Genomic DNA, 102,093 nt, shown 5'->3' with positions numbered 1-102,093 from the left:
TGGTGAAGTCACTGAGGAGTGCTGTCCAAGTGCCAAACCCCTCTCCGCCCAACAGTGTTCCATAAGGTCCCTGAGAATGCTGATGATGTTAGCTGTCAGCACCTGGAGTTCTCTTTCTCTCTCCCTCTCAAAATCCTGACACCTATTTCCTGCTATTTACAACCCACAGATTGTCCCCCTGCCACATCACTCTAACCACGTCAAAGGCTGAACTTATCTTCCTTCCAAAGACCTTTCCCCCACCCCCGCCCCCGCATTCCCCAGTTTTTCAGATTTAGCTTCCCATCCTGCCCTGAAATCCTCCAGCCCTGGCTCCTCGACTCCCTCAGCTATTAAACTAGTACATGTGTTCACTTTTGCATGTGGAGTTCATACTGTCTACATTTTTTTCTACATTTATCTTTGGTGATTTCTTTACAATTTGATTTGATTTATGTCATACGTTAACATAATAGCACCCCACTCCAGTACTCTTACCTGGAAAATCCCATGGACGGAGGAGCCTGGTAGGCTGCAGTCCATGGGGTCACCCGATAAGAGTCGGACACGACTGAGCGACTTCACTTTCACTTTTCACTTTCATGCATTGGAGAAGGAAATGGCAACCTACTCCAGTGTTCTTCCCTGGAGAATCCCAAGGATGGGGGAGCCTGGTGGGCTGCCGTCTATGGGGTCGCACAGAGTCGGACACACCTGAAGCGACTTAGCAGCAGCAACATGAATTAACCATAGGTGTACATATGCCCCATCCCTCTTGAATCTCTCTCCCACCTCCTGCCCATTCCCACCCGTCTAGGTTGTTACAGAGCCCCAGTTTGAGTTCCCTGAGTCATTCAACAAATTCCCATTGGCTTTCTATTTACATCTGTTAGTGCATATTCTTCCATACTACCCTATTCATCTCACCTTCTCCCTCTTTTCCCCCACCCTTGTCCGTAAGTCTGTTCTCTATGTCTGTGTCTCCATTGCTGCTCTGAGAAGTTTCATCAGTACCATCCATCTATAAGTCATATCTATGTGTTAATATATGATATTTTTCTCTTTCTGACCTACTTCACTCTGTATAATAGGTTCTAGTCATCCACCTCATTAGAACTGACTCAAATGTGTTCCTTTTAATGGCTGAGTGATATTCCATTGTGTATATGTACCACAACTTCTTTATCCATTCATCTGTCAAAGGACATCTAGGTTGCTTCCATGTCTTAGCTATTATAAATAGTGCAGCAATGAACATTGGGGTACGGGTGTCTTTTTCAGTTTTGGTTTCTTCAGGGTACATGCCTAGAAGTGGTATTGCTGGGTCATATGATGGTTTTATCCCTAGTTTTTTAAGGCATCTCCATACTGTCTTCCATAGCGACTATATCAATTTATATTCCCATCATCAGCGCAGGAGGGTTCCCTTTTCTCCACACACTCTCCAGGGCTTATTGTTTGTGGATTTTTTGATTTTGGCAATTCTGTCTAGTGTGAGATGATTTATCATTGTAGTTTTGATTTGCATTTCTCTAATGAGTGATGGTGAGCATCTTTTCATGTGTTTATTAGCTATCCATATGTCTTTGGAGAAATTATCACCTACATTATCAGTTCACCTTAATGCATGTGGCCTTTTCTATGATTTTATACCCATAGTGTATGAGTTACTAGAAGACAGGAGTATTGCTGGTTTAACTTCTTTATATAGTGTTGATGGTAGTGCCAGCCTGCTTTCCTATGAATCTTGAATGTTAACACCGATTTTATTTTTCCAGTCCTTGGTTTCTACTACTTGATTCTCCAACTGTAAATTAGGTAATGGGATTTCAGTGCTGTCTGCCTCAGCTGCCTCTCAGAACCAGTCAAAGACACATGGAGGCTGGCTTGGGAAAGGTGTTACTCAGTCACTGTTGCAACTGTAAAATAAATCCACATCCACATTTTGGTTCAATTTCCTGATCTCTGAAAATTACAAGCAATCTCCATAGTGACTGCTTCCTGATCTGTCTTATCTACTTTATAGGTTTATTATGAAATTTTAAATAGAAGTGCTTATATCATTTATACAGAAGTGTTTTGATAACTGAAAATTAAGTGTACAAATGTAAAATGGTAGTAGTACTCTATTGTCTTACTTTCCTTGCTAAGTTTTTGGGTCCATCCATTGGCTTATAGCCAAGGTTATTTTATTCTCATCCTTTTTTCTAGTTCAGCCCTCCCCTGTACCATTCTTATTGTTATCCAAACAGCTGCCATTTACTTCTTAAACCAGGATCCACCCTTCCCCTCTTTCAAAGTGCAGTTCATAGCCACCTCCTGTGGAAAAACTTCCCAGTCTTGCAGGAGGAAATGATAAACTTCCAGATAGACCATTACACCACTCCCTCAGGTTTCCCCAGTCAGCATGTATTTAAGTGTCTAGCCTAGCACAAGAGTAATGGACACTTCTGTAAAAGCTTCACCATTTTTATAGCACTTTCACTTACGTTATCATTTTCTAAATGTTTTCATAAATGTGATATATTCAGCTTTTTTGTCAATGAAGAAATTAAAGATAAATGACTTCCCCAGGGTAAGTACAGGCATACCTCAAGATAGTTCAGGTTCAGTTTCAGACCACCATAATAAAAGAAATATCACAATAAAGAGAATGACATGAATTTTTCAGTCTCCCTGTACATGTAACATTACATTTACACTATATTACGGTCTATTAAGTGTGACTAGCATTTGTTGTTTGGAGAAGGCAATGGCACCCCACTCCAGTACTCTTGCCTGGAAAATCCCATGGACAGAGGAGCCTGGTAGGCTGCAGTCCATGGGGTCGCTGAGGGTCGGATACGACTGAGCGACTTCACTTTCACTTTTCACTTGCATGCATTGGAGAAGGAAATGGCAACCCACTCCAGTGTTCTTGCCTGGAGAATCCCAAGGGCGGGAGAGCCCACCTGGCAGACGGTGGGCTGCCGTCTATGGGGTCGCACAGAGTCGGACACGACTGAAACGACTTAGCAGCAGCAGCAGCATTTGTTGTTATTGTTCAGTCGTGTCCGACTTGTTGCAACTCCATGAACTACAGCACTTAAGGCTTCTCTGTCCATCACTCTCTCCCTATCATTATGTCTTAAAAAAAAAAAAAACACTAATTGAAAAAGTGCTAAAAAATGTCAAAACAAATTACAAGAGTAACATTAAAGATCACTGATCACAGTTCACCTTAACAATAATACCAAAGCTTGAAATACTTCAAGAATTACCAAAACATGACACAAAGGCACAAAGTGAATGAATGCTCTTTGAAAAACCTGGCACTGATAAGACGTTCTATGCAACGTTGCTACAAACCTTCAATTTGTAAAAAATGCAGTACTTGCAAAGCACAATAAAAGTATGTCTGTAAGTGATTTAAAATAAAAAAAGAAAGAAGCCACGGGATCTGGGTTTGCCACTTACTAGTACCTGCCTCACAAGGCTTTCGCATGGATATTACACAATGTGTGGTGGTAGCTTTATAAAAATGTAATCAGAGCTTAGCGCCAATTCGGCTTCCTCAAGAAAGCCTTCTTTGACACTATACTCCAGATCAAGTTTTCATATGCTTACAAGCAACACCTACTTCCCTTCCCAGTACTCATCTGAGCTGTAATATTACTGTAATGTGTATGATTACTGTCCTCTTTCTCTAGACTTGGAGCAGAGGGACCTTTGCTTTGCTCTCCACACTGACTACAGTGCTCCTCACATGCTCTTCAACTTTGATAAATGAGTGAGAACTGAAACCCTAATTTTGATTCACTGTAGATTTCACTCTGGCTAAGGAAAACATGTTACAGTGATGCTAGAAGACAGATGCTAGAAGACCTCATGGTCACGTGGACGTTACTCAACTGAGATAAATTTCAAAGGACTAGTGGCCGCGGCAAGGAGACAGAAGGCTGTGGGGAGACAGTTCAGAACGGTTTCGTCTGAGAGGACGCGACTTCCACAAAGTTGTACCCAACACTATGAACACATACTCAGAACAACCGCTCTCCTCCAAAACACCCTGGAAGCAATTTTGCCCCTCTTTTCCGTACGATGAGCCAAGATGGCGGGGCCCGTGTTTGAATACCAGATTCAAGATGGCAACTTCCTGCTTCCCGCGCAGCTTCGCGCGTGGCCAACGAGGCCACGCCCACTTCCGGCTCCTGCGCCTCAGCATGGCCGCTTTGGGTATGCTGCTCTCTAGTAAGTGTGTGTGAGGTCGGTGGGCTCCGGAGTTTCCCGGGGTGGGGATGGGCCGCAGATCCCTGGGCTGGCTGCGCGGCCTCTCTCCCAGCTCTGCCCCGTTTTCCCAGCAGGTGTCCGGAGACTGCACTGCGGCTCCGCGGCTCGGGCAGGCAGCCAGTGGCGACTCCGGTGAGTGCCCGTCGGGAAGAAACTGGGGGGCCAGAAGTTGGCCTGAATCCTCACCGAACTGTTTTTCTCCATCCAGGCAGGGCCTTGCTGCCAACCCCTCCGGCTACGGGCCCCTTACGGAGCTCCCAGACTGGTCGTACGCGGGTGAGCGCTGATCTGACAGTTAACTCCACTTCGGAGATTTTCACCCTGAGGGAACGCCCCTCGACGTAGCGGAGCTGGGAGTGGGGGGAAGGAGTGTCAAAGTGGAGGTGTGTCTGAACGGACAGCTTAATGAACTTTATGTTTGGAGTTGGAAGGGAAGAAGCCCTGCTGTTTACTTTGTGAATTAAACTACACCTGTGGAAAGAAAAGTTGGACGGAACCTCTCGGCTTGTGGGGATAAGCAGAAAATAATTCTCATTTAGGGGGTCACCGGGGAGAGACAAGACTTTGTGTTGTCAAAGAGGGACGTGAATTTTTCGAAGTTAGGAAGGGGACTTCATTGGTGGTTCAGTGGTGAGGACTCCGTGCTCCCAATGCAGGGAGCCTGGGTTCGATCTGATCGGGGAGCTAAATCCCACCTGCCACAACTGAGAGTTTGCCTGCAGCAGCTAAAGATGCCGCAGGCCACCCACAACTAAGACCTGGTACAGCCAAGTAAATAATAAAAATTTTTAGAAAGTTAGAAAGAACTGCCCTTCTGTGTGGGGAGTACATTGTTGAGAGTTTGTTACCAAATGCAGGGAGAGCTCTTTGAAAGGCTGCCTAAATGATCCTCTGAGAGAGGCTTAGAAGAGTGAGGGCAGAGCATGGTGGGTTCCCTTTGGAAAAAGTTTCTTCCTTTAAAAAAAAAACGCCCTAAAAAAGAAGGACCTTAGAAAAGCTGAAGCCATTCCCCACTCCATTGGAACTTCAGTTCAGAGGTGGGAAAATTGCCTGGGAGCACACAGCTAGGTAATAGCAAAGCCAAGACTAGAACTGGGCAGAGACCAGGCAGGCCCCCTTCAACAGCACAGAGTATAGTTTATAGGAGTATGAAAAAGAAATAGTGAAAGTCAGTTGCACAGTCTTGTCTCACTCTTTGCGATCCCATGGACTCTAGTCCGCCAGGCTCCTCTGTCCTTAGAATTCTCCAGGCAAGAGTCCTGAAGAGGGTTGCCATTTATAGGGATATAAACCTATATAATCAGATATGTGGTGGGTTAATCAGGGTTAATCAGATATGTGGTGGCTGCGGAGGATGGTGATTTTTTCTACTTGTTATTTACTGTAGGAAGTCTAGGATTTCTTGAGATATTGGAAGGACTCTGGAATTGATTTTTTTAATGCGGACCATTTTTAAAGTCTTTATTGAATTTGTTACAATACTGTTTCTGTTTTTTTATGTCTTGGCGGTTTTTTTGTTTTTGTTTTTTGGCCTCAAGACACGTGGGATCTTAGCTCCTGTTGTGGCACAGCACAGGCTTAGTTGCCCCACAGCGTGTCCCCTGCATTGGAAATAGGATTCTTAACCACTGGACCACCAGGAAAGTCCTACAATTGATTCTTAATCCAGGCTTGCTTCTCTACTTGGTAACTTTATGGTCTTGGACAAGTTACTTAATTGTATCTCGGTTTCCACTTCTGTAAAAGGATACCTATCTCAGGTGGTTCTTGTAAGGAGAAAATAAAACATCCAATGTCAAACACCTGATGTACACAGTATTGGTTCCCTTTCTTGATGAATAATATCTCTTATTTGTCTTGCCTTTGAACTTTGGCAGCATTTTCACTCTCTTTGTAGAAAGTATCCCTTTATTCTCCATTATAAACTACTTGAGATGAAGATATTGCATTTTTCTTTTTTCCAGCAAATGGTTATGAGATGTTTATTATGTGCCTACACTATATTACAGTGAAAGTAAGGGATATAGTCCTTGATCTTAAGGAACTTAAAGTCTGAGCTGGTAAAACAAAGCATGATATTTTAAAGATTAATTAATATTTCAATGCTCTGCCCCTTTCCAGAAGCATTTGAGATAGATAAATAAGACTAAAAATAATCAGTAGTACAGTAAATGTCCCCAAGTAGTAGGTTCCTCTGTCCATGGGATTCTCAGGCAAGGATACTGGAGTGGATTGCCATTCCTTTCTCCAGGGGATCTTCCTGAGCCAGGGATCAAACCTAGGTCTCCTGCATTGCAGACAAATTCTGTACTGTCTGAGCTACAGGGAAGCCCTTCAGTTCAGTTCAGTTCAGTCGCTCAGTTGTGTCCGACGCTTTGCGACCCCATGAATCGCAGCACACCAGGCCTCCCTGTCCATCACCAACTCCCGGAGTTCACTCAGACTCATGCCCATTGAGTCAGTGATGCCATCTAGCCATCTCATCCTCTGTCATCCCCTTCTCCTGCCCCCAATCCCTCCCAGCATCAGAGTCTTTTCCAATGAGTCAACTCTTCACATGAGGTGGCCAAAGTATTGGAATTTCAGCTTCAACATCAGTCCTTCCAATGAACACCCAGGACTGATCTCCTTTAGAATGGACTGGTTGGATCTCCTTGCAGTCCAAGGGACTCTCAAGAGTCTCCTCCAACACCACAGTTCAAAAGCATCAATTCTTCGGCACTCAGCTTTCTTCATAGTCCAACTCTCACATCCGTACATGACCACTGGGAAAACCATAGCCTTGACTAGATGGACCTTTGTTGGCAAAGTAATGTCTCTGCTTTTGAATATGCTATCTAGATTGGTCATAACTTTCCTCCAAGGAGTAAGCGTCTTTTAATTTCATGGCTGCAGTCACCACCTGCAGTGATTTTGGAGCCCAAAAAAATAAAGTCTGACACTGTTTCCACTGTTTCCCCATCTATTTCCCATAAAGTGATGGGACCAGATGCCATGATCTTAGTTTTCTGAACGTTGAGCTTTAAGCCCAATTTTTTCACTCTCCTCTTTCTCTTTCATCAAGAGGCTTTTTAGTTCCTCTTCACTTTCTGCCATAAGGGTGGTGTCATCTGCATATCTGAGGTTATTGATATTTCTCTCTGCAATCTTGATTCCAGCTTGTGCTTCTTCCAGCCCAGCGTTTCTCATAATGTACTCTGCATATAAGTTAAATAAGCAGGGTGACAATATACAGCCTTGACGTACTCCTTTTCCTATTTGGAACCAGTCTGTTGTTCCATGTCCAGTTCTAACTGTTGCTTCCTGACCTGCATATAGTCCTTAAATGTCCCCAAATAGACAAATATTAAATGATGGAGATGCATTTCTTTCAGAAGAGAGTGACAGAGTTGAAGAGGTTAGAGAAGGGTTTCTGGGACAAGTAGGGCTGGGGTTAGGCCTAAGAATGAGAATTTGGCTGAAAGGAAAGGAAAAGAGGATATTTCATTATGGAGTGAGATAGAATTCAGCAAGGACTCAGTGGTGAGTAGAACAGTAATCCAATTGCTTGAGTGGAGTGTATCTGAAGATAAAACAGGAGATTCAGCATCACAAAGGACCTTGAATTCTAGGCTAATGATGGGTAAGTAGAGTAGGAACATGCCTTAGAGCTTATTCTCGGTGGTTCTGGCATACTTCACCATTGAAGATGAAGGAAGTGTTCTAGGGGAATGAAGCTACAGTGGGTATGAAATAGAAGAGAGGAGCTTGAGATTGGTTCTTCCCTCTTTTGCTGTCACAGCCACTTGGCCAGGGTACTGTAGGCTCTAACACTTGCCTTTCCTTTCACTTCTATCTGCAGATGGCCGCCCTGCTCCTCCAATGAAAGGCCAGCTTCGAAGAAAAGCCCAAAGGGAAAAGTTTGCGGTGAGTAGCTAGATCTCCAGCCAGGACAAACTGTAACTGGCTGGAGAACATTTAAATTGTACTTTGTCCTGAGTTGGCACCTAAGCTGACACGTACCCCTCACTTGGAGGTTTTATGCACTGAAGGTTTTAACAGTACTGTGAGAAGGGAGAATAGACTGGGGCACTCCTAAGGCAGGAACCAATGATAGACACCCACTTTGCTTCCTTCCTCCTGCTTGCCAGCCCAGGACCTGGTTCCACCCCTTCCCCAGTCAGTGGTGTCACTTTCCAGCCGAAACCTGACTTTGATCTGTGAATGAAAGGATATATGGTGCAGAGCTCAAGCCCCAGATGTTATCCACACTGTTTTCCTGTCTGTTTCAGAGACGAGTTGTACTGCTGTCACAGGAAATGGATGCTGGATTACAGGCATGGCAGCTCAGACAGCAGGAGAAGTTGCAGGAAGAAAAAAGGAAGCAGCAGAATGCTCTTAAACCCAAAGGGGTTCTACTACAAAACCCAGGACCAAGTCAATAAAAAAAGCAACTCCTGTCTCCCTTCCCAAGCCTGTCTCTGGCTTTCTTTTCTAGTACCTGGATGTGTCTTTCCTGCCAGAAGAAAGCCTTATGTTCCCCATCAGGGCAAAAGGGTGGACACCAAGAAGAACGGGCTATAAAACCACTGCCTGGAAAGGTTGACTCAGCCCCCTCACCCCCAGCTCCATTCCAGTTCAGCAGAATCTTGCTCTGGAGTATTTACTCCCTCTTTTACAAGCCATACTGGCCCAACTATGAGCAGTAGTAGCTGCTCTACAAACATGAAAAAGGGGGCAACAGTTTTCCTGGTTTTAGCCAGGCACTCAAGCCTTTAACAGCCCATACACAATTGAGGCCACATGCAGTAATGCATTTAATAAATATTTTTATGAAAAGCTTTCTAGCTGAGATCTACTTTTTGGCAAGAAAATAGTATCAGTTTTCCTACACTTCAGATAGATGGCCCTAGAAGATACTCCCACTGGGAAGGCGGACATGGGAAGAGCCAACTTGGGTGTTGCACGTTCTGCTGAAGAGTTGGATCCTGAGGTTTCTGTGGTTCTGACTGAATTCCAGAGGTTGGTTGGTCCAGATTTCCCGAGTCCCATTTGTGTAGGGGAGCCCTGAGGTGCTCAGTGCCCAAACAGTCACTGTGTAATGGGCACCTAGTAGCCAGCATGTACTTCCATAAGTCCCTTAGCTGCACAGGCCCCAGGAAACCTTTCATTTTATTGGTCATGGCTCCCATGGATTTCTGAGAGAAAAAGGACAGTACAGAGTACTGGACTTTTCCATTTTCCCGCCGCAAAATGTGATAGTTCCTGGATCTCTAGGATTTATGGAACTTTCTACCTGAAATAATTTATGTCCAGCCTCCTTTATTCCTTCCCTTGTTTTCCCTCCCCTCTTCTCCACCCCCACCCCCCACTACCTCCTTCCTCTCTGGCTGACCAGTGCAATTCTTGGATCTTAGATTTTGCTGATGGTCGACTTTTCTGTCTCCCACACTTTTCCTGCTTCTGTTGTGTTGCTTTTCCAGATCTAGCCCTCAACCTCTTATCTGTCTCCCTTTCCCACTGCCTGCTCTGGCCGGCCCAGCCCCCTTCTCTGCATACCTCCATCTTTTGTTCTCAGAGTCTAGGCCACCCTTGAAGGAGGAGGGTATGCTCTCTAAGGGACCGTCTCCTTTTCCAGTGTAGAGGTGGAACCCCCATAGTCCTGACTCCCAGCCCCTCTTTTCTGCAGTCTTACCAAACTTCATTTGTCTTTCCTCAGATGCCATGGCCTTGCACTCCTTTCCCGCTGTAGTTTAAGGGGCAATAGTTTAAGATCACAAAGGACAATAATAAAGGGAGCACATGTGTCTTTGTACAAACAGGACCTCCAGATCCAATGTGGTGGGATTTGTCAGTGGGTAGTTGCATTTTGTTATTGTTGCATTCCCCCCCACGACGCCCTGCAGGGGAGGGACAGGTGGTTGTCAAGAATAAGGGACAAAAAATTCGATATGGTCAAGCCACAGGTCCCAGCAGACAAAACCCCCAAACCAGGTCTCTTGAACATGGAAGACCCCACCACCACCATCCCAGACCCAGCTCCTTGTTTGCCCCACCACTGAGCCTAGCACTTCCCACGGAAGTGAGACAAATGCTGAAAGCAGAGGAATCAAGCCACCCAAAATATGCTTAGAAGGAAAAAGTGTCCCACATCCCGTCCCGAGTGCCCCCAAGCCCCCCGCTCTAGGCCTCAACCCCTGCAGATGGCAGCCTCCACCACAGAAAGGCAACTTAGGAGTTTTTTTTTTTTTTTTTTAACCCGACTTTTGGCTGTAATTGGATTCAGGCTGAAACAACCACGTCCGCACTGGGAAAGGAGGGCATAGGGGCGGGGGCGGAGGGAGGCTGTGGAAGGGAGGGACCAGAGAAGAGAGCAAGAGAGGGCTCGCAATCCAGTTCGCCGACTAAGCAGAAGAAAGATCAAAAAACGGGAAAGAGGGGACGAGCAAACAGGCGCCTTCAAGACCGATCCCCTCATCTCCACGTGGACAGCGCTCTGGGAATCCAGATTCAGTGCCTACGGAAGACAAAGGCGCCCCGAGGGAGTGGCGGCGCGACCCCAGGGCTTGGGCCCGGCCGCGGAGCCCGCTTGGCCCGGCTGCCCGGACAGTCGCGGACCATGTCTCCCGCCCCACGACCCGCCTGCAGTCTGCTGCTCCCCGTGCTCACGCTCGCCTCCGCGCTCGCCTCCCTCAGCTCTGCCCAGAGCAGCTTCAGCCCCGAAGTAAGTGAGCTCCTCCGGCCCTGTCCGGAGTCGCGCCGGGGGAGGCGAGCCCGGGGGTCTCCGAGAGAGCAGCCCCGGATCGGAGGGGCGAGCGCTCGGGATGCCGGCTCCTCCGGCCTGCAGGTTCCCCCTTCCTCTCCACTTCCTCTCCTTTCCGTCCTCATCTCCAAACTTTCAAGTCCATCGACTTTGCCTCCTCCAACCACCCACTACCCCACTCACTGCGCGCTGCCGACTTTCTGTCCCGTTCCTTTCCTTGGAAGAGCTTTCCAGCCGGAGCCCCCTCCCGACCCCTCCCCAGCTCCCCTGGGCTCTAAGCTCAGTTCTGGAACGGGTCGGGAGCCTGATAAATATCTGGACTCTGCTGAGAGCCCGCGCTGTCCTGGTTTCTTGTCCTGTGCTAGTTTGTTGTTCCTTCAACTTTCCAGCTCGCAGGCGCTCGGCCGGCCGCGAGGCTCAGGGGATCGCGGCCCGGGCCCCCCACGCTGCGCCCTCCGCCGCCGCCTCCCGGGCAGTCCCGACCCTCTTCGGACACATCGGCTGCCAGGTGCGGTCGGGGGTGGACGGCGGAGCGGCCCCGGCCCCCAACCCACCCCCGCCTCCCCGAGAGGTCCTTCAGCGTCCCGGCCCGCAGCCCTGGCGTCGAGGGTCACGGCGCTGGCGCCTTGGCCCGCGTTTCCGGACACACAAAGCTCTCCTTGTGAGCTGGGGGCTCGACCCGGCCGCCGCCGCCTCACCCCGCTCCCCCTTCGGCGCCTTTAGGCGTTTTGGTTAATTGCTTTTTTGTGTTAATTGCACGGAGACTTGGGGGCGTTGTACGGGGAGCGGGGTGAGGGCCTGGTCCAGGGTGCCCGCACAGGTCTTCGCTGACTCGGTTGCCCCCCGCCTCTCCTCCCCGAAGCTGGCCCACCGGGCCCACCGGAAGCCGCGTGGGAGTTGTCTGAGGAAGTTTTTCCTCTCTCTTTTATTTTGGGGTGAAGGTGGGAGACGGATTTGATCAGTTTCTTATTTTGGGCCATCCCAGCCCACTCAGCTCGGCCAGGGCCTGGGTGCGGTCGGGAGGGGCAGGGAAGGGCCCCTGAGCAGGGGGAGGGGATCTGGACTTGGCTTCCTCCCTCCTGGTCCCGGCCCTGGTCCCACCCCCGGAGGAAACCTCTCCAGAAAGAACACACTCTCTCTGTCCTGAAGGGATCTGAGGCTGACAGAAGTGTGGCCCTCGGAAGGGGGGCGACCAGGGAGAGTGAAAATCTGCCCGGGCTAAGCCTGACTTGGTCCAGGAGGAGGCACCCTGTTTCCAGGCCTGGAGTCTTCATCAGAGGCCTAAAGAGGAGAGCTCCTAACAAAAGGAGCCTGGGCATCTGGGGGGCTTCCCGCTGCCAACTTCACCAGCCCTGCCTTCCTTCCCTCCCCTGCCCCACTAGGTCCCCTAGAGGAGGGGGGGCAGACCTGGCTCTGTATTAAGTGGGTCATGGGCAGTCGCAATGCCAGAACCACCGTTTGCTTCTGAGCCCTGGAGGGGTGGGAGGCAGAAGGAGGGAGGAGCAGGCCCAGAGGCTGGGATCTAGGGGCCTGCAGAAGAGCCAGAGATCCCCCAAACTCCTCTCCAGGATGCTAAGGCCAGAGAAGTGGGCCCAGGAATGGAAAGGGTTCCTTGTCCTTGACTTCCCCCTAGGGGAATACCTTGCACCTCTCAATTTTCAAGACAAAGCCAGCCAACTGAGTTCTCTGATCCTACCTAGTTGCTCTCTCTCCGGGCCTATCTGGAGGGAGAGAGAGCTGGGGTGGCCCAAGGTCTCAGGCCGCCAGCTCCCTTCTAGCACCTCCGGAGTCCTGCACCAGCTCCCGGATGGACAGCCCTCTCCTCCCCTTGGCCAATCTGGCACTTGGCCCTTCCCCCACTAGGCCGCAGACACAAGAGTCCTCTCTTCTGTGGTTCAGACCTCATAGTCTCCTCTGTGGTTCTTGCTTTGCTCAGAGCCTAGGCCTGGGAGGAGGAGAGGAATGGGGGGCACTTCCTTTCCAGGACTTGCGGCTCACTCGACTCCAGAAAGTCCCTTTCTTGACTAAGTCCCCACCTTTCTCGACTGGATATGGATGGGGTGGAGGTTGGTGGGTGTGAATATTCAGACCTGTCTGCCTGCTTGAAAGACTCTTCACGAAGAGGGATTTATCCCAGAGCTCCCGGATGTGGGTTTCCCCCAGCTCTCTGCTGTCCTCCCTTCTGTCATCCTGCCCTATGAGCTTTGCCCCCCTGAGGGTTTCGGGGCCTGATCTCCGTCTTCCTGCCGGCTCCAACGGCAGTGGGCCATTCCCATCTTTTCTCAAAGTTAAAGCAGCTGCTCCCCTAACAGAGGGCATAAGCCCAGGGGTGTGACTACCCTACAGGTGAGGCCAGGGGCAGAGGGAGTTTCCTGCATACTTGGGCACAGGGCCACAGCAGGTCTCCTGCAGGCACTAGCTGTGGCATCAGTCAGCACAGGTCAGGGCAGGTTTAGAGCTCCCCAGAGAGCAGCCTGGGATAAGAGCCTCCTGCTCTGCTCCCCAGAGGTTAAACTTTGCTCCCCCTCCCCCACCCCGAGGAGGGGCTCTCAGAGCGGGTGGTGCTGGGGTTGTTCTGGCCAGGCCTGTTGGCTGAGGAAAAGCTGGGTTGTTTACATCTTGATCCCTAACTCCCCGTCATCAGCCTTGGGGGATCACTTCCCAGAACCATGTTGCAATTCTTGCCCCTGCGGGCTCAGGTCCCGTCAGCTGCTCCTGAATCACCCCCAGCCCCAATGCAAGCGCACTGCTCCATCCCTAAGGCCTGGCCCTGGAGGCAAGGGCCACATGTAGAGCCATCCTAATGACCTGGAGTAGGGGATGCACCTCTGCTCCAAGTTCCCATCCCAGGAACCTGTAGCCCCTCACCCTGGACTCTTTTAAGAAGGCAAAGCTGGAGCAGGGACTAGAGTTAGGGTTAGGGTTAGAAGTATCTCCCCATTGAGGCTCTGAGCATGTTTATGTTCCATATATAACTTGACTCATTTTACTTTTCCAACCTTAGGAAAACACTCTATTGTTCTTAGAATAAAGGCTGACTTTTTCCTCAACAGGGTTTTGCAGTGTGTATACCTTTCAATCAAACACCAAAAATATAACGTTATGTTAAGGCAATATGCCACCCTTTATATTATGAACAATTCAAATCATATCTGAAATAAACTACAGTCACCAAAATACTAAATAAAATACTAACCCTAATGCTAACCACCACCTCAATCTCTCACTCCCTCTTTTGAGAACCTTAAATGGGATATTAGGTCCCAAGTCCTCGGTCTCATGCTGCCTGGGTAGAGACAGTGGCAGGATCCTGGCTGTTTGTCTAGTCACATCCCCACCGCCTCCAAAGACCCCAGCTTTCTCTCTCAGCAGTCAGCCTGAGCCCTAGCTTCTTTTCTGCCCTCCTTCCAAAAAGATCTCAGAGCTGTGTATATCCTGGAGGGATGCCTGTCCCAGGAGAACCTCATGCCAGGCCTCAAAGTGGAGCCCCCTCAGCCTCTCCCTTCTCCATCTACCATGGGACATACCCCAGCCTCAGGTAGAACATGCAGTATTTACAAGAACACTGACACAGAGGAGGAAAGAGCTGGAAGGGATCTCGGCTCTTAGAAGACATCCTAGAACTCAATTAAACCACCAGGGCTCCCATCAAAAGAGTTACAGCCAAAGCGTGGAGCTGTGGCTCCCCACCCCTCCAAGAGGATCAGCCATTCTAGGACCTGGGCCAGAGTTTGGGTCCAGCCTGGGAGTTCTTCCAGACCCACTGCCAGAGCCAGGCTGGGAGCTCATGGCCCTTTCCACGCCAAGCCAGGCGTGTGTTCCAGGTGCCGTGAGGAGGCAGGGGCTCCCCTTGGGCCAGGTGGGGATGCTCCAAGCCACACCCCTTTCCCCACAGGCCTGGCTGCAGCAGTATGGCTACCTGCCCCCTGGAGACCTGCGGACCCACACACAGCGCTCACCCCAGTCCCTCTCAGCTGCCATCGCTGCCATGCAGAGGTTCTATGGTCTGCGAGTGACAGGCAAGGCTGATGCAGACACCATGAAGTAAGTGCTAGAACCTGGCAGGAATTCTGCCCAGCACCCACCCACATGACACAGCAGAGAGGTTACCACCTTAAATGCCTAACCCTACCCGTGTACCTTATCCCCACAAGATGATCCTGACCCTCTGCTGTTCACCCGAACCTCATGATCTTAACTCTTCCCCACACGGACCCTGAGGCCAGACACTCCCCCTCTACTCTGAAGACCAACGTTGTTCTTTCATGCACTCTCCTGACCACAATCCCCACACCCCAACCCACCCCAGGGCCATGAGGCGCCCCCGCTGTGGTGTTCCAGACAAGTTTGGGGCTGAAATCAAGGCCAATGTTCGAAGGAAGCGCTATGCCATCCAGGGACTCAAATGGCAGCATAACGAGATCACTTTCTGGTGAGTCCAACAGGCAAGCGGCCTTTCTCACATCACGTTACCCTTCCCTATCAGGGATGCTTAGAGACTCAGAGGCCCCCTTCCGTACTCACCCCTGTTCCTGCAAAGCATCCTTGGGAGTAGGGAGGAAAATGGCTCCCATCCTGGAGAGAGGTGCAGTCCCTGGAGGGTATATTCCAGGGCCAGAAGGCCCTTGGTTCCTGGGGCAGAGGCATCCTGAGACGGCAGAAGTGCCGGGTCAGACAAAGATGGCTGGGCGGCTCAGTCAGACCTGGGAGAGTACAGGGAAGGAGAGTTTTGCCCCTAACACACTCTCATCCTCTCCCCACGTGGCTGGACCTCAGCATCCAGAACTACACCCCCAAGGTGGGCGAGTATGCCACATTTGAGGCCATCCGCAAGGCATTCCGAGTGTGGGAGAGTGCCACGCCACTGCGCTTCCGAGAGGTACCCTATGCCTACATCCGTGAGGGCCACGAGAAGCAGGCCGACATCATGATCTTCTTTGCTGAGGGCTTCCATGGTGACAGCACGCCTTTCGATGGCGAGGGTGGCTTCCTGGCCCATGCCTACTTCCCAGGCCCCAACATTGGAGGGGACACCCACTTTGACTCTGCCGAGCCCTGGACTGTCCGGAATGAGGATCTAAATGGTGAGCGAGGTAGCCTTGGGTCTCTCATGCCTCCAAGAGTCAAGAGTCGTTGCATGCGGGTTCTCTGGCCTCCTCCCCAAACCTCAGACACCCCCCCCACCCCCAATCACAGGGCTTGTTGGGAACCACAAAGATCTCCTGGTCTGATTTCCAAGGAAGGCAGGAATCCTGTTTTGACCTATTTACATCTGGTCCCTTCTCTCGCCCAATAATTAACTTCCCAGTCAAAGACTTTGAAGCATCTGCATCAGCCACTTTTCCAGGCAAATGTCGGGTCTGGCTCCTGGGAGAAACTGAGGCCCAGATAGGACCTCAGCTTCTCTTAACACAACCCTCGCTGGAACTGGGATCCGGCCAGTCTCTCCTCTACCCAGAAGAGTTGCTGACTGGCTTTGTGCCTCATTTGCCAGATATGAGGCTGGAACTCAGGATTTGGTCACTTCGGGTAGAAAATTTGGCAGGCAGGCTTCACTGTGAAACTTCTGATGGGGAAGCGCAAGTCTGAGGGGAGGGACCCAGGCTGCCATCATAACCAGTCCCGTCCCTCCAGGGAATGACATCTTTCTGGTGGCTGTGCACGAGCTGGGCCATGCCCTGGGCCTTGAGCATTCCAACGATCCCTCGGCCATCATGGCACCCTTTTACCAGTGGATGGACACAGAGAACTTCGTGCTGCCTGATGACGACCGCCGGGGCATCCAGCAACTTTATGGTAACTAACCTATGCCCACATCTGCTCCTTTCTCTCTGCTGCTTGTCTCCTCCAGCTTTCTCTGGCCTGGGCATTTCCCCCTCCCTCATGCCCTACAGTCTTCTTGTTCCCCCACCCCCACCCCATGACTCCACCTCCATCGCCCCCACTTTTGACCCCACCCTTTCTGTCCTTTCCCAGCTGATTGCTTCAGTCTCCCCACAAGGTGTTTTCTGCCCATGTGTCTGTCCTTTCCTCCTTCTCTGCCAAAGTCTGAAGTGCCCCTCATGTTCCAGGGAGTAAGTCAGGATCCCCCACTAAGATGCCCCCTCAACCCAGGACCACCTCCAGGCCTTCCGTCCCCGATAAGCCCAAAAATCCCACCTACGGGCCCAACATCTGTGATGGGAACTTTGACACCGTGGCCATGCTTCGAGGGGAGATGTTTGTCTTCAAGGTAAGAGGAAGAAGTGGGCTGGTGTGGGGGACAAAAGGGCTCTGTGACCGGGTGGCAGGGTGGACACCAAAGCTGGAGGACAAAACATGGTGAAAGTGAAGTCGCTTAGTCGTGTCCAACTCTTTGCAACCCCGTGGACTGTAACCCACCAGGTTCCTCCATCCTTGGGATTTTCCAGGCAAGAATACTGGAGTGGGTTGCCATTGCCTTCTCCAGGAGATCTTCCCAACCCAGGGATTGAACCTGGGTGTCCCACATTGTAGGCAGACGCTTTACCATCTGAGCCACCAGGGAAGTCAACCTATAAAACTGAGGCAGTGGGGGAGCTTTGGGGACTGAGCTGGAGGACAAAGCTAAAGACTGAATGAACTGCCTCCCAGGAGCGTTGGTTCTGGCGCGTAAGGAAAAACCAGGTGATGGACGGATACCCCATGCCCATCGGCCAGTTCTGGCGGGGCCTGCCCGCATCCATCAACACTGCCTATGAGAGGAAGGATGGCAAGTTTGTCTTCTTCAAAGGTAACCAGACATTCTGCCATAGTCTTTGGGTGTGGGCGGGGCTCCCTGGAGGAGCACGTTCCACTTCGCTCCTCCAAAGACCCCAGGTGGAATGAGATCCTGCCCTCCCCTCCCCGCCCCAGGAGACAAGCACTGGGTGTTTGACGAAGCTTCCCTGGAGCCTGGCTACCCCAAGCACATTAAGGAGCTGGGCCGAGGACTGCCTACTGACAGGATTGATGCTGCTCTCTTCTGGATGCCCAATGGAAAGACCTATTTCTTCCGAGGAAACAAGTAAGACTTCGCCTTCCTCCATAGACCACCCACCAGATTCCCTCAATTCTAGTGGAAGACCCACTTGCCCCCCGAGATGTCTCCCTGAAGAAGGCACTGGCTGAGCCTCTGCTGTTGCCTAGCAACAGGCAGCCTCCATCGGGTGCTGAGTGAGTGGGATATGACCCGGTCACCATCATTTTAGACCTGGTCATTTGACGCCTTCTGCCCCCAGCACCATGCCTCCGCCCCAGCTGCCAGGCACTGTCATTAAGGGCTGCTGGTGGCTCCTTGCAGCTTGGGCCCTCCCTTCCACCCCCAGCTTCCGCTGCTTTCAGCTGCAGGCCCTCATTAGTCAAAACCCCTGTCCCCCACCCTTTGCTCACTGGTGAATTCAGTCCCAGGTCACTCCCCTTGGAGGATGTGCCCAGTGTCAAGCCGCTTCCTTTCCCCACCTCTCCTCTAGGTACTACCGTTTCAACGAGGAGCTCAGGATAGTGGAAAGCGAATACCCCAAAAACATCAAGGTCTGGGAAGGAATCCCTGAGTCTCCCAGAGGGTCATTCATGGGCAGTGACGAAGGTGAGAGGGGTACGGGAGGTGTCAGTGAAGGGAGGACAGGAACAGGGAGTTAAGAACAGGACAAAAGACCGAGAGTGTCGGGTAGAAAATGGATGTGCTGAGAACCGGGGAGCCCTGTGCCAGGCCCTAAGTGCTTCCTGCACTTCAGACTCTTCGATCTGCGGTGCTCTCTCAGCCTGGTGCTATAGTTACCCGGCTTCACAGCTGAGGAGACGGGCGCTCAGAAAGATGAGGAGATGAACTCAGCGAGCTTGCACACTTAACAGTTTTCTTCCGCTCTGCTTCTCTCTTTGGCTCTTCTCCGGACACCGCGTCCACCTCGCGGCTTCCATGCCACCCTCTTGCTGACCCTGCAGTCTTCACTTACTTCTACAAGGGGAACAAGTACTGGAAATTCAACAACCAGAAGCTGAAGGTTGAGCCGGGCTACCCCAAGTCAGCCCTGCGGGACTGGATGGGCTGCCCATCATCGGGGGGCCAGCCGGATGAGGGGACTGAGGAGGAGACGGAGGTGATCATCATCGAGGTGGACGAGGAAGGCAGCGGGGCAGTGAGCGCGGCCGCCGTGGTGCTCCCCGTGCTGCTGCTGCTCCTGGTGCTGGCGGTGGGCCTCGCCGTCTTCTTCTTCAGACGTCACGGGACCCCCAAGCGACTGCTCTATTGCCAGCGCTCCCTGCTGGACAAGGTCTGACCCCCACTGCCGCCCGCCCACTCCTACCACGAGGACTTTGCCTCTGAAGGCCAGTGGCAGCAGGTGGTGGTGGGTGGGCTGCTCCGGCCCGGCCCCAGCCCCATCCCCAGCCCTCCCCCTGTCCCTTTTTCTCTGTCCCATGACTGGCCTCCCCCACCCTCCACGCTGGCATTGCTTCTTCCCTAGATGGGTCCCCCCAGGGGCTGAGCAGGGGCCGCCCTCCCAGACCCTGCCCCTCAGGGGCCCCCATGGCTTGGTGTGTGTTCAGCCCCATCTGAATGTCTGGGCTCTGCACTTGAAGGCAGGACCCTCAGACCTCGCTGGTAAAGGTCACATGGGGTCATCTGCTCCTTTTCCATTCCCTGACATACCTTTAACCTCTGAACTCTGACCTCAGGAGGCTCTGGGCACTTCAGCCCCGCAATCCCCTAGGTGTACCCAGTTGGCAGCCTCCCACCACTCTCTCTGGCTAAAAGAAATCTAATCCTATTGTGGTGGGAGGTGACCCTGAGTGAGAGAGTGTGGGTTACACAGCCACCCTAAGACCTTGGGAGGAAAGCTAAGCGAGGGCCAGTCCTCTCCTCAAACATCTGCCTCTGCCCCACCAGCCCCTGAGAACTTCCACAGAAGGAGCCTGAGCCATTAGGACTAAACTGGGGCTGCAGAAACCCTTGACAGCCCTACCCTCCCTACCTTAGCCTCGGATGGGGATGTCAAGGTTGGAAGAGCTTAGACTAGGGGTGCAGCCACCGGGGTGGGGCCCACGAGCCCCAGGGGGTAAGCCTGGGGGCCACAGAGAAAGAACCTCGCTCATAATGCAGGCAGCTGGAGTAGGGACCCAGGGGCAGAGTAGTCAGAGGGGACAGGGCAGGACCAAAAGGCGAACCAGGGAGGCGCAGCAGGAGTGGATGGCTGAGGGCCAGGCAGGGCCGCCACAGGGTGGGCTGTGGTACCCGGGAGAGGGCACTTTTCATTGGAGCTCTCAGGAAGGGCTCGAGAGAGGCACACCTGCTTCTGTTTGGGTGCCCTGGCTTCAATCAGACAGCATGGAGGGCAAGGCAGGCAGCCAGAGAAAGGGGCAGAGAGGGTGCCCGTCGGGGATCGGCGACTTGGGACTTTTTATGAGAGCAGCCACCTCGTTAGGGAGCCGAGGATCAGCCTGCCTCAGCCATCTTCTGCAAAAGGGCACCTGCCTGCGCGTCTCCGTCAGGTTAGCCCCTCGCTTTCCGATGCCCCCCGCCACTCGGCCCTTCCTACAGGTGCCCTGCCCCACTCCCACCCAGCCCACCTGTTTGAAGTCTCCTTCGGCCACCGAGGGTGGCCATGGTACCAGAGACTCGGGAGCATGAGAGGCCCTGTGGGGCAGTGAGAGGAAAGGGATGTCAGGGGTGGGGGGGCAGGGGGGTGGGAGAAATGGGGTGAACGGTGCTGGCAGTTCGGCTAAAGTTGTCTTGTTTGGGGTTTTTGTTTTGTTTAATGTATATTTTTATTATAATTATTATATATGAATTCCCTTCAAATCGTTCCTTTTTGTTAACAAGGGGCATGGGGTGGGGTGGGGGTGGGGGGCAGAGGCATCCGACCCCAGGAACCTGCAGGGCGGGGCTGGGTCATTGCCCTCTAAGGACATTTTTGACCTTGTTCAACCTTTCCACGAAGAATAAACCGTGTTTCACATTCTTTGTGTGGCTGCAGTTTGTGTGCCTGGGATGTGGCTGCGAGGGGAATGGAAAGCAGGGGGGGGCCTGCAGTGTTTTCCGTGAGGCGGGGTTTTGGTATTTTTTATAAAGGAATATGTTTATTCTCAGTGGACAAAAGGGATGCAGGCTCCAGAGCTGGGGGGGAGGCGGGCATGCTTTTGGTGGGCAGGGGAGTGGTCCACAGAGGCCAGCTAAAGCTACTGTACCCTAACGTGGCCTCAGGCCCAGGACGACAAAGGCAAGAGGAAGTGGCCAAGCTGAGGCTACTCGGAAAATCTTCCTAAATTGCGTTACCCTGTCGTGTGACCCAGCCGCAGACCCTCTGTTTCCTCAGGCCTCGTGCTGGCTGCTGGGGGATCCCCCGTCACAGTCAGCCTAAGGCTCCGGGGCAGGCCCTTCTCCCCAGCCCTCAGGACCTCAGCCTCTACCAGGCCCGGGGCTCCCCAGCAGGGACAGAAGAGTCAAGAAGGGAGAAGGTTGCCGCATGGCCAGTTAGGAGCAGCCTATCTGGCCAAATGAGAATCTCACCCCAGTTGCCCAGGAGAGGCAGGATGGTCAGATAGGAAGAGCAGAATGACAAGGCTTTGTTTCCTCTTTCCCTAGAAACTGATGCCCTAGACAGGGTTCCCAGGCTGTGGACCCACCCTTCCACCAAAGCAGCCTGGAGGGAAGAATCAGCTGCTGAGTCAGCTCAGCTGAAGGGGAGCAGCGCTCATTCTTCCCTCCTTCCCTTCCTGCCTCAGCCCGGCCCTCCCCGGCCCTCCCCGGGCTCCAGCCCAGGCCCCCTCCACGGCCTGCCTCCAAGAGCCCGGGCCCCACCTAGGCCAGGCGTTCTATCCAGCTGCTATTCAGGGCTGGCGGGTGTGATTGCTTTGGCAGAAGGGGTACCCCACCTTCCTGCCAGCCAGGAACCCTGACCCTACGCCTGGCCTCCTGCGCCTCTCCTGCCAACAGCTGTTTGGCATGGCCTGTGCATCTCTGTGGGGTTGGATACCACCTCCCTGCCACCCTCACCAGAGGGGATGGGGACCCTGAGAAGTCAGGGGCGTCTGGGGGCAGTGGGGCCCATGCGTGTGGCAAGGAGCTCAAAGATGAGCTCATGGCCCCTTTGTGTTTTTGTGGCTCACATCTGGAGGCAATTACAGATGTTATCCAGTGGGAGTTCTGCAAAACACAGCTGGAGCCAGCAGAGGAGCACGGGGAGTGGGGGACTGCCAGAGGGAAGAGCGGGGGGAGCCTGGGGCTCCCGTGGCTGGACTGTGGTTTCCCCATCACGAGGAAATTGTTTGGCCCTGATTCTGGAATCACAAGATGCTCTCTGAAGCCAAGGGGGAGAGATGGAATGGAGGACCAGAGACAAAGGGGGAAGAGGTGGAAGAGGCTTCGCAAGCAGGGAGAATTGCAGGGTGGAGGCCGCAAGTCCCGTGCTTCTGACGTGCCTTGGGTCTGAGGGATCCAGCCCAGTGAGGCAGCTGGGGGACCCCACCCGGCCCCAGCTGAGTGAACCATCAGCTCAGGCTGGTGAGGGGAGACCAGAGGCCCCGTGGCTCCCGAGAGACCTGCAAACACTGCATTCACTGGCCCTACCCTGCTTTGTCCATTGGGCCTGACCCAGTTTCTGTGGTTCCAAGTTCCTTTATTCGAAAGCAGCACATGTGAGTTAGAGCAGCCAGAAGGGAGCCAAGGGGAATCTGCAAGGAGGTTTGGGCAAAACCCAGGGTAGCAGGCTCTCGGGAGACTGGACTGGGGGCAAACACAGAACACAGGCTATACTCTGCCCACCACAGCACCCCACACGTTTCCGGGGGAGCCACGGACACCCTTGGCATCACCTCCCTCCTGGAGGTTCCTGCCATCATCTGGGCCTATGCCTCCAAGGCTGCCAGCCAGGCGCTGGGTCCATGGGATGGAAAAGAGAGGGGAAGCCCTAAGTGGAGCTGAGCTCTCTAGAGGAGAGGGGACTGAGCAGAGTGACCCCCACACACAATCTGGCAGCTGGGCTGGTCCTTCCCCGTCCTTCCCCGCCAGCCCCCATCTCCCCACAGTCTGACGGACTTCCCAGTCCTCTCTCTACTCTGTATCCCCACTTCCTTTTCCAGCTAAAAGGAGATGGTGGGAAACTAATACTTGCTGAGGTCCTCACACAACACTCAAGGACACAGGCACTGACATTGCCCCCATTTTACAGATGTGGAAACTGAGGCCCAGATAAGATTTGCTCAAGCTCCCAGCTTGGTAGTCCAAAATTAAAACCCAGTCCTGTCTGATTTTTTTTCCTATACAAGCAGATTCTGACCATGTCTCTTTGGTGTCCCTTCCAGTGTGAATCCCCACGTAGCTGGGCATGGGCATGGCAGTGTGCGTTCTGTGGAATCTGTCAGCATATGTGTGCTTGTCTGCTGTGCGATGTCACAGGAGCACAGGGGAGAAGGGCTGTTCCTCAGGAATCTGCTTGGCCAGGAGTCATCTTCCTGCTTAGGGGCAAGAACAGGTATTCTGACGGAATGGAAGAGGCATAGCATTGAGAAGCCAGAAGAACTGAATGGGACAAAGGCAGCAGCTAGGGGAGGGATGTGTGTGTGTACTAAGTCACTTCAGTCGTGTCTGACTCACTGTGACCCCATGAACTGCAGCCCTCCTCGGTCCATGGGATTCTTTATGTAAGAATACTGGAGCAGGTTGCCATTTCCTCCTCCGGGGGATCTATCTGACCCAGAGATAGATCGAACCTACATTTCCCGAAGCTCCTGTGCTGAAGGTGGGGGAGGGATGAGGGAGGTCAGAGTCTGAGGCAGGAGCCTAGGGGGAGGAGGAGGCCTTCAGGGTGGTTCCCATACCCTGAGGCTCCAGGGAAACCCCAGGTGAGGTTGCTCCATTGTTCCGTGGTCCCCATACCCCCACTAACCCACCCCCCAAGTCTCTGCTTGCCTCCCTCAAACAGTCTTGGGAAACTGGGGAGACCCAGAGGCAGCCTTCTTCGAGGAGGCTGAGCAGCCAGGGCTTGGAAAGGAGGCAGGCCTGCCTGGCCAGAAGCCACCTTCCAAATGAGCTCACACACATATTTTCCACCCTGGCCCAGGGCCGTGGCTGGGTGCCTTCCAGGCCAGCCTTCCCCAGCCAGGCCCAGCCCCCTCTGTCCTCCCCTATCCCTCACCAGACCTGGACCCTGCGGTTCCACAACAGGACTGGGCACCCCAGGCCCGGGGCTGCCACCACACCCCAAGGGAGCAGATTTTCTGCCTCCAGACTAAGGCCAGGTCTCCCCAGGTTCCCTAACTCCAATGGGACTTTGTGGCTTAGAGAGGAAAAGACCAGTTTCCTGCTCCCAAAGAGTCACACCTGGATAGGCATGAGGATAGTCTGGAGGGGCCGTAGGGGGGAAAGAAGAGGTGACCACACTGTAGTGACTTGAAGGAACCACGTCCTTAGCCTGAAGTAGCTCACTGACTCAGGGACCGGGCCAGGTCTGGAAGCTGCCTCACCATGGATCACTTCCTGCACCCTCACTTGATTTCCCGCTAGGGCCACTTCCCTGCTCTGGGGCAGGATGGGGTCTGGGCAGCGCAAGGCCAGGCTGACCACAAAGCAGGGGAAAGACGGGGGCCTCAGAAGGGCCCAGCAGATTCACACACACGCGACAGGCTCCAGCTCATCTCGATCCAGCCTGTGGTCAAAGACGTCACCCTGCGCCCAGCTTCCAGAGACATGTAGCCCCAGGCCAGCAAGCAAGATCAATGCCTCAAAACACTCTCCTGGGCCGCTCAGTGCCTGGCTCTGTGCTAGGAGCGTGGCTGCCCTGACCCAATACCCTGGGTCCCACAATATCTTCCTGAGGTTCCATGAGTTTGTATATTCAGACACAGCAGATATTTCATCCCATTTTGGATTCCAAGAATACGGGCACTTCGGGTAGATCATACAGCCAGCCATTGCCCTTTCTGTGGAGGAATGACCAAGATTCGTTAACACCGCTGATCCCGTCACAGCCACCGGACAAACCTTCTGTTCTCACTTCCTTAGAAAAGAGTAGAATGGTGCTAGGTACACAAGAGCCCCTCTTAATAAAAGTTGGCTGACTTGAATTGCCAGTGAGAGCTGTGATGTACATACATAAACAGCTGTAGTTACAGACTTCCCTGGTGGTCCCAAGGCTAAGACTACTACGTGGTCCCAGTACAAGGGGCCAAGGTTTGATCCCTGGTCAGTGAACTATATCCTGCATGCCACAACTCAAGATCCCATGTGCCGAAACAAAGATCCAGCACAGTCAAATAAATAAATATTGTATATGTATGGCTGAGTCCCTTTGCTGTGCCCTTGAAACTATCACAACACTGTTAACTGGCTCTACCCCAATATAAAATGGCTTCCCAGGGCAAACAATCTGTCTGCAATGAAGGAGACCCAGGTTTGATCCCCGAGTCAGGAAGATTCCCTGGAAAAGGGAATGGCAACCCACTTCAGCATTCTTGCCTGGAGAATTCTATGGACAGAGGAGCCTGATGGGCTACAATCCATAGGGTTGCAGTCGGACAAGACTGAGCAACTAACGTGCACATGCAATACAAAATAAAAAGTTTTCAATAAATATTTTTTAAAAAACAGCTGTAGTTGTGAATACATAAGTATTCTATACATGTGCAAGAAGTATGTGACATAGTAAATATACAGGTTACAAAACCTATATGAACTACATTTTTAGAAAATTTACTGTATATTTCACCTCAATCTTTAAAAGGTTCAAAAAAGAAACTGTATTGAGGGAAGAGATTCATATCTCCAGAACAGCTGCTCTGTCCCTACAAACCTCCTCCTTATGTGCCAACTCTACCCACTGCTGTGCTTAGTCACTCAGTTGTGTCCGACTCTGCAGCCCGTAGACTGCAGCCGGCCAGGCTCTTCTGTCCATAGGCAAGAATACTGCAGTGGGTTGCCATGCCCTCCTGCAGGGGATCTTCCCAATCCAGGGATCAAACCCAGGTCCTCCCTCATTGCAGGCAGATTCCTTACCATCTGAGCCACCAGGGAAGCCCTAACCCCACAGCCTGCCCTTAATCGGAGGATGATTGGTATCGGGTTGTGTCAGCCCAGCTCTTCTGGAAATACCAATCCTCTAGGCTGCACACTCAGGACAGCCGGCACCAGGACCCTGGAGCACCGGCAGGAAGGTCTCTCTTCCCTTCATCCCTCTAAGCTTCATCCCAGGTGTCCTCAGAGTGTCTTCTCCACTCTACTGACCTGTGCGCCAGAGGTCCTCCCAACCACCACACGCCTGCACAAAACTGCCCATAAATTCTGGAGGGAAGAAAGCTGGAGAAGGGGACCAGAGGATCCCACCCCATCCTCTCAGGCTAGGAGCAGCCCAAACTGCAGCAGAGACCGGCTAGGCAGGGTTTGCAGGGTGGTAGCGCCCCCTCGTGCCAGGTGTTGGCACTGCAAACCAAGTCCGGAGAACTGAGAGGCGGAAGCAAAGCCTGCCACGCTCAGGGCCAAGGATACCGCCGGCCTGTCCCTTCCCCCTTCGCACTTTCCACACTTCCACCCAGGCCACCTGTACTTAAACGGGTGGGACTATGGGCGCGACAGGATGACAAGCCTTAGTCTTCCAGCTGCAGAGAGGGAAAAGTCAAGAGCTTCCGTCGTCTGCCCCTTTATGGGGGTTGGTGAACAGCCCTGGAATAACTCCAGGAAGGAAGAAGGGAGGGGAGGGGTTGCAGGAGAAGGGTTCTGATAGAGAAAGTAAGGGGGTACTGGAGTCCTGGCCTCTGAGTTGCCACACTGCCCTCCTGTGGACGCCGCAGGCACTGACCCCTCTAGGATGCCTGGCCCCGGCCTCTTCAGGTCAGCGGCAGGTGGAGCTGCACTCCTGGATCTCAGGATGCTAGGACAGAACCGCCTATGGCCAAGGCAAGCAGGCCTCTGAGACTCCTGTAAGAGTGGGACATTTCTGTACCACTTCTCTGAGGCTTTTGGAGGTCATGCCCAAGCCTTCTAGGGGGGTTTCTGACCTGCACCCATCCTTCCAAAGTCATCCACACTCTGGAGCCAGGACTCCTTTACTTCCTGTCTTACACTGATAAAAGTCTTAAATGTTTTTAATTCAAAAAAATGCCTGGAGGTATATTGTGAATATCACTCTATTCTTGTCTGTTTATGCTAAAAATTTTCATTTATTAAATATAAGCATTTAAAATACACCAAATATTTTCAAAACAATCTTAGTTTTTAAATTTCTTAATATGCCACAGGCAGTCTAAATGGACATGATTGAGGTTTCTCTCAAACCTCCAAGGGGTGTCCCCAACCCTGCATCTCATTCTTTCCAAAGCACAAGGAAACTTACTCCTGACACCATATGGTAGAGTCTTTAATCCCTACTCCCTTCCAACACAGAGGTTTCCCCATCTTGAAAAGCTCTCCTGGATTCTGCTGCGGTCTTGAATGATTTTTCTCATTTTCCCCTTTTCTCTCAAGCCAAAGTTTTCCAAAAGCTATCTGCATTCCTTCCCCAGTCATTTCTTTCTTTCCTTCTTTAATTTTTTGGCTGTGTGGCATGTGACATCTTAGTGGCTCGTGAGATCTTAGTCCCCCGAACCGGGATCAAACCTATACCCCCTGCATTGGAAGCATTGAGTCTTAACCACTGGACCACCAGGGAAGTCCCCCTTGTCATTTCTTTTTAATCCAACCTCTGCGTCTGCATCCCAATCAGAAATATACTGAAACCTCCCGAAAAGGCCCTCATGATGACCCCTTTCTTCTAATCCCAGGCCTATTCTCTGCTTTCATTTCTTTGGCCTTGTATCAGCATTTAACATGACTTGCTTCAAGAAGCTCCTATGCCCCTGTCTTCTGAGAAGTTCTGCCATCCTATAGTCCATGAATCACACTGTTGTCAAGGAGTCCTGAAAGCCCAGGACTTGTGTCCCTCTGCCTCAACCCTACCTGCGCCCTCAGCTTCTGTACTTTGCTCAGGGACTGTCTTTATTTGTTCTGTTAATTCTAGTTTCTGCCCTTCAGACTGTACAGAATAAACAAATTCTTGTTCCACGCTACAGCTCTTCAAATATTTGGGTGTAGTTTCCATATATACAAACGCTCACTGAAGTTAAGCTTTTTATAGGTGAAAAGCCTTTCTCGTCCCATAAACAGCTTTCACATGAAGTAGCTTAGAGACCCCCTCACCATTCCTATCACCAACCAGTCTTTAAAAGCGTAGCTTCATAGAGAAGTAGTACCACACAGCGGTTAGGACAAGGACTCTGGAGTTACATAATCCGGGTTAGGATCCAACCTTTATGACTTATTGGTCGGGTGACCCTCAGCACGTTATGTACCTTCCCTGAGCATCAATTTCCTCATCTTTAAAATGGGGTTAATAACTCAAAAGGTTAAAAAAAATAATAATAACTCAAAAGGTAGTTGAGTGGGTTAAAAGACATAACCTATGTGATGCCTACGATTGGCAGTCACGACTCACTTATTCATTCATTCATTCATTCATTCAACAAACATTTATTGAGTATTTGTTTTATGCCAGACATTGCTTTTGGCACTGGGGATTCACCAGTAAATGAATAGGCCCTTGCCCCCTATGGAACTTACTTCTTTTTTTTTTTTTTTTAAGAATTCTTTCTTTTTAAAACATATTTATTTGGTTGTATCCAGGATTTTTGTGGCGTCATGAAGGATTTTTCATTTTGGCACATGGAGGATTCTCTAGCTGTGGCATGGGCTTAATTGCTTTGTGGCACATGGGATCTTAGCTCCCTGACCAAGGATCAAACCTGTGTCCCCTGCATTGCAAAGCAGATTCTTAACCACTGGACCACCAGGGAAGTCTCCCCTACGGAACTTATATTCTTGTGAGCCTGCAGGGAACAAACATGATAAATGAGTAAAATATAGTATGCTAGATAATGATAAGAATTTTCCAAATTTTTAAGTTCTGAATCCTATTTGATAAACAACTGCACCTTTAAATCATTTTTACTATAAGCATCCAAGAGAAACCAGGATGCTTCTTCAACACTTTGCTTAGAAATTTCTTCAGCCAAATATCTAATTTCATTCCTCACAAGTTCTATTAATACCTTTCACCAAACACTAGGACACAGCACAATTCAACCAAGCTCTTTGCCTGTTTATTAAAGATCGTCTTTCCTCCGGTTTCCAACACCAACATCCTGTTAGGTATTCTCTGAGGGATTGAGGCTCTCTCAATAGCTTTTCTTTTCTGAGCCCTCATAAGAATCACCTTTAACAGTCCATTTATGGCAATATAGGCTTTCTCTAGCATGCACCTCCAGTCTTCCATTCTCTGCCCATCACCCAGTTCTAAAGCTGTTTCCATATTCTTATGAACTTGTTACAGCAGCATCCCAGCTTTGTAGTACCAAGTTTTGGTCTTAGGCCACTATAACAAAATACAACCAACTGAGTAGCTTATAAATAACAGAAATTTATTGCTCACAGTTCTGGAGATTGAGAAGACCAAGATCAAGGTGCTAGCATAGTCACCTTCTGGTGAGGGCTCTCTTCCTTGTTCACAGCCAGTGCTTTCTGGACATTCCGTCACAGCCAGAACTTCATCACATGATGGAAAGGACTAATGATCTCTCTAGAGCCTTTCTTACTAGTTCCACTCTGAGGGCTCCACCTTCAGAAGGAAGCATCCCCCAAAGCCCGACCCCTAATACTACCATCTTTCAGTTCAGTTCAATTCAGTTGCTCAGTCGTGTCTGACTCTTTGCAACCCCATGGACTGCAGCACGCCAGGCTTCCCTGTCCATCACCATCTCCCGGAGCTTGCTCACACTCATGTCCATTGAGTCGGTGATACCATCCAACCATCTCATCCTCTGTCGTTCCCTTCTCCTCCTTCTTCAATCTTTCCCAGCATCGAGGTCTTTTCCAATGAGTCAATTCTTTGCATCAGGTGGCCAAAGTACTGGAGCTTCAGCTTCAGCATCAGTCCTTCCTATGAATATTCAGGACTGATTTCCTTTAGGATTGACTGGTTTGATCTCCAAGATGTCCACTATCATCTTTGGAGGGTAGGAAATCAACATGTGAACATCAGACCCGAGCATCTTGGCTGCTGCACATGCTAGTAGTTTGATCTTGAGCAAGTTACCTAATGACTTGCTTAGTTTATGACTATCTATTACTCAGTTTCCTCAATTATAAAATGAGGACAAAAATAATACCTACTTCCTGGAGATTTGGTGAAGATTAAATGAGGTGATATATGTGCAGTGATGAAAACAGTGCCAAGCGTATGGTGAGTACTCTTTCAAAGTTAGATATTGTCATCTTGAAAACCAGAAATCTGCCCATTTTTCAGTACTTCCACTATTTTTCACAATTTCTGAAAGTATTCCAAGAACATCTTCAAAGACCCATTTCTCTTTTTTTTTGTATTTTTTCTCATTTCTTAAATTAATTTATTTTAATTGGAGGCTAATTACTTTACAATATTGTAGTGGTTTTTGCCATACATTGACATGAATCAGCCATGGGTGTACATGTGTTCCCCCATCCTGAACCCCCCTCCCACCTCCCTCCCCACAAAGATCCATTTCTAAATGTACTTGATGATCTATGGGGATTTATAGGGGCGTGAACACTTCAACTCACTAATCAAATTAAAGCTTAAACTCGTTATAAGCACCTAGGTTCTCTTTGGTTTCTTCTCATCTTCTTTTGGCTCAAATTCACTCTTAAATATTAACCCTCATGGCTAGCACAGGGCCTTGCACTTTGAAGGCACTCTAATAAATATTTACAGAGTGAAAGTTTGTTCTAACTTGGTGCCATTTCTTTCTTTCTGATGATGACTGCTCCCAACAGCCTAGATCTTGATTCTTTTTTTCCAATTCTTAGTTTATTCAGTATCACAGACCATGGTCTCTCTTCCTCCTCCTCTTGCCCCTTAAAACTCTACCCATCTCACCATCACTTTTCCTGTTTCACTTCTAAATTAACTTCTAAACTTCCCACAAGTATACCTCCATGGGTACTTACCATGGCTGTCTGACTTTAAATTTATGTGTCTGACCTCTCTTTTTTCAACTAGACTGTAAGCTCCCTGACATTAAAGTCTTACAAGTTCCAGGCATCTGCCAAGTACCCAGCATAGAGAACATAGCCAGCATTTAACTAAAACTTCCATGATCACTTTCAGAACTTAAATATTTTTAATTTCCCCAGCCTCTTTGCCCTGCAGTTCAACACCATCCTCCCACATTTAGGGTTCAATTTCACCTATCATAATCCCAAGGGTTGCAGTAGGGAGCATAGAGAGACTAAGGAAGCAAGTTCCTTGGCATGGGACCAAGATCCAAGTGGAAGAAGGGCCTTTTTATGCCCAAATTTATGGCTTCAGGCCCTGCTGAGGTCTCAGTTTTGAATACATCAAAACTGATGTCAACAACAAATGTCACAAATAGAAAACTGTTTGTACCATTTGTAGAGAGGTTCTGAATGTACACTAGGTTCAAACCCTTGTTTCAGCATTTACTAGATCCATGGTCTTGGGCAATACCAAACCTGTCTGTGCCAGAGTTTCCTTACTTGTAACATGGGAGTAACAATAATAAGTACCTCACAAGACTATGCATATGTTCTAAGTTGCTTCAGTCGTGTCAGACTCTGTGCGACTCTATGAACCGTAGCCCACCAGGCTCCTCTGTCCAAGGGATTCTCCAGGAAAGAATATTGGAGTGGGGTTGTCATGCCGTCCTCCAGGCGATCTTCCCAACCTAGGGATCGAATCCACATTTCTTATGGCTCCTGAACTGGCAGGAGGGTTTTTTTTTTTACCACTCTGGCCACCTGAATTAAAAGAGGAAATACTTGAAAAGTGCTTAGATCTGTGCTGAAATGTACAAAAAAGCTCAAAAACTATCTGCTATTCTTATTGTTTACTATTATTACCTGTAAGTGCCATAGGAAATCAGCAATCCCAAGCCCACATAAATTAGATATCTCTCTTGTGACTAATAATAATTGCTAGCAGGTATGAAGCACTTCCTAGATGTTCAAGTTCCATTACCTCCCTAAATGTTGACAATAACCTTAAGAGGGAATTGTACATTATTTTTTTTTTTTTTTTTGAATTGTACATTATTAACCCCATTTTGAGAAGCACAGAGAAGTTAAACAATTTTCTCAAGGTCACAGAGACAGCAAGTAGAGAAGGCACCATTTATTCGTTTGTTGAATTACTGTGTCTCAGCAGGCGAGAAGCATTGTGGGTACAAAGGTAAACAGTCTAGGCCCCAACCTACAGGAAGTTTCAGTTTCCACAGAAGGGGCGGGGCGGGGCGGGGGCGGGGTCAGGAAAGAGTAAACAAATAGTTATAACACGGTGTGGTAATTGCTGTAATAGACGCGCACGAAAAAAAAAAGTGCTACCGGATCCCAGACATTGGGACGAGAGAAGCACCGAGAGTTTAAGGACCCAAAGGAAAGACATGACAGTTACAGAATAAGCAGTGGTCCTCTGACAAACGTGTACTGTAACGTTACACGGAAAGGACTAAACAAAGCAGAGTTAAAAGTAGGGGTGAGCACCTTAAAAGCCAGCGTGACAAGACTCGGCAGAACCGAAAAAGGGTTAAGACGGGTGGGTGGGCGGGGCGCGCGTTGATTGGCAGGGGTGTGGCCAGGCTAGTCACCCGCCCCCTCCTCCGCCCGGGCTTCTCCAACCCTAGGGCCGGCGGGGGTGCCGTCTGGGCAAGGGACTGGGCGCTGGACGGAGTCGCCTGACCCCTCCCCCACTCCTCTGCCGCGTTCCGCGAGCTGGACGCGCTGGAGAAGTTGAGCAGCGCCCGGGCCGGCCCTGGGGGCTGACAGTCGGTAAAGTTTGGCCCGAAGAGGAAGTGGCCTCAAGCCCCGGCAGGTGGCGGCCAGGCCTGGACCTGAGCGCTCGCGGCCTGCGGGCGGGCTCTAGGCGAGGGCGCGCCCCAGCGTCAGGCTTCGAGCGGATTTCCGCGGCTTCGGGGACTGGCCTCGGAGAGAGCGCGGCGGCGGCCGGGGAAAACAACTCAGAAGTTGGCTAGAGGCACCGCCCCTGCACCCGGGCCGCTGCCTCCCCCCATCCGTCCCCAGCCCTGGCATCTAGAGCATCGGTCGGGGAGCCTGGGCCATGGAGCCCTCTCGGGGAGGCGGCACCGGGGAGCCAGGACGCCCGGAGCGGCGCCGCCTCCCCACTGAATAAACGACGGAAGCTCCGGGACTGTTCCTGCACCTCCGGACGGCTCACGATGCTGCCGGCCATCCTTCTCCTCTTCCTGGGTAAGAAACCGAAACGAGTCTACTCGCCCAGCATCCCGCTCCCAGGGCTCTCACAGGGCCCAGAGGGCTCTAGCTCCCTTCCTGCTACGCGGCTCCTCACCTGAACCTGCCCGGTCGTGCCCTCCACCCCCTGCCGCCGCCCTGGCACTGCCTGCCCCAGCCTCGGGGAAATCTCCAGCCGTTCCCCCAGTCTCCCCCTGACTTCCGTAAATCACTGTACCCACTCCATAGGCCGTGCTGCCAGACCTTCTTTCGAGGTCACACACCGCTGTCTTCCTCTGCTCCACCACCCTTTCCCATAAACTACCCGGAAGCCGCAAATGGCTCTTGTTCCTCCTTGAGTTTGCTCAGGTGAAGGAAACTCGGAAGCATGACTCTTGCCCTTTCTCGCTCTTCCTCTAGGAGGCACTGTGGCCCACCCAGATAGGATTATTTTCCCGAATCCTGGTGAGTAGAGGATGCCCCAGGGGTAATGAGAACTCAAGACTTTCTCTTCCTTGAATTCCTCTAGTAGTTACCATAGTTTTAGAGTGGACGTCATCCACTCTTTTTTTTACAGATGGGGAAACTGAGACCCAGCGTAAGCCCTCAACTGGTAGTTAATGTACTTTTTTCTTTTCCCCCAAATATCCATCCTTGATCTGCCTAGCCAAAATGTAGTTTCCCTGAGGATAGAAACAGTATTTCCTGTTCCTCCTGGCCCAGTGGCTGGCACAGAGCAGACCTCATGTTGTTTGTGGTGTTGATACGTAAAGTGGAATTATGATGAGGGAAGAGAGGGGGCTGCCTGAAGACTATGCCTGTAGTGTGTGTGTGGCTGGGGCGGGGGAGTGTCTGTGATCCTTCCAAAGAGCCCAGGCCCTCAAAGACCTCAAGCCTGGGCAGGGGTGTGATGGTAAGGGGCTCTTGACTGATGCCCCTACATTCCTCTCTTTCTCTAGCCTGTGAGGACCCACCAGCGGTGCTCTTGGAAGTGCAAGGCACCTTACAGAGGCCTGTGGGCCGGGACAGCCGCAGCTCCCCTGCCAACTGTACCTGGCTCATCCTGGGCAGGAAGGAGCAGACGGTAACGGTCAGGTGAGTGCGGGCACAACCCTATACCTTTCCCCTATGCTATGCTATGCTAAGTCACTTCAGTCGTGTCTGACTCTGTGTGATGCCATAGATGGCAGCCACCAGGCTCCCCCATCCCTGGGATTCTCCAGGCAAGAACACTGGAGTGGGTTGCCATCTCCTTCTCCAATGCATGAAAGTGAAAAGTGAAAGCGAAGTCGCTCAGTCGTGTCCGACTCTTAGCGACCCCATGGATTGCAGCCTACCAGGATCCTCCATCCATGGGATTTTCCAGGCAAGAGTACTGGAGTGGGGTGCCATTGCCTTCTCCGACCTTTCCCCTACTCCCGCGCCTTTACCAGGGAGAAGCCTTCAGGGAGCACTTCTCCATGGAGCTTCCATCCTGTCCACGGGAAAGAGGAGAGTTAGATTTGGCGTCATCTGCCCTAAAAGCCTGGCTTGTTTGGGGCCAGACACAATGAATTGCAGGTGGACTGGAGTGGACATCTAGCTTGGGTCCTGTCATCTCTGAAGGACAACAGTCACTCCAGAACCTTCCTCAGCCTCCTCAGATCTTTTAAACAGTCCAGGTCTCCCTGGGCTCCTCCAACCTTGGGCTGTGGGGTTGGGGCCCACGTTAAGTACCTGGCTGTTTGCTTCACACAGTTCACTTCCCATAGATTTACCCAGAAAAGAATAAGGAAAAAGAGAGGCCGTCTGGGGAGAGCTTGTTGGAGCAGAGGGATCAGAATGCTACAGTGATCTCAGGTCTCACCACTGGGCACTGGGAGGGATGGTGAATTCTGGTTAATTAAGCTTACAGTAGTCGCCGGCACCATGCTTGGGTGACAGTGCTGCAACAGCAGGAAAGCAATGAATCTAACTCGGTCCAGAGCACAAGGCAGTTTTTCCAAGAGGCTCTAAGATGTACTCATGGTCTCAGGTACCATGGGCCTCTGTTAGGGCTGTTGCCTTGATTACAAAGGAATTTGGCTAACTGCATTTTCATCTGACCGTTTGGATTGTGGATAAGCAGGTGTTTGTGCTGCTTGGCGTAGAAGAGGCTTGACAACTGTTGGGGGAGGAAGAAGCCAGCAGCGGTCAGGAATACCTTACGTCCTGCTCTCCTTCACCCCTGTAGGTTCCAAAAACTGCATCTGGCCTGTGGCTCAGAGCGCTTAACCCTGCGCTCCCCCATCCAGCCGCAGATCTCCCTGTGCGAGGCACCTGCCAGCCCTCTGCAACTGCCTGGAGGCAACGTCACCATCACCTACAGCTATGTCGGGGCCAGAGCTCCCATGGGCCAGGGCTTCCTGCTCTCTTACAGCCAAGGTGGGCTGGACAGGGCTGATGTGGCACTTAGAACAGGCAATGGAAGCCCCAGGGAGGAGGGGAGGATCCGGCCCGCCCCAGTGCTTCACAGCCCCTCTCCGTGGTGCCTCTGCAGATTGGCTGATGTGCCTGCAGGAGGAGTTCCAGTGCCTGAACCACCGCTGTGTGCCCCTGCTCCAGCGCTGTGATGGGGTCGACGCCTGTGGCGATGGCTCTGACGAGGCAGGTTGCAGCTCAGACCCCTTCCCTGACTTGGCCCTAGCCCCTGTCCTCACCCCACCCTGCAATCACACCTTAGAAGACTTCTATGGGGTCTTCTCCTCCTTCGGATACTCACACCTGGCCTCAGTCTCCCACCCCCAGTCTTGCCGCTGGCTGCTGGACCCACGTGATGGCCGGCGCCTGGCAGTGCGCTTCACGGCCTTGGATCTAGGCTATGACGATGCAGTGCGTGTATATGACGGCGCGGGGCCCCTCGAGACCCTCCGACTGCTGCGCAGCCTCACCCGCTTCAGTAATGGCAAGGCTGTCACTGTGGAGACGCTGTCTGGCCAGGCCACAGTGGACTACCGCACAGTCCCTTGGAGCACTGGTCGGGGCTTCAATGCCACCTACCATGTGCGGGGCTACTGCTTGCCTTGGGACCGACCGTGCGGCTTAAGCTCTGGCTTGGGGGCTAGCGAAGGCCTCGGCGAGCGCTGCTACAGCGAGGCACAGCGCTGCGACGGCTCATGGGACTGTGCAGATGGCACGGACGAGGAGAACTGCCCCAGCTGCCCACCTGGACACTACCCCTGTGGGGCCGCCGGCACCCCTGGGGCCACAGCCTGCTACCTGCCCACTGACCGCTGTAACTACCAGACCTTCTGTGCCGATGGAGCAGATGAGAGACGCTGTCGCCACTGCCAGCCAGGCAACTTCCGGTGCCGGGATGAGAAGTGCGTGTATGAGACGTGGGTGTGCGACGGGCAGCCGGACTGTGCTGACGGCAGTGACGAGTGGGACTGCTCCTACGCCCTGCCCCGCAAGGTCATTACCGCTGCCGTCATTGGCAGCCTTGTGTGCGGCTTGCTGCTGGTCATCGCCCTGGGCTGCACCTGCAAGCTCTATGCCATTCGCACCCAGGAGTACAGGTCAGTGGGAGTGCAGCTGGCGGTAGAGAAGTGGGCCCTGAGGGTGGGACAGGGCCCGTGTGGCCACAGGAGGCCTGAGGATGCGCACGTGGGGGACAGGCTCTGTGGCCAGCTGCTGGCTGCGCTCCTGGGGCTGTCTCACTTGGGGGCAGGTGTGCTCCCCTGAGGGAGGGACAGATCTAGATCTCGAAAGCCACCTCAAGGAAGGAGGGAGACCTCAGATGATTTTGGAGAGCCAGGGCATAATGCCGGGTATCCTGGCCTGGGTGTGGAGTAAAGAGGCCTGTCTGGGCTGGGATAGGCAGCTCTGGTCACCGGCACCTGTGACTGAGCAGCCCTTATGCCTTCCAGCATCTTCGCCCCCCTCTCCCGGATGGAGGCCGAGATTGTGCAGCAGCAGGCGCCTCCCTCCTACGGGCAGCTCATTGCCCAGGGCGCCATCCCTCCTGTAGAGGACTTCCCTACAGAGAACCCTAATGATGTAAGTCACCCTCCCCAACCAGACCACCTGCCGCTCCAGACCCCTGTGGCTGTTCCCACCCCTTCCAACTCTGATGTCTTCCTCCTCTCCTTGCAGAACTCTGTTCTGGGCAATCTGCGTTCTCTGCTACAGATCCTGCGCCAGGACATGACTCCAGGGAGCACCTCTGGTGCCCGCCGCCGCCAGCGGGGCCGCTCTATGCGCCGCCTGGTGCGCCGTCTTCGCCGCTGGGGCTTGCTTCCCCGAACCAACCCCCCAGCCCGGACCCCTGAAACCAGATCCCAGGCCACACCATCCACTGCTCCTCCTGAGACCTTAGATGGCAGCACAGGTCCAGCCCATGAGGGCGGGGCAGTGGGTGGGCAAGATGGGGATCAGGCACCCCCGCTGCCTGTCAAGGCTCCACTGCCACCTGCCAGCACATCCCCAGCCTGTCCTACTGTCCCTGAAGCCCCAGGGCCACTGCCTGCGGTGCCCTTGGAGCCATCACTGCTGTCTGGAGTGGTACAGGCCCTGCGAGGCCGCCTCCTGCCCAGCCTGCGGCCCCCTGGACCAACCCGGGCGTCACCTGGACCCCACACAACAGTCCTGTCCCCAGAGGATGAGGACGATGTGCTGCTGGTGCCACTGGCTGAACCTGGGGTCTGGGTGGTCGAAGCGGAGGATGAGCCACTGCTGGCCTGAGGTGACCTAGCTCCCTTGGACATTCTGTTCACAGGGACAGCAACCCTATAGAGGGCAGCTCAGCTTCCCATCCACTACTTCCTTCCCTGTCCCTCAGTCTGAGGGGACTTGATGGCCTCCTGTTGATCCCAGGTAGCTGCTATCAAGTTAGGTGTCCCTCAGACAGGGAGAGGGCCCTCACAGAGCTCCCCCTGCACATGGCCAGAGACCACAGTCCACCACCACCCTCTCCCCACACTGCCACCGGTTGGTGGCTGTTTTTAAAAAGTAAAGTTCTTAAAGGGTCATGGGCCTGGACACTCCATCCTTGCCAAACCCATCCAAAAGTGGCCTTAAGCACCAGAATGCCAACTGGCTGGAGATCTCCAGCCCCCAAGGGAGGATTTGGGCAGGGCCTGAGGTTTTGCCAACAGTGATCCCTCCTACAAGGCCTGGCTCATAAAAAGAGCACAACAAATGCTTCTGTCCCATAGCTAGGTTGTTGCCCAGGAAGCCAAGGTTGAAAAATAAAGGAATCAGAAATTTCAGCCTGTAAGTGAGCTGTGCTGGGCCCCGCCTCTCTACCTAGCTCAGCTTATGCTCCCCTCACCTTGCTCCTCGCTATAAAGGCCTTTTCTCTGCCCTTTTCCTGTTTATCTTCAGATCACCCATCCTTAGTTTTTATACCACTCAGAGGGTAAGAAAATTCTAGGAACCCCAAGAGTAAGCCTCTCTATCTCCACTTACTGCCAGGGGCCCATCTGTATAGTGCCTGACACCAGCAGTGAGCACCAAGCCTCCTTACTGCCAGGCTCTCAGAATTCGTGAGCCAGCAGGGCCCTGCAGCTAGGAAACTTCCCATTTATGGAGAACTCTCAGATCACTTATCACAGAAGCAGACTGTCCCTGGTGAAGCACTCTGCCCCCCATCCTCCACCCCACCAAGCATTTCAGTCTGTCCTAAGGAAGACAGATGAACTCTTGTCCAGCATGCCCCAAAGCAGACAAAGATGCGTCCAGAGAAAAATCATCATCATTCAGGGTATGAAGATGCTAGCATCACCTTGGCCAAATCCAAGAGGTCTTTCTGGAAGAGGGTCCAAACTAGATCCTAAAGAATGCTGTCAGTAGTTGGAATAGAGTTGTGGATTTTAGGCAAGGTGAGAGGCCACAGGATAAGCAAACTAAGCAGACAGTGAGGGCTAGGGCTGTAGGAGGGCCCCAAAGAGCTGGAGAGGGTAATGGAGGGAATGACCAGTGAGAACTGCTGGGACATACGCTTGCTTACCAGTCTGTGGTAAGCAAGGTGACAGAGCTGTCCCAGAGTTTAAAAGGAAAATTAATGGGGACAAAGGATGTAGAAAGAGCCTATGGAAGTTGGTGTGATACCTACAGAAGCAGAGCTGAGGCATTCCCTAACAGAATCAGTCCCCAGAGAAATGGGCTCCCCCTTAGGTTCATTTTCCCCTTCCTGCCTGGCCTGGCCTATCCCCACCCCTCTGCTGGAGGCGCCCTGTTGCCTACACCCTGTCAGTGTCCTCACACCCAGCACTAATTGTTCAGCATTTCCTTCCAGCAAGCAGGAGCCTAGGGAAGCCCCAGTGGCAGGGAGACAGGGTTGACCTTGTACTGGCATAATGGGATATGAAGACAGAGACTCATATCCAGGTAAGGGTGAGACACTGGGGGGCTGTCACCCAAGTTTATTTTCACCATGGCCCAAGGAAAAAGAAATGAGGTGACTCCAAATCCTGTCAAGATAAGATACCCTGTACCAGGGCATGGGACTCAAGCAAAGGCCCTTGGTGGGAAGGAGGGAGGTGATCTCAGTTATGAGATGGGAATCAGCCTGAGAATCAGACAATCTGAGCAGATACCAGAATTTGGTTCTTAAGGAGCAGAATCTGGGCCTAAAGCAAGCTCCAGGCCGCGCTGGGAAGGGAGAGGGATACCCAGCCACACAGCCTGAGGCTGTGGAGCACCAAATGGCAGGGGAACCTGCTGCATATCAGACCCTTTATCGGGTGTAGCTAACCCTCACAACGAAGCTGTGCCATGGATACCACAGCCCCAATTCACAGGTCACAGCAGCTTCAGAAGAATTACAAGACTGGTCCAGTCTCTATTGAGAGGCAGAGTTAAACCTGGATCCGCTCAGTTTCAAATCTCAGTCTGTCCCATTATTATACAGAACCTCCAATTCCTGAGGGAGCCTCAAGCCGGGCAAGTGCACAGCCACTTACCAGTGGGATGAGAGAGATGATGGTTCAAGATGAAACCCAGCCTGCATCTGTGGCCTGAGGCTAGATTGAGAGCCAGCAGAAGTCATGGTCAAGAGTCCTCGCTGGGCTCTGCAGACACTGGCACTCTTATCTAGTATCATAGAAATGAATTCTACCATCTAAATGAGCTTTCCAGATATATAAAGCTCACCCCTTTGTAATTTAAAACTTTTAAAAAACTCATTTTGGAAGGAAGTCATTCTAAAACATTACACTCATCTTCAGCACATCTGCAATATAACATAAATCCTTCTGGATAGCTGAGGATCACTCAGAAACCAAAGAACTCTGCAGCAATGTCTTCAGAAGCTGTGAACAGTGTCAGAAAAGCTATTCGCCTTAATGCTAGATGACCTTAGGCCACTTTTTAAAAGGACTGTTTTAAAAGTTTTCTGTGATGTTGTTTCTCTTACTATTAGCTACTGTAGGGGTCACTAGCTGCTATAGATGTACTTCTAATCTTCAAGTACAGGAACACAGGTGGAACATTAAAATTGTGAATAAAGTTAAGGACAAGTAGGCTGTGATTGAGGACTGTAAGTCTATCCAGTGAAGTACACGAGGATTGTAGCTGCTTAATAGTTCTGATTCCGCTAGACCCTACACTGTTGCCCTGTAATTGACCTCCATCCACATACTGCACTAGTAATCCCCATATGACTATTTGCTTCAGTCGGAAAAATCCACTGAAGATGGCAATAAAGATTGTTCCCAATAATAGGAGACAGCTGGAATATTTAAGACAAAGAGATGAAAGATAGTCTCTGGCACTGGAAGGATCTGGGTGGGAATCATGGTGTCCCCATTTTCCAGCTGCATGATTGATTTGGAGGACAGGCCACTCACCTATCACTCTGAGCCTCAGGATCATGAGGATGAAAGGAGGTAATTCAGGAAGGTGCTTAGCACAGCATCTGAAAAAAATGGGGTGAGAAGGGGCCAGTAAATCGAAATGTGTGTTTGGGTCCTTGAGGATGTCAGAAGACAAGAGTGGGAGCCTAAAGTGAAAGGGCCCTGGCAGAAAAGGCGCAGTAGAGAGGTGCCTCTATCTTGGCTTCCCCCAGAGAGGTGGGTGTCACCGTGTCCTCCCGGTATAGCCCAGAAGGCTTGGGGCTGTTCCAGAGAGCACTGAGGGGGCTTGCCTGCCTCCGGACTGGGAACTTCCAGATGGCTAGCTGCCCCTCCCCTTTTTCCTGCTCTGATTAACAGGAGCAGGTGGGCCTGGCACGGAGGGACAGGTGGGAAGTCTCCACAGTGGTTTGTACCCACTGGAACCAAGTAAAAAACCAAAGCTGCCCAAACAAAGCGCCATGTCTCCCTCCTCAAAGCCCCCATCTGCCTAGCGGCCAGGCTGGGAAATGGGTACTTTTGTGGGTCTTAGCCCAGAAGGGGCGACAGGTGGAAGGAGGGGGCGTCAGGAAAGCTTGGTGGCAGGGTGGCTGTCCTGTCCCTGTCTTTTTGGTTTCTTCCTTTAGCCCCACCATCTAGCTACTGGGCACCCACTCTGGGCTGAACGTTGGGCTAAGGGGTTGGGATATGCAGACAAATGACACATAGTCCTAGCTTCTGGATAAAGACCACCCAGGTCCTGGATCCTTGCTTCCTCCCATCCTCAGCTCCTTTACCCATAACCCCTCTCCCCACTTATCTGAACCTGTCTCTTCTGCCCCTCTGACTTTGTTCTGTTCACATGTTAACCAGACTCCGCTGTGGGTGTACTCCCAGAAGGAAGCTACACAAAGGAAGGGGGGGCAGAAAGGAGGGAATCCCGCTGACATCACGGCTTATTAGCATATGTGACCTCATCAGGGGGCGGGGCTATCTCCCCAGGTGTGGGGGGGTGGTGAGCATGGCGGGCGGGGGGGTGGTATTTAAAGGGAAAAGCTGACAGTACTGCTGAGTGAGCGAGCGGGTGCTGCAAGCTGCCGGGCTGCACACGCACAACGATGCATACGGACTTCGACACCGACATGGACACCGACACGGAAACCACAGCACTCTGCCCCTCCAGCAGCCACCAGGCCTCTCCTCCAGAGACACCCACACCAGGTGAGAGCTAAGCTGCAGTTTCTGGCTGAAACCATGCGGGTGGTAGCTGAAGCTCTGGTGGGGAGGTCAGAACTAGGGGTTGAAGGAGCTTGAACCCAACAAGAGGGGAAGAGCCACTGGAGAAATGAGGGAGCCACCTGCCTACACTAGGGCTGGGCTAAGTAGTGGGGGTAGAGGGGGGGCTGCCTAAATGTCCCTTCACCCATCACCCAGGGCTTTGCTGGAGAAACTGGTACTTAGCCCCTACGTCTGCCTCATTCCTGAGAGGTTGGGATGGGCAGGAGGGAAAGGGGAAAGACAAGGGGCAGCCAGCCCACAAGCCTGGGAATCACGGGCAGGGGGCTACCCTGGGGACCTGTTGTAAGGGTTTCTCTGGCTCCTGGATGCCCTGGCTGCCAGTCAAGTATTGATCCTGGGCTATTTCCAGCCTCTCTGCATCCCCCTTTGTTGTGTCTCCTTCCTCCTCCAGTTACCCTGACCCGTGCACTGTCACTCTCCCTGCTCCCGCTCTCTCGCTATTTCTCTCTCTCCCTCCCTCCCTCCACCTAGCCATGAACAGAATATTGTCTGGGACTCACAGGGACAGCCAGGGGTGCAGTAGGACTCACACACAGCCATGCACCGGGGCACGTCCCTACAGGGCCATGGGAAGAGGCAGCCCCTCCCACACACCCATGGAGACCCAACACACACATCTCAAAGAAAAGGCCCTTCCTTGGGAAGCGGTTCCCCACAAAGTTTTTGACTCTTGTCAGTACCCACCCCCAGAACCAGGGCAGTAGCTCGTTTCTGGGCCCCTCCCCAGTGTGGAGATCAGCCGATGCAGGAAGCGGGAGAGGGCAGGGCCTCTCAGTGGAAGGAGTGGCAGCCCCTCTCCCCAACCCGGCCAGAGGCCTAGTCTGGGGGTGTGACTGTGTGTCAGTGTGAAGTGTGAGTGGGTGTGTGAGCCTGCGCACAGGTGCCTCCCCTGCATGAGGCATGTTTTGAACAGGTTGTGGCTGGAACCACGCTGGGCAAGCCTTCAGGTCAGCTCCTGGGAGCCCCACCAGTTCAGGCTTCTGGTGTTCTATGGAAGAGGTCAGACTAAAATTATCAGCTCCTTCTGGGTCATGGTCATCGACAGGGCCTCTGAGGCTGGAACAGCCAGAACTGAGCCTGCTGCAGATGGCTAGGCCTACCCCACTCATAGCTTCCTTCTCTTTGCCCCCCCACCCCCAGAAGCAGATGCCACACTGCTGAAGAAGCCAGAGAAACTGTTGGCAGGGTTGGACCGGGGCAGGCCACCCCCTGCCCTAGGGGCCCCCAGACGAAGAGGCAGTATGCCTGTCCCCTACAAGCACCAGTTGCGGCGGGCCCAGGCTGTAGATGAACTTGACTGGCCACCTCAAGCCTCATCCTCTGGCTCTTCTGACTCCCTGGGCTCAGGGGAGGCAGCCCCCACCCAAAAGGATGGCATCTTCAAGGTCATGCTGGTGGGGGAGAGCGGCGTGGGCAAGAGCACCCTAGCAGGCACTTTCGGTGGTCTCCAGGGAGACAGTGCTCACGAGCTGGAGAACCCAGGTATTTGGGGGAGCCCTGCAAGGGTTGAGGGCACCTCTGGAGCCCTAGTCAGGGATGGAAGAGCTCAAAGCATGTGCAGTCCTGGAGCCCAGAACCTAGAAACTGTTCCAATGCTTTCTGTGGCAACCTCTCTGGAGGGGGTCCCTGTTTACTAGGTCTTACAGGTGTTGGGGAGCCTCCTAATGGGCTCTGTTCCTTGTCTCTATTTCCCAACAGAGGACACCTATGAGAGACGCATCATGGTGGATAAGGAGGAAGTGACTCTAGTTGTTTATGACATCTGGGAACAGGTAAGAACTAAGATGTGGCTGCAAGCAGATGATGAAACCTAGAAGAACTGAGGAGGGGCAAAGTCTTGGCTAAAGGCTGGTACCCTGGTTTTAACAGTAATGGAACCTGACCCTTCATATATATGGTCTCAGAGAGCAAAGGCTGACACCCATGTACACACCATAGCATTGAGAACTGCTGTTTGGTTTCCAGGATCTTCTGACCCAGAGGGAATGTTAGGATCTGAATTTGACAAACTCTGCAGCTGGAAGCCAGGCTGGAAACCCTGAAATAGACCCACTCTGTACATTTTTTAGCCTAGAAGAGACTGATCTGACAGGACAGGAGCTCGGGGCTTTGTAATGTCAGGGAAGGAAGAAAAAGTGAGGCCCTGTGACTATATGGACATAAATGATTACTATGCAGAAATGAGGGGCCAGATTGCATACACTTGAATAGCATTCACTTTTGAAGAGCTTAGGCATAAGAAAGTAGGATGGACTACCCTAGTCTAGGATCCTATGTCCCCCATTTGCCCATGTGGGGCTCGTATTACAAACTTCTCCCCCCTCCACAAACACACTCTCAGTATTGGATGTGTTTGGCAGAATGCTCTGTGTCCTAAGCAGATGGCTTTGCCCTCACATCCTGGTGCCTCATCCCTGAGGTGCAGGTGCTGGGCAGGTTCTTCTGTGCCCCCAGCCCTGACATCCCACAACTCTCTGCCCATCTGCAGGGGGATGCAGGGGGGTGGCTGCGGGACCACTGCCTTCAGACGGGGGATGCCTTTCTCATCGTCTTCTCAGTCACCGACCGACGAAGCTTCTCCAAAGTTCCAGAGACCCTACTTCGGCTCAGGGCTGGGAGGCCCCACCACGATCTGCCTGTCATCCTTGTTGGAAACAAGAGTGACCTGGCCCGCTCCCGGGAGGTCTCACTGGAGGGTGAGTACCCTGAACCTCATCCATATTTGTAATCTCAGAGGAGTCTCTCCTTTCCAGGTCATCTCTTCTCCATAAGGCCCTTTTACCCTCCAAGGTGCACAAAATTGCAATTGGCCCCAGGTTAAGGGCAGACTTTCAATGCCCACGCCTAGGGCTTGAGACCCTCTCTTCACTCCCCCTCACCTCTTCTGAAGGCCCTTTACTCCCTCCCCTTCTGCATCACCATCGCCTCCAATTGATCCTTGCTTGTTCCCTCTGTGCAAGCGATTGACTTGCCCCAATCCCTTTTCACTGCACGCCCTGGAGCCCCCAGGTCCAGCCTCGCCCCCATCCCGGGCCCAGCGCAGCCCAGTGGGCGGGCGGGCGCCTGAAGAGGTCCCTTCCTGTAGAGGGCCGCCATCTGGCAGGGACACTGAGCTGCAAGCACATCGAGACGTCGGCCGCGCTGCACCACAACACGAGGGAGCTCTTCGAAGGAGCGGTGCGCCAGATCCGGCTGCGGCGGGGCCGGAATGGCGCCGGGGGCCCGCGGCCCGAGTGGGGCAGCCCCGAGGGCCTCGCTCCGCCTGCGCGTCGCGAGAGCCTCACCAAGAAGGCCAAGCGCTTCCTTGCCAACCTGGTGCCGCGCAACGCCAAGTTCTTTAAGCAGCGCTCCAGATCGTGCCACGACCTCTCCGTGCTCTGAACCGTGGTCGCCATGGTCACTGCGCTCTCTACCCGCCCCCTAGCCCCGCCCCGCCGTCGCCCGGCTTCCTCCAAGAAGACCGTCTAGGAAACCAAAAACTGCCGGGACACCTTGCTGTGACCGCGGGAGGCGGACCCCCCGCCCCCGGACCCCGGCGGGCGTCGCCCCACCCGCTCCACGCGCTCTCCGTTTACCTCCCGGCTTCGAGGCTCCTGGAAAGAGAGGACGCGGACCCGCGGAGGGCGAGCCGCGGCCAGTGGGCGGGGCGGCTTCCGGCGGGCGGGGGGGGGAAGTAGTTTTGTAAGGGATTTTCTTTTTTATTAATTCGCGCTTGACCACCTCTCCTGTAAAGAGATGCTAAAAGCAAAAACTGGAAGAGAGCTTACTAGACTTCTTTACAGTTTCCCACCATTGTACTCAGCGCGAACATGCCTCATCGTAAGAGATACTTAAAGTCACAGAGCCTCTTCGTTGAGACTTTCCTACAGCGTCCCGTCTCTGATCTGCTGCACTTGCCCACTTTGCCCTTAATAAGTTCTTAAAGGCAAGGGCCTGGAACCGGTGTTCTTCAGATTCTGGGACTTACCGTGGCACCACGGCACTTCCCCTTTAAGGTTATTAAAGGTAAGGCGCGCAGAGACTTTTGCCTGAAGATTTGAGGGGTGGCAACCTGCCTTTGGCCAGGACCCAGGAGGCACCACCAAGGGGACCACCTTTCTCTTTTCAATAAAGAATTTTTCTACTGCACTTGCTCACTTTGACTCTCTGTTCTCAAAGCTCCCAAGAAAGGGATGGATGGATTTAGGTTCCCTGCACCTATGAGCCTAAGTTTTCTTGTCTAACAGTTCTAGGGAGGCTCCGGAACTTAGTCTGAGTAGTCCATGACAAGGCGAAAAAGGTCCCTAGAGAACAGAGTCCAACTTGTCCCTTTGCCAGTGAAAAAACAGGCCTGGAGAGGAGTAGGGACCTGCTAGAATAATTCGGTAACTCAGTGATCAAGTCCCCATTTCCTTACCCCTTAATCCTGCAAGGAGCAGGCTGGAGGCTACATTGTGTGCCAAGAACTACTCTCAGCTGTGACCTGGGATGGTTCAAGGTGGGGCCCACCTCCAACAGGGAGGCCCACCAGCTGGGGTTTAATGGGGTCGTCCTGCACCTTCCCTGGCAGGGCCCCACCACCCCAGCTGTCACCTGCAAGGCCCGTGTGAGTACTGAAGCTGTCAGTGCCTCTCCTGGGGACGCCCACGCCTGCTGCTGCCTGAGCCATGAGTTTGAACAAAGAGCAGAGGCAGCAACTCCCCTCATGCCTACACAGAGGATACAGCTACCTGAACATCTGGGGGCCAGGCCTCCACTCCACCTTACCCAGGTTCCCAGAGCTCGATGGAAAGAAGGATGTCTGAGTCCTTGCAGCTGAGGAGCAGCCAAGGGGAACCAGCCCAGCACGGGTGGTGAGATGATGATCTTAGGACTTTATTCACTTTATCTCAATTCTTGAATGACTATAAGGTGTTACTACCTCTTTTACTTGCCTGAGGTTAATAAGCAATAGAACTGGGATTCCACTCATGTCTGCTTGATATTTAATGGTGATTGTATCTAACTTTGCAACTGAGGTTCATGAATTTCATCAGATTTCCAAAGGGGTCTGTGACAGAACAAATCACCAGCCAGGATGGTACTGATTACTACTGAGAAGGGGAAACGGGTAGGGGGAGGACAGGTTCCGAGGTTTACTTTTCATTGTAAGCTCTTTTCTCTGCCTTTTGAGTTTTAACCTATGGCTAAATAAACTAAATAATTTTAAACAAAACAAAGCTTCATTGTTCCAAAAAAGAGGGACCAAAGAGAGTGTCCTGAGCACAGGCAGATGAAGCATAGTAGGGATGTAGCTGCCAAAGAAGTGGTGGCCACTGCCCAGGGAGGAGGGTTACCAGTAGTCAAATGTCACTGGAGGAGAGAGTGAGGAACTGAAAGGCCTAGTGTCTTTCATGTGGTAGAATTCTAAAGATGATGATGGCAGGACCTCCCCCATAAGGGAGCCACACACGCTACAAGCTTCCCTCCCCCCAACTCAGCCAGTTCCATCAGCCCGACCCATCTGTGTGTTCCCTCCAAACGCCTACAGAAGAGCTCAGAACAGACGGAAACTGAAGCCCTGCTCCTGCCAGACTTCGGAGAGATGGGGTCTTCTCTGAGAGCCTGGCCAACTCTTCATCCTCTCTGATCAAGGCCAAGTAAGAGCAGGCTGTTGACCTGGGCTGCCGTTAGAGACCAGCAAAGGGGCCTGGAGCCGAGCTGCCTGAACCAGGTAAGTTCCTCTCTGCCCTCATATCCTCTTAACCACTGTGATTTTATCTTGGGGTCTTTGCTCCCTTAGCCCAGCCCCTGCCCAATCTCTACAAACCCCACCCACCCTGGCCCACAAGTCCTCCTCATTGGCCAAGAGCACTCTGCTCTAGGCCTGTGCTTACAGTTCTGCCCTGCTACATCTAACTTTCCTCTAGAGACTGGAGCAAGGGCTTTTGTCTACTGAAAGGCCACCAGAGCTCTGGAAGGACACTCCATAAGTCTTCTGGGTTAAATCTTCAATCCCAGAAAGTCCATCCACACATACATCTTTTAATTTATCTAACATTACTCCAATCTGCATCAGTCTAAGTAAAATTTTCCTGGACTTTTTAATCTTTAATCTACAAATGCTTGTTCCACTCAAGTACTGTATATGCAAGTCACTGCGGTGGGCCCTATGGAGAAAACAAGACGCTATCCCTGCCCGCAGGCAGCTTACAATCGTGCTGGAGAGCAGGGACCAGGCGGAGGAAGCACTGACACGGCCAGAGCAGCAGCAAAGTACACATTCTAACTGCAAGCTGTAACAAGTGCTCTAAGAAGTCTGAATGAAAGAAACAGAACATTCGGAAGACATATATTAGGAACTGGGCCTTGAAGGCTATACATAGGCTGTAGATAGAAGGGGGAGAAGGGAAAGAAACACCTTGTGGCAAAACCACCTGAGAAAATGCACAAAAGAAACGGTGGGCAGCCTGCCACATGATGAGGCAGAGACCCTCACTGTATAGGACAGAGCACAATTTGGGGGGATGGTGCATCCAAGTTGGAAAAGGGCCCCAAAGCCAGATTAAGAGCATCCTGCTTCTGAGTCCTCTATCATCCGGGGGCTCTCAGATGGATATACTCAAGGAATTTGAATCTTTATGTCATGCCTTTACAACCTAGAGACCATGTAAACTCCAGGTGTGAATACAAATTCGATGGGGCTATGCAAGCCTTTTTAGCTGGCACTCAGAAGTCTATGGAGAAAGTCACTATTAACCTCTCCTGTCTTTCTGAACCTCAGCTCTCCCAATTTAAAATGAGGATAACGATGGTTCAGTGGTTAAAACTCCACACTCTCACTGCAGGGTGCATGGGTTCAATCCCTGGCCAGGGAACAAAGATCCCACATCCTACCAGATGTGATGAAGGCTAGATAAAATGCAAATATCTTCATAAATAAACAAGTGAGCAGTGGAAGTTATGCTTTTTTTTAAAAAAAAATTCATTATTATTATTTAAAATTTTTATTGGAGTATAGGGAAGTAATGTTTTTTGGCAACCTGTGTCCGGCCCCTTATTCAGGCACCATGTAATGTTCGAATCTCTCAAAGCATAGCCTGCTCTGGGCATACACGTTGAAGTTGCGGTCCACAGAGTCCAACATACCTCCCACAGGACTCAAGAGACCCATTATTGGATTTCTTTTTTGGGGAGTATTGAGGGGAAGACTGGCAACTGAAGCCTAAGGATGGTCTTATACTAGTTTCCCATTTTTCTGTTCAAATTATAACCTTAGGCAGAGGACCAATGCTGATTTAAAATACTTACTCTGAACTGCCAGAGCAGGTAGAGTTAGGCTCTGGAAACCAAGAAAGACAGGTGCTATAGGAATGCTTGGGGGAGATTAGGAGGGCAGTTTGCAAAGGACGGTAAGAGAGAATGCTCTGGGATTTTCCCAAGCCAGACCAAGCAGAGGGTGCTCGGTAGCCTGAAGGTACCTGAGGGGCTCACCTTGATTTTCCAAAGCCATCTGGTTGTAATCCCATTGTAGAGTTTCAAGTATAAAAGGAGATTGGGCCAGTGGGATGACTGGTTTTCCTGAAAGCTAGCCTGACTGTGGGTGACCCGGGGCCTTGTGAGCCTGGTACTTAAGCCCAGAACAGTTCAGGTTTATTTTAATCACTGCCCTGTCATCGGTAGGGCCCTGTCACCCCCCTGTAAATCTCGAGCATTCTCTGAGGCTGAAGCAGGTAGAAAGCCAAGTGTGGAGACATTCCCAGGAATGGGAATGAGGACAAACCAGCCAGTGCTAAGCCCTCTTCATGCATCATTTCACTGAATCCTCAGGACATGCCTGCGACAGGAACTTTTGTAATCATTTCCTTTCTACAGGTGAGGAGTCCGAGTTGCAGAAGTGAAGTAATACCCAAGCTGACTCAGCTGGTTTGTGGCAGAAGAGAGATCTGAACCACATGGTGGTGTTCCACGGTATGATATTTCTGCTGCAGGGTGGAGGTACCCTGTCTTGGTCAGGTCTAGGAAGTGGGAGGAGGAGGCAGATTCTCAGCACCACTCATTTTAAACAAGCAGGTTTCAAGATGCTTGAAAGCTGATTGAAGTTCCCATCCTTTCTGGAATACTGGCAAATCTGACAAGTTCTCTGATTTCCAAGGTCATTGTTTCCCTTCTTTTGCAATCCAGCACTGACTGGCTCCTTTACAATCTTCATGCACCTCATCCACCCATTGCCCTCAAAAATAACTGCTTAATGGGTCTCCAGTAACTCCAGCCAACTCCTTAAGGGCTCTTGAGAGCAGATCATCTGGGAAAGCCAAGAAAACTCATCCAACTTTTAAAAGTGATCTTTGATCAGATCTTTTCTTGCCTCCATCTCCTCACATGACCTGAGTTAATTGGTCTACTTCACCTCACACAGAGCTCTTTCAATCAAGAACACATATTGAGAGCAATCAATTCTGGATACAGTGTATAAAAGTTGGGAGGGAAGAGGGGATAACTGAAGCCAGAAAATTCAGATACACAGCTTCTCAGACCAGAGTTCCTTTCCTGCATTCAGCTCATGCCTACTGACTTCACCTGGTTGCCAAGGAAACGTCAGTCTCTGATGGCGGTAGCAGCACTTTAGACAGAAAGCATCATAGGCTACCATGGTAACCACAAAAAGAGTAAAGCTGCCTTCTCTTTTAGAAGGGTGAGGAAGAAATGAAAGAGGCTGCTGAGCTAAGCAGGCTACAGGGGATAGCTTTTGGAAAGCCTAGGTCTGACTTGAACTGAGAGGGGATTAATTTAACTCAACAGATATAAACTATGTGCAAAGACAACAATAATGAAAATAACACACCTAAGGTTGACTTCATCAAGATATAACCACCGAGTAACAGTTTACAAAGAACTGTAAATAAAGTCAGAATAAGAACTGTAATAGGACCAAGAATACTGAAAGGAAAATAAATTTCAACTAGGAAAACATCAGTATCTTAAGGACAGGATTTTTGACCAGCAGAAAGAATAAGACAGTGTAAGACAAGAAAGAACAAGACAGTAGACATGGAGGTGGAAAAAGTCAAGACATACTGAGAAGTGTGGATATAGAGACAGAACAAGTGACACTTCCCCATGACTCCAAGGCTTTGGCTTTCACAGTGATGCTGAGAAGCAGGTTAAGATCAAGGGATCTGAAGCTAGACTGTCTGGACTGGGATCCCAAACTTGTTAATTACATCATCGAGGGACAAGTTAGTTAACCTTTTGGGTGTCAGTTTCCTCAGTGACAAAGTGAAGATGATAAAAGAATACTTCAGAGAGTCCTTGTGAGGATTAAATGACTAAAATGATTAGAGCAATGCCTAACCCACAATAAATGCTGCATAAATATAAATTCTCATTATTGTTAACCACCTCCCACCACTCACTTTTCAGAGCCAGGACAGCCTCTTCTCACTGTCCAAGTAACACTTCCTGATTCACACCAGACTTTAAGAGAAAAGAGGGGCTATGACAGAGTATCTTCCTTTAAGTTTTTATTAGTTCATTTCCCTTTTTCGTAAGTGCAAAATGTGAAGACTAAAGGTTCGTAAGTCACAGCACTGCTTCCATGGTAGCTCACATCTAGGAGTGGTTAGAGTCTAAGAAGGAAATAGGATGAATCCCAATGTCAAGAATACAGCAGTTTAAAGAACAGGGCTGCCTCAGAGAAGACAAAAGTGGAAGCTGTAAGCCAAAAGTCAGATGAAAATCCCCTTTAGAGCTGAGGATTGGTGGGGAAATCGTAACTGCACTGGGAACGGATTTGAACAGTCTCATCTCTACTCTCACCTTAAGCCACCATGCTCAGGCAGGAGGTTGAGGGAGGCTTCTTTACATTAGGCTGAGCTAAGGGGTTATCTACTGCCCCCTTCTCTACACTCCAACCACCCCCTATAGAGTTATGAGTAATAAGAAGGCCTTGAGTCACAGGCAGTGACACTGTCATCCATTAGATGCTGTCACCTTATATGGGTTAACACTAGAACAGAAGTTGTCTTAGACATCCCCTTACTTTCATCCTTGTCTTTCTCCTGCAAAATGTTACGTGAGGATCTGAGAGCAAGGAAGAACTGAGGTGGAAGGACCCACAGTGCAGGAAGGCAAAACAGCCAGGCATGGAAATATAAGGAAACTGAGTAGTGATTGGGCCACCTGAGGCAGGAGGCAAGGCCTGTGCGTACTTGTAGTCTGAAGGCATTTGAGACTGCCATGAGGAGACCTGGTCCACAACCTTAGGATGATGTATACAAATAGTCTGTACTGAGCTCAGGATGCATTAGCATCCCAATCAATAACTACATGGGGACTGGGCTACAGCCAGCTGCTCCTACCTAAAAATAATGCAGCCTCCTTCCCTTCTTCAGGTCCAGAGAGCAAACAAGGATAAGGAGGGGGTAGGGGTGACAGTGGGTGAGGTTGCAGCAGTCTAGAAATCCCTCCGGAGTCCCAGTGGCATTCTGTGCCACAAGTAGGTTTCATGTACTTAACACTTCAGTGTCAAGAGCAACCTCAGAAGCTCACCACCAAAAAACCAGCACTCTGTTTAGAAGCCTTAACTGACAAATTAAAAAACCTAGCAGCAATTATCCATATTTTTAGCATGACAATAAAGCCTTAACATTGTTGCCATAGAGACCAGTAAAGAATGGAGGCGGCCCACAGGAGGAAGACAGGTCTGAGGTTCAGCTCTGTCCCTGGAACCTCAGACCTTTTTCTCTTGGCTGGTCCGCAGTTGGTGACCCAGGCTCTGGGCTTGCCCCCTGTCCTAAGCCTTACAAAGCAGGCAGAGGAAGGTGTGCCTCACCTTTGGTAAGGCCATGCCTAGAACACTCAGCTCCCTGGAATGCATGGATCAGCCCAGGCCTGTGTTGTCCCAGGCTGAGCCATACGGGAAGCAAGAGTTGAGGGGACTGAAAGGACGAACAATTACAGACCTAAGGCCTAGGGGAGCCCTGATGTATAATGCCCAAACCCCTTTGGATACTAGATTGGATTTCTACACAAGAGGTCCAAAGGCAGGCCACAGGGTAAGAATGGTGAGCTGAGGAGGCTTCTTTAGTACTTACGCTTCTCAGGATCACAACCCCCCCACCCAACCCCACCCCACCCCCAGAAGAAGGGCAGCATGTGCTACTGTCACACTGCCATCTGGTGGAAAGACAAGATCTGTCCCCAGGTAGAGCCAGAGCTGGAGAGTCTGTCCAATGGGCACGTATGTTTAGAGATAATGAAGATAAAGACAGAGGTGGAGACCACAGGGCATGAAGACCATGGGAGTATAAAGCAGATACAGACAGGGTGTGTGTCTTGTCTGTTTTTCTTCCAAAAGATCTGATTTTTTTTTAATTAAGGAAAGAAAACACAATGACATTACAAATATTTTATATCCCAAGAACCATTTGTGGTGTTGGCTCAGAAGTTAACATCAGACAGACACACTAACGGACTGAGACCACACACATATGGGCAGCAGCCGCCACAACAGTGGGACATGCCTTTTGTACAAAGTTTATATATATATATATATATTTATATTTATATTTATATTTATATTTATGTACATAGACACAGAGTATAAAATCCAGTGACAAGGGCTCATGTGTGTCCAGTGAGGGGACAAGAGTGGCTTTAACAGCTGGGCTGAGCCCAGTCTCCAGAGGCCCAGGGAAGTGGTGGAGAGAAGCAGTCTCCCCTCCATACTCCCACCCTGGGCCAAAGGAAAAGACAACTACACAAAGCTGGATGGTACCAGAAAGGTACCCTATCTTTCATTAAATTCCTGAATGCCCCAAAGACATCCAAAATGGCTGGCAGATTATTCCCGCACCTCCCAGCAAGATCCTGAGCCCACAGAAGCAGTTCTTGTCCCAAGGTGAGGTCTAAGGCAGGCTTCCCAACGCACACGTCCGCACTACCTTCCAGGGCCCTGTAGCAGCACGGTTCAACCCCTCACACTCCAAAGTCCTCACAAACCAGAGGTTTCAGGGGATTTCTGTGACAGATTGCAGGATAAAGGTACAGAAGGAGAGCAGTTAGTTTCTTCAGTTAATGCCCTATGGCCTTCCCAAAGGGGTAGGAATCGAAGAATCAGTAAGAGGTGGTTGGGAAGGACAATGAAGGTCATCCCAGGAGATGATGAACACAGAGAAACAGATGTTCGATGCAAATGAAGATGCTGTTCTCTTCGATCAGCAGCTTTGATCAGCAGAGTCTATTCCCACCAGGGCTGTGGTGGGTAGGAGCCCTTCTTGGTGTCTAAGGGGGGCCCCAGTTCCCCCACCGTCAGTGTTCATGCCCTCAGAATGGCTTGGTCCACAAAACGGAGAGAAGGGGCCATGGAAGGGTAGATGTGGAGCAGGGAGTGGCAGGACCCAGAGGCACAGGGAGGCAGTGGACCGAGCCACTAATTTACCTGTGGCAAGGAGAAGATGTAAATAGGAAGCTGAAGGAAAGAAAATAACTATAAACACCGATGCGAGTTGGGCCTTGTGACTCACATGGTTTGGGGGGTAAAGAGGCTGGAAAGCTGGAAGCACTGGGAGGCGATTGCCTGGGAGGCGAGGTTCAGGGCCGGACTCAGAGCTGGAACAGAGAGGCACGGAGAGTTAGCAGAGTATTCCTGCCTTCCAGGCCTAACCCTTCTCTCCCTTCCCCAAGTTCAAGTCTACCAGTCAGGGCCGCTGGGTTCAGGGCGCCCAGGGGAACTGCTCCATTCAATTGCAGGGCAGCAGCTTGAGCAGCAGCAGCTTGGGCCACAGCAGCAGCAGCAGCAGTGGTGGTTGGCAGCTGGATTCCAGAGCCTCAGAGGGAAAGAAGAGATGGGGTTAAGTCCTAACCCCCAATGTAAAACTCAACCCCATGTTCTTCACTCCACAAAGAAACCTACCTTCTGCCAACTTGGCCATGAACTGCAAATGTCCACCCGCTGATCCCAGGTCTAGCTCCTGGTCTCCATCAGGAAAAGTGATATCTGTGCCACCATCCGGTCGCTCGGTCACGTGGCCAATCCTCATAGGTCGACCAGCAAGCTCAAAGCCATTCAACTGTTCCAAGGCCCGTCGGGCACACTCTGAGTCAGAGAACTACAAGAAATCCAGGCCGTATCAGGTACCTCCTGGCCACAGACATGCTCTCAAAGCCCCACGAACACTCCCTAGTCCTAATGTCCCAAGAAAATCGCATGCTTACTGTGGCTCAAACTTTTCTTTCCCAAGGAATGTCACCTAGGATCCCATCCTCCCAAATGGTTCTCTGAAAAGAACCCTTTCCAGCTGACTCAAGGGCCATCACTTTTCAATCTTCCAGCTCCACTAAGAACCTAACAGTGTGTTATCTGTAGGGAACCTCACCTGACTGGCTGTTTCACAAATTGGTATGTATCAGATGGAAGTAATACAGGCTGAGATCCAAGGCTCCTGAGTTTCACTTCAGCCCTCAGGACTAGTAAGTTTCAGTCCTTAGTCAAGAACTAGGAAAGGCACAGCCTCAAGAGGGCACACAGCCTGGTACTGAAAGCAAGATTGCATTCCCACTCCCACCCCACCTCTCTGGCCTACTGGCCATAGGGCCTCTAACTCTCTAGTCCCTTTCAGCAGCAGCCTGACATAATGAGGATTCCTAATCTGCTGTTTATGTGTCAAGGGTGTTGACCTAAAAGGCAGTAACACAAGGGAAGAAAGATGCCAGAGGAACCTTTCTGAATCTGAGTCACGTGTGGAGCTAAAAAAGGTACTTGCCACCGTGAACCTCACAGCTGACTTTATTTACTCTGGTATTACCTGCCCTAGGGCCTGGCACGTGGCAATGACAGTTCCTAGGCAGGTGGTGTATGTAGGTGGCTTGCTTTTACTGGATACTTCTGTGATGAGCAATTCCCATGGTAGAACATAACCTACCTCCCCTCTGCCCTGCAGGCAACTGTGGGGGTGTAGGCTGCCTGGATTGAGCCCAGAACATAGCAGCTTCTATCAGACTTTGTGGCTGGCAACCAGTCCTCAGCCTGGAGTCACATGGAAGAACCAGTTATGGGAGACAATTTTGTTGGAGTGTCAGGAAGAGGTGAGACTTGCCCACTATTAGGTGGCCTCACTATTTTCCCTACGATAGTATTTAAATATGAAAGTATTTTTCAGTGGAGAAACTGCTTCAATCAGGGTAGCAACAGAAGGAAGTATATAACTTCTTATTCCCACCTCATCATGAAAATATACCAAATCTATAACACACATCTACAATAAAGCCCATACCTGACCTCCCTCATCCCCCAACCTCAGCTGCCGCCTGGAATTATTACTATTACCCAAAGAGCAAGTTGTAGCACCAGGGAGGCTGGTTGAACTCCTGGACACCCCATACCAGTGCCACTGACAGAGTGTGGGAGCAAAGCCAAGATCTCAAGCAATGCATTCATCTCAAGGGGCAGAAGGCTAGTCCAAGCTTCAGGCAGCAGGGTTTATGGGTCATTAAGACCGTTCCTATGGGAGGAGGATGAAGCTGAGCTACAAAATCAGACAAGTGGACAAACCTAAACTAAAATTACAAGTTAAAGACTAGAGACTCACCGTAATAAAACCATAACCTTTGGAGCGGCCTGTTTCTGAGTCCTTCATCAAGACAATATTATCAATCTGCAAAATAAAGAGAAATAACAATCTTCTGGCTAAGCCACACCTTTGCTCTTTCCTACCCAGACTTTTTTTCGGCTGTGCTATGCATAGCATGCGTCACATAGGACCTTAGTTTCTCCACCAGGGATGGAATCTGTGATCTGTGCCCTGTGCAGTGGAAGCACAGAGTCTTAGCAACTGAGCCACCAGGAAAGTCCCCTATTTAGATTGTTCTAAACACCTCTATCTTTCTAACCAACCTATTATGTCTCTCCAAATCATTTTAAAAAGAGAAACAAAAGCCATTTCTTTCTAAAACACTTTTGCTGACTCATCTTACTTAATCTGGACCCCACTATTTGATTTCACAGTGCCTAATTTATCTCCTGAGCAGTAAGAATACAGAGATGGAGCCAACTTTCCCAGGAGGGACCCACATGGCCCTTATGAAACATGCAATGGGTTAACCATGATCAGACAGATGAGGAGGTACACTCACCCTCCCCACTTTTCCCAACTCCCTTCAGAGGTTCCCCTCTCTTTCTACTCACTTTGCCAAAGGGCTCCAAGATGCCCCGGAGCATGTCCTCGGTGATATTGCAGTGTAGGGAGCCCACATAAAGGCGCACTGGTCCACCACTGCCCTTCTGCAGATTATTGGCCATGGCTGCCAGGCGGTTTTTCTCAGCCTGTGGAAGGAGGAAATGATAGGTTACGCTCACACCTACCACATTCAACTCCATCTTCTCACATCCATTTCTCAGGCTGCTCACCTGTGAGGCCTGTACAATGATAGGCACTCCTAGCAGCCGCTGCCCAGTCAGCCCAATGGCCAGCGGTACAGACTGTATCTCACAGAATTCTACATAGGCAATGCCTTTAGACCGACGTGAGTTCCGATCTGAGATGATACGGACATCTCGAACCTATCCAGGGCAGAACGGAAATCCTGAGTTGGGCATAAAGGGGGATGGATAGAAGACAGGCTACCCCAAGCTAACTAAGAGGGAGAAGAGGGTTACCTTGCCAACAGCAGAGAAAAAGTCCTCCAGGTCTCGAGGCCGAATGCGGGCAGCTAACTGCATGCAGAACACCGTGCGGGCGTCCCGCTCCTCCGGACTCAGGTTGTCAACGGGCTCCCTGCAGAGCACAACTGCTGAGACCTTCCCTCCCAATACTTGGTCATCTTTCTTCAGCTGCCCTCAAGATCTACACATTCCTATGGTTTGCCTCAAACCACTTTTTATTCATAATTCACAGTCCCTGAAAAAGTGCTCATTATCAACTCACCTGACTGGGCTCTTCTCTCTGAAATGAGGACTCTTACTGTGTCCATACCTACGCCTACAGAACAGAGAACAACAAAACTGAAAACCACCTCTATTCACATTGGCCCAGTGCTGAGTCTTCCACCACGAGAAAAAAGATTACAGCATCTCATCACACATGCAAGTTCTGAGTTATCACCCCTCCAGTAACTGGGTCTCCTGCCCATCCCAACAACAGGACACAGGCACCCTTAGGCAGGGACCACGGTGCACTTGGTTTTACCCAGAATACAAAGGTGATCTTATTAGCAGAAGGTGATACCCAGCGGCAAGCGGTGGACTCCTGTAGTGCACACGATCCTCACGACGCCAGTCTCGACTTCGTGACTCACTACTATGTCGACGATCCCAGCTACGGCTGCGGTGGCGACGCTGCCGATCTCGACTTCGGCTCCGACTATTTTTCCGCCTGTGACGATCCCGGTCTCGACTACGACTATGGATAAAAAAGAATATTAAGTTCCTTAAAAAACCAACCAACCTCCTCTGGCCTTTCATATATAGCTTTCCCTGGTATCTTTCCATTTATAACTCTCAAAACCCAAGTGTCCCCAGAATGACTGACCTGCGTTTTCTCTCCCTGCTTTTACTATGGCTCCGACTCCTCTTCTTCCTGTGAGAGAGTATCAACTCTTATTACAGAGGTTTCATTCTCTCTCCCAAGGAAAGCCAATGACAGTGAGGCTAGGGTGAAACAAAAACCAGCAAAAGACCAAAATCTAGAAGACAGTATGGCAGGCGTTCATGACAATGGTATGACATCAGTTTACAAACAGCCCTGAACACTGTCAGGTATATGAAATGGCCATTTCCCCTCCATGGAACAGAACAGTATCTGGTGTTTTCAAATCAGAGATCCTCTTGTTATTTTATTCAAATGAAATACATCAAAACTAGGACTGATCCACAAGTCTACACTGGAAGATCATTACACCAAATCACCATTATTCCCATGACGCAGTGGAGCCATTACTAAAGTAGAAAGTCTTATGAACAACCACCTCTCTGTTCCAGCTGTTTCTATAATGGACAAAGCTGTTTTCCCTCCCCAAGCGGCCAACCCACTTTCCCCATGCCACACTTACTTGCTTGCCTCCCCATTCGTGCCGTTCCCATTGGTGGCACTGGTCCCATCAGTGACGCTGCTCCCATCGGTACCACAGCTACTGGTGTCAATGCTGCTGGTGCTGTTGGTCGTGTTGCTGGGACTGTCCTTTTTAGCCTCTTTCCTTTGCTGCCCATCCTAAGGGGTTCACCAGGAAAATGACACAAGGCATCAGGTGGCAGACACACAAATTCCATTGGGCAAGGAAAGAACAAAAGTGGACAAGGAAGAAAGCTCATGAAATTAAAACGCTCAATTATCTTAACAGTTTCTGAGCACGTAGATCTCCTAACAAAGAGAGTAAGAGAAGGATGGAAACTACCCAAAAAGAAGAGATGAGATTTTAATGTCAAACGTTAGTTATCCCACATGTGTTCGTTCCACTAACACCTATTTCCCAGGAGAGTGATAAATGAGTTACGTCTGAGATGTAGCAACTTTCTTCTGTGTCACTGACAGCTGTGAGCAAAGGGTTCCCATCCCAACTTTATGTTGCCCCCTCACCCCCAATTTTCGGGGCCCTTTCTGCAAGTATGGCCTTTGAGTACTGGTCTCTAGCAGTGACTACTGAAAGATTATACCTTTCATGAATAGCCACTGTACATAATAAATGAACAGGGAAAGAAAATTCCTAAAACATTGAAACTGATGAGCCACAACTGCTTTTTCTTACTAACCCAATTCCAAGAGTGAGCTAGGGAATATTACCTCCTCTTTTTTATAGGGAGCCTCCAGCATGGCCTCAATCACTATATCAAAGTCATCGGATGCCATTGTAGCAGATCTGGGGAAGATATCGATACATAAGAACCTCATTTATATTTTTTCTCCCCTTCCAGCACCCCACATTCCCTCCCCCTTTGAAGAAACAGACATCAGAATATACAGTTTTGTTTCTCGAACTCCAAAGCAAACATCTTACCAGCTGTTGTTTACCCTACATTTATTTTTGCATCTTGCAGATCTGAACTAGTTCTGCTTTGTGGCTTATAAAAGGTCAGGGTCTAGAAGAAAATCAAATGTCTAGGGAGAGACAAAATATAATATGGTCCTTCCTTTTCCTGTTAAAAGAAAATGCAGGTACTCATACTTACTATTTATAGTGGGCACTTGGCCTCCATTCTACTATTCAAAATTCTGAATAAATAATTGCTTTAAACTTAAATTGGCACATATTCCATTAAAAAGGTAAGACTACAAGAATAAAAATTAAAAGCAAGACAAAGTAATACCAGAATAATGCAGATTTGTCCTAAGCTTTTCCCCACATCCCTGACCCAAACACACAAAAATGAGGGGATTCATCATTAAGCATCTTCTGTACAACACCAACTAGAGTTTGGGTACTTCAAAAAGACTGTGATTAAGATGGCTTAACCAGTCCCACTCTGAAGCATTTCTGTCTAGACACATACAGTAGGACTTCTAGCCTACCCCAAGCTTTCATATTTAGCAATGGTCTTTCTCAAGTCTGTTTGTCACAGGTCTGTCAAATAATAAAAACAGAAGACACCAAACGAAATCAACAGGATAAATTATTCAAAGATTACTGCTCCAAAATTATCAAAATATGTAACAGATAAATCTCAAAATAATTACACTGAAAGAGGTTATCAAAAAAAAGTACATACTGTATGATGTACATTTACATAAAATTTTAGAAAATGCAAACTAACCTGTAGTGACAGAAAGCAGGTCAGTGGTTACCTAGGGATAGGAACAGGTGGGGAGGGGCCAGGATGAAAAGAGTATAAAAGAACATTTTGGAATTTGAGGGGGGCGATGGTTTCATGGATGTTAGTACATAACAAAACCCACCAAAATGTACACCTTAACATGTACAGTTTTATTCTACGTCACTGATATCTTAATAAAACTGAAAAAAAAAACTAATCTGAAGAATTTCTATGCAGAGAGGCTAATTATAATTAAAGACTTTCCATATACACAAGATATGTAAAACCAGCTTTTTAAAGCAGCTAATGCATCATCCAATCATGCTGTCTTGACTGGAGACAGAGTCCACAGCCTATTTTGATGATTTAATAAAAGTAATCATATTTATCATTTGTAGTACCTGACATTGCTGGGCACTATGCTAAACATGTTACAAAGATAAGATTCTTGGAAGCAGCCAACATTAAACTTAGTTGGACCCAAATTTAAGGCTTAAAATGGAAACCAAACCAAAATCAAATATCTAAAAACCAGTGAACTCAATCTCTTACATTTATTTAGAAATCAATGGTAACATATGCTACAGGCAATACTGGATCTAATGCACAGATGAAAAAATGGAGGTTCTGTGAACAGCCCAAAGTCACAAAGCTCAAATGGAGGAGCTGATCCTTGATCAGAAGTCTTCTGACTCTAATGTTCAGGTTACCACTCTCTCTTGTGGTTTGTAACTTAGACTTAAAAGGAAATTTCTTAAAAAAAAAAAAAAAGTACACAGCATGCCAAGATGTCTATTTTTAAATATACACTCATCTGGAGAATTAATGTCCTTATAGGTATATGAAAAGAATCAGTCTCATTAGTCACATCTTATTGTGTGGCTTATAGAGATAACCAGTTCGCAATAGTATATGCTTCAAAAAAAAAAAACACATACAGTATATGCTTCAAAATATTAGGAACCAGGCTGATTTTAATATATGCTATCTGACCTATGGTGGGGGGAAAAATGGTTCTATAAGTAAGTTTTTGATCTACAAACTGTTCAGTCATTTGACTGCCAAGTCTATACAAATTTTCTAAGTGTCATAACACTCCTCTTCGTTTTTTATAGCCTGCCTTTCTAGTTTCAAGAACTGCTCTTTGTTGAGTGCTAGTACTGTGCAAGGATAACTTAAGATATGCAACAACTTTCACATAAGTTGACAAAGGAACCCCTACGTGTGGAATAAAGTTTTCAGACCTAAGAAACAAATGAATGGATATATTTAGAAACACACATATATAAAACACTAGCACACTTTAAAACTTGGAATCTTGCTGGGTTTAGTCTATCTTTCTGCTGCTGCTGCTGCTGCTAAATCGCTTCTGTAGTGTCCGACTCTGTGCGACCCCATAGACGGCAGCCCACCAGGCTCCCCCGTCCCTGGGATTCTCCAGGCAAGAACACTAGAGTGGGCTGCCATAAAGTCCCAAACACTTGTGCGCTTTCAGGTCCGGAGTTTTCGAACTCTTTAAGTTCTAACTTATGGGTCAAAATCCATTCAATACCATACCTTAAAACATTATACTGCTTTCTTCCAACCCTGCTCCAAAAATTGCATTAGGGACCCACCATCATGATATTGCATGGACCTTGTCACAGCACAGACTAGACCCAAGGCAGCACTTAGGCCCCAAGGCAGCCGGGCCACAGGAGAGCGAAAATAATAGTCCCAATCAGACAGAATTCATTCACCAAACGCTGGAGTCCCAGGGGTGAGGGGCAGCGCCACCTCCTGGGTCTGGTCACTGAGCTGGGCACAAATATCTCCAAACTGAAGACAGCTTAATTAAGAACAAGAACAGTGAGAAAGACAAAAACATTCCCTTGTGTAACAAACCAACGCCACGCTTCGAAAAACGGTCCTACAAGTAAGTAACTGGCAGCATCTCTGTGAGGGCCAGCGTCCCGATGCTAAAACCTCCTATGTGGCCCCCCGTATGCTCCTCTACCACCACGGAGTATGTGGGCAGAGCCGCCAACATAGTGAACCTAAGTCTTCCACATACGGAAGACTGAGGAAGAAAGCTCAATTCCCTCATCTCTCTCTGGCGCCACTAGGGGTTGAAAACGGATCCCACGAGCTCCCTCCACAGTGTGGGACACCCTGAACGTCAGGGCTACGGGGACCAAGAGACCAGTCATTCGAATCCTTGAAACATCTTCATCGCTTAAGGATACAGCCACGAGGGTGCCGATTCCTAAAATCGTGCCAGTGACTAGTTAGGCAGCGAACAGTTCCAGGTCAAAATAAGCAAAAACTTTTTTTTTTTAATTTTCTTTTATTTTAAAAGTTTGCCTGACTCTGCTCCGGACTCCATTTTCTGCCTGTGACGTCAAGGGGAGGGGCCGCGCGGCAACGTCACGCATAGGTGACGTTGCGGGGGGAACCCGGTTTCGAGGTTTCTTACCAGTTCCGGGTCCCCGCAGCGGGGGTCCCGGTTCCCCCTGTTCCTTTGGGTGTGGCGGGGTACACGAAACACCGCTATCTTCCAGAGACTCGGCAGTAAAAGCAGTACTAGAGCCGGAGCCGCTCCTCTTCCCGCAAAATGGCGGCAGCCCCACTGTCTTCCAGAACCTTCCCCAATCTGCGCAGGCGCCGAGACATTCGGCCGCTGGAATTTATCTCACTGGTTTCGCGGCAACAGTCCAAAGTACAGATTTTCATTGGCTAAAATCCTAAGTGTGGGTGGAGCCAAACTCAAAGGTCTCTTAGCAACAGTCAAGTTCCCATTGATTGGTTAACCTTGACGAGACTCAAGGAAAGCAGAAATGTCCTTAGGTACCCGCCTATTGCTCTCATTGGTTTCACGATTTGCGGAAGGCGGGGAAAGCGGTGAGGGAACTGAGACAGAACCCTCCTTTCCAGCTCCCAGCACAGTGGTAGTCTGGGCCAACACCGCGAGGTAATGAGGTGCAGTTGAGGTCCTTGCCCATCCTTACTGATTTGCCAAGGAGCTCAAGTCGGGCTTATCCAGAACAGCATTGTGTAGAGCAACTGCAGTTACTTCCCTAGGGGAGGGGTGTTGAGCTCCACATCCCCCGTTCCCAACCGCTGCCTCCTGCCCTCAGTGCTTGAACCTCAAGTCTGTGACAGGTTTATCTTCTTCCACATCTCACATACTTTTCAGTTGAAATCAGTGTCCCCTACAGCTCCCACTGCAAGGGTAAACTTCAGGCAGTGTCTCAGGTGACTGGGTGCAGCTGTACTCAGCCGTCTATCTGACGTCCACCCTCACATTCCAGGAACCTCCAGAACTCCCAGATACTTCAACTGCCTAATATAGCTGCCAAAAACGTAGCTGATTAAAACATGGGAGATGGCCATGAACTCACAGGAACCGTTTGAGTACTGATTTGAATATTAACTTTTTATCATTATACCAATTCCTTTTCTGTAAAAATGTAAATTTGAACTAGATTACCTCTTAGGACTTCAAACTCTAATCCTGTGTTTTTATCCAAACAAAATAAATGGCTTCTTGCTGGAGAAGTGTGGATGACTTCCAGTTAACACTCCCAAGAGGTAACAGAGGAGCTGGTAGTGCAGCAGCTCAGGAAGGTGGAAGGGAAGCTGGCTTCACTCACTACCCCATCTCTCTCCGTGGCAGCAAACTCCATGCCTCCTCCCCAGAAAAGAACCTAATCAGGTCCTAAAGGACAAGACCTCTCTGTAGCTGGTCAGAAAGGCTTGTACCTGGGAGTCCAAGAGTCATCACTAAGCTTCTTAGATAGGAAATAAACCTAGGCCCCTTCAAGTATTGGATAAGAGCATAGATCTGAATATGTGTAAGTAATAGTTGAAGAAGTAGAGGCAGGGGGCAGCAGAGTTGGAGCAGGAAAGACCATAACCTCATTTTATTTGTATTTCCTCCTTACACAAAACCATCAAAATAGGAACAGAGATGGACAGGGAAGAGGGCTGAAAATTTGTTCAATACACATGTTCTCAGAGCTATCCCAGGGAGCCTTTGAGGCTGAATGCCTGTTGGAGTAGCCACAGATCCAACATGAATTCCTCATGCTCAGGCCTGAAGTCTTCACAGATTGGTGGCGTGAGCCCCACAATTCTCCTTTGCCATCTTGACGTAAGGTAGGAAAGCAGACTGAAATGTTCCTCTCTGATGGGCACAGCGAATCAGAGCCCATGGTGTACTGCACCTTCTGTGCTACAGGAACAGAATCTGCAGCTGCTTCCAAGGCTTCCAGACACTTGCAGGCAGGGCTAGAGGCCAATGGTGTAAGAGCGGCCTGTGGGGTTGTGAATAGCAGAGCAGACCGGTGCCGTCACAGCCCACTCATACCACACCTTCTTAGAGTTGCTGCATCGCCAGAAACGCACACAGATGGTCTGGCCTTCACGCACCGTAATGGGCTGCTATAAGAAGAAAGATAGGGAGGTTCAGGGTGGAGCTAATGAATTTTATGTGGCAAGGTACTAAGTTAAGTGTGGAGATAATGATGAAACGTAACATTCCAACCCTCATGAGGTTTGAAATCTATCAGAACAAATAATCAGAACTGAACAATCTGACACTGAACAAATAATCAAAAGTAGGATGAATGCTGTGAACAGGGACAGTACCTATGAAAAGTAATGCTAACCTAGTCTATGAGGTCAGGGAAAATTATCTGACAATAAGAATGTCTAATAAGACCTGGAAGATAAAGTCACCTGGGTCAGAAAATGAGCCAAGAACTTTATAGGCAGAGGACAAAGGTGTGAAAAACCCTGAGGCAGGAAAGAACATGGGGTATTAGAGGAACCAAAAGAAGGTCCAAGGACTGAGCAATGTAAACAAAGGACAGCAGCTGCAAAGGCAGGTGAAAACTAGATCACACCAAGTCTAAGGAAGATTTAAGACTTTATCCTGGGACTTCTCTGGCGGTCCAGTGGTTAAGACTCTGCACTTCCACTGTGTGGAGCGTGGGTTCAATCCCTGGTCAGGGAACTAAGATCCCACATGCTATGTGCCAAAACAAACTTTATCCTAAGGGAACTGGAAAGATATTGAAGGGTTTTAAAAGCAGGAGAGAGAGACAGGATCATATTTGTGCTTTTAAAAGAAGACTCTTGCTCCAGGTACAGAATGGACAGAAGAACAGCCTAAGTAGATGTGGGAAGCCAGGTGGAAGGCCACTGCAAATATCCCAACATCTACAACTGCACGTGAGAGCAGCAGAACAAGGGTCACAGCCAAGCGTTATCCTGGGAGGAGGAAAGGGGCAAAACATCAATGCTATAAGTTACTTTTTAACCCAAGGAGCCTTAAGGTGAAACCTACCTTAATGGGGAAGAGGATGGGAAACCATGAAAACATCCCAGGAGAGTGAGTCTCTGGACGGATACCTAAGTGGACAAAATAATGATAAAAATTGAGAATAACTGATTGCTGTACACCTGAAACTAACACAACATTGTTTTAACTATATTCCAATAAAAATTAACAACAACAACAAAACAAGGTCTCCGTGACACTGTTTTTTGCCTAGGTTGAGGACAGTCTCATCTGTAAACATGGAAACAAGTCATCAAAGATCTCCATTCACTGATTGCTCAGTTCCTTGTGACTCCAAATGCAACATGTATTAAATACATAAGCTGCCCAGGTAGCATACTCTTAAACCCCCATCCACTGCCCCAGACACTCACTCAGAGTGATGTCCTGATAAAGCACAGTCTCAAAGTAGCCTGCAAAACCATGCAGCACTGTGTTCACCTCCACAGGAAACTCCAAGGTACAGTAGCGATTGTTGTCAATCATAGGATCTGTCAGGGAAGAGCTGTGTGGGTGATGAGGAACCAGAAACCGTAGACAGCTTGGTAAAGCATAAGCAGGAACCAGGAAAGGAAGCCTAGATAAGAGGCCAGATAGACCCAGGACAGCAAGGGAAGAAACCAGGGAGGTGAGCTCCCCATTCAGTCAGAGGACAGCCATGCAGGAACCCACCTCTGTTAGGATGGCTGAAGGTAAAACAGGGCTGGGGTGCAGACAGCTGGTGGAAATTGTGCAGTCGTACCACATAAGGCATCTCAAACTGGGCCTGTCCCAAAACAGAGAAAATGATATCTGAAGAAGACAGGTGAGCACTACCTAATTCCTCAGGGAATACAGCCCAAGCTCTAACGACACGGACAAAGATAAAAACGTAGTTTCACTTCAGTTACTTTCCCACATCCCCAACTCCTTCATCTCTTCATCTCCTCCAGTGGAAGAAAACAGTTATGCTGACAGAGAAAAAGAAAAGCATTAAAGAGAGAAGAGACCGCCAGAAGAGAGTGGCTCTTTACCTCAGGGTCACGGTCCTTTTCCCGACAGGCTCGGACCTCATTGTATAGCTTGGAGGAGGAGATGGGAGCTAGAAAGGAGGTGTACTCCCCAGGAATGCTCACGCCATCATCTGCAGAGCAGAAGGGGCACATTACTTCCCAGCAGATGGAAATGGTGCATCTGTACTGAAGGCCCAGACCTCCCACATCAAAAAAGACCAGGCAGCTCCATGTTGTCACATTCCCAGGCCACCCTGCCCCCTGCTCATGCCCTAAAGCATTCTACTTCCAGGTTAATTTAGAGTCACATAAGAGTAAAACTGGAAGGAACCCAAAGTATTCTAATCTAATGGTCCTTAACTTTCTTTCCTTTGAGCTAGTGATGAAAGCTAAATCCAAGGTACATGTCATGGCAGTTCAGGGAGTCCACAGATCTCAGACTAAGAATCTCTGCTCTGGGGGCTTTCCTGGTGGCTCAGTGGTAAAGAGTCCATCTGCCAATGCAGAAGACATGGGTTCGATCCCTGATCTGGAAAGAACCCACATGCAGAGGAGGAACTAAGCCTATGTACCACAACTACTGAGCCCACGCGCCCCAGAGCCTGTGCACTGCAGCAGGAGAAGCCACTGCAATGAGAAGCCCATGCACGGCAACTAGAGAGTAGCCCCCGCTCTCCCCAACTAGAGAAAAGTCCATGCAGCAACGGAGACCCAGCACAGCCATAAATGACTAAATAAATATTTTTTAAGTTTCTGCTCTGGTCCACTCCCCTCATTTTACAGATGTGAACACCCACACCCGAGGTTCAGGGAGATTGTGTCACTTGCTAAGGGCACTGACTCAAGTCAGCCCTGCCTCCCCTAAACTCTGTAACCTCTTCTAAGCTGCTGCCACACCCACCCCTGCCCAACCCAGGAGCCTTCCCAGTTGATAATCCAATCCCCTTATTCAGTACACCCCAGCCTGGAGGCACCTTTTAGGAAGTGCTGGGCTCCATCCAGGCACTCAGGTGACAGTTCATTGTCAGCAAAGGACCCCAGAAGCTCACTGACAATGATATCTGCTTTCTCTGGAGCCACCCACTCCCGCATGTCCGATGAGACTACTGTCACCTGGCTTCCCCATTCTTCAAATTGCCAGTTCTCCAACCTGAAACAGATGAAACGAGTCATGAGGAGAAAGAAATACTGGCACTGGGGCCAAACTTCCCAGCATCAAGGTTGCCACTCACGTCACCACAGCATTTGGGTTCTTCTCCACAGCGTACAATTTTATCCGCCGGTCAGCCTGCTTGGCGGCCCGCAGGGAAGCATTCACCAGGGGCCCCCGGCCTGCTCCCAGCACCATCAGCACTCTAAGAAACAGAGGGAGCAGTCAAGCTGACTGTACATGTAGAGAGGCAGGCATGCACATCTCTGGGAATCAGGCAGAGAGCACTCACTGGATGTTGGTGTCCTTCTCTTCCTCTGGCACTCGATCTAACAGACATTTATAGATGGCCTGGGGGGCAGGAGGGAAGACCCTGTGGCTGTAATGCCATCTTCACCCAGGTCATCCCAGCCCTTTGCCTGATACTGAGACCCATACTGTACCTGCTGGTACTGAGAGTATTTGATGGGGTCCTTTTCGAACACTTCGTATGTCTGAGATTCCAGGTTATCCATCAGTGGCTGATGAATGAGAGGAAAAAGACAGAGTAAGTTAGCCACTTTTTGGCAAGGACAGTGCACCAGAATACCAAAACCTTCCCACTGTCCCCTGAGCTCCAGTGAGATTTTATGGTACCTGCTCTCAAGATACATTTCCTCCCCCCACCCCCATCCTCTTAGTGGACACCAGACCCACCTGGAGTGGGGACTGCAGGTAATCTTCATAGCCCTTGGCAAAGAGTTCGTAGGCATTGGGTGGAGGTCGGTTCTGGCTCAGGTATTCCAAGTATTGGAGGTAGGAGCAGAACTCCTTCTCTGAGTGGTGGTTGGTGCCTGTGATGATGAACTGTACCTCCAACTGTGAGAATAAGTAAGGCCATCAGACACAGTCCTTGAACCAAGAGGGTATTATTGAAGCTTATGGTCAAAGAGCTTCAGCATAAAATAAGGCCCAGATCACCAAATACCTCTGAATACCAACAAAAGCACCAAGAGCCCTCCTATACCACGTAAGCATCACCTGGCACAAGGGACCCCATGAATCATTGCTGGAACTTCTTAGATCAAACTTTCTGCAAAGTTCTCATGATACCCGATTCCTTTTGAAATGTTTCTGGGGCTTCTACTGCTATTTGTTCTTTTGCTCTCAAGGCCCCCAGCTTTGCTGAAATTGCGCTCCAGAAATTAGAGAGGAAGAGTCAGCCCCACAAAGGAAAAAAAAAAAAAAATCCCATCACACATGTGTGAGTAAAACAAGATTAGCTGGAACACCTTTAGAACCCTTCCACTACACACCTTGAGAAGTCGGAAGATCAGCCTCTGGTGCATCTTAGAAAGAACAGGAAATCCCTTCTTATTGGTCAGGAAAATGCTAGTGGGGAGAATGGCTGCTTTGATGGGCTCCCCAAGCCAACGATCAATGACATGATTAGATGGGAGGTCAGCACCAATTTCAAGAGCTACAAAAGGGAAAACAAAGACCTGTCGATCACATAGGCCAGAATCTTTGCGTGCTCTTTTGTGCAAGATCTGTCTCCTCCTTAAGCAAGGCAGACTAAAGCATGGAGAAAGTATGCCCCAGCAGCCAAGTATACATGAGACTCCTGATTTTTAGTCACAGGACTTCAGAGAAGGATAACGTATCCCAGGATCTTTGTGGACTTACCCACTGCAATCCTCTTGCTGTAATCACATAAGGTCCGGAAGTTGTGCCACCTGTGCAGAGTCAAAACACAGAAGTTAGTTGCTCAGTCGTGTTCAACTCTTTGTGACCCCATGGAGTGTAGCCCTCCAGGCTCCTCTGTCCATGGAATTTTCCAGACATGAATACTAGAGTGGTTTGCCAGTTCCTTCTCCAGGGGATCTTCCTGACCTAGGGATTGAACCCAGGTCTCCAGCATTGCAGGCAGACCATTTACTGTCTGAGCCACCAGGGAAGCCCATCAAATACATATGGCCCACCAATCACCACACCTCAGGGAGACCTTCCTACAGGTTCCACTCTGTACTTCCCTCCACCCCAGGTACAGCCGCAAAAGGAAACATACCACATCCATGTCTTCTCCTCTCCACTGTACTCCTCTGTGTGTGAAGTTGGTGCGTTCTCAATTATATCATCTCTCAGGTCCTCTGGTGCCACCAATGGCACCCGCATCCAGAACTGCACATGAATAATAAATAGGTTCAACACCCTATTTAGAATTGTTTTGAACCCATTAGGTCCAGAAAGCTTCCTTCAATTAAAAAGATCTTGATCCAGATTTCAAGCTAATCCCCTTATATCCTTTTCCCAAGTTGTGATTATATGCTGTCTTTTATCTCTGGAAGTTGCGGGAAATAACTGATATTCTGTACGTTTTATAATACTTTGCTTACCACTCTTATTGTGGGTAGGCAGTACTGACATTTCAATTCTCCCAAATGCACCCTTTACTGAATGGCTAGGAACAAGAAGATACTTAGCACAGCCTGACTATCATAATATGCAGCAGGAAAGGAAGCCCTCGCCATACCATGGAGGAGTGGTGGCCAGTGTGGATGTGATTGGTCAAAACTCTCGCCAAGTTTGTGTTATCTTCCTGATTTAGGGGCAGCAGGAAAGCTGGAAGACCCAAATATGCCCCAAAATTCAGCTCCTGTAACATAGCCTGGAATAGAGATTAAAAGGATAAAGTTAAGAGCTAGCAGCTCAAATAGCTTTAATTGCATTATATCAAATTTACTAAGTTACAGAGTGGAGAAAAAGTGCTCTCCCCACCCAGCTTGTTTACAGGTATTTAGAGTCAGTGAAGAGGTCAGTCTTACCGCCTCAGAGTTCCTGCGTATCTTCTCCACTTTTGAGTCTGGACGAATCCATGGAGAAAGCTTTCCCACAATTAGTGTATTCCAGTCTGCACTCCCCCACCCAAGAAAGACAAAGACTAAATAAGGTTCAGCACTTTACTCATTCAATTTCTAGTTCTTAACAGGGAATAGAGTTAGAGATGAAAGACAAAGACTTTTTCTATCACAGATACAGGAGAGCCTGACAGAACAGGGAACTAAGGCTTTTAGTAGGCAGGTAAGGAGAGAACACGAGTTATCTATATCCGTGGGGCGAACCAATATATCCAAGTCAAGAAAGGAAGAGGAGGAAGGCACTGATAAAGCATAAGTTGTTACTGCCTCTAATAATTAAGGGGCATGTGGGATGCTCCCTACCCCTTCCTGACAGCAGTAGGTCTGATCGTGTCTGGGGGCCCGGCCGACTCTTAGCAGGTTCCTGAGTGAATTCCCTCTTGAAACGCGGGTGGAACACAGGCATGCAGAGGAAATCAAACCTACAACCGCGACAGACCCAGAATCGTCATGTAAAGACAGCAGCAGTGCCCAGAGATCCAAGTAATTGGACTGGCTCTCTTGATTCTGCACAACCCTTTCAGCTGCCACCAGCGACCCGACTAGACTGCTGAATTCAGCCAACCTTGGGGCATATCACTTCCGCTGTACTGTGCCTCAATTTCTCGCCAGGACACAGCCATGGAAAAGATGAGTTAAGAGAAAAGATGAATATCCACACCACGTGGACTTTCTACTCTGCTGTCACTGGTTTTCCGAGACTGTCACATCCAGATCGGCAGCAGTACTGCCCAAGTATCCCCCCTCAAGGTTTAGCTCTCCTCTCCCTAACCTCCTATTTCTCCCAATTTCATACGGTAATCTCGCTCTCCAGGGCCCGGGAGGTCTCTACGCCCCCTTTTTGAGTTTACCTGATAACTCCTCCGACTTTGGGGTTCAGTAACCACACGCCCCCAATAAGTTTCCCGCCCTCCTCTCAAGCTCCAGGGCCCGAGGCTTCTCATCCCGAAGGACTAAATGGTTTCTCCCGCCCTGGTCTCATCCACTTCGACCCCCTCACCCCTGCCTCTCGGGGATGACTGGTCTGTCCCTCTCGGTCCCCGAGTTCGGACCCCGCATTCAGCTCGCAGAGGTCCAGGCCCTCACCCCTGCTTGGCCACAGCCCCCAGTGTGTCAGCTATTTCGGGGACGCAATTCAGGTCCCTCCCGCTGGACACGCGGCTTCCACCGGCACCACCGACCGCCATCGCCGCCATCTTTTCCCTCGCGCAATCCACGCCGAGATTCCCTGAAGCTAGCAGCCAATCACAAAGCCGGAAAAAAGCCCCCAGAAGGCGGGACGTTTCACCTTAACAACCAGAGCGTCTCCCACGGCTCTGGAGCTGGAGGAGGAGGGGTGGGGAGTGGCTCTTCTCGCCAATCCGCGGGCTGCACAGTGACGTACGTCGAGGCTTCGGAAAAATCACCAATCTCAGGGTCTAGTTCTCGACGAATTTAATCTCCCATAATGCTTCGTGTACTCGTAGAACTCCGTGCAGAGACTACACGTCCCATGAAGCCCTGCAGTATAAGCTTGAAGTGTCATCATTGGGGCCACCAAAGTCGTCTCGGGGCCAGTGGCGCAATGGATAACGCGTCTGACTACGGATCAGAAGATTCCAGGTTCGACTCCTGGCTGGCTCGGTGGGACGCGTGCGTTTTTGTTGCATCCCATGCAATACTGTCATAAGCAGTATTTTGAAAGTCTCCCGTTCTTCCCTTTCTAAATTTCCTTATGATCTCCTCTTACCCTCATTTTTAGCTCATAATTTTATTGCTTTCTGCAGCCATTTTATGTCAGCTTTTTCCATTGCCTAATTCAAAGGTGGTTCTTGTGTCTCTACTTAGGTCCTTCAAAATCCTGAGAAAATTAAGGTAATGACTAAACTGGGCTTTGTATGGGCCTTAGTATATTTTAAAATAGATTGTGGCAATTTAGCCACCAATTCCTTTCTATTCTATATTTCAAACAAACAAAAAATAAATAAATATCTAAACACACACTAAGATAGGAAGGAAAAAAAAAAAAACTCATGGTGAGGAATTACAGTGGAGAGGAGTTATGAACAGCCTGGCGGAGACCTGAGAGAATCTCAACATTTTCCTTTTGAGAGAATCTCTACATTTTCCTTTGTGAACAGCTGCTACAGGGATGGAAAAGAAGGAAAAGAATGAAGCAAAGAAAGATATAGGGAGGAGAAAGAGAACCTGAAGGCAGGGGCCCAGCGGTGTTGAGGGCCTGGCAGCGAGGATGGATAGAGAACACAATACGAAAGGCCCGAGGCAGGAGATCACTTAGTGACCGACTGACAGGAAGCCTGACATGGGAAGTCTGCGGGTGAAGCCCAAGATTTTGGCCTCTTTGAGTGCTACAGGAAATGAGAAGCTCTTTTAGGGAGAATCAGGGTTTCGGTTTGGAAATGCTGAATTTGACGCCTAGGGGGCGCTGTGTAACAGAGAGTTGGATGAATAGTGATCCTGAACCAGACAAGATTTGGAAATCGCCAGAAGAGAGGTAGTGACTAGCCACGAGACTGGTTGAGATGACCGTAGCCCGTGGGGGATCAGAGTTCTGAGAAATACGGAATGGGTATGGATAGGATAAGCTATAAGGAGCCCTGGGTGCAATGTATTTAGTGCGTGCCCCCCAAAGATAAAGCTTAGAAAACTAAAGAAATAAGAAAATGCCTATGAAGCTTAAGAATTGGAGGTACTTTTATCCTATCTTCTTCTTATTACTAGACTTTATTTCTTAAAACAGTTTTAGAATTATAGAAATATTGAGCAGGTAGTACAGCACAGCCAGCTCTCTCATGTCTTCCTACAGCTTTCTCTATTTTTGATGACCTTGATAGTTTTGAGGAATACTGGTTAGGTATACTGAAGGACATCTCTCCACTAGAATTTGTCTGATGGGGTTTTTCATTAGACTGGGGTTATGGGTTTGGGGGAGGAAGATCACAGAGGTAAAGTGGCCATTTTCATCACATCATATCAAGAGTACATACCATCAACATAATTTTTGACTGTTAATATTGACCTTTATGACCTGGTAGAACTAGTGTTTATCAGGTTTCTCTACTGAAAAATTACACTCCTCCCCCCCACCCCTTCCATCCTGTACTCTGGAAGGAAGTCACTGTGTGCATTCCACACTTACGAAGAAGGGAGTTATTCCTTCCCTCCTTTAAGGTGAAGTGTCTCCAGTATTTCTTTGAATTCTTCCCTGAAGATCTTAAGAGTAGGGAGTTGACGGGAAGTGGGTGATTCTCTGCCGACATTATAAGAAGAAGAAGAGTTGTTGGGAAAGCCTGCTTGTTGTTCTCTGCCCCAGCTGTGCCCAACCAAACTCTATATTCACAGAAGACTTATGAGATGTTCGTCTTCAGAAAAAGTTAATTATCTGGGCTGTGGACCATCTGTGTTCCTAGCATCTTCCTCCTGATGTCAAGCTGGCTGGTGGCTGTTCTGTTGATTGTTAACTAACCCATCCATGGGTGAAAGGGAGAGAGGAAAATCTATGAAATCGTAATGTCAGTTTTGTCATCAGCGAAAATAATTTTCAAAAGGTTTTGTGTTAAAAAGAGCCTAGAATTTCTGACTGACCTTAAAGTAAGTTTAGATTGGCTGAATTTCATTCATCTGAGATGTTTTTGTTTTTTCATTCGAAATGATCTCTACTGTGTGGCAAGCATGATGCCGAACGGTTCCAGGTAATTCCACACCACATTGCTCTCCACCTCTTCTACAACACTTTGCTTTGTCTTAAAGAACAGCACGGACTGTGGGTCTGTCTATATGAGCTACAGAGGAGCAAAAGGGAATGAATGAAAAAGAAATAGAGAACCTTTTAAAGGGCTTGGCCCTAGGCGTAAAGTCAGAGTTAATCAGTTCTGTCTTATCCTCTGCTTCCCTCTCCTCTGCTCTCCATGCTGAACTTTTGGGCTCAGAAGTATGTGAGTCACTGTTACGCTATTGCATGTAGGCCTTTGCTGGAATGAAGATAGGGATTTGGTGGGTGAGAAGTAATGTTGCTTTCTCCAGGAGCCAGTGACTAACAGGTCAGAGCTCTGGAAACATTTCTGGAAGGAAAGGAGTACCCACTTCCAGATAATCCTCCAGCATTCCGCATCTTCAGGCCCAGTCCTTCTACCTGCTCCTGTTTTTCTGTCCTTGTTTAAATACTGCCAGTGAATTGTAAACTCTCCTTTCACTTTCTCTTGGGCTCTCCTCCTCCCTCAACACTGGTCTCCCTCCCCAGGCCCACCTTCACTTACCTCTGTGCCTGCCCAGCCAGCCGCACTCTTCAACCCCAAAATAATGGCCCATTTGACCCTCCTACTGCTCCAAATTGCTTCTTCACAATCAAGGCTGTCCTCCAGCTATGAAAGTGGCAGAGTTACTGAGGCAAAATAATCTGTGCCAATTTGCATTCTCTTCCTTGTCATCTCTATTATACAGTATTTATCTGTCAAAATGAATAGAAAGTAGAAACTGTTCTGGAACATAGAAAAAGACGGAAAACTACCCAGTTGTTTAGGAGACCAGAATATACCTAATATCAAAACCTGTCAGAAGGAGGACCTTCCAAAAGAGCAAACCTATAGACTTAGCTAACTTAGGAATATAAATGTAAAAATCCTATAATATTTGAGATTAACAATAAATGTCAATAGTATATTAACATAATAATAATATACCAGAAACAGGGTTTATCCCAGGAATTAACACAGGTTAGGTATTAGGAAATTTATTTATATGATAAGTCAAAAGTAAAGCAAACAAGAAAAACATTTGATCATTTGTAATAGTCATCAAAGAGAACATGGCAAGTAATTTCCATTTTCTAAAACATTCTTTTTTTTTTAATTATTTTTATTGATTTATGTATTTGGATGGGCCGGGTCTTGGTTGCCACATGCAGGATCTAGTTTTCTGACTAGGGATTGAACCCCAGCCCTCTGCATTGGGAATGCGGAGTCTTAGCCACTAGACCACCAGGGAAGTCCCTCTAAAACATTCTTAATAGTCTTAATATTCTTTATACATAAACACATATATATGTGTATGAAGTCAACAATTCATGTAAATATAAAATAATACAAGAATGTCTTATCTCATCACCGTGTTATTTAATATTATTCTAAAAAAATCCAATACAATAAGCCTGGAAATTTTCAAAAAGGAGTTATAACTTTTAGAAAGAGAGAGGCAAATTTATCATTGTTTGCAGATGATATGATTGTGTATATAGAAAATCCGTAAGAACCAATTCAAAAATGATGAGAATTAATAATGGCATTCAGAGACACCACTTGATACAAGACAAATATAAAACATATCCTAGCCTTCTTATAAACTAAGAATAACCAGTTAAAAGACGTAACTAATAAAAGTATCCCAATAACATGGTAGTTAAGGTCATAGACGGTAGAGCCAGGTGGCAAGAGGTTAAAGCCCTATTTATCCATTTACTAACCATTTGAACTAACTCCTCTGGCCTCAGTTTCTTCATCTACAAAACAAAAATGTAAATTATAGTTATCTTATAAAGCTATGATGAACATTACATTAGTTAATATTGTAAAGCATTTAGAACTTTTCTGCACATAGGAAGCTTTCAATATACATTAGCTATTGTGATTAGTTTCTTACCCATTCACAGAGGTAACAATAATATCACCATAAAATACTTAGCTATAATCTTAGTGGAAAATATGAATAAACTATATACAGAAAACCTAAAATTTTGCTGACAGATATGAAGACTGAAAAAATGGAAAGACAAGCCATGTTCTTAGAAAAAAATGAATCTTATAAAGATGTCAATTCCTAATAGTTTCTCACTTTTTCTACATTTAATCACAATTCTAGTGGAATCTTTTTTTACTTTACTAAATGATTCTACCATTCACTGCTGAGTTTCCCAGGTGGCGCTACTGATAAAGAACCTGCCTGCTAATGGAGTAGATGTGAGAGATGCAGGCTCCATCCTTGGTTTGGCAAGAAGTAGCAACCTACTCCAGTATTCTTGCCTGGAGAATTCCATGGACAGAGGAGCCTGGTAGGCTATAGTCCTCGGGGTCGCAAAGAGTCAAAACATGACTGAAGCGACTTAGCATACAAACATTCATTTGTTGTTGTTTTTTTTTTAAAAAGTAGACAAGAAAGCAAAGAAAAATTTTTATAAAGAGGAGGAAGGAGAGGGAATTTGCTCTTCATTTTTAGTCCATTACTTCAAACCCTTTATGAGACAAGCAATGTATAAATAAATAAAAGGCCACGATGTGCAGTGGGTACAAGAAGAGACAGAATAAAAGGCTAAACTAATAGTCTAGAAACAGACCAGTTGCTTGTGTATATATGTGTGATAAATATATGAATTCAATTTATGATAATAATAACAGCTAACATTTATTGAGCCCTTATTTTGTGTCAGGTTCTATGAAAAGCACTTTACATTTACAAGAACCTGGTGATGTAGGAAATGTTAATCTATGGGTAAAGGAACCAAGTCTTAGAGAGATTAAGTGACTTGTGCCTCTAAGAAGGGGTTTAAATGGGGTACAAACCTAGGTCAACTGACTCAGAGCCTTTAATCTTAACCTTAAGACATACCATCTCTAATTTTCCTTCTAGAAAGCTATCCTAGACAATATTCACAAACTAGATAAAGGACAAAAATGGTATGGACCTAACAGAAGCAGAAGATATTAAGTAGAGATGGCAAGAATACACAGAAGAGCTGTACAAAAAAGATCTTCATGACCAAGATAATCACGATGGTGTGATCACTCACCTAGAGCCAGACATCCTGGAATGTGAAGTCAAGTGGGCCTTAGAAAGCATCACTACGAACAAAGCTAGTGGAGGTGATGGAATTCCAGTTGAGCTATTTCAAATCCTAAAAGATGATGCTGTGAAAGTGCTGCACTCAGTATGCCAGCAAATTTGGAAAACTCAGCAGTGACCACAGGACTGGAAAAGGTCAGTTTTCATTCCAGTCCCAAAGAAAGGCAATGCCAAAGAATGCTCAAACTACCACACAATTGCACTCATCTCACACACTAGTAAAGTAATGCTCAAAATTCTCCAAGCCAGGCTTCAGCAATACTTGAACCGTGAACTTCAGATGTTCAAGCTGGTTTTAGAAAAGGCAGAGGAACCAGAGACCAAATTGCCAACATCCACTGGATCATGGAAAAAGCAAGAGAGTTCCAGAAAAACATCTATTTCTGCTTTATTGACTATGCCAAAGCCTTTGACTGTGTGGATCACAATGAACTGTGGAAAATTCTTCAAGAGATGGGAATACCAGACCACCTGACCTGCCTCTTGAGAAACCTATATGCAGGTCAAGAAGCAACAATTAGAACTGGACATGGAACAACAGACTGGTTCCAAATAGGAAAAGGAGTACATCAAGGCTGTGTATTGTCACCCTGCTTATTTAATTTATATGCAGAGTACATCATGAGAAACACTGGGCTGGAAGAAGCACAAGCTGGAATCAAGTTTGCCAGGAGAAATATCAATAACCTCAGATATGCAGATGACACCACCCTTATGGCAGAAAGTGAAGAGGAACTAAAAAGCCTCTTGATGAAAGTGAAAGAGGAGAATGAAAAAGTTGGCTTAAAGCTCAACATTCAGAAAACGAAGATCATGGCATCCAATCCCACCACTTCATGGGAAATAGATGGGGAAACAGTGGAAACTGTGTCAGACTTTATTTTTCTGGGCTCCAAAATCACTGCAGATGGTGATTGCAGCCATGAAATTAAAAGACGCTTACTCCTTGAAAGGAAAGTTATGACCAACCTAGATAACACATTAAAAAGAAGAGACGTTACTTTGCCAACAAAAGTCCGTTTGGTCAAGGCTATGGTTTTTTCCAGTGGTCATGTATGGATGTGAGAGTTGGACTGTGAAGAAGGCTGAGCGCCAAAGAATTGATGCTTTGGAACTGTGGTGTTGGAGAAGACTCTTGAGAGTCCCTTGGACTGCAAGGAGATCCAACCAGTCCATTCTAAAGGAGATCAGCCCTGGGATTTCTTTGGAAGGACTGATGCTAAAGCTGAAACTTCAATACTTTGGCCACCTCATGCGAAGAGTTGACTCATTGGAAAAGACTCTGATGCTGGGAGGGATTGGGGGCAGGAGGAGAAGGGGACGACAGAGGATGAGATGGCTGGATGGCATCACTGACTCGCTGGACATGAGTCTGAGTGAACTCCAGGAGTTGGTGATGGACAGGGAGGCCTGGCATGCTGTGATTGATGGGGTCACAAAGAGTCCAACACGACTGAGCAACTGAACTGAACTGAACTGAGGACAAAGAGTCATTAAGAGAAATGCTTAGTGTGACATTTTTCTGATTACAAAAAATGTAAAACAAGTTGGATATCTTATAGGAGTATGGTCAAATAAATCATCCATGCAATGAAATCTTAAGCAGCCATTAAAATCAATGTTGTCAGTGAAAATTTAATAATATGGAGAAATGTTCATGATACAGAATAACGTCAGTATGTGCAGAGAAAATGTATTTTCCAGTTTTCTATAGTAAGCATGTTTTTTACTATATGGGAAACATTTTTTTCCAGTATGTATAAAATCTGTGATCTTTCCTTGGTCTTTCTGCTTGTTTCTAGTCTTCTTTCTTTTGAAGACCTACCAAAGGTCTCTCTCCTCTGTAGGACCCTCTAGCTCTCCGAGCTTCAGTAGTCAGTCTCACTCATAGCAATACCTTAACAGTCCTCCTCCACACGCTACTATTTTTGGATTTGTTGTTTGTTTTTCATTTTTTTTCCAGTTTTATTGAGAAATAATTGACATACCTCACTGTATAAGTTTAAGGCATACAGCATGACGGTTTGATTTACATACATTGTGAAATGATAACCACAGCAGGTTGGGCTAACATCACTTTATATAGATACAGTAAAAAGAAAAGAAACAAGAAAGGAAAAAATGTTTCTCCTTCAGATGAGAACTCTTAGGATTTACTCCCTTAACTTTTCCTATGGACGGAGGAGCCTGTTAGGCTGAAATCCATGGGGTTGCGAAGAGTCGGACATGACTGAGCGACGTCACTTTCACTTTTCACTTTCATGCATTGGAGAAGGAAATGGCAGCCCACTCCAGTGTTCTTGCCTGGAGAATCCCAGGGACGGGGGAGTCTGGTGGGCTGCTGTCTATGGGGTCACACAGAGTCGGACACGACTGAAGCGACTTAGCATAGCATAGCATATATCATACAGCAATGTTAACTGTAGTCACCATGTTATACATTACATCCTTAGTAATAACTTATAACTGGAAGTTTGTACCTCTTTTTTTTTTCTCTTTTTTAACATATAATCGTATTTATGTATTTTTGGGGTGTGCTGGGTCTTCGTGACCTCGAAGGCTTTTTCCTAGTTGTGATAAGCAGGGGCCACTCTCTAGTTGTGGTGTGCAGGCTTCTCACTGGGGAGGCTTCTCTCCCTGCAGACCATGGGCTCTAGGGTGCCCAGTCTCAACAGTTGTTGCGCACAGGCTTAGTTGCTCCGAGGCATGTGGGATTTTCCCGAATTAGGGATTGAGTTCCTGTCTCTTGCATTGACAGCTGGATTCTTTACCACTGAGCCACCAGGGAAGCCCCTAGAAGTTTGTATCTCTTGATTATCTTCCTCCAACTCAGCCTTCTCCCGCTCTCCACCTCTGGCAACCACAAGTCTGATCTCTTTTCCTATGAGTTTGCTTTTTAGATTTCACCTATAAGTGAGATTATACAGTATTTGTCTTTCTCTGGACAGACTAATGTTTATTAAGCTCTACCACATGCAGTATTAACATATTAATATATTATCTCACCTAATGCTCAGGACATACTAGAACTTATTAATATACCCATTTTGTAGATAGAAAACTGAGGTTAAGTGTTTTGAACAAAGTTATGCTTCAGCTATATAGGAAGAGCCAGAATAAGAATCCATTTCTTCTGATTCTCAACCCATTGCTTTTTCTTTTACAATATGATGTTTCCCCAAACGTGGTATAAGGACCCTGGGGCTCTCTTAGACTCTTTTAGGAAGTGTATGAGGATCTCCTCCATGTCTGTGTGAGACCAGATTTGACTTACTTTATTCAGTTAGAGCCACTTATTGTAACAGAAAGCCGATATGAGAATCCAGCTGTCTTCTATTAAGTCAGATACCAAGGAGATTTGCAAAAATGTAAAACAATATCACTCTTCTCATACATTCTTTTTGATTTGGAAAATACAGTTTTTTAATTAAAATGTATTATTTAATGTTAACATGCAATGGACTTATTTTTTTAATGAATTAATATTTAAAATTTTTTCAGTTTTTATTTATTTACTTACTTTTAATTTTTAAAAAACTTTTTATTTGTACTGAGGTATAGCCAATTAACAAACAATGCTGTGATACTTCCAAGTGAACAGTGAAGGGACTCAGCCATATATACATGTATCCACTCTCCCCTGAACTCCCCTCCCATCCAGGCTGCCACATAACAATGAGCAGAGTTCCATGTGCTATACAGTAGGTCCTTGTTGGTCATCATTTTAAATATAGCAGTGTGTACACATTCATCCCAACTCCCTAACTATCCCTGCCCCTCATCCTCTCCCCCACCCCAACCCCTGCAACCATAAGCTCCTTCTGGAAGTCTGGAAGTCTGTTTCTGTTTTATAAGCAAATTCATTTGTGTAATTTCTTTTTAGATTCCACATGTAAGGGATGTCATAGGATAGTCTCCTTCCCTCTCTGGCTTACTTCACTCAGAATGATGCTCTCTAGGTCCACTGTTGCTGCAAATGGCATTATTTCATTCTTTTTAATGGCTGAGTAATAATTTCATTTATTTCATTCTTCTTAATGGCTGAGTAATATTTCCATTTAATATTACTGGATATTGGAAAGTACCACATCTTCTTTATCCATTACTCTATTGATGGGCATTTAGGTTGCTTCCATGTCTTGCCTATCGTAAACAATACTGTAATGAACACTGGGGTGCATGTTTTCTCAGTTTTTGAAACTTTTTTTGATCAGGAAAATATTCAGCTTCTTAAATATTGTGAATGTCTGGACTGTCAGATACATCATCTCAACATGTAAATGTCAAACCACATTTCAAAGCCAAATGTAATTTACCTGGATTTTTTTCTTTGCTTTTCTCTAACAAGGACAACTAAAACCATTCTATATTGTATTCATCTCTTCAGTCTTTAAAATAGTTTTTAAAATAGTGTTCAAGTAAACTTCCAGCAATTATCTTCAACTTTTTCTGAATAAAAAGTTCCCATTCTTAAGGCCTGGGCTTCCCTGGTGGTCCAGTGGCTAAGACTCACACTCTCAATGCAGCGGGCAAGGGTTTGATCTCTAGTCAGGGAACTAGATCGCACATGCCACAGCTAAGACCCAGTGCAGCCAAATAAATAAATATATATTTTTAAAAAGACAGGCTTTTAATTCATTTACTTGATATCACTCACTGGCATTTTATCTGTAGTAGGAGGACGAAAATAAAATTTCAAAGAATATTAGAAAACCATTTAAGCCTTCCTCTTTGCTGCCTCCTTACATGTGACATGTTCATAAAGCTCTTTTGGAAAGACAAATATCATATGATATCAGTTTATGTGGAATCTAAAAAAAAGATACAGATGAACTTACTTACAAAACAGAAATAAACCTACAGACATAGAAAATAAACTTATGGTGGGGAAGGGGGTTGGGGATAAATTAGGACTTTGGGATTAACATATATACACTACCATATATAAAACAGATAACAAGAACCTACTGTATAGTACAGAGAACTGTTTTATAATATTACAAAATATTAGTATTTTGTAATAATCTATAAGGAAAAAGACTCTGAAAAAGAATGTGTGTGTACATATATATACAATATATGAATGTATATATACATTCTTTTTATATATATATTCATATATTATATGAGTATATATATATATATTCATATATTATATATATATATATATATGAATCACTGTGGTGTATCCCTGAAACTAATACAACATATACTTCAATAAAAAAAATTTTTATAGAGCACTTTCAGTTCTATGTTTGCCACTAGGGATTGAGTTCTGCTTTTATAAAACCGAGATCTAATCAAGATCATATTTAAATATCAAAGCAGTTGTGACTAACTAGAGCTCAGATACTGCCTAACTCCATCTCGGCAAAGAATTATATTGAAAAAACCTCTGTGTTTAGTAAAAATGAATAATTTTTTTCCCTGATATCCTTCAGGAAAAGACTGATGATAGTCTCTCAGTTTTAATTTTTAATATCATAAATATCTATACATAAGGCTTAACATAAATAAAATCTCTTTTGGTGTCCTTAAAAATCATTGAGAGTAAAGGAGTCCACAAAGACTGAGAACACATGCTTTACAACCAGCGGCCCTCTGATGTTGTAGATAAGATTAAACATGCTGCCCAATAGGGTGATGAAATTCAAGGTCTGGACGACAGGCACCTTAAAGAAGTGGATGTAAAATGACACGGAGACCTTTTCTAGTTGGAATGATAATGGGGAAACAGAACTAGAGGTGGGCCTCCAAAATGATAGGATTTTTCCAGCAGAGGATAGCACCAGCCAGGTAGGTAGAACCATAGCAAGCACAGAAAAGCATGAAAGGGTGAGTAAGCCCACTGGGGAGGTGACTTAGAGTGAGCAGAAAATGTGTGTGGTGGGAAAAGTTTGCAAAGTCGAGCTGCATCGTGAGGGCTTGAATCCCCAGCACAGCCATGTGTGCTATGTTTGGTACACAGTAGGGTGACCTGATATAGTTTCAACAGAGAAATGACAACATGAAGTGCAAATCACAAACTACCTGTGAATAGCAAATCAGAATCATAAACATTAACTTGGCAGTGTTGTGTAAGAGGAGGAAGAGTTAGAACAATTTGCAAGGACACAGAATGAGGACCTGAGTGGGGGCGGGAGGCAGGGGCAGGGGAAGGGTGTCTGTTAGGCATGCCGACAGGTCTCACAAGGTGGCAGGATTCTGGGGAGATCTTCTGGTTCAGGGCCTGGCTCCAGCTGGGTGGTCTGGAGTCTCTGGAGAGCCCCGATCTTGTTCTTTGGATAACCCTCTTCTAAACTCTGGGTTAATCATTTACGTTTGCTTTACATTCTCTCTTCAACAGGCATAGTACGTTTAGGTTTCTCTACATTTCACTTGTACTTTTCTGAGACCAGGCCTTAGCCACTTTGTGGCTGGACCTTGGCCACTTGAATATAAAAGATTCTTTAGGGTAAATTCTTTTTACAGGTTCGTAGGACCTGTTCTGTTAATATAGGATGTGCTTTAAAAATCTTTTTTGAGTAATTTGCATGTAAAATCGGAGAAGGCAATGGCACCCCACTCCAGTACTCTTGCCTGGAAAATCCCATGGACGGAGGAACCTGGTGGGCTGCAGTCCATGGGGTCTCTAAGAGTCGGACACAACTGAGGGACTTCACTTTCACTAACCTCATTTCTGATAAGTTGACTCCTTGGTTCTTGATCAGATGGAAGCGAGACAAGTCAAGAGAGACAGAGGTGTGGGAGAATGAAGGAGAGACTGTAAAGGCAAATCTTTTCCGAAAAGTGTGAGGGGGAGGTGCAAAGAAGGTCCAAGATGCTAACCCTCAGCTCTCACTCAGCTCCTCTGCTTGCCCTCCCCTCTCACCTCCACAACAGAGAAGTTCTGCCTACTAACCTCCAGTCACTGTGAAGAAGGAAAGGGCCAAGACAAACCATAGAGGGCTCCCTTCAGGAGCACTGAACACTCTTTGTGCCCCTTTCCGGCTTTGTGTCCCTTCAAACCATGCAACTGTTTTGAAAGACTTTTTCTGCCAAATTACCTTCGTAAGTTCAGGAATTAATTTACTTTTTCATGAAATAGCTAGAATTAATATACCAATTTACTATAATACCAAAAAAAGCAAAGGCGCTTGAGCAAGATACATATACAATGATATCCAGTGAAACATTTTTGTAATAGAGCAAACTGGGAACAATCTAAATATCCATCATGAAGGGAAGTTAAATTATGATACAGCCATACTTTAACAGTAATATGAGCTGATAATTCTGTATGTTTGTTTGCATATTTTTAGAAAAAGTCTGGTGCTATATGCACCAAATTGGTTGCTCTAAGGAGGTGGATAGGCGTAATGGGGTGTGTGTGTGTGTTAGGAGGGGTGTGGTTCAGTCTCTTACGCTGTACACTTCTTTTATTTGTTTGGCTGTGTCGGGTCTTAGTTGCAGCACGCGAGATCCTTGAGGGCTCAATAGTTATAGTGCACAGGTTTAGCTAAACCAGAGTAGGACACGACTGAAGCGACTTAGCAGCAGCAGCAGCAGCTCTGGGGCATGTGGGAATCTTGATTTCCAGACCAGAGATCAAACCCACAGCTCTCTGTTGCAAGGCAGATTCTTGACCACTGAACCACCAGAGAAGTCCCTGTATACTTTTGTTTTGAATTTTTAAAAAAATTTTTTCAAAGCACAGTATTTTTGTTTTTCAGCCTATGAAGATTTTTTGTAAGTAGCTTATGCACCCCTGTTGCAGGCGAATGTTCAATTTTCATCAGGCTTTTAGAAACAGAAGAAACACCTGACTGTCCATCCCCATGCCATTTAGGGAGCTTAGGCTGGGAACAACTGCCTTAGAAGCCAGTTTGCTTTCTCAGGCGGTTGGGTATCTAAACATTTCTCCAACACCAGCTTTCCAGAGTTTTGATTGAAGCCATGGGACATGTTTCTAGAATTTTATTCACTTAAGATGACAAACAAGGCTTTCTTTGGTACGTGATTTGCTCATTCCTAACTCCATGCCTTCACATACTACTCCTTCCCTTTTCTTCATCTTTGTCAGTTTTTCTAAAATTCTATCCCAAACTTGCCTGTATAAATCCAAATCAAATCTGCCTTTCCCTACCATGGCTCTACCTTATGATTCCTGATTCAATTCTCTTGGTTTTTAGTGACATTTATTTGCACTTTCTGTTACTTGATATCCTTAGGTGTTTTTTGTGTGTCTACTATTGTCTATAGGTTATGAATATTGACACAGGGTCCATTTCTTGTTTCATTATTATCTTTATTATTTAAAATACCTAAATCTAGTATGGTTCAAGATGAACACATAATTAAATGAGGAAATGCTGAATGCCATAGTAAATTATCATGAATAACTGTTTTGAGATTATTGATATTCATTTCCAGATGCTAGCTACAAAAGGAAAATGTGCTTTTATCTATGAGATCCAGCAGTTGCCACCTTAACCAAGAATCAAACTCAGCATAAGTAATAGTGAGATATTCTGACCTGATGTGGCTCTAGGATGATGTAATGTGAAGTACATAATATCATCTATTAAGTAGTCTTTGCAAGAATGTTTAAAGTGAATCTAATAAAGCCTGAAGACCTACTTCCAGTTTACAGGAAATGTAGGCTTATAGCACTATGTCCAATAGAATTTTCTGCAATGATGTAAATGTTATCTGTCTGCACTAATAAAGTAACCACCAACCTGCTGAAAGTTTCATTTTATTTCATTTTAATTAAATTTAAATAGCTACTTATGGCTAGTGGCTACTATATTGGACAGGAAAGGAACAACTTTGCCACCACAGGAAATAGACAATGGGACATTCTATAAGGTAACTGGCTTGGATTTTTTCAGAAAGTTAATTTTATTTAAAAAAAAAGTGGGAGGAATGATCTATTTTAAAAAAAAATTAAAGAAACCTAACATTGTACAGGAGACAGGGATCAAGACCATCCCCAAGAAAAAGAAATGCAAAAACGCAAAATGGCTGTCTGAGGAGGACTTACAAATAGCTGTGAAAAGAAGAGAAGCGAAAAGCAAAGGAGAAAAGGAAAGATATACCCATTTGAGTGCAGAGTTTCAAAGAATAGCAAGGAGAAATAAGAAAAGCCTTCCTCAGTGATCAAAGCAAAGAAATAGAGGAAAACAATAGAATGGGAAAGACTAGAATTCTCGTCAATTCTCGTCAAGAAAATTAGAGATACCAAGGGAACATTTCATGCAAAAATGAGCTCAATTAAAAAAAAAAGTGAGCTCAATAAAGGACAGAAATGGTATGGACCTGACAGAAGCAGAAGATATTAAGAAGAGGTGGCAAGAATATACAGAAGAACTGTACAAAAAGATCTTCACGACCCAGATAATCATGATGGTGTAATCACTGACCTACAGCCAGACATCCTGGAATGTGAAGTCAAGTGGGCCTTAGAAAGCATCACTATGAACAAAGCTAGTGGAGGTGATGGAATTCCAGTTGAGCTATTTCAAATCCTGAAAGATGATGCTGTGAAAGTGCTGCACTCAGTATGCCAGCAAATTTGGAAAACTCAGCAGTGACCACAGGACTGGAAAAGGTCAGTTTTCATTCCAGTCCCAAAGAAAGGCAATGCCAAAGAATGCTCAAACTACCACACAATTGCACTCATCTCACACGCTAGTAAAGTCATGCTCAAAATTCTCCAAGCCAGGCTTCAGCAATACTCGAACCGTGAACTTCAGATGTTCAAGCTGGTTTTCGAAAAGGCAGAGGAACCAGAGATCAAATTGCCAACATCCACTGGATCATCGAAAAAGCAAGAGAGTTCCAGAAAAACATCTATTTCTGCTTTATTGACTATGCCAAAGCCTTTGACTGTGTGGATCACAATAAACTGTGGAAAATTCTGAAAGAGATGGGAATACCAAACCACCTGACTTGCCTCCTGAGAAACCTATATGCGGGTCAAACAGTTAGAACTGGACATGGAACAACAAACTGGTTCCAAATAGGAAAAGGAGTACATCAAGACTGTATATTGTCACCCTGTGTATTTAACTTACATGAAAAGTGCGTCATGAGAAACGCTGGGCTGGAAGAAGCACAAGCTGGAATCAAGATTGCCGGGAGAAATATCAATAACCTCAGATATGCAGATGACACCACCCTTATGGCAGAAAGTGGAGAACTAAAGAGCCTCTTGATGAAAGTGAAAGAAGAGAGTGAAAAAGTTGGCTTAAAGCTCAACATTCAGAAAACGAAGATCATGGCACCTGGTCCCATCACTTCATGGGACATAGATGGGGAAACAGTGGAAACTGTGTCAGACTTTATTTTTCTGGGCTCCAAAATCACTGCAGACGGTGATTGCAGCCAAGAAATTAAAAGACGCTTACTTCTTGGAAGGAAAGTTATAACCAACCTAGACAGCATATTAAAAAGCAGAAACATTACTTTGCCAACAAAGGTCCATCTAGTCAAGGCTATGGTTTTTCCAGTGGTCATGTATGGATGTGAGAGCTGGACTATAAAGAAAGCTGAGTACAGAAGAATTCATGCTTTTGAACTGTGGTATTGGAGAAGACTCTTGAGAGTCCCTTGGACTGCAAGGAGATCCAACCAGTCCATCCTAAAGATCAGTCCTAGGTGTTCATTGGAAGGACTGATGTTGAAGCTGAAACTCCAATACTTTGGCCACCTGATGAGAAGAGCTGACTCATTTTAAAAGACCCTGATGCTGGGAAAGATTGAAGGCAAGAGGAGAAGGGGCCGACAGAGGATGAGATGGTTGGATGGCATCACTGACTCAACGGACATGAGTTTGGATAGGCTCAGGGAGTTGGTGATGGACAGTGAGGCCTGGCATGCTGCAGTTCATGGGGTCTCAAAGAGTTGGACACGACTGAGCACCTGAACTGAACTGAATATCCAAATGTTATGTATGAATCTTTATTAGAACCTAGACCAAGAAAAAAAACTAGAGAAATCTGAATATGGCCTGAATAATAACTATTATGAAATTATTGATTTTTTTCCCTAGTTTTTGGCTGCAGTGCTCAAGATCTTAATTCCCAAACTAGGGATTGAACCCAAGCCCCCTGTAGTGCAAGTGCAGCATCTTAACCACTGGACCACCATTTTATTAGTTATACAGGGAGTCCCCTTATTTTTAGGAGTTGGCTGCTTAAGTGTTTACAGAATGAAATGTCAGGATGTCTTCAACTTATTATAAAATGGTTCAGGAAAAAAAAAAGTCTACATAACCCTATAAAGAGAGAGTGGGCTTCCCTGGTGGCTCAGTTGATAAAGAATCCTGCTTGAAATGCAGTTGACCCCAGGTTCAATCCCTGGGTGGGGAAGATCCCCTGGAGAAGGAACCCACAACCTACTCCAGCACTCTTGCCTGGAGAATCCCATGGACAGAGGAGCCTGGTGGGCTACAGTCCATGGGGTTGCAAAAAGTCGGACACAACTTAGCAACTAAACCACCATAAAAAGAGAGGAGGGAGGAGACAAAAGAGGGAGAGAGAGAAAGAAAAGCAAAATGTTAGTCATTGTTGAATATAGGTTAAGAGTATCCTGGTGCCATGAAAAGATGCTCAATATTGCTAATTATTAGAGAAATACAAACCACAACTACAATGAGGTATCATCTCACACGGTCAGAATGGCCACTATCAAAAAATCTACGAACAATAAATGCTGGAGAGGGTGTGGAGAAAAGGGAAGCTTCTTGTGCTATTGGTAGGAACGTATATTGATACCAGCCACTGTGGAGACAAGCATGGAGATTCCTTTAAAAACTAATAGAGTTACCATATGATCCATCAATCCCATTCCTGTGCATATATCTGGAAAAGATGAAAACTCTAATTAAAAAAGATACATGTGGGACTTCCGTGGTGGTCCAGTGGCTAAGACTCCACACTCCCAATGCAGGGGGCCTGGGTTCAATCCCTGGTCAGGGAACTAGACCCCATGTGCCGCAACTAAGAATTCGAGGGCTGAAACTAACATCCAGTGCAGTCAAATAAATTAAAAAAAAGAAAAGATACATGTACCCCAATGTTCATAGGAACTGTTTACAGTAGCTAACATGTAGAAGCAAAGTAAATGTCTATCGACAGATGAATAAAGATGTGACGTATATATATACATATAAATATTTCTCAGCCATATTAAAATGAATGAAAAATGACATTTGTCACAACGTGGATGGACCTAGAGATTATCATGCTAAGTGAAGTAAGTTGGAATGAGAAAGACAAATATCATGATATCACTTATTTGTGAAATCTAAAACAGTGATCCAAATGAACTTATGTACAAAACAGAGAGACTCAAAGATGTAGAAAACAGTCATATGGTTATCAAAGGGAAAGGGCGGCAGGGATAAATTAGGAGTTTGGGATTAACAGATATGTGTAAAATAGATAAAAAACAAGGACCAACTGTATAGAACAGGAAGGCTGGATCACTTTTTGCTGTACACTTGAAACTAACACAACATTGTAAATCAACTATAACTTAAAAACTGAAGACAGAAACTTCCTTGGTGGTCCAGGTAAGACCCTGTGTTTCCAGTGGAGGGGGCACAGGTTCGAACTAAGATCCCACATGCCACATGGAGCAACCAAAAAATAAAAAAACATTTTAAAAGTTTAAAAATAAAAATTGAAGAATAAAGAGTATCCTGGTGCTTACCATAATATTCTTTCAACTTTTCTGTAGGTTTGAAAACATTTCCCTGAAACAGGTTAAAAATTATACATATAACTAAGCGATGTGGACTGTTTGAGAGTTTTTACATTAATCGATACTGGGCTGACCTCACAGGCCTGCAAGCCTCATAGTAGCCCAGCCTTGAAACCAAAGAAAGAGCCCAGAGACAGTGACAGAGACATCAATGGCTTCTTGGACAGGGAATTTTACATATCCACAGCCAAGGGTGGCAGAGAAACACCCCCACCCCTGCAATGGCAGAGGGCAGCCCGGACATAACAGCAGTCCTCACTACTTGGGGGAGGAGGAGGTTACCATTTATAAGGGGAATTAAGTCAGGCTGGCTCATCAGTTACCAGGGAAACCAGTAGCTGGGCCACATCCCTCCCAGCCCCTCAGGTTAACAACCTAGAAAGGCAGATGTTTTTCTTTAATAAGCTAGCAGGCAGAGCCCTTCTGATCTAAGAGGTAAGCAGGTTCATATGAGTCGGGTGCCGGTGAAGCAGGGACTGGTCAAGCAGGGGAGATACAGAAAGCAAGAGAACAGCTATCTTGAATGGCCTGACCATACAACATAATTGCTTGTTCATTTTGTGTGGGCCAGCACTTACAGATAAATGGAAGTAAGCACAATGTACAGAAAAATTTAAAGCTCAGTCAAAGACCTTCATTTTACTATGATCAATCCAAAACCATCATTATATGATCTTAGCAAAAGAGCATCTTGAGACAGTCTCCCTGGAAAGTGGTTTGAGAAGCTGAGTAGGGCCTTCTAAATGAGGGTGGTCTTGGGCTTCTGCTTGTAGCAACCCCCAACCTCAGCATTTTTTTAAAGCTGACATTTTTTTCCTGTTCAGATTGTTTTTGAAGTGGGTTCCCCCACCAGGGATTGAACCCACGCCCCTTAGAGTGGGAGCATGGAGTCTTAACCACTGGACCACCAGGGAAGTCCCCTGTAGTCCCCACCAGTCAGGGCCCTGCCTTTTTCTAAGCTAAACAGACCAGGGAACTTGGTTCCTCAGGGTAATCTTCGCCCACCCTCTGCTCTCAGAGAAAGAAGTCACCCTCAAACCACATCAGAGGGAAGCGAGAACACAAATGCCTTGTGTCCCTTCCTGTAACCTAGCTGGGTGCCCAGCAGCTTTATCATACCTGCCCCACTTAGAGCCATAGTGACAGAATAGTTTCCTATCCATCTGAGCGTCTACTACTAGTCTGGAGACGAATTCTTCAAGAGCAAGCCCAGTTTTAGTCCACTTCTGCTGTCTAAGAATGAAGCCTCTAAAACCCCACATGCCAGGCTGGCCCTTTTACCCCTCACCCTTCCAGTAAGCATTAGGGAGCCATCTCTGCATGCACTCAAGTCTCCCTCCTTATCCATATAGACTTTGATGTTCTTTTTCTATCTTTGTCCAAACAAAAATGACTAAAGTCCTAAGGTACAACATCACCACTTTATTTAGGAGATAATCAAATAGGATACAGGGCTGACACAAATCACTGTACATAAAATGATACAAATCTGTTACATTTTCTAGAAGAGACTCAGTCCTTATAAACAAGGAAGAAAAACCAGAAGAGTGCCTAAAGGACTATAGTGTTTTGGACAAGGGTCCCCACACGCCCTTGAGTGAAGGTGGCCTCTGGTGGAGGTGGTCCTTTCAGTAGGAAGACAAGCAGATGGTTCCTCTGCAGAAGCCAAGCCTCCTGGCCCCACCCACCCTCAGCGGCAGGCCTTGTTGAACTCCTGGAGGGTCCAGCGTTTGTTCTCAGTCGCCTGCTTGAGTTGGGTGTACTCTTTCACCAGTTTGTCAAACTCCTCCCCGAGGACCTCATAGGTGTTCAGGACCTGTCGGGACTTCTCCATGTCCTGCTCTTGTAGGCGAATGGCCCCCTCCAAACGGTCCCTAAGAACCCAGGCACAAGAGATACAATATAAGGATCTGGCTCCTCAGAAAATACACAAAACTGGGAAGGCACAAAAATGAATGAGTCTGGAGGGTGTGGGGTGTGTGGAAGAGCTGTATCAGGCTTTTGGGAGTTCTCACCTAATGAGACGATGAACTTCCACTTTCTCAGCGGTGTAAGTGTCAGACAAAATCTTTAGCTCTTCCATCCTGACCAGGGGAGGAAAGAAATGTCAAGCTGAGGATCCTAGACAGCAGCAGACTTAGGAATGGGACACAGGACCTGCCCATGGTCAACGTATGGGTTGAGCAGTGACAAGCAGTCATTCCAAATTCCTGAGCAATTTAGCTCACAGCAAAGCACCTATTTCATAAGGCTTTAAAATGAAAGACCCAAGAATGCTGACAGCTTTAGATTAATCCAAAGGCTAACAGGGCTATGTGACATTTACTGCATACCCACAGGGTGTCAGGCACGGCAGGGAGGAAAGCGATGAGGGAGAGGGTTGGAGGGGTGGGGTGTGAGACGGAGTCTCTCAGATCCACAGGGGTCACAGCTCACCGCAGCTTAAGGATCATGGCGCTGCACTTGATCTCCAGGTACTGGGCATTGATGCGGTCCAGCTCAGACTGAGTCTTCAGCCGGTGCTCCTGAAGAAGCCTCTGCAGCAAGGCCAGGCAGCGGAGTAGCACCTGAGCCCCCAGGAGGCAGGAGGAAGAGGGCAGCCACAAAAGACAGCAGAAAAGAAGGCAGATCAGAAATCCCTGGCTTAGGAATTCCCTGACGGTCCAGTGATTAAGACTCTGTGCTCCTACTGCAGAGGACACGGGTTCGATGCCTGGTTGAGGAAGATCCATATGCCACTCGGTATGACCAAAAAAAATCCCTGGCTTCCCTAGAGGGGCCCCTGGGGTCAGGGTAGAAGAGAAGGGAGGCTGCCCCACTGCCCTGCCAGACCTGGGAGTAGGTGGCACTCTTCTTCTCCAGCAGCACCATCTGCTCCTCCTGCTGGCTCTTGGCAGCCTGGCACTGCTGCTTCTCACCTGCCAGAACCTCGGCGAGGTTCCACACCTTTGCTGCTTTCAGGGTTTCACTGTCCAAATCTGGGCAAAGAAACAGAATGCTGGATGGGAAAACCCTAACTGTTCCTGCCTTTTGAAAGCCATGTCTCAGTACCCCTCTCCTACATCCAGCCCTACAGATTCTGTCTTCCTTACAGGTTTTCTTCTGATGGCCTGATAAAAACAGCCCAGTTCTCATAATTAAGTTCTCTCCATCTGCCTGAAATGCAGGAGACTGGGGTTCAATCCTTGGGTCAGGAAGATCCCCTGGAGAAGGGTATTCTTGCCTGAAGAACTCAATGGACAGAGGAGCCTGGCAGTCACAAAGAGCCGCAAACAACTGAGTGACTTCTTTCACTCTCACTCTGAATTCCAGATGTGGCCCTTGATTCCTTTTTTTTTTTTTTTTTTAACCCTTGATTCTTAAATCACAGAAATAAAGACAAAACAAGAGGCTTCCCTGGTGGCTCAGTGGTAAAGAATCTGTCTGCCAATGCAGGAGATGTGGGTTCCATCCCTGAGTGGGGAAGGTCCCCTGGAGAAGGAAATGGCAACCCACTCCAGTATCCTTGCCTGAGAAGTGGACAGAAGTGGACAGAGGAGAAGTGGACAGGTAGGCAACAGTCCTTGGGGTTGCAAAGAGTCAGACACCACTTAGCAACTTAACAACAAAGACAAGGTGGACACCTATTAGCCTGAACCTTCCTCCCTATTTCATTCTGATTCTCTTAAGAAGAACTCATCCTTCCGTGTGGCAAGAGGACACTGCCACTCAGCACTGGCCAAACGAAGGGAATCCACACAAAATTCCTCACTCTTATTCTACCAGCAAGGGAACAAAAAAGTAAGCATTTCCAATGCTTCCCAGCTTCTGTCCCAAATCTAAAACTCAACACATTATTCTCAAAAGAGCAGCCCAGGAACCCTGAAGGCCAGCCGTGAACAGGACACAGCCAGCACGCACCTGAACTGGGATTGTGGTAGCAGAGCACAGTGAAGCATTTCTTCTTGAGTTGCTCCTCCACTTCCAGTGGGAGCCGGGCTCTCATATACACAAAATCCTGCAGCCACAGAAGAGAAGGGGGAGATGCAGACAGACAGCCGGAACTTGGAAGATCCAGTCAATGAATACGTGATGATAACAATCTCAGTGATAACCAAGGAAAATGCATCGAGGGACTTCCCTGGTGGTCCAGTGGCTAAGACTCCGTGCTCCCAGTGCAGGGGGTCTGGGTTCAATCCCTGGTCAGGGAACTAGATCCCACATGCTGCAACTAAAGATCTTGCATGCCTCAACTAAGAATGGGCACAGTCAAATAAATAAATAAAATTAAAAAAAAAAAAAAGAAAGAAAATGCATCGAGAGTCATCAGGGAGATTTAATTTCAAGTCACCAGGGAGATTAATGTTAGCAAAGACTACAGTGGCTGTCAAGATCCCATGCTGATGAAAATGTGGGGACCTAGGGCACTGGAAGCGCCTCTCTGCAGTTTGCCAATATGTACCAGTGTGTTCTATGTGTGTGGCCTGTGACCTGGCGATCCCACTTTAAGGACTAACACTTGAGAAATAATCATACAAAGACACATATGAACTAGTACATTCCTATCATAGTGTTTCTACTAGCAAAAATGTGGAGACAACCTTAAATTAATATCCATCAATAAGGGTGAGCCAATTGTGCTACATATATACAATGAAATCCATCTGTGATTAAAACTGGTGATATACAATAAGGACACTGAGCACTAACTATATGCCTGGATACTGTGCAGAGAGTGCTTTAGGAAGGGGAGAGGAATAAATTAGGATCTTGGGACTATCATATACATACTACTATATATAAAATACATTACCAACAAGGACCTACATATGGCCCAAGGAACGCCAATATTTTATAATAACCCTTAAAGGAAAAGAATCTGAGAAAGAATTGATATATAAGGCTTAACTGAATCACTTTTCTGCACACCTGAAACTAACACATTATAAATCAACTATACTTCAATTAAAAAGAAAAAATAAGAGTGCCTTAGAGAATATCATCTTGTTTAGAGTAATTTGAAAAGTAATATATATTTGAAAATAACCATATACTTGAAAATAAGTCCAAAATATATTGAGTGAAAACAGATTATATTCTATATATGCACAGGAGGTATAATACCATTTATTCGGTTAGCCAAAAAGTTTGTTCAGGTTTTTCCGCAACATCTCATGGAGAAACCCAAATGAACTTTTCGGCCAACCCAATATTTCAAGTTATATATACTAATACTGCATTTATTTCTAGACTTAGTATTTCAGCTCTTACTTTCTTCCTTGTAATGTTTTTCTTTCTTATTTACTTAAGTTCTACCACCATGAACAAGTGTCATTCTCACAGAAAGTTTAACCACGAAATGTTTCAATACATGGGAGAATTTAAGCCATTTCCCTTCTTTGGTCTCAACATCTGTCCCCCCAGCCTCTGACCTCTGAGGGTGGCATGAGCTCCAGAAGGTCCGCCTTCTCCAGCCCTAGCAGTGGGGGCACCTCCCTCTCCTGGCTGGGACCTAAGAGCCGTGTCAGCTCAGTCACGAGTAGCCGCTGTTCAAGGGTCTCGTGAAACTGGGAGAGAGAATAAAAAGCAAAAAAGAATTTACTATAAAACTTTCCCCATTCCACCTCCTCCACCCTCACGAGCAGTTCTTCACATATCTTCAAAGTCCTCAAACATGTCATCCCCTTTGGCAACTTTCTAGCTGCCAGTGCTTTCTCCTGTCAATCCTCCTTTTCAAAACCCTGACAACACACTCACCTCTTTCCCCATAACTACAGTCCCTGTCTTTCTTGATACCCGTTACTCAAAACTCCTATTTCCCCCATATCATAGACTCAAAGGAAGCCACAGCTGTCCCCGTCATTCCTACAGCTGCTCCCAGCGCTCACTTCCTGCTTCCTGCCTCACCTTTCTGTCCTCAGAAGTTAAATCTGCATCTTGTGTCTTCACACAGTAGTCCACAAGTAGCTCTTGAATGACTCTCTGTAAAATCTCAGACCTTAACCATGTTGTCTTATACAGTCGAACGTCCTTCCACGCCTGGAAAACCGAAAAAATCCCAGGTGGGAGCCCCTCTCTCTCAGATGATTTTTTTCTTCCTCCCAGTCAGCCCTTCTCCCAGTGCCCTTACCTGAGCCTGCTCCTTTGCCAGCGTGAGGCTTAAACCACTCTCGTCCACGTGTTGTGAGAGACTCAGCAGTAGTTGGCTGAAGTGTGGGTTCTGTAACAGGTCCTCTTCACTCAGGTTACAAGGAGGAAGCTGTTTGCTGCACACTTAATGAGACGTCCCCCATAGGGACCAAAAAGCAAAGACAGTAGTATGGATTCAATTTATATAATCGAGCATAAGATATGGGAAGGTAAGGGTCAGTAGCTCAGTCATGTCCATGTTCAGTGGACATACTCATGCTCAGTCATGAGGATTCTTTGCGACCTCATGGACTATAACCCGCCAGGCTCCTCTGTCCATGTAATTTCCCAAGCAAGAATACTGGAGTGGGCTGCCATTGCCTACTCCAGGGGGTTCTCCAAACCCAGAGTTCAAAGCAGCATCTCCCTAGGCTTCTGCATTGGCAGGCAGATTCTTTACCACTGAGCCACCTGGGAAGTCCCCATAATTGAGCATAACTCTCAGCTTAATAGTCACTTCCAAAAAACCCTTAGGTTTTTGATAGGGAAGTTTTCTAAATCAAATGAAAACTTTTTTTAAAAAATAGGGAATTCACTGGCAGTCCAATGGTTAGAACTTCATCCTTTCACTGCCAAGGGCCTGGGGTTCAATCCCTGGTCAAGGAACTAAGATCCCTCAAGCCTTGTGGCACAAGTAAAAAATTTAAAAATCCACAAATAAACTAAAGGCAGTTCTCAAAGTAACAAGCATTTATATTATATACAAGGACGTTAACCAAGAATTAGAGAACAAGCCTTAAAAAAAGCTAAGAGCCTAGAAAATGGAAATACAGTTGGAAAATATTAGACAAAGAGAATCAAGAATAAGGGACTCTTTGGTAGGACTCATCACACTACCTAAAATGCCTCATTCACACATAATAACTAGAGTTTTGGGGGACGGAAAAAAAACAACACATGTACAGTTCCAACTTGGGATGTGATCTCTGGTTGCATAAGCAAGACTGAGAGAGGGTATATTCTTAAGAATAAATTAAAAAATTAACTAACTAAATTCTCCTTATTGTAAATAGACTGAGTACCCCATGTGGATGCAGAACAGTACACGCATGAGAAAAAGTGCAAGAAGCCAGGTTGTTGTTCAGCTGCTAAGTCATGTCTGACTCTTTATGACCCCATGGACTGCAACACGCCAGGCTCCTCTGTCCTCCACTATCTCCCAGAGTTTTCTCAAATTCATGTCTATTGAATCAGTGATGCTATCTAACCATCTCATTCTCTGCCACCCCCTTCTCCCTTTGCCTTCAATCTTTCCCAGCATCAGGGTCTTTGAGTCGGCTCTTCACATCAGATGGCCAAAGTATTGGAGCTTCAGCAACAGTCCTTCCCGTGAATATTCAGGGTTGATTTCCTTTAGGATTGACTGGTTAGATCTCCGTGCAGTCCAAGGGATTCTCAAGAGTCTTCTCTAGTACCACAATTTGAAAGCATCAATTCTTTGGCTCTCAGCCCTCTTTATGGTCCAACTCTCACATCTATACATGACTACTGGACAAACCAGTAGCTTGACTAATAGCTTTGACTAGATGGACCTTTGTCAGCAAAGTGATGTCTCTACTTTTTAATATGTTGTCTAAGTTTATCATAGCCAGATTCCATATGCTCAAGGGGCTTTTTTTTCCATCTGTTTTCCCACATGCTTTCTGCTGGGGTCTTCTATTTTACTTTCACATACCAAACACATTTTAATTCTCTGGACCATCATACCAAAGTCCTTTTAGAAAATTAAAAGTCTCTTTTTTTTCTCCCAAGGCATTAAAAAATCAATATGGAAATGGTTAAAATATAGAAGATTTACGTTTTCAAAGGACTCAAGATACAGAAAACATCTGCAATAGGCAAAGAATTCAAATATGGAAGGATTCTGAGATTTTAGAGGGTAAGATATGAGAAAATTCAAGATACAGCTTTCAAAAGTTCACTGGCCACCCATGTCATCAGGATATGCTTGCCAACACAGCATGGGAACATCTTGAAATTTCAGTCTATTGCACTAGCAGGTACTGAACAGGCGTTTGTATAATCTGTCTTTCAATAAGAGAGTGTTTAAGAATCTTCAAGGATTCTAGTTTCCCTAGGAACTTATGCTTCTGTGAGAGAAACCGTACTGGTGAACATTATAAATAAATCCTTTTTATTTTTTTGGCCACACCTCAAGACATCTTATTTCCCCAACCAGGGGTTGAACACAGGCCACAGCAGTGAAAGTGCCAAGTCGTAACCACTGAACCACCAAGGAATTTCCCCTTTTTATTATAGAAGACAATACCCTAGATAACACCATTTTGGGACTTCCCTGGTGGTCCAATGGTTACCAATCTGCCTGCCAATGCAGTGGCCATGGGTTCAATCCCCGGTCTGGGAAGATTCCACATGCCACAGGGCAACTAAGCCATGGGCCACAGCTACTGAAGCCTGCGTGCCCTAGAGCCTGTGTTCTGCAGCAAGAGAGGCCACCGCAATGAGAAGTCCTTGCACCCCAACTAGAGAAAGACCACGTGCAGCAATGAGGATCCAGCACAGCCGAAATTAATTAGTTACTTAAAAAAAAAAAAAGACCTCTCTGGATAATTCTTCAAACCTCTTGCAAATGACTGCCCTTACCTTGTTGTAGCATTTCCATCCCTTCTCCAGGCGAGCAGAAATCGCCGGATGCCATCTGCTTTTCTGGTGATTCTTATCTGTTCAACTGAGTAAAAGAAAGCAAAAAGATATATAAACTGGCTTGGCTGCCCCAGAGAGCCAACTACCTTGGGTTCAAATTTCTGTTGTCTACAAGCTGGGGAGGAGGAACACCTCTTACAGGGAAGTACTATATCACACATCCTGGGTCCTGTCTGAAAAGAAGCCTCCTTGGCAAAGAAAACTTTCCAATTCACTAAACAGAAGGATGCCCCCCCCACCCCCCTACTATTATGTCTAAGGTTAAAACTGAGCCGCTGCTTTCTAGCTATGAGTGAGCTGGGGAAGGGGAGGGGGGAGAAATCCGTCTGTTTTTTCCTCCAAATAACTCAGCTATCAAATTCCACAAGAGTTACTTGTGCTTCTTTAACTTGTCCTTTCATCTGAGATCTGTTGGTAGCTTTTGATCATTAGCTCTAGAAACATCCTTCAGGAGTGACACATCATTCCACACTTGAACAAAAACAACTGGTTTTCACATAACAGCATTAGGAAAGAGCACCCGGAGGAAAGAGCAAGACAGGAAGACTGACAGGGAGGTCAGTGCCAGGAGAGGAACGCAAAGGTGTGTTCATGTGGCTGAGGCCTGGACACGTGAGCCCTCAGCCCTGAGTGTTTAGTCAGAACCCCGAGTACACTGAAAAGAATGCCAGCTACACAAAGAGGAGGTAAGGATGGGCACAGTTTAGACTCTAGAGCCAAAACTTTTCCCTTGACATTATTCCCGCCACCCCCCCCCCCCGTTTTTTGCTCCAACCCCCCTCTCTGTAAGGTATCAAACTCTTAAAAGAGCAGCTGAGCCTCCCAAAACAGAACAGACATAGGTTATTAGGATTTAACACTTCATGTTCACAGAACATTTGGTTTACTTCCTGGTTTTATGAGTAACATCAAAGTAACTACTCATTTGTTTTGTAACATGGTCTAGAGGGGGACGCAGCTGAGTCGGAATACTTAGACTTAATTTGCAGCTCAGCCTAGTTGCCTCTGTGTGAATTTAAGGGAAAAGCTTTTTTGTGCCAAACTTTTTCCCACCTGCAAAACTGAGATAACGACTCCTGCCTTGGATGAGACATTAAGAATTAATAACACAATCGACTTGTCAACAAAAGGCACTACTTAGCTAAGCTCAGTGTTTTAGCGATTCTGTTTATCAAGGATCTAAGCCTGCAAATAAATTCTTCAGGCGCAAACTTCGCTCACGGAAATGAGGACCAACCCAAATTTCAAAAAAGTCATCTGTTCTTCCCTCCCTAGGGGAACTGCTCTCTTGGGGTATTTAGGGTGATTTTCTTTACCCTTTTAAAAGTCTTACAGGGCGTGAACGGTGGGGGCAATCAGGCTCGATTCTCCACCCTTTGCACTCAGACGTGTTAAAACGCTCCTACAAGGACCCAAGCATTTAAATGTTCTGACTCAGGCGTCTTTTAAATTCTTAGAGCTGTCTTTACACGCTGCACTGAACGTTAAATTGATTTTACAGGTATTTTCACAAGATGTGACCCTTACAGGGCCCGAGATGAATCAAAATGCGAAGCGGGCTCTCCGGCGCCTACTTTCCTTCCGTCTGGGTAGCCAAGGATTCCCAAGGGCGAGGGCGGTCTCGGCGGCCGGAGACCGAGGACTGGCCGGAGACCGAGGACTGGCCGGCTTGACTTTCCCAGAGCTCCTTCTCCCCGCAGCGCCACCCGCTGACCCTCCGGAGCAAACCTGCACAGCAAGGGGCAGCTGAAGCTCCCGAGGCGGGGCCAAGGGGGCTGAGGCGGGCAGGTGGGCAGCCGGTGGCCGCAACACTGGACCGCCGCCCGCGCCCGGCCTCCGAAACCTCTCGATCCGGCCGGGCGCTGGGGCTGCGGGAAGCTAGGCCTGGGCAGCCAGCGCGGGAGGTCGGGGGAGGGGAAAAGGTCCAAACGCCCAAGAGGCCGCGTGGGAGGGAGGGGCGGCGCCACGCTCAAGGCGGGAACGGCAGGCTCCGCCTCCAGCTGGGCGCGCGCCCTTCGTCCTCCAACGGCCAGAGGACTGGGTGTTTGGAGTCCGGACTGGGAAAGAGAGTCATCGCAGGCAGACTTCTTTGCCCTTTCTCCAAGGCACCTCCCCCACGTTGAGGGAAAATGTTGAGAAGATGGTAATAATTGCCAGCTTTTACTGAGGGCCCACAATGAATCAGACTACGCTAAATGTTTTACTTGCCTTGCCCTGCCCCGTTTAGTTCTTGTGACCTACGAGGAAGTCACTATCATACCCATTTTACAGAGGGGAA

General features: G+C 47.9%; 7 protein-coding genes and 1 non-coding gene across 42 annotated transcripts; 5 read left to right on the top strand and 3 right to left on the bottom strand.

The window, feature by feature from the left end:
• The first annotated feature begins 3,903 nt into the window (after positions 1 to 3,903).
• Positions 3,904 to 8,700, top strand: MRPL52 (mitochondrial ribosomal protein L52). Of its 6 annotated transcripts, none has more exons than XM_061430493.1 (5): positions 4,107 to 4,209; positions 4,320 to 4,380; positions 4,457 to 4,524; positions 8,090 to 8,154; positions 8,520 to 8,700. In XM_061430493.1, exons 1-5 carry the CDS (start codon positions 4,182 to 4,184, stop codon positions 8,670 to 8,672), a joined length of 375 nt encoding a protein of 124 aa, XP_061286477.1. In that variant the 5' UTR covers positions 4,107 to 4,181; the 3' UTR covers positions 8,673 to 8,700. The 6 variants fall into 6 exon arrangements, with proteins under 6 accessions (XP_061286482.1, XP_061286477.1, XP_061286481.1 ...); XM_061430497.1 differs by having other exon boundaries at positions 4,132 to 4,209; positions 4,323 to 4,380; positions 8,090 to 8,161; positions 8,520 to 8,629; XM_061430494.1 differs by having other exon boundaries at positions 4,159 to 4,209; positions 4,323 to 4,380.
• A 1,870-nt stretch (positions 8,701 to 10,570) lies between these two features.
• MMP14 (matrix metallopeptidase 14) lies at positions 10,571 to 20,946 on the top strand. The gene is made up of 10 exons (XM_061430484.1): positions 10,571 to 10,951; positions 14,886 to 15,034; positions 15,300 to 15,422; positions 15,767 to 16,074; positions 16,625 to 16,786; positions 17,062 to 17,222; positions 17,603 to 17,741; positions 17,864 to 18,014; positions 18,460 to 18,575; positions 18,932 to 20,946. The coding sequence occupies exons 1-10, from the start codon at positions 10,847 to 10,849 to the stop codon at positions 19,264 to 19,266; spliced, it is 1,749 nt and encodes a 582-aa protein (XP_061286468.1). The 5' UTR covers positions 10,571 to 10,846; the 3' UTR covers positions 19,267 to 20,946.
• RBM23 (RNA binding motif protein 23) lies at positions 15,446 to 63,677 on the bottom strand. 17 transcript variants are annotated; one of them, XR_009739056.1, is made up of 15 exons: positions 60,073 to 60,937; positions 59,345 to 59,502; positions 58,825 to 58,872; positions 58,522 to 58,695; positions 58,222 to 58,275; positions 57,954 to 58,071; positions 57,705 to 57,857; positions 57,483 to 57,620; positions 56,887 to 56,952; positions 55,212 to 55,407; positions 54,994 to 55,125; positions 54,823 to 54,907; positions 41,057 to 41,124; positions 31,572 to 31,802; positions 29,408 to 30,336 (listed from the first exon to the last, which is right to left on the bottom strand). XR_009739056.1 is itself a non-coding variant. In XM_061430474.1 (15 exons), the coding sequence occupies exons 1-14, from the start codon at positions 60,178 to 60,180 to the stop codon at positions 31,581 to 31,583; spliced, it is 1,647 nt and encodes a 548-aa protein (XP_061286458.1). In that variant the 5' UTR covers positions 60,181 to 60,936; the 3' UTR covers positions 29,408 to 30,336; positions 31,572 to 31,580. The 17 variants fall into 17 exon arrangements, 15 of the variants coding, with proteins under 15 accessions (XP_061286454.1, XP_061286458.1, XP_061286457.1 ...); XR_009739055.1 differs by having other exon boundaries at positions 29,408 to 30,013; XM_061430474.1 differs by having other exon boundaries at positions 31,572 to 31,729; positions 60,073 to 60,936.
• Positions 32,646 to 38,476, top strand: LRP10 (LDL receptor related protein 10). Of its 3 annotated transcripts, XM_061430461.1 has the most exons (8): positions 32,646 to 33,266; positions 33,669 to 33,713; positions 33,826 to 33,861; positions 34,208 to 34,343; positions 35,461 to 35,651; positions 35,767 to 36,784; positions 37,136 to 37,265; positions 37,362 to 38,476. In XM_061430461.1, exons 1-8 carry the CDS (start codon positions 33,236 to 33,238, stop codon positions 37,947 to 37,949), a joined length of 2,175 nt encoding a protein of 724 aa, XP_061286445.1. In that variant the 5' UTR covers positions 32,646 to 33,235; the 3' UTR covers positions 37,950 to 38,476. The 3 variants fall into 3 exon arrangements, with proteins under 3 accessions (XP_061286445.1, XP_061286446.1, XP_061286447.1); XM_061430462.1 differs by lacking the exon at positions 33,826 to 33,861 and having other exon boundaries at positions 32,647 to 33,266; XM_061430463.1 differs by lacking the exons at positions 33,669 to 33,713; positions 33,826 to 33,861 and having other exon boundaries at positions 32,647 to 33,266.
• Positions 42,074 to 53,339, top strand: REM2 (RRAD and GEM like GTPase 2). 4 transcript variants are annotated; one of them, XR_009739057.1, is made up of 6 exons: positions 42,266 to 43,336; positions 43,478 to 43,819; positions 44,036 to 44,109; positions 44,826 to 45,033; positions 45,423 to 46,342; positions 47,847 to 53,339. XR_009739057.1 is itself a non-coding variant. In XM_061430491.1 (5 exons), exons 1-5 carry the CDS (start codon positions 42,157 to 42,159, stop codon positions 45,716 to 45,718), a joined length of 1,023 nt encoding a protein of 340 aa, XP_061286475.1. In that variant the 5' UTR covers positions 42,074 to 42,156; the 3' UTR covers positions 45,719 to 46,463. The 4 variants fall into 4 exon arrangements, 3 of the variants coding, with proteins under 3 accessions (XP_061286475.1, XP_061286476.1, XP_061286474.1); XM_061430491.1 differs by lacking the exons at positions 42,266 to 43,336; positions 47,847 to 53,339 and adding an exon at positions 42,074 to 42,259 and having other exon boundaries at positions 45,423 to 46,463; XM_061430492.1 differs by lacking the exon at positions 47,847 to 53,339 and adding an exon at positions 42,174 to 42,259 and having other exon boundaries at positions 43,251 to 43,819; positions 45,423 to 46,463.
• Positions 63,678 to 64,914: 1,237 nt separating the features above from the next.
• Positions 64,915 to 72,711, bottom strand: PRMT5 (protein arginine methyltransferase 5). 4 transcript variants are annotated; one of them, XM_061430481.1, is made up of 17 exons: positions 72,691 to 72,711; positions 71,706 to 71,824; positions 71,310 to 71,395; positions 71,018 to 71,152; positions 70,553 to 70,665; positions 70,171 to 70,220; positions 69,801 to 69,964; positions 69,202 to 69,363; positions 68,949 to 69,026; positions 68,798 to 68,856; positions 68,588 to 68,710; positions 68,330 to 68,505; positions 67,377 to 67,486; positions 67,036 to 67,129; positions 66,738 to 66,854; positions 66,370 to 66,434; positions 64,915 to 65,462 (listed from the first exon to the last, which is right to left on the bottom strand). In XM_061430481.1, exons 2-17 carry the CDS (start codon positions 71,806 to 71,808, stop codon positions 65,310 to 65,312), a joined length of 1,788 nt encoding a protein of 595 aa, XP_061286465.1. In that variant the 5' UTR covers positions 71,809 to 71,824; positions 72,691 to 72,711; the 3' UTR covers positions 64,915 to 65,309. The 4 variants fall into 4 exon arrangements, with proteins under 4 accessions (XP_061286465.1, XP_061286463.1, XP_061286464.1 ...); XM_061430479.1 differs by lacking the exon at positions 72,691 to 72,711 and adding an exon at positions 72,489 to 72,639; XM_061430480.1 differs by lacking the exon at positions 72,691 to 72,711 and adding an exon at positions 72,409 to 72,429.
• Positions 72,712 to 72,952: 241 nt separating this feature from the next.
• TRNAR-ACG (transfer RNA arginine (anticodon ACG)) lies at positions 72,953 to 73,025 on the top strand. Its single transcript has one exon. It is a non-coding gene; the product is annotated as a tRNA-Arg (tRNA).
• Positions 73,026 to 92,385: 19,360 nt separating this feature from the next.
• Positions 92,386 to 101,633, bottom strand: HAUS4 (HAUS augmin like complex subunit 4). Of its 6 annotated transcripts, none has more exons than XM_061430456.1 (10): positions 101,544 to 101,633; positions 99,756 to 99,840; positions 97,093 to 97,235; positions 96,870 to 97,001; positions 96,395 to 96,529; positions 94,884 to 94,980; positions 93,816 to 93,961; positions 93,420 to 93,550; positions 92,999 to 93,067; positions 92,386 to 92,857 (listed from the first exon to the last, which is right to left on the bottom strand). In XM_061430456.1, the coding sequence occupies exons 2-10, from the start codon at positions 99,808 to 99,810 to the stop codon at positions 92,674 to 92,676; spliced, it is 1,092 nt and encodes a 363-aa protein (XP_061286440.1). In that variant the 5' UTR covers positions 99,811 to 99,840; positions 101,544 to 101,633; the 3' UTR covers positions 92,386 to 92,673. The 6 variants fall into 6 exon arrangements, with proteins under 6 accessions (XP_061286440.1, XP_061286439.1, XP_061286441.1 ...); XM_061430455.1 differs by lacking the exon at positions 101,544 to 101,633 and adding an exon at positions 101,390 to 101,465; XM_061430457.1 differs by lacking the exon at positions 101,544 to 101,633 and adding an exon at positions 101,396 to 101,465 and having other exon boundaries at positions 99,756 to 99,842.
• Between the last annotated feature and the right edge of the window lie 460 nt (positions 101,634 to 102,093).

This window comes from Bos javanicus, chromosome 10, assembly GCF_032452875.1.
Source record: "Bos javanicus breed banteng chromosome 10, ARS-OSU_banteng_1.0, whole genome shotgun sequence".
Lineage (NCBI taxonomy): Eukaryota > Metazoa > Chordata > Mammalia > Artiodactyla > Bovidae > Bos > Bos javanicus.
This window is presented reverse-complemented; position numbering and strand designations above follow the sequence as displayed.

Excerpts from the sequence above, each read along its gene's own strand:
- MRPL52 (XM_061430498.1), top strand. The coding sequence starts at position 3,987 with ATGAACACATACTCAGAACAACCGCTCTCCTCCAAAACACCCTGGAAG. Across the intron at positions 4,381-4,456 it reads GGCAGCCAGTGGCGACTCCG|GCAGGGCCTTGCTGCCAACC; the intron begins GTGAGTGCCCGT and ends TTCTCCATCCAG. Across the intron at positions 4,525-8,519 it reads CCCAGACTGGTCGTACGCGG|AGACGAGTTGTACTGCTGTC; the intron begins GTGAGCGCTGAT and ends TGTCTGTTTCAG.
- MMP14 (XM_061430484.1), top strand. The coding sequence starts at position 10,847 with ATGTCTCCCGCCCCACGACCCGCCTGCAGTCTGCTGCTCCCCGTGCTC. Across the intron at positions 17,742-17,863 it reads CAAGTTTGTCTTCTTCAAAG|GAGACAAGCACTGGGTGTTT; the intron begins GTAACCAGACAT and ends TCCCCGCCCCAG. Across the intron at positions 18,576-18,931 it reads ATTCATGGGCAGTGACGAAG|TCTTCACTTACTTCTACAAG; the intron begins GTGAGAGGGGTA and ends CTGACCCTGCAG.
- LRP10 (XM_061430461.1), top strand. The coding sequence starts at position 33,236 with ATGCTGCCGGCCATCCTTCTCCTCTTCCTGG. Across the intron at positions 33,714-33,825 it reads GATTATTTTCCCGAATCCTG|ATGGGGAAACTGAGACCCAG; the intron begins GTGAGTAGAGGA and ends TTTTTTTTACAG. Across the intron at positions 37,266-37,361 it reads CTACAGAGAACCCTAATGAT|AACTCTGTTCTGGGCAATCT; the intron begins GTAAGTCACCCT and ends CTCTCCTTGCAG.
- REM2 (XM_061430490.1), top strand. The coding sequence starts at position 43,231 with ATGAGGCATGTTTTGAACAGGTTGTGGCTGGAACCACGCTGGGCAAGC. Across the intron at positions 43,337-43,477 it reads TCTGGTGTTCTATGGAAGAG|AAGCAGATGCCACACTGCTG; the intron begins GTCAGACTAAAA and ends CCCCACCCCCAG. Across the intron at positions 45,034-45,422 it reads CCGGGAGGTCTCACTGGAGG|AGGGCCGCCATCTGGCAGGG; the intron begins GTGAGTACCCTG and ends CCCTTCCTGTAG.
- RBM23 (XM_061430464.1), bottom strand. The coding sequence starts at position 60,180 with ATGAGGTTCTTATGTATCGATATCTTCCCCAGATCTGCTACAATGGCA. Across the intron at positions 59,503-60,072 it reads CTCCCTATAAAAAAGAGGAG|GATGGGCAGCAAAGGAAAGA; the intron begins GTAATATTCCCT and ends TGAACCCCTTAG. Across the intron at positions 56,953-57,482 it reads TCTTGGAGCCCTTTGGCAAA|ATTGATAATATTGTCTTGAT; the intron begins GTGAGTAGAAAG and ends TTTATTTTGCAG.
- PRMT5 (XM_061430479.1), bottom strand. The coding sequence starts at position 72,598 with ATGGCGGCGATGGCGGTCGGTGGTGCCGGTGGAAGCCGCGTGTCCAGC. Across the intron at positions 69,364-69,800 it reads TGATCTTCCGACTTCTCAAG|TTGGAGGTACAGTTCATCAT; the intron begins GTGTGTAGTGGA and ends TTATTCTCACAG. Across the intron at positions 66,435-66,737 it reads TTATCAGGACATCACTCTGA|GTATCCGTCCAGAGACTCAC; the intron begins GTGAGTGTCTGG and ends TTGTCCACTTAG.
- HAUS4 (XM_061430456.1), bottom strand. The coding sequence starts at position 99,810 with ATGGCATCCGGCGATTTCTGCTCGCCTGGAGAAGGGATGGAAATGCTA. Across the intron at positions 94,981-96,394 it reads AGCTCATGCCACCCTCAGAG|GATTTTGTGTATATGAGAGC; the intron begins GTCAGAGGCTGG and ends CTGTGGCTGCAG. Across the intron at positions 93,068-93,419 it reads GCCATGATCCTTAAGCTGCG|GATGGAAGAGCTAAAGATTT; the intron begins GTGAGCTGTGAC and ends TCCCCTGGTCAG.